The sequence below is a fragment of the Pan troglodytes genome, chromosome 1, assembly GCF_028858775.2.
Source record: "Pan troglodytes isolate AG18354 chromosome 1, NHGRI_mPanTro3-v2.0_pri, whole genome shotgun sequence".
Classification (NCBI taxonomy): Eukaryota; Metazoa; Chordata; class Mammalia; order Primates; family Hominidae; genus Pan; species Pan troglodytes.
The window spans coordinates 192,827,123-192,966,551 of NC_072398.2; the positions used below are offsets into that span (position 1 = coordinate 192,827,123).

General features: G+C 50.3%; 1 protein-coding gene and 3 long non-coding RNA genes across 4 annotated transcripts; 3 read left to right on the top strand and 1 right to left on the bottom strand.

Annotated features, from left to right (window-relative positions):
* Positions 1 to 23,140: 23,140 nt before the first annotated feature.
* On the top strand, positions 23,141 to 29,136 carry LOC107976332 (uncharacterized). Its single transcript, XR_001720227.2, has 2 exons — positions 23,141 to 23,256; positions 28,371 to 29,136. It is a non-coding gene; the product is annotated as an uncharacterized LOC107976332 (long non-coding RNA).
* Positions 29,137 to 31,464: 2,328 nt separating this feature from the next.
* Positions 31,465 to 35,316, top strand: LOC107976331 (uncharacterized). Its single transcript, XR_001720224.3, has 2 exons — positions 31,465 to 34,362; positions 34,769 to 35,316. It is a non-coding gene; the product is annotated as an uncharacterized LOC107976331 (long non-coding RNA).
* Positions 35,317 to 43,773: 8,457 nt separating this feature from the next.
* On the bottom strand, positions 43,774 to 117,570 carry LOC104007392 (uncharacterized). The gene is made up of 5 exons (XR_681614.5): positions 116,939 to 117,570; positions 62,198 to 62,277; positions 61,030 to 61,145; positions 58,963 to 59,083; positions 43,774 to 45,804 (listed from the first exon to the last, which is right to left on the bottom strand). It is a non-coding gene; the product is annotated as an uncharacterized LOC104007392 (long non-coding RNA).
* Positions 117,571 to 117,719: 149 nt separating this feature from the next.
* POU3F1 (POU class 3 homeobox 1) lies at positions 117,720 to 120,744 on the top strand. Its single transcript, XM_009454161.5, has one exon. The coding sequence runs from the start codon at positions 117,828 to 117,830 to the stop codon at positions 119,181 to 119,183; it is 1,356 nt and encodes a 451-aa protein (XP_009452436.4). The 5' UTR covers positions 117,720 to 117,827; the 3' UTR covers positions 119,184 to 120,744.
* The last annotated feature ends 18,685 nt before the right edge of the window (positions 120,745 to 139,429 follow it).

Here is a 139,429-nt window from a genome sequence, read left to right on the forward strand (position 1 = left end):
AGAAGGCCTGCCTGGAGAGGTGGAAGAGCAGGAGGAGTGTTGCTAGAGGGCAAACCTCTCAAGGAGAAGGGAGTGCTCAACAGTTTCAAAAGGCAGGAGAAAGTCTGAAGGTACAACTGGAAAGTACTGACCTTCCAGTGTGGGGACCACTAGGGGCCTCCTTGGAGCAGTCTCCATGGTGGCCTCTGGATGGACACCAGACTGGAGTGCATTGAGGAGTGAGTAGGAGGGAAGGACATGGACACAGTCATGGAGTCGAAACTCATCTGGTCAGTCTGGCTGTGAATGGAAGGTCAAAGACATGGTGATAGGCAGGGAGGACAAGGGATCAAAGAGTGATTTTTTTTTTAATTGGGAAAGACTGCCATCTATGTAGCCCAAACTTTTGATTGTATGCTAGTCTATAACATGGTTTAACTTCTTTCCCAAAGGGCTGCTAATGACCATGCAAATCACCAAATATAGTGTGTTCTAGGTCCTCAGCAGCATTTATGGTACGAATGAATGCTGAAACTGCCCAAAAAAAGAAACCCTTGAGCCAGGTACCAAATTCCTCCACCAACCTAGGAGAGTAAAAGAAGAAATGACTGTGAGAAAGAGATGCAGTGAGTGATGTAGTAGATAATATGATTCTCAAAGCCTCGGTGGGATGGGAGATGTGGGTGATACAGGGCTTGGCTTTAATGGTCTTTGAATCCCCTTGCGTGGCTCTGATAAAAAGAAGCTGAGTAAAACAATGTAATAATAACAACAAAAAGACTTGGCCTTGGAACCCTTATCTAGATTCTACTTCCAGCTGTACCACCAGCTGTGTGACTGCCTTTTGGGCCTCAGTTTCTCCATCTGCCCTTTGGGGACATTGATCTAGACCTTCCCTGAGAGCCTGCCACCTCTGACACCATCCCTGAAACCAGTCAGCCTAGATTTATATGCTAGCTCTGCTATTTTCTACCTGTGTGACCTTAGATGAGATACTTAACTGTTCTGTGCCTCCGTTTCCACATTTTTAAAAGTGCTAATAATTGCCCTACCTCAAAGAGCTGTGAGGATAAAATGACAATTAACAAATGTAATACTCTTCGGGTAGTGCTGGGTACCTATAAGGGCACTATGTAGGCTTTGGCTACTGTTATTATAGTAGCCACTCAGTCCAGGGAGCCCCAGAATTAGTAGGTGAAGGATGCTGGCTTCATTTAAAAGGGCAAGAGAGAAGACACTCTAGAACAGAGATGGGCAAATTTTCCTGCACAGGACCAGGTAGTAGATATTTTGGCTTTGTGGGCCCTGTGGTTTCTGTTGCAACTACTCACTTCTGCCATTGTAGTAGAAAGTAGTCAGCCAGGCGCAGTGGCTAACGCCTGTAATCCCAGCACTTTGGAAGGCCAAGGCACGGGGGATCACCTGAGGTCAGGAGTTCAAGACCAGCCTGGTCAACATGGTGAAACCCGATCTCTGCAAAAATACAAAAATTAGCTGGGCATGATGGAGGGTGCCTGTAATCCCAAATACTCCAGAGGCTGGGGAGGAAGAATTGCTTGATACTGGGAGGCAGAGGTTGCCGTGAGCCGAGATCACGCCATTGCACTCCAGCCTGTGTGACAGAGCGAGACTCCAACTCAAAAAAAAGAAAAAAGAAAAGAAAAGAAAAAGAAAGCAATCACAGACAACGTGCAAACGAATGGGTGTGATTGTTTTCCAATAAAACTTTATTTACAAAAACAGGCAGTGGGCTGGATTTGGTCCAGAGGTCATAGTTTGCAGACCCTGTTCTAGAACAAATGTCCCTGGAAAGAGGGATAGTGAGTTTTCCTCTCTGGTGGGTAGAACTAAGAAATCCCATAGGTTCCCCATCCAGGCCAGAGCTCTGACCACTCTGGCTGCAAATTCACTAAAAAGCAAAGCTCCCAACTCACAGAACAAGCAAATAATAAACGAGTTTTGAAAATAATTAAAATTGAAAATTGATTGTCTGGGCCAAAGCAGATTTATGCAAAGGGTCCCTGCTCCACTGGGAGTGGAAGGAGGGTTTCTAAGCTCTGTGTTGAACAAGCTAAGCATTTTTTCAGATTATTCCCAGCATAATATGCCAAAGGGAACAGGCTCCATTTATTATTTCCTTAAAAAAATCAATGAGCTGAAACATTCCCTCTAGACCTATAATATTTATTTCAATGTTCTGTCAATAAATATAACAAGGTTAGCTTTCTATCAGTTTAGATGGAAGAATCATTTGAGGGAAGTTCTATTTGTTAAGCTCGATTACAGAAAGCAATCAATAGAGGAAAATTCCCTGGTCACTATAGACAAGAAATATAGAGCTCAGAGGAGCCATCCCAGGAAGGAGATTGATGCCACTGTCCCATAATCCCTCTCTCCTTCCCCCAAAGGTAGGAGATGTGGGTGCAACCTTGAGTTATGGAGTGTCAGGCTGAAGAAGTCCCCATCTGGTGCTGACAGAGAAACTGAGGCCTGAGGAGAGAAAGGGAATTATTCAGATCATAGAGTGGCAGAATCAGAACTAAAATCTAGATATTCTAATCTCAGATTTCTCCCAGGTCTTGAGCTATTTGGTTGGCTCAGGTTGGACACAGGATACAGAGACCCTTGGAAAAGGAATGCTTTTCTCTTTCATTTGAATTCAGCTTTGTTGGACAAGGCTTTTCAAAAGATGGACCTGGGTAAGATGGTCTCAGAAAGGTGTTCGAAAATATGCTCTTCTGTGAGTTGGGCTCTTCGAAAATATGCTCTTCTGTGAGATATTTCTGAGGGCTTGGAGAGTTGGGGGAGATATTTCACCAATTTACCCTCACCCTCCAACACAACCACACATACCCACACATGGGACACACACTTTCCTGGCTAAGTTGGCAGGTGTGTCCGCTCTCATAGAACTTGAATTTCACCTTTTGGATTGCTATTGGACTTAGCTAGATAAACCTACTCAATTATACCTCAGCCTTCCACAAGATAAGTCATGGGAAATACAGGATTTGGGGTCAGAAAACTTGACTAGTTGGCTCAGCTTTGCCATATTCTTAGCTGGGTGAAGTCATTTCCTCTTCTCCAAGCTTCTTTTTTCCATCTGTAAAATTGGAATAATAATATTGATACTATTTCATAAATTAGAAGAAGTATAAAGAATGCATGATATTGCTGGAAAAATAAAAACAATTATTACTATGATTGATTATTTAATGGTTAGTAGCATTATTGAATTATTGGTAGCATTTATTTAATGCTTTCTATATGCCAACATTTAACTAAGCATCTTACATGCTTTATCACATTTAATTCTCACAACAACATTATGAGGCAGATGATATAAATATCTTTATTTTACAAATATGGAAAATAAGGCCTGAAGCTTAAATAACTTTCCCAAGGTCACAAAGCTAGAAAATGGCAGATTGAAGACTGAACTCATGTTATCCAACTCCAAAGCTTGTACTTATAACCTCTACAATCAGAAAGATTACGGTAGAATCCTGATCTGGAAAGAGGGAATTGCCTTTCCTACTCCACACCCATATCCCAATCCACCTCACTCAAAAAAGCTAAGTCCCAGGATGCCTGTGGGTCTTCATCTTTCACCTCCTTGAATATCCAAAGGAGGCTTCAATGAATCAAGTGCTTTATGGAGACTATCCCAAGACATGCTCATCAGCAAGAGGTCTTCAACCTTAACCAACTTCACCTCTCACCTAGAGATTCAATTATCCTAAACAAAAAGTTGTGACAACTCTCCTGATCGATCACTGAGTTGCTGGGGGAATTGGAGAGAAGAATTTAACAAATACAGTTGAACAATTATTCATTGAGTTCCTACCATGCCAGGCATTATTCTAGACACTAGAAATACAAATATATTCCACAGCCTGCTGAGCATTACTCCCTGGATGTTCCTCAGTATATCCAAAACTAAATTCAATGTCCCACCACCCAGTCACCTAAGCTAGAATCCTGGGAATTATCAGGCTCTGCCCCACCTCTCACATCACCCAGCACACATCTACTGAGTCCCTACTAAGTCCCAAGTGGCCAATCACCAGGCCTCGGTCATTCTGAGACACCACTATCACCATCTTTAGATATTACATTCTGCAGGCCATGGGGAATTCAGGCTCTAGGGAGATTGCCTGGGTAGCCAAAATCATTCCAGGAGATCCAAGAAATAATAAACATTGTAATCCAAACGCATCGGGCTTGACTAGCCCCTGAACACCAAGGCAGTCTCATTACTCTGAGAACTTGGAGCCCTCAGCTGACTGATAACAGGAAATCCAGTCTTTTGAAGAGTTGTCTTCAACTCTACTTCCTCAGAGATTCCAACTCTGAGAATCTCAAAGGTCGCCATCATGTTTCCACAAACCAGTCCTTGACCCCCTTCATCACAGTGAAAATCAACTAAACACCATAGCCTTGGAACTCAAGAGTTTTGCAGAGTTGCCACTCTGGGTGGCTCAAACAGAACTGAAACTTGGAGTCTTGGCTATCCTAAAGAGAGAACCATCTCTCTCTGTTAGGCTAAGCTAGAGAGGTCTCACCGCAGGGTTCTTGAGCATGATGGAGTTTCAATATTCAATGGTAAAATTATTTCATTCATACATACAGCCCTTTCCTCCCAGGAAGCAGCTGCCAGTAAGAGATCTAAGCAGGGCTTTCCCTAGAGCCACTGACTGGCCTTAGAGAGGACAAGGAGTGCTCAGACAAACATCTGTGCATGCACTAAGGCAAAGTTCTGAACAAATTGATCTGAAACAGACAACGGGAACTCTTGTCCTATTGATTCTGTTCACTATAAAATATCCTGAGTCCACCAACTTCTCTCTCCATCTCTACCACAACCATCATACAAGTCCAAATCACCACCATCTTATGTCTTGACTACTATAACTGCCTCCTGACTTCCTAAATCCATTCCAATCCTTCCAATCTACTCTCCACACAGCCACCAAGGTGATCTTTTTAAAATGCAAATCTGATCACGTGCCACCCTTGCTTAAAACCCTTCAACGAATTCCATTGCACTTATGACAAAATTTTAAATTTGACTGTCTTACTGTATTCTCTCAAAAGTACAGCTCTGGCCATATTCACATAAACTTGGGTGCAAGAGATAGTTCCCAAGGGGCACAAGTAAAGGAGGGAATGAGGAAAGTTCACAGGGAGGGTAGAAAAGTTCTAGACATATTCCTCATTGTCCTCATTATGTAACAGCAAACCTAGCTCCTCTCTCTGTATGCTGGTCTACTGGCACAAAGAACCCAAAATAAATTGGTGGGAAGGAATCTTTGTTTTAGGTTCAATGGAATCCTTACTATTTCCCCTAGTGAAAGTGCCCCATCCTTTGGGACAAAGACCTCTAAATCCACAGAGCCTTAAGATTCTAGGATAAGAAGCACAAGTTCCCCCAAGTTCGTCCCTGGAAATGATGGTGAAAGGGCACAATCCCACTTTCATCCCTTGATCCCTAGATCCATATATTCTAGCCATTGTAACACAACACTACTCAATGGCCATTATTGTAATGTATACACTGCATCCTGGAGAACAGAATTCTAGACTTATGGATTCCTCAAACTGCCACCTTAACTGAGTTTTTAAGGGATGATTATAACATAACATTCTATCAAGCCAGCAGCTTCCAAGTAATTTGGTATATAATAGGACCAATGCATCCCAACGTCATTTGTCCATTGTCATACCTCCTTTGCTGTAAAGTAGGGGGTCTTGATCTGAGAAGATGCTATGTAGAATTCCATGTCACTAATCACTCTGTAAGCCCCTGGGTAGTGGTGCTGGCATAGGCACCATGGGCAAGGAAGACAAACCCATGTCCAGAGTTTTGTCAATCTCAGTAAGGACAAATTGTTGCTTCTTCCAGAGGCAGTTGCCACCAAATGGTTGGTCATTCTCCATAAGGCTCAGTACCATGCTAAGGGTTCGATGTTGGGCCCTGCTGTTGACAAGTCACACATTTAGCAGCTGCATTGGCTAGATGTGCCTTGGTGAGAGGAAGCCCATGTTGTTGAGCCTATGCAGATCCTCCATCCCTGCCACCATACATGGGACAGCTGAGGACAGAGGCTGGTTGACACTCAATGGACAAGTCTTGTCTTCTAGTCGTTTGATACCTTTTCTACATTGGATGCTTTCTCATGAGCATTAATATCAGACACAAAAATACCAAAATTTTGTGTCCATTCCTATAGGGCCATCCATGTCCTTTATCCCCAGACTCCTTAGCTCTGATCATTTCATCTTGCTTCTTCCAGGCCCCTGACCAATTAGCCCAGCAATTCACCATTGCCCAAAACTTTATGTATATACCCATGTCAGACCACTCCTTTCTCCATAAAAAGTTAATGATCTAACTGTACTGCTTAAAGATCTCCTGTCAACACTGCCCTTTAGTGTCACCACTATATTGAACTGACCCATGTTTGAACCAACCCAGGATTTTTCCTCCTCCATTAGCTGGTCATGGGAATCTCCTGACAAGGGGATATATATGAGCTGAAAGGAAGGTGTTGGTTCAATAAAGATAGATGACATGGGAGTCTATCCCACCTGTTCATGCACTTACTTGAGCCTCTGAACCTGTTCAGATCTGACTCAAATGTACCATTTCCTTCATACGATGGATTGCTAACGTGTCTAGCCAACCTTGTGACTCAGATATGATAATACCTAGCTCATGATGGCCAGCTCTGGCCATATATTCACTTAATGGTCTATGGTCAGGTGCTCAGTTTCTGTTAGGGCCCAGTAACACCCCAGGAGCTGATTTTTCAAGCATTGAGTAGTTCTCTACTAAAGAAGGCATAGTCTTGCTCTATAACTCTAAGGATTTCCCCTGTGAGTCTCCTAATAAAGCTTGCCAGACTACAGATACCTCTAACACTATTGGTTTACCAGGTCTTATGGCACAAGAAATAGAGAAGTTTTCACTGCAGCCCAGGCTTGTTGCTGAGTCTTCTTTTGATCTAAAACCCATTCAAAGCTGACAGTTTCCTGGGCCACTCAATAAATGGGTTAGAACACTATTCCCAACTATAAGTATTCACTACCTCAAAACTCCAAATAGGCCTACCAAGAACTGTGCCTCCTTCTTTATGGTAGGAGATTCAAGGAGCAATACCTATAAACACTTGATCGGTGCTTCAAGTTCTGAATCTGCGTAAGCTTTATGTCCTCTTGACATAAATGTCTCTTACTAGAACATCCAACTACTTGCCACTTCCTGTTCATTGGATTTGTTGAGAATGATGCCATCAGTATAGTGGACCAGCATGATGTTTTTGGAATGTCAAGACAATCAAAGTCCTTTTAGATGATATTGTGACAAAGAGCAAGAAAATCAACATAGCCTTGAGGCAAGACAGTAAGTATATATTGCTATCCTTCTCATGTGAATACAAACTGCTTCTAATCGTTTTTTCTGATGTGAATTGAAAAGATCAAATACCATGTATCAAATGCCGGAGGCTATGTTGATCTGTTCTAGTAAAGATACCATATCCAGCACAGCAGCTACAATCAGAACTCCCCCTTGTTTTGATGGTCCACTGGTCATTATCCTTGACCAATCTGGATTTCTAGGGTCCCTATCAATAAATAGAATGGGAATGTGGTGGGGAAAACCAATTCCTAAATCCTTTAAGCCTTTGGTGGCAGCACTAATTTCTACAATGCCACCTAAGATATGGAAGTGCTTTGGATTTAATATCTTGGCCAAAGAGTTAAAGAGCATTTTAAAAGATCTCAACTTGGGCTTCAGAACCAATATGAAGGTTTTGTCAACTACTAAGTATATCCATGCTAATTACATACTCAGAAACGAGGAAAATGAACAAACCTTCAGTGTGGGCATCTATTGGACCCACTGTAAGACAGAGTTAAACCAGGGTTCCCTTATCACCTGCCCTCAATATGCCCAATTCTAATATGGAAGCGATTGTGGCATTTGCATTCCCAGCTGACTCGATACCCAACAGCTCTCAAAAAATTTTATTGTTTCCTCTTTCCCTCATGTACAGGTACTCTGATAAATAGCTGTAAGTCTCTTTGGAGAAGGATTGGGAAGACATTTATTGTAAATAGTTGAAGTGGCTTTGCAGAGTCCTTCCTCAAGGGGACATGGCCTCCTCCTCAATCAATGGACTCTGGGTCTGAAAAGGGGCTCAGAATTGGAAAATGGCTAAAGATTCATTACTTTCTATTATGGAAGCTGCCATAGGCCTTGATCTTTTTTGCTCACCTGTTCTTGATCTTTTTTGGTTATATAAGGTAAGTAATACCTTGTGGGCTGTCCATATGTCCAGCTCCTAGGAACATAGTCTATTAGCTATCAGCACAGATCCTTTGGGTGAAGACCTCTAGCTGCCACTTGACTCTACTGCTTGATGTGGCAAACAAGTCCACCTTTCCTCTATTACCCGCTGGCACATGGTCTCTCCTATTCCAAAATTCCATCATTCCCATTGTCATCGAAGAGCCCAGTTCTAGTGCAGCATCTCTTACCATCAACCCTGCCTGCAGAAGATAGCCACTACTGAGCTCCTCAATAATATTGTATATCCCTAACTAGTGCCTTTCTTATTGCTTTAGTGAGGGAAGTATCCTCCGGACTTTTCTAGAAAACATAGTCAGTGGGTATCATAGTCTCACATCACATCTCTAAGTCTTCTGATTCCTTCCTCAATACTCTACCAGCAATTCCAGCATCCCTCCATCTAATTAGCTGCAGGTCCAAGCTTCATGGAGACATCCTGGCAGCATATTAGCACTGACTCCAAGTGTCCTTGCCAGGCATTAAATCCTTAATCCCAGGAAAGGATTCCTAGATCAATACACACTCCCTGATCTACACTTATATTTCCACCCCCAACCCCCCGCCCCCCCCCCCGAGTCTGGGATCCACCTCTACATGGATCCCCCTGGTTCCTCCTGGTACATGTTGGCAGCTTATTCAGCAATTTTGGCGAATGAGCTATTTACTCCTGGAGCAGGGTCTGTACTTACCTGCTCAAGCTATGCTGAGACCCGACCCCGGTTAGTTTTTCTGCTTCTAGGTGACTTTGAGACTCTCTCCATTAAGAATGGGAGAGCCATAAAATGGAAGGTGCCTGGGTCCCTGATTGCCACTTGGAAGAAAACCACCACTTATCAGAACATCTATTTTGGAGATAAAAAATAAACTTTTTTCTGTTAAGATACCAAGATGTTAAAGGTTTATCTGTTAGAGCAGCTGGCCTTGCCTTAACTAATATAATGCTCTAGTTACCTCCAGGCCTCAGAATCCAGAACAAACTGAACCAAGTCTCCAGAAAGAGGAGGAAAATGTCCCCTCCAGCTAAACTCTACCACATACCTCCTCATTTTCTGCTCCAGGATTCACTTCTTCCCAGAACGACTGAAATTGGAAATGTCAGTCCCTTCTAAGAGAAGTCTTGCCCCCAACCCACATAAGTGCCATCAAACACTAAAGCCTTAACAAGCAATAATTGGCATTAGCACATTTCCTGAAGTCTGAGGTTTTCTGCCTTAATCCTACATATGGGTCCTCACCAGCCCCACAGGTGGGGCTAACTAGGCAAACTGTGCTCAGTCTAGTTTTTTTGGGCTGACCACAGCCCAAACATTTCAAAAAGTCTCAGCCATGCTGACCTTATTTTTAAAAATGACTTTTTAATCAAATGAGAGGAAAAAGAAGAGAAAGATGAAAAGGAGAAAAAAGAGGAAGAGAGGTAGGAGGACTGTTTGTAAAAGATGCTACTTTGCTATCAGTACCCCACAAGTCATCCACACTGGAGACCTTAGGAGGCATCTGTTTTGTCAGAATACAGGCCAGAAAGTAGTACGGTGTCTGAGAAGGAACTCTACTCCTAGCATCTGGAGAGCAGATTCTGGATCTGACTCCACCACTCACTGGCCCTGAGTCTTGTCTACTCTCTGGGTCTTGGTTTTTGCATCTGGAGATAATTCCTATTTCTCAGGCCACAGAAGCTAGAGGTGAGAATAAGAGTAAATAATAGCCCAAAACAGATGGAAATGGATATGCCATCACTGCTTCAGTTCCGCAGCCACTATCACTGCCACTGAAACCACTATGGTACCATTCAATCATTCATGCAGCAAACATACATTGCATGTGCTAGGAATACAAGAATAACAAGGAAGCCATGGCCCCTGCTCTCCTAGAGCTTACATTCTAGTGGAAGAAACAAGTGTTCATCACATAATCAAACAAATTAGTATATAATTACAAACTGACATAAATATTCTGAAGGAAAGCAACACATTCTATGAGAGCAAATAAAGAATAAGCTGGCTTAAATGCTTCTCCAAGGACGTAACATTTGAACTGACATCTGAAGCATGCGTAGGAGTTAACCAGGCAAAAAGGAGAGGGTGGGGGAAAAACATTCTGAGCAGATGGTATAACAGGTGCCAAGGCTCTGCGATGGGGGAGAGGGACAGGAATGTGTCGGTGAAAGTAAAAGGCCAAAGGGGAGACTGCTGTGAAACGAAGCTGGAGAGGCAGGCAAGGCTGAATCCTGTGGTCTTAAGAACACATTAAAGGTGTCGATCTTCTTGGTAAGCGCAATGGGACGCCAGTGAAGAGATTCAGACCGGGGAACGAACGTGACCAGATTGGTGTTTGGAAAGGATCACGATGGCTCTGGTATGGACAATGAATTGGACAGAACAGGAATAGAAGCAAAAAGGCAGTTAGGAGCCCTTCACAGTAATCCAGGAAAGAGACGATGGAGGCTTAGACCATGGGTGTAAAATCAACAGGACTTGGGGGATGGGTCGATAATGGCCTACAAGCAGCTGCTGCTGACATCTTGTGCCCTCCGTGTCTCATAAAATTTACAAGTTTCTTTTGGTTTTGAACAATGGAATATCATCTTACACAGAGGTTAGATTTTGAAGTCTGTGCATAAGACAAGAACTGCATATAGTCTAAAGTACCCTTGAAAAACTCAAACCACTCATAAAGTACAGTATACATGGGTTTGTTTATACAGCCATGAACAGAAATTTTTAGGCACACTAAAGTTAGAGAGCCACCGAACTAGAATAAAGAAAGCAACAGAAGGAAAGCCCATATGCAAATGTCTGGGCATTCAAATCACTCTGCCTTTACGACAACTATTCAAATCCCTTGCAGTGAATGAGGGGATTTGGGGGAAGGGGAGGGGAAGGAAAGAAACGTACATGTAGGAGGCAGGGGTAGGAATCTTTTTAATGGTCCCACTTTCCTGAATATTTATTCCATTCAGTGTTACTATGACGCCTTTACAACTCTAACACGTTAATATATTAGTTGTTTATATTAGTTGGGCTGCTAATATAGTGTTGGATTCCTACCACAGTATCTACTCCAGTCTCTACTCCTTCTTCCCTGAAGGTGAGTTCTTTCCCCAGAGCCCTGCCTCTATCCCGCTCCAGATATATCTAAATGCTAAGTTGAGCTCAAGATGAGTCAGGGCCCTTGTATCACACAGGATAGGCTCAGTCATGCTGCCATAACAAACAATCCCTTAATCTTAGCAGCTTCAAACAGCAAATACTATTTCTCACTCATGCCACTTGTGCATCATGGGTTGGTTGGGGCTCTGCTCCATGTATCCTCACTCAACTGATGGAGCAGACACCATCTCGAACATTGCCAGTCTCCAAGGCAGAGGGAAAGAGCTCTGAAGGGCTTCATGCAGCAATTAAATGTCCATATATGGCACAAGTCACTTCCATTCACAACTCATTGGCCAGAATTAATCACTAGGCTTCACCCAACCACAAGAGGGCCAAGAAGTGCAATCCTTTCATGTGTTCAGCAGGTGCATTGCCAGAAATATTTGACAAACAACACTAATGACTTCCACATGCTCTAAATGTACAATGACATGACAGAGAAGAGACAAGCTTTAATTATTAAGCCTGTGTTTGGTTCTGGGGCCCTGGGTAACCATGTGGCTGAATAAAATGTGCCCTACTCATGCCCCAGGGGCAGAGTCTGTGCCCAGAAATAGACTCCAGACAGCATTTGGACTGCTATCTTGGAAATTAAAGCGATGTCCCCATAGAGGCAGCTGACAGCCTGTGGCTTGGCTTCACTACCTCTTTACCTCCTGCCCAGGATCTATGGGGACCAAACACAGAATGAGTAATATTGGGGCTGGAGCTCACTCTGTCATCAGAAATCTCTGACAGCTCCTGGAAGTGCGTGGGTTAGGGACGATGCTATATAGATGAATCCCTGCCCTCAAGGAGTTCCCAGTGTCATGGTGTTGCATGCTGTGGTAGATAGTTTCCTTTACTCCTTCTCATCCCTAGATGCAAATGATGCTCCTCCCATCAGCAGGTGGAGCTTATTTCCCCTCCCCTTGAATCTGGCAGGCCTGTTACTTGCCTTGACAAGAAAGTATGACAGAAGTGAGATTCTAAACCTTATAAGCCCAATCCCTAAGGGAAGTGACCACTTCCACTTTCTTCCTCGTGAAACCCAGCTACCATAGTATAAGGAAGCCCAAGCTAGACTAGTGAATGATTAACGGCCATGTGGACAGATATCCTGGAGGATGAGCAGCCATCCTGGACATTCCAGCTACAGTGGAGCTCCCAGGTGAATGCGGACACACGAGTGGCCTAAGCTACACTGGGTGATGCAGAGCTGCCTGGCTGAGGACAGTCAACCCATAAAATCAAGAAAAAAAACATATCATTATTTTAAATCACTACGTTTAGGGATGGCTTGTTACACAGCAACAGATAACTGAAAAATACACAATATCAAATATATATGCATGGTTCTGAGAGATCCCAGAGAAAGAAAATCTAAGAATGCTTTAAAAGGTGTTATCTCTGGAAAGACTTTGAAACACAGTTGCATGAGGTTCATTGCAGCAGGAGGGTTGCTCTGGAGGGATCCGCCTATAAAGATGGAGGAAGCTGGGATTGGCCCAGTAATATGGTTGCAACTTAGACCTCAGCTATGAGAAGTTCTGAAGGTAGGAAGGGATTCAAGGTTGTCCCAAACTCAGGGAAAGCAGGCAGGTGTTTGAGTCCTTCTCAGCCACCAGTAACTGTGGGCTGGTCCCCAGAGGGGGCATTACCCCAGGGAAGGCAGCTGTCTGGCTGCAGGCAGTCCCCAGGGAGGGAAGTGGCTGAGAGCCCTCTGCAGCCTATTATGCCCTCAGCAGCCCAGGAGAGAGGAGCCAGCCCTGAAGAGAGGAGCTGGAGAACACATGTCTCTGCAGGAGGAGCACCAGTGGCCCTTGAACTGAGATATGAAAGTCCCCAGTGAAGTGAGGAAGGGGAGAGAGTTTCCAGGCAAGGAAGCTGCAAAAGCAAAGTGCCAACATAGGAACAGACATGGCAAGTACCAAAAGAGGAATACACAGAAAAGGGGGTAAGAGATGAGGCAGCACTGAGTGAAGAAATGGGGGCTTTGTCCTGAGGCCACAGGGAGCCACTGAAGGGTTCTAAGCAGGGCAGAGATGTGGTGAGATATCTGTTTGAAAAGATCCCTGTAACAGCAACCTGGAAGATAGAGCAGCAGGGTGGAAACCAGAGGTGGCAAGCCTGTCAATGATGCAAGAGAGAAATGAAGTTAAACTCTCGGCTCCTGCTGGTATTCACTGGCTGCATCCTGCAGTGACTTCTTCCCTTAGCAGCCAGGTTATGTTGCAGCTTAACTCAAGTTATTGGTCTGGTTGCTGGAAGAGGAGGTGGGAGACCATAAGCTGGGGCGGGAATTGGGGGAGGGTACATGATACATGGCATCTTGCAAGGTAGAGGCCTTTTCATCATCCTCAGACCTGGGTGTATTAGGGTTTTCTAGAGGGACAGAACTAATAGGATAGATATAGATATAGATATATAAAGGGGAGTTTATTAAGTATTAACTTACATGATCACAAGGTCCCACAACAGGCTGTCTGCAAGCAGAGGAGCAAGGAGAACCAGTCCGAGTCCCAAACTGAACTTGGAGTCCAATGTTCTAGGGCAGACAGCATCCAGCATGGGAGAAAGATGTAGGCTGGGAGGCTAGGCCAGTCTCTCCTTTTCATATTTTTCTGCCTGCTTTATAATCTCTAGCAGCTGATTAAATGGTGCCCACCCAGTTAAGGGAGGGTCTATGTTTCCCAGCCCACTGACCCAAAAGTTACTCTCCTTTGGCAGCACCCTCACAGATACACCCAGGATCAATACTTTCTATCCTTCAATCAAGTTGGCACTCAGGATTAACCATCACAAGTCTACCCCTTGTCGACTTAAACCCATACACATCTCCTGAGGTCATACATAATCTTCAAATAAAGACAATAATAAGGTCATAATTATGCCTAATATAATACAACTATCCTTCTTACAACCAGAAACACACCAATCCCCAAATACTATTACATAAAGTTAACAATACTTGAATGCTGATATGAAGTCAATAAATCTTATGTCACTTGATAAAGGAAAAAGGAAATAAAATGAAGATATTTTCTTAGTACAAGTGTATACATGCACAAACATGTTTTTAACAAAAGAAGGAGGAAATACTCATGACAATTACCATCCTCGTTTCTGCAGCTGGTCACATGGTTGTAGCTGGTATTGATAACTACCTTCTTCTGCTACCAATTCTGTATTCCCTTTGCCTTCAGCAAGCACCTCAGCAGGTTGTGGGGTTTTTTTCCTGGTGGAGTGACCCAAACCTTCATTCCTGATGGGTCTGCGCCATTTGTAGTCCTGCCTGGATTGGGCTGTTGTAGTTTTCCATTGACCTTAATCACAGGGCATGGTAATACTAAGAGACACTCTAATGGTCTCCTGTGTTCCATGCATACTCTTCCTTACCTCCGTTGTAGAGTAGTAGACTGATTTCATCTTGATAGTCCAGTAAATCACCCCAGCTAACACTGTAACTCCCTTCTTAGCTTGTTGACTTAAAGGTAGGAGGAGCCCAAAGTGTCCAGGTGGCCATCTTAACTTCCAGTTTAATGGGATCATTGTTGTGTCTCCTGGTGGCAGCATTCCTCCCTCTGGAACTAAGATCTCTAGGCCAGCAGAACATAATGTCACAGGAACAGGAAGCAAAAATTTTGCTCATGGATCACTAGCAGTGATGGTGAGTCGTGCCACTTCCACTTCCACTTCCACCCCTTGATTCCTGGACACTCCTGGCTATGGGAGAAACAGTATCATGTATTGGACCCTGATTCAGAGCACACACAGCCTTCTGGAGAACTTTGCTGCAGCCCTGCAAAGTATTGTCACCTAGTTGGCATTGTAATTGTGACTTCAAAAGGCCATTCCACTGTTCTATCGATCCAGCTGCTTCAGGATGATGGGGAACATGGTAAGTCCAGTGAATTCCATAAGCATGAGCCCACTGCCACACTTCTTTAGCCATAAAGTGAGTGCCTTGGTCAGAGGCAATGCTATGTGGAATACCATGACAGTGGATAAGGCATTCCATGAGTCCAAGGATGGTAGTCTTGGCAGAAGCATTGCATGCCGGACAGGCAAACCTATATCCTGAGTAAGTGTCTATGCCGGTGAGGACAAACCTCTGCCCTTTCCATGATGGAAGAGGTCCAATATAGTCAACATGCCACCAGGTAGCTGGCTGATCAACCCAAGGAATGGTGCCATATCAAGGGCTCAGTGTTGGTCTCTGTTGCTGGCAAATTGGGCACTCAGCAGTGGCTGTAGCCAGGTCAGCCTTGGTGAGTGGAAGTCCCTGTTGCTGAGCCCAGGAATAACCTCCATCCCTTGCCACCAAGACCACTTTGTTCATGGGCCCATTGGGCGATGACAGGGGTGGCTGGGGAAAGACGCTGAGTGGTGTCCACAGAATGGGTCATCCTATCCACTTGATTATTAAAATCCTCCTCTACTGAGGTCACCCATTGGTGAGCACTCACATGGGATACAAATATCTTCATGGTTTTTCACCACTCACAGAGGTCCATCCACATACCTCATCCCCAAATTTCTTTGTCACCAATTTTCCAAGCATGCTTCTTCCAAGTCCCTTACCATCCAACCAAACCATTGGCTACAGTCTCCATAAATTAGCATATAATTGCACGTCTGGCCATTTCTCCTTCCATGCAAAGTGCACAACCAGGTGCACTGCTCAAAGTTCTGCTCACTGGGAAGATTTCCCTTCACCACTGTCCTTCAGAGATGTCCTAGAAAGGGGTTGTAGTGCCGCAGCTGTCCACTTTTGGGTGGTGCCTGCATATTGTGCAGAACCATCTGTGAACCAAACCCTAATCTTCCCTTCCTCTGTCAACTAATCATAGGGAACTCCCCATGAGGCCACTGGTGCAGCCTGGGGGAAAGAAGGCAGGGTGGCAGGAGTGGAGACCATGGGCATTTGAGCCAATTCCTCATGTAACTTACTTGTGCCTTCAGGAACTGCTCAAGCCCGATCACATATATACCACTTCCATTTGATGATGCAATGCTGCTGTGCACCACTCACTTTATGGCTAGATGGGTCAGAAAGCACCCAGTTCATGATAGACAGTTCAGGTCCCATGGTGACTTGATGACCCATAGTCAAACGTTCAATTTCCACCAAAGCCCAGTAACAGGCTAAGAGCTGTTTCTCAAAAGGAGAGTAGTTATCTGAAGAAGATGGTAGGGCTTTGCTCCAAAATCCTAGAGGCTTCCGCTGTGATTCACCTATGGGGCATGCCAAAGGCTCCAAACAGCATCCCTATCTGCCACTGATACCTCAAGCACCATTGGATCTGCTGGGTCCTATGGCCCAAGTGGCAGAGCAGCTTGCACAGCAGCCTGGACCTATTGCAGAGCCTTCTTCTGTTCTGGATCCCACTCAAAACTGGCAGCCTTTCAGGTCACTCAATAAATGGGCCAGAGTAACATACCCAAATGAGGAATGTGTTGCCTCCAAAATCCAAATAGACCCACCAGGCATTGTCCCTCTTTCTTGGTTGTAGGAGGGGCCAAATGTAGCAACTTATCCTTCACCTTAGAAGGAATATCTCGACAGGCCCCACACTACTGGACCCCAAGAAATTTTACTGAGGTAGAAGATCCCTGAATTTTAGTCGGATTTATTTCCCATCATGTGGCACACAAATGTCTCACCAGTAAGTCCAGTGTGTTTGCTACTTCTTGCTCACTGGATCCAATCAGCATAACATCATCAATGTTATGGACCAGTGTGATATCTTGCGGAAGCAAAAAAGCAATCAAGGTCTCTCCGAATAAGATTATGACACAAAGCGGGAAAGTTGATATACCCCTGAGGTAGGACAATAAAAGCATGTTCCTGGCCTTGCTGGCTGAAGGCAAATTGCTTCTGGTGGGCCTTATGGACAGGAATGGAGAAAGGCATTTGCCAAGTCAATGGCTGCATACCAGGTACCAGGAGATATGTTAATTTGCTCAAGTAATGAAACCACATCTGGTACAGCAGCTGCAATTGGAGACACCACTTGGTTAAGTTTAATCCACTGTCATTCTCCAAGATCCACCTGTCTTCTGCACAGGCCAAATGGGAAAACCGAATGGGGATGTGTTGGGAATCCCCACCCCTGTGTCTTTCAAGTCCTTGATGGTGGCACTAATCTCCGCAATCCCTCTAGGGATGCAATATTGTTTTTTATTTGCTATTTTTCTAGGTAGAGGCTGCTCTAATGGCTTCAATTTGGCCTTTCCCACCATAATAGCCCTCACCCTACCAGTCAGGAAGCCAGTGTGGGGGTTCTGCCAGCTGCTAAGTATGTCTCTGCCAATTATGCATTCTGGCACTAGGGAAATGACCACAGGATGAGTCTGGGAATCTACTGGACCCACTGTAAGTCAGACCTGAGCTAAAACTCCATTAATTACCTGACCTCCATAAGCCCCTACTTTAACTGGAGGATCACAGTGATGTTTTGAGTCCCCTGGAATCAACGTCAACTCAGAGCCAGTGTCCAGTAGTCACCGAAATGTCTGATCATTTCCCTTTCCCCAGTGCACAGTTACCCTGGTAAAAGGCTGGAGGTCTCCTTGGGGAAGGATGGAAGAAAGATTCACTGCATAAATTATCAGTAATGTAGTGGGGTCCTTCCTCAAGAGGACCCTGCCTCCCCTTCATTCAAGGGGTTCTGGGTCTGTAAACTGGCTCAAGTTTACAGACTTGATTGAGGGGCCGTGATTCTCTGTTTTTATAATTCAAATTAGTCTTTTGCCCATTCGACCTGAAAGTTTTCTGCTTGTATAAATTAAGTAGGAATGCAGTAGGCTTCCTATCAATTTTACTTATAGGAACACCATGATTAATTAGCCAATGCGAGAGCTCTACACAAGTCAGACTATTCTGATTGCTGCTTTGCCTCTGCTGCCCATTATGGTAGCTGTGCTCACCTTACCTTTGATGGTTGAGTGCTGCCACTTGGCCCCTGCCACCTCGGGATCCAATTATTCCCACTGAATTTAAATGTTGTAGTTGAGTGACTGTGGTTCCCACTGTTAGATCTGACATACAGAGAAGAGTAACTACAGGGCTCTTCAAAGATGCAGGTGCTGCCCTCACAAATCTATTTCACAATCTATTTGGTTAAGGGTACATCTTCTGGACCCTCCCAGCTGGAAGGAGTAGATCTAAAGTGACTAATCCACTCCACCATCCCAATCTCTCTAAGCCTTTGGATTCCTTCCTCTACATTAAACCAAGGGAGATCAGGCACTTCCAGCTCACTCACAGTGGGCCATCTTTTAATCCATATTTCAGCTAACCAAGCAAATAAACTATTAGAACATTTTTTAACTCCCCAAGCTGCAATATTAAAAGCAAAGTCCCTACTTAGTGGGCCCAAATCAATAAATTCAGCCTGATCCAACTCTATGTTCCTTCCACCATTATCTCATACTCTTAATATCCATTCCCATGACTGTTCTCCAGATTGCTGTTTATATAAATTAGAGAACTCCCCTTTTTGAGTGTAGCGCACCTCCTCATGGATCATACTCTCAACCTCACCTCCGGGGACCTGCTGGGACTTTATTCTAGTTATAGGTCTAGAAGCAAACAGGGGTGTTGGGGGTGGCTCCTGAGGAGAATCAACATTATTTTGCCTGGCAACTGCCTCAGAGGAGGCCATCACTGTTGTCTCAGGCAGTGCAGGGTTTATCTCCTCAGGCAAAGGTGGAAAGGCTGATGGCAGCATGGGTCCAGGAGGGGATGTTGCCACTACTGGGAATGGCGAAGCTGTTCCTTCTCTCAAAAAAGGTTTATCAGAGTTTACAAACTCAGTGTCTCCAGCTTCAGCAGGGTCCTCCCATACATCCCCATTCCAAGTTCAGGGTCCCACTCTTTTCCAATCAATGCCCTCACTTTAACAGTAGACACCTGGAGAGACTATGCACCCATCTTTGGTTGCAGGTCAGCCACTCACACGATAAGAGCTTGTGTCTGTTTTTCCACAATTTCAGGTTTTTCTCTACAGGAGATAAGACTCTCACTCAGAGCAGTCTTAGCAGATTTGAGGCTAAGTATCTGCTTCTGAAGCCAGGAGACAAAATTCCTGAGTTCATCATTTTCTTTCATCAGTTTGTCCACTGAACTTAGAAGCAACCAGCCAGCTTCATTATGTTCTTTGGTTCTCCACATATGCTCAAAGCTATTACGTATAGAATCACGGAACTCCTTGCCTCTCATGAGCAGCAAATCAGGAGTGTCAAATAGCTTTATTTGCATAACTCTCTAAATAGTTCACACCAAGGACTATCAGTGTTCTCCATACTATTAGAATTAGAGTCCTTAGCATTTTGAGGTCAAATCATATTAAGCAGCCAACTCCAGAAACCCCAAAACCAATGAAAAAACTCTATCCTTAATATTCTGTTCCTCTAGAACCACTCCTGGTACCAAAATCTGTGTTAGTCAGTGTTCTCTAGAGGGACAGAACCAATAGTATACATATATATATAAATATATATATATATAATATATGAATTTATTAAGTATTAACTTACACAGTCACAAGGTCCCACAATATAGACTGTCTGCAGGCTGAGGAGCAAGGAGAACCAGTCCAAGTCCCAAAACTGAAGAACTTGGAGTCCGATGTTCAAGGGCAGGAAGCATCCACCACGGGAGAAAGACGCAGGCCGGGAGGCTAGGCCAGTCTCTCCTTTTCACATTTTTCTGCCCACTTTATATTTACTGACAGCTGATTAGACGGTGCCCACCCAATTAAGGGTGGGCCTGCCTGTCCCAGCCCACCGACTCCAATGTTAATATTCTTTGGCAACACCCTCACAGACACACCAAGGATCAATACTTTGTATCCTTCATTCCAATCAAGTTGACACTCAGTATTAACCATCACACCGGGGAAGCTCTAGCCTTTCACAGGAAAGCAAAGGACAGACACTCTGTGGCCTCAGAGGGCTCAGGGTGACCTAGAGTTTCAAGACATTCAAGGGAATCCATCCAGATGCCCCTGTCCTAAGTGTCAGAGCCCCCAGTCAAGCCCTGATCAATCAAACAGGGCTGACTTGCTATGTTGAGAATTCAGTTTTCTTTAGAAATCTGCTGCCCTAACAATTCATTCCTGGGCCAAACCTCAGTTTTTTCTGCCTTCCAGCTGCAGGAGAAAGCCTCTTTATCTGACGGCAAGGAGGCCCTCTGGCTTTCACACTTCACCTTAAATTGGTGATTAATCACTCTCAGCATTTCGTTGTCTTCTTCCAATGCCTTGCTTGCCCCCAGCAACAATCATTTAATTCCATAGACTTCATAATTATCATTCCTCTGAGCCTCTCGAATGTCTGAGAAAGTACACCCACTAGTACTTTCCCTTTCACCAGTATCCCATCCCACTTCCCCATCAGTGAAAGTTTTAACAATTGCACTGCTAGAGCATGTCAGGGGCTATCAGTACCTCCACCCACCACCAGTGATGGGGTTCTTATTACCAACTGGCCGGTGGATGATCCAGCTCCAAAATCCCATTTTAGAGTCTGTTTCCTAGGAACCACTTCTAGCACCAACTGTAGTAGTAGGTCAAGTTCCCTAGAAATAGATCAAAGATGGAGATTTGCATGCAGAGGACTTATTGGAGAGTGCTCTTGGGCACAACACCAGCAAAGAGGAATGGAAGCCAGGCTAGGCAGAGAGAGAAGTTGAACTCTGATGTATTGTCAACAGAGGTAAATCTGGGCTGACCAAGGGCTGGTGGAAAGTGCTAGAGCAACTATGACCCTTTAGAGATGTCCCAAAATGAAGGAAGAGTTATCCATTATTGAATTGGAACTATCTCCAGGGAGATGTAGTACCCTTTGGGAGGTGGTGTAATAACCCTTGGGAGGTGGCGTAACACTTGGGAGAGGCAGTTCCATTTGGCCAAAGGCAGTTCTTGGGAAAAGACTCAGAATATTGTTGGCCACTGATGCTTTCATTGACTGGGAGAACAGAGTGCCTCAATGAGTCCTTTTGCAGGAAAGCCAGGGAGACATACCATGGTATTCATTATACCCAAATCAGGGAAGTAAAGATGGAGAGTGGTGGTCAGTATTGTTGCTGAGGTCAAGTAAGCAACCACTGGACTTGACCACAAGGAAGTCACTGCATATTGGGAAGTGAGTTCATTCAGAGGAGCAATGGGGAAGAAGCCCATGCAGAAGGTAAAGAGTGAGCAGAAGATAGGAAGGAAAGATAGCTCTTTTGACCCTGCTAATGACTGGCTTCCTATATGGGCCTAATACCTAGGAGCAGTTATCCTTTAGGAATGCACAGCTTTGAATGTAGCTTGCATTAACTCTGTGCAATCATGTGTGCAGACACATGTACACACACAGGTACACATTGAGCTGCCCCAAGGCAAGGATTCCGGCCAGAGACTTGTAAGCAGACCTCTATCCTCATTAACCAATAATGACCTCTGCATATCAGACTTCTGTACACTACCTCTTCCTGTATACCTGGAAAGTCAAGATTTCCCAGCTGGAGTTTTGGCTTTGTCTTCAAGTCTGATAAGAATCCTGGCAGCAACCCAAAGCAAGGAGAGCCCAAGGTACTAACAACATTAACAACAAGTTAATATTCTGTGACTATCAGCTTTGTCCAAAGCACCTGCAAAGTGCTTTACAAACATTAGTTAACTACATCCTAAAACCCTGTCAGATGGGTACTTCTATTATTCCATTTTACTGATGAAGAAGCAGAGGCTCCAAAAAGTTAGACAACTTGCCCATAGTTTGCACAACTGGTTGGTAGCAAAACTGGGATTGAGATTCCAGTGAAATTGATGGCAGTCACAAGCAGCACACTGAAAAACGGGCAGGTTCATTCATTCATTCAGCAAATATATATGGAGAGCCTACCATGGGCCAAAACTGTTCCAGGCACTTGGAAAACATCAGGGAGCTATACCCACAGAGATCCCCTTTCCTCATGGGACTCTTCTAGAGGGAGAGATAGACAAACAGTAAATTTTATTTATTTATTTATTTATTTTTTGAGGCAGTCTCACTGTTGCCCAGGCTAGAGTGCAGTGGCATGATCTCAGCTCACTGCAACCTCCGCTTCTCAGGTTCAAGCGACTCTCCTGCCTCAGCCTTCCAAGTACCTGAGATTACAGGTGCATGCCCCCATGCCTGGCTAATTTTTGTATTTTTACTAGAGACGGAGTTTCACCATGTTGGTCAGGCTGATTTCTAACTCCTGGCCTCAAGTGATCCGCCTGCTTCGGCCTCCCAAAATGCTGGGATTACAGGTATGAGCCACTGCACCCAGCCAACAAACAATAAATTTTATATATTAACATTTACTCATTTATGTATAGTAAAAGGCAAAGTGGACGCTGTGGTGTGGCAGCCAGTTCTCCACTTCTGAGCAGATGCACTCACCCCCAGCTGCTTTGAGCACTGGTGGCCAAAGCCATTCAGCTGAGTCCCTCCCCAGAATTGTGCTCAAAGAAGACAGCTGCTTTACCCAAGGTCACTTCCCTCCCCTGGGGGCAGCCCACACCCAATAGTAGGTAGATGAAGCTATAAGTTCCCCAGCCCCCTCACCTTAATGCAGAGGGACTCTGAAAGTCCCCCCAGCTCACAGCTCCCCATGGGGTCAGCTGAGGCCTTTGTTGTGACTACATCACAATTCAACTGTTCCCTCTGCCTGGTTCTGCTTCCTCCACTGTGAGAGCCTTCCCCTGTAAACTTCCTGCAAGCCGAAGTCTCTGTCGGAGTCTGTTTCCCAGTGCACCCAACTTGTGATAGAAGGTATGTGTTCTGCTGAAAAAGAGAAAAAGGAAAAAAAAAAAGAATAAAAGCAGAGTAAGTGGGATTGGGAGGGCAGGGGCTGAAGGGGCAGCAGGTTGCAGGATCAATAGGATATTTAAGGTGATCTCACTAAGAAGTGACATTGGAGCAGGCTTGAAGGAGGAGGAAGAGGGTTATTCAAGCAAAGATCGGGTAGAAAAGCATTCTAGGCAGAGAAACAGCAAAGACTCTAAGGCACGGGTGCAGCAAGGAGGTCATTGTGGCTGGAGAGGAGTGCAGGAGGGAAAATAGGGGAGGAGAAGTCAGGAGTGGGTGGGGTTAAAGGAGCAGATCACATAAGGACTCACAAGCCCCTGTAAGGTCCTCAAGTATTTCTTCAAGAGGAGCAGAGAAGGACAGGGTCTGGCTGCCGCATGGAGGGGAGGAGCAGGAGCAGGAAAGCCTGTCTGGAGGTTGCTACAGTAAACCAGGTCTTCGTGGGGTTGGTCGAGGTGGTGGCAGTGGGGGTGGTGAGAAGTGATCAGATTAAGAATATGTATTTAAAATACAGCCAGCATGATCTGCTGATGGACTAGAAGTAGGAAGTGAGAAAAAGAGAGGAGTCAAGAATGACTCCAGGGTTTTTTTGTCCTGAGCAATGGAAGCAAGGACTTGCCAAGAGCTGAGACGGGGGAGGACTGCAGGAGAAGCAGGTTTGGGGGAGACCAGGAGCTCTGCTTTGGAGCGTCGAGTTTGAGATTTACAGAGTAGCATCCAAAGGACTGAGCCAGCCCAAACTCTGTGACAAGCTACAATCCTACTGGGGCTCAGGAACCCAGTGGAAGTGAGTGACACTGGGGGCTCAATGGCACAGGGGTCTGAGTCTATGATCTCATCACCTGACATTCCAAGATCCACTCCAAGCTCCTCTGGCAGCCTAATTCTGTGAGCAAAAGACAAAAAGACAGACAGAAAAGTCTCCATTTGATGGTGGAGAAGGGTCCAGCCCTGTGCATGTTTGGGACTGAGCTGAGAGCGTGCTCGCAGGTGAGAGTAGGGAGTCTATGCAAGTCGAGTGTGATCGTGCACATGGAGATGTTGATTGTGAGTGTGAGTGTGTGTGAGTGTGAGTGTGTGTGAGTGTGCGTGTGGCAGTGCAGGTTCAGGAGCTGGGCTCACCCAGAGGGTGCAAGTGTGTATAAGACTGATGCAGTGGCCCTAACTGCCGGGCACACTCCAGTGTGGGTGAGGAAACAGGCCAGCCCAAGGCATGAATGCACAGTAGCCTCCCATGGTAGTGGAATGTGTAGAATAAACAAAGGGCTGCTATCAGCATTTGAAACACAGCACTTGGGTCATCCAGCGGGGGGGGGCAGCATTGCCCCCTTAGCCACCCTGAGCCACATGGGTCCCCTCCGAGCCCTGCACAAACAGTCCCAGGACATGGAGGTCCCTGCAGCTCCCCCATTCCATGCCCTCCTGTTCCCCTGGGCTGCTCTCGGCTGGGCTGGGAAAAGTGCCGACACAGCTCCGGGGAGGGAGGAGAGTTAACTCTCCATTTGCCATTAAACATAATCAGGGAGCAATCTGCGTGGAGCCCGCTGCTCTGGCCGATAAGTGATTCCCCAGAACAACAGATAAAAGCCTGGCACTAAAGTGCAGCCAGAAACGATGTGTAATTGGGATGAAAGAATCCTTAAATCTGCACGCTGCTTTTAACTTGGGAGGCTTAAATTACAATTAATAGTTCCCTTGAAGAAGGCAGTAGGGGAATAGAGGAATTCCAAGGCCTCGAGCTCAGAGCCCTGGGCTGCATTCTCAGCTCTCCAGTGCTGGGGGAGTACAGGGGTTGCTGAGTAGTAAGGAGGAAGAAAGAAGCTGGGGGTAGGAGGGGATCCTTTTCAAGGTCTTGGGCACCCTGATGGGTTGCATTCGTTATGAGTTCCAAAGCCACCAGTTCCCAAATAAGCTCATCCGTACACCTGGACTTTCGCCCAGTTTCCCTCACAGTGTCCCTGGGATGTCGCCAACAGTAAAAAATCATCAGCCCCATTTTGCAGATGGGGAAGCTAAGGAGACACACCTGCCCTGGAACCCTGAAGTGTGCCTAATCCACCTGCAGTTCCCAAACTAGGAGGAACCTGAGGGCGCATCCCTCCTTACAGTTCACTGGGGTATAGCGGCCCTGAGAGGGGAGGGTGTCTGCCCAGCATCGCAAAAGGCTGCAGTGTGCAGCTAGTCAGTGCTAGAACCCAGACCTCTTGACTCTAGCGGCCATTTCTTCCTCTGCACCCCAGGCCAATGAGCCTGGAATTCTCTAAGGAGAGTACAGTTCTCTGGCACTAGCCATGCAGCCCCTCCCTTCCCCTACCTGCTCCCAGGGGTCCAGGCAGTGGCAATAACATTGTCAGAGACAGAAAGTCAGGGAAAGATGGGAAAGGCTCCTCCCCAGCTTTCCCTCGGAAGACTTCTTACCCTCCCCTCCCCTGCCAGCTCTCTCTCTCTGCCTCTCTTGGGCCTCAGTGCCCAAGGCTTCCTGCTTTCTGTTCTAGGGTCACAACTTATGCTCCTCCTCTGGGGTCCTGCCCTGAAGGCAAAGCTGTGGGCAGCAGGGCTGTGGACAATCAGGTGTGGCAGCAAGGCACAAACCAGAATGGTGAAGCTAGCTGGCTCTCCTCCAAAGAATGAGGGGTTTGGCCCTCAGATGACACAAAGAGACAGTCAGAGGAAGCTCTGAGAGTGGCCCGGCATTCCCAGTGCTGGCTGGGTGGCTGCCTCTGCCACTCAGGCCGGAGCTAAGCTCCTGTGTTGGCGGGAATTCCAAAGCTCCCCACACATGAGCTCATGGATGGCCAGGTGCCCAGCCTTGCAGTTCATGGCTTTGGAATGCGTTCTCTGAGCTGGCCTGCTTCAGTACCCCCATCTCACCACAGCAAGTACTGCTGCCTGCTCTTGGCCCTCCAAAGACAGGCAAATCCCATAAAGGGCTTTTTTCTAAAACTGCTAAACTGTGCAAGCACATACATGCGTGTGTGTATGCAAGCAGCATGTGGACAAAGCATCCTGTGTGCATGGGTGAGTTCGTGTGCACCTGTCTCTAGCATGACTGGGCATACATGTGCATAGGTATATGTCGTGTGTGTGTATTCTGTGCATGAGTAGTTTTAAAAGAACACAGTGGGATCCGCTTGGGGCCTTGTGTAGCTGAACCTTATTTATAGCTCTCCTCTGTCTGGTTCGTTTCCTCTAACTTCCCTGCAGAATGATATGAATGAAAATGACACTATTGACTATCTTGGTAACCATAAAAGACCTTATAGAAATAAGATTATTATAGTGTGTGGACTGGGAGAATCAAAAGACTAAGAGTTATGGACTCGGAGGATAGGAGAGAACCAAGCTGAGCCAGTTGGAGATGTCCCCGTGGTGGATCGTCTGTGGGTTTTTTAAACAAAGTCATATAAATAAAGTGATTGTCTTGAAAGAGTTATGAGAGCCCTGAATCTGGTGGGCAATATCTCTGTGGCCTCTGCATAGGCGGGAGGGCAGGCGTGCTGTCCGCCTGAGAGGAAACCCACACTTTGTCTGAGTCCTGGCTCCCGGCCTCCCAAGGGAGGCTATGGAGGCAGCAGCAGAAACAACGCTGCCCTTTGTTCTGGAGAGCCATCGTATTTGGCAGCCCCGGGAGAAGAGCCCCAGGGCTAGCCCCACAACTGGCTAGTGGGAATGTGAAGACCCAACGTGGACAGCCAGCCCCTGAGGCTGAGCCTGCAGATTCTGGGGCTGCAGCTTCTCCATGCTTGAATGGAAAGGACCCTCCCACCCCATGAAGAGTGAGCATTTGGACCCTGCACAGGGACTTGCTCAGGCCCTTCATGGGAAGCCACAACAGCAACCCTGCCTAGAGGGCTCCCGCCTGAACAGGTCCCTTTTAGCAAAATCCAGACGCAGTTCCACACATCTTTAGCAGCTCCCACTTTGCATTTGTGCTTTTAGAGATGAAGCAGAGCTCGCCCTGCCCTCAAGGAGCATCCTATCTGGTTTGGAGGGTGGAGAAGGGAAGAGTGGGCAGAAAGACATTCCTGCAAAGACTGATGCATGGAAACCAGGGCACACTCTCCCACTCAGGTACACAGGTTCACAGGTAGACAGGTACGCAGGTAGGCAGGTACAGACAGAGAGCAGTGTTGAAACTTGGTGATAAAACTTCTATCCTGTTCATCCCAACAGACTCAGTGCTGGGCCCTGGGCACGTAAAGCTGAGTCAGACTCAGTCCCAACCCTAGAGGGGAAGCTCTCACCCAAAGGGCAGATGGACAGATCCCCACAACATAGTATGTTAAGGGCTGAATTGCATGAGTTCCCCAGGAGCCACCGGTGACCTCAGCCTGGTCGGGTAAAGCTCCTCAGAAAAGGAGACGTTTCTGCTGAGCCTGGAAGGACAGGTAGGAGCTTACCAGAAAAAGAAGGAAGAGAGGGCCTGCCTGGCAGGGCAAATGGCAAACACAAAGGCCTGGAGGTGGGAATGTACAAGGCATATTTGGGAAACCGCTCAGGTGTCCTAAAGGTTTGCTGGCTGGCAGGAGGAGGGTATCTTTTGAAAGGGATATTGGAAGCAGCTCTTTCAGGAAGGAGGGACCATCTGGCCCAGGGGTCCAGGCAGTGGCAGTAACATTGTCAGAGACAGAAAGTCAAGGAAAGACGGGAAAGGCTCCTCCCCAGCTTTCCCTCTGAAGACTTCTTACCCTTGCTGTTCCTGTCTTTATAGGCAAAGAACAGGACAGCTCCCTTAGCAGCCAACCAGCCACCAGCCCAGCTCCCCAGGTGCCTCTCCTTCACTCTCCCTTCTTATTCCAATATCACCACCCTCCAGGCCAACCCTAGCCCACTGGGGCAACACTAGGTCCATGCCCTCTTCCACCTTGAAAGGAACAATTCTAAAAACCAGAGAGAAAGCCATCTGGTCAGGCTGTTCATCAGAAATAACTGCCAAGTCTGAGAGGTCATCCTGTCTCTGTCTCCTCTCCCCGGGGACCTGGGGACACGGGGTGAGGGCCAAGGAGTGCCTGTGGCACCTGTCAATGCACGGACTCCTTGTCTGCAGGCATTGATTTCTCTCCTTCCTGACCTTTCAGGAGAGGCGCCCTGAATTCCATGCCGGGTCATTACAGAGCCAGTGGCAGAGACTCTACGAGACCCAGCCCCACTGGCTGCAGCCCCTTCGGATGCATCTGCGAGAGCAGCCTGGCCGTCACCCGCCGGCCTGGCCCGTGCTGTCAGCCGGCCAGAGCGTGTCTGAATCGAGGAAAGCTGACTGGGGCTCGATTCACACTGACTCGAGCCGCAAGGCGAGTTTATGGTTCTTGATTACACCCAGCAGGGAGGCCTTCTTAGTGATGAGAGAGAAAATATTCAACAACCTGTCTTTGCAATGTGCTGATCTCTTGGAGAGAGAGAGAGAGAGTGCAGAGAAAGTGGAGGAGGGGTTTCAAAGGAGGGTGATTTATGAGTGGAAAGAAGGCTTTTTAAAAAAAATCCAGGGCTCCCCCAAACTGTCTCAACATTTCCTCTTTCTCATCGTTGGGTTTTGCCTTGGTATAACTTTGAGGCACAGTGATTGCATCCCTGTGGGTTTCTGCAAGCTGGTGCAAAGCTTAAAAGGATGCAGGCCCGGAAGGCACTATAGTCCATCCAGCCTTCACTCAGCATTGCCTCGCAGCTGGGAGAGGTCCTGGACAGTGCTGCCTGCAGAGGCTCCGTGCAGCCCAATCCCCAAGCCCTTCTCTCCTTCACAGCCCTTTTCACATTCTGCTTCATACTTAAACTGCATCTGCTTGCACTCGGCACCCAAACACGGTGCCTGGCTCATGCTCGGTGTTAATAAATGAACAAATGTGTGAACAGGTATGCATCTACTCTCCCTTACCAGGCCGTGCCTCCCAAAGCCCCCATCCAGTAACCTAAACAAAGTCAGCCCTGATGATGTGTTGGGATGAATGAGTGAGTAAGTAACACAGTCCACACCCTGTAGAGTCTGGGCGCTCTCACTGGGCTGCTTCACCCTGCACGTTGTTTCTGAAGCTCACTCTGGTTTTAAATGACACATCCTAGGCCCCCAGAAAATGGGATGCTGGAGGAAGAAGGGGAACTTTTCTGAAGACAACATTTTCAGTTGCTTCTTAATAATTCATGGGAACTAGAGTTTTAAACCATTGGATCTGAAAGCACCTCCCAGCGGACAGTCACTGAGCATCTGGTGGTGGGAGGGAAAGAGGAGCCCAGGTTTCTCCAAGAACCCCAATCTCTTCCTTCCCAAGACATCAGAAAGGAGTCTAGGGGCTGGCCGTGTTCCCTTTTCTTCTCTCCCTCACACCCTCTCTCTGCCCCCTCGGCTTCCCTGGGGCTCTCCTATGGCCCAACTAAGTCTCCTGCCACTTCCCTTTCTGCCTCAGCCTCCCTACTTGAGGGATGGGGAAGGCATCTCAGAAGAAAGAAGGCACCCTTATCTTCATATAAACATCAGGATTCCAGCCTCCAGGATGCGTCCTGGGTTCCTATGCCCAAGGCAGGAGGGAGCCAGTGTGTGGAGGGCGGTGATACCAGGCTTGCCACCGCCAGCAGAAGTGAGACGAGTTCAGCCCAGATCAACCCCCGACGGGAACCTTGCAAAATCACCAAAACCCTGCAAGCTCAGTGTCTCTGCCCCGGAGAGAGGCGTTGGCACCTGGTCCCCACTAAGGCAGGCTGGGTCAGCCAGCTGGGGGGCTCTCCAGGCTGCCAGGGAGAACAGCCACTGAACCCCAGGGCTGCTGAGAACCCAGCCAGCTCTCCTTGACTCTGGCTCTGTAAAGTTTGGTACCCACCGAAAGGGGAGGGGGCAGTGTCACGGGGACGGTGCCCGAGCTCCAAAACTTTACACTGAAAGTTAATCCACTGAAGCGGAGCCCAAAATAAGCGCACTGCCTAATGTGCCGGGAACTGCCGGTCGCAAGGCCAGGCTGCTAGCGGATGCCGGCGCATCTCCGCCCGCCCGGAGCCTGCATTTAGCGCCAGCGAGGGAGTCTGGGCTGGAGCGCTGCTTTCACACCGACTCGAGCCGCGAGTTTATGGATCTTGATTGCACCCAGCAGGGAATCCTTTTTAGTGATGAGAGAAAAAATATTCAACAACCTGTCTTTGCATTGGGTGTGTTGGACACACTTCCCTGCTTCGGAATCAGACATATGTGAGTTGTGGGAGTAGAACTGCTGTCAGCAGGCCAGAACGCGCCTCTCCTCTCTTCTCTCCTCTCTTCTCTTCTCTCCTCTCTCCTCTCCTCTCTTCTCTCCTCTCCTCTCCTCTCCTCTCTCCTCTCCTCCCCGCGTCCCCATCCATGGGGGCAGGGGAGCCGTGAGGGGGTTCTGTGTGGCCGGCCCCAGCTGCTCCGGGAGAAGATAGGCAGTCCCCCCAACCCCGCGAGGCCCCCACCCCGGCCCTGGGCCCTCCGCCTGCTCCGCCGCCCCGGCCGCCGCCTCCCTCCTCGGCCTGCGCTGCGCGGCTGGGCCGTCCTCGGGGAGCCGGCTCCCGCGTGGGGCCCGCTGACAGCGCGCCCAGTAGAATATTGTATTAGTTGGTTGTGAGCTGTGTTCTCGTCAGGGTATCTGAGTTTCACAGAACAGACGGGGTGAGAGTTTTTGTGCTATATCCAGATTGGCTTAAAATAATGTCGTTTTTGTAGCTTATTAAACCACAGAAACTACACCAAAGTCATCCAGGCTGCTGCCAGCAAACTCTCTGAGTTGGGGTTGGGGTAAGAGCCGAGTTCAGGCCAGGGGTCAGGCCCCTCGCTCCCAGAGCTGTAGCCAGGGAGAGAGGGAAGTGACCACCCTCTGCTGCCTTCCTTGTGGGCTCTGACTGTGGGCTCTGACCTTGGAAGGATGTAGATGGGTCTGCGGCAAGGCTGGGTCCTGCCCCGACCTCAGAACTCCCTCTGGGTCATCTGAGAGCTCAGGGACCACTTGCCCTGGCTTCGGGTTGGGACCTGCAGGCACAGGACAGCTGGAGTTGAGGCACTGCCCTGGGGGGAGAAGGTGGGCTGAGCTGGGCACTGTCTGCAGCCAGGGGGAAAGGCTGAGACGTGGCAGTTCCAAATCCTATCTGGAGAGGCCCATGCCTAGGCAGGGGAGATGGTGTGGCGGGGGCGGGGGGGGGGGGGGTTGCCATTTTTTTTTTCCAGGATTGCGAGGAAGAGGCAGGGCCTGGAATTGCCAGGCAGTAAAGACCTACAGGCACCCCTCCCCTTCTTCCCCATCCCCAGTTCCAAAAGAATAGCTGTGTCCCCTCCCTGTGGACGGGGGAGGCCTCCTAGGAGACATGCCATAGCAGCCCTGTTCCCTGTCACCCTGCACAGATCTGAGCATCATTACGAGCTGCCATGGAGGCCCTTCACTACCTTAAACTTCACAACAAGCCTATGAGGTGTGTATTAGAATGATCCCTAACTGCCAGATGAGGAAACTAAGGCTCAGTGAGGTAGAGTGATTTGCCCAAGAACACCCAGTTACAAAGTGATAATTTTGAAATGTGAAGCCCAGCTAACCACAGAATGAGAGTTCTAACCACTGTAGCACAGGGCTTCTCTGGAATTTCAGACTTAAGAATGAATGATGAGGCCAGGTGCAGTGGCTCATATCTGTAATCCCAGCACTTTGGGAGGCCGAGGTGGGCGGATCACTTGAGGTCAGGAGTTCAAAACCGGTCAGGAGTTGAAACACCATCTCTAGGAAAATACAAAAATTAGCAAGTCATGGTGGTACGCGCCTGCATTCCAAGCTATTCACGAGGCTGAGGCAAGGGGATCGCTTGAGCCCAGGATGCGGAGGTTGTAGTGAGATGAGACCGTGCCACTGCACTCTAGCCTGGGTGACAGGGTGAGACTCCGTCTCAAAAAAAAAAAAAAAAAATGAATGAATGATATATAGTTTTCCTTCTCCTGCCATCTCCTGTTTGAGTCTTTTAGAAACAGAGGAGGCTAAGGAAAGTGAAAATGATTCCAAAGGAAACCAATCCCTGCCCCCATTTCCTGATTTGTCCACTGCCATGCCTCTGACCTCCTGCCTCCTCAGTCTCTGGTGTCCAGCAGGAAAGAATCCAGGGCTCCAAATCTCTCCAGGGCCATGTGATACCCTGGCCTGCGGGAAGATGCCCTGGTCACTTTTCCTAGGCTCCTCCAGGTAGCCAAGCCTCAGCCACCAGGGCCACAGACTTCCCTGCTGCCTTGAGGGACCTACGGGACTAGCAGGAGCTGCTCTTCCTCGTACGACTCCTACCCACCCAGGTAACCAAAAACCTACGTGTCCTTCTCAGTGACTCCCTTCCCCCACCCCACCGTGTCCAGTCTATCCCCAAACACTGATGCTTCTACCTCTTAAGAGCATCTCCCCAGTTCCACCTCCTGACCCAGCCCAGGCCTTATCACCTTTTGCCTGGGGGTTTTGGCATTACTCAGCTCATCAACTGCTCAGCCTCCAGTCTCTCCTTCTCCAGTCCACACCGCACCTGAAAGAGCCTTCTAGGATGACCATGCCACTCTCCTGTGTGAAACCCTTATCAAGGGCTCCTGCCTCCATGCTATAGGATGGAGGTGTCATGACTTAGTCTGGCCGACAAAGACCCTTTACACATCACCTCTGCTCACTTCTCTGCCTCATCCCCCTACAACCCCTGCATCCTGCCATCCAGGATGAATGGTCCCCCCAAACCCAAGCTTCTTTGACACCTCCCTGTTTTGGCTCAGTTAGGACCTCCTGCCTGATACCTGAACTTTGTGGGATCAACTTCACATCCCCCAAAACAGACCTGCTGGGGACAAAGAGCATGACACACAGAGCATCAAAGTAGCAGTCCAGAAGCCCTGTGCAGGAGGCAGGGTCCAGGACCATGCCCTCCAGGACAGGCTGGGGGCCGCAGTGCCCCTCAGTGGTCAAGACTTGGACCTGGGCCCAAATCCTAGCTCCAATATTGGGGCTCATCATTGAACCCCTCTGTGTCTCAGTTTCCTCACCTGTAAAATGGGGTAATAATAGTATCTACCTCCTAAATTGGTTGTGAAGATTAAAATAGTTAATTATGTAAAGGGCCTGGAACAGGCTTGTCATACAGCGTTACATAAATGCTAGCTGCTTCTATTATTATCACAGTCCATCCAAGCCCTGCCTCCTTTGACCTTGACCCTTTGATCGCCAGTGACCTAACAATTCTCTTTCTCTTGCACACACATCCTCACATACATATGTGCTGATGTATACACACACACCCACGCATACAAGCATGTGCCTTGCCAGCCTCCCCACCCTCAGAACTCTTCTCGCACTTCATGGTCCTTCTGAGTCAGTTTCAGAGCCCACGTTTCTAACTCTCTACCCATTTGCCACATCAGAGTTCAAAGTCAAAAGCTTCCCAAGAACCCCACCCAGGTTCCTCCTGCCACCCAGAGGATTAGACACATGGATCCCCAGCCATTCCTGGCCCCTGCTACACTGCTCAGCAGGTAGGGTGCTGGTGTCTGGTGCGGGGGACTGAGGCTGGTGCAGTGTAACCAGCAGGCATGTGGACAAATGGAGATGGTCCCTGGGAAGATGGGGAGTTCCTTCCAAAATGATTCCAACTCAGGAATGATGCCTCCTTTTTTGGCTCCTGCTCCAGCAGATCCCAGACTCACCCCACTCTATAGCAGACCCCAAAGCAGGAGCTCCCACCCGAATTAGACATTTTTGTTTCCTGGGGAGTTTGCTGTAGTCTGGTCTGCAAAGTGCCAAGGGCTTGCTGACGTGCCATGGGCAGGAAACAGGACTTCCCTCATGGTCTCACAGAAGCTTCTAGACAGGGCCCTTGCACACCAGGAAACTTTGTAACACCCAGCTCAGACTAGCACTTTCATACACCCAAGCGTCTAATTGGGGGGAAAGGGGGAGGGAGGTGGAGTAAAGCAGAATGGAATTTGACTCCATTACCTCCCCACTGTGTGATTTCAGGGATATCACTTGACCTCTCTGAGCCTGCTTCCTCCTGGAGACAACAGTGTATACTTAGGGCTATTGCGGGGAATGACAAGGAAAATGGATGAAAATGTGCTGGAGAAATTCTGAGGTATCAGACAGATAGATGAAAGGTTGTTTACCATCACCTTGGAAGCTGTGCTTGCTCTGTCCCCAGGTTCACTTTCTGCCCTGTTCTGGGCCCTCCAGGGGCCTTCCCTATGAAGTGTGTCTCCCAGGCTCTCCCACCCTTTGGCTTCCAGTCCAGGCCAGCTAATATGTGGCACCAGCAAGGAATCAAGGGCAGGAAAAGAGAGAGGTTGGGAACGTGTCTCCCATCTCCTCTCTGACTCACTGCATTCAGGCACTGGCTGAGCTATTCTATGGCCACAGCTCTGTCCAGCGGCCCCTCCTCTGTCCTTCCTTCCCTTGCCCCTTCAGGCCTAAGAGCGGCCACAGCTTCCTTCTCCCCGTTGCTAACGTCCAGATGCTTCAGCATCTTGTATTGTTTCTCTTAGCCCTACCTCTCCCTCTCAAATCAGAGCCTGTTTGGTGAAGACTTTTCAGGTGTGCCGACTGCCCCAAGCTGACCCAGTGTGGATCCTAACTGGCCCCACCAGCATCTTCCATGCTCACCCAGCTGGCCCATGTCTTGAAGATGCCCTGGGCTCCCAGCTCTGCCACCCCAGCTTTCTGAGTCTCCGTGGATTGGGATCACTGGGGACCCAGCAGGAAGAAGTTGGAGAAGATAGGAAGGCAGGACGGGACTAGAATGATTCTAGGATGACCACCCCACTGGCCCCTGCAGCAGAAGGAGCCTCAGCCTGGGCCCTGTCTCTGCCAACGCCCCCTCCCAGCAAAATGGGCAGCCTATCTGGGTAAAGACCTGCCCAGACCCCACAGCCAAGGGCAGCCCCTCAGAGATTCAGGCCAGGAGTGGCCTTTGTTCCCCACACCTGGAGCTCAGAGCTTGCTTAGCCTACAGTGGAAGCTCTGGTTTAATTAAGGATCTTAGGAGAGAATTCTCTCTTGTTATTTTCTGAATAAATTAAGGAAGTAACTTTGATGCAATATCATTTTCATCTAATCAGGAACATTCTGAAATTACCATATTGTTTTCCATTAGAAACCCCATCAGCCCCTAAATCAGATAACCAGGCTGGAGGCTGCCAGGCCCCCTCTGTCCTGGGGCGGGTGCGTGCTGTGCTGTGAGGACACAAAGGGACTCTCTGCTCCTGCCATGATCCCTTGTTAAGTTCAGGAGATTGCTCGTGGCTCTTAGCAGGGCTCCTGGGCCTTGGCCAGGCCTGGGGAGGGGTCCCCCAGGCAAAGGGCAAAGGAGGAGCCCGGGAGGCCTGCAGAGCAGGTTGGGATGGATCAGAACCTGCCTGGGAGCTTCTTGACAGTTCGGCGGGAAAGAAGGAGAGGTCAGGCTCCTTATCTTGAGCCCCCAGTCCCACCCCTGCCTAGGCAGCCTCACAGGGACCAGAGGACGGGACTCATCAGGTCCAAGCCCACAGCCAGGGACAAAGGAGGGCGACCCGAGATCGAGGATCTGAGGAAAGGCTAAAGGCCACCCATGTGAGGTGTGGCCAGAGGGTGCTGAGAATGCACAAAATCCTCTACAAAGCTCATTTCCAATCTCTGAAGCTCCCTGAAGGCTTAAGCTGAGGGGTGTCAAGACCTCAACAAGGTGGGGGCCATGGAGGGGAAAACAAGAGCATCCCAGGGCCAGAGTGCCCTCAGAGAAACGTCACTGCCACTCTCCAAGGTCTCCTCCTGGAGGGCACCCTCCGGCCCTCACAGCAGGGGTAGGCACTGTGGCCAGCTGCAGCTGGAGTCCAGGACAGGACCCGAGCCCTTTCTGAGGCCATCCCAGGGCTGAGCGTCACATGCTGCATCTCTTCACGCACTGAGATAGAGCCAAGTGCATGCCTAAGAAAAGTCAGTGAATTTTTTTTTTTTTTTGAGACAGGGTCTCACTCTGTCACCCAGGCTGGAGTGCAGTGGTGCAGTCTTGGCTCACTGCAACCTCCACCTCCTGGGCTCAAGCGATCATCTTGCCTCAGCCTCTTGAGTAGCTGGGACTACAGGCACGCACCACCATGCCTGGCTAATTTTTTGTATTTTGTGGAGACAGAGTCTCACTATGTTGCTCAGCCTGGTCCCAAACTCTTGAACTCAAGCAATCTGCCCATCTCGGCCTCCCATAGCACTGGGATTACAGGTGTGAGCCACTGCCTGGCCAACAGTGATCTTTAAGAAGTGCCTGGTAATAGAGTCAGAATCTCTTGTCTGTTGGTTCGTTTGTCCCAATTCTATTTCTCGGTCACTGTGGCTTTCTTTCACTCTTGTTTCTATCTCCCATTCTCTCTCTCTCTTCCTTCCTCCCCCTCCTTGTCCTCCCTCCCCTCCCTGCCATGCTTCAGGCCCTCAAGAAGCCAAAACCCCTAACCAGAACCCAGTAGGGGCAACCTCCACCCACCCACATGGGTTCCACCTGGCTCTGCTCCTCCCAGCGCCAAAACAGGAGTGTCAGCTGCCAGAGAGGGATCCGAGACCCTCCACAACACTCCCGCCACTGTCCCAGAACCAAGAGAACACAACCAGGCCACCAGGTGTTGTCATCCAGTCAAAGCAGAGTGAAGAAGGAAAAGGAGGGGTGGAGCAGAATGGCAAGGAGGAGGAGGGTGGTTGTCACATGGTAGAGAAAAGTGTGTGAGTGTGAGGGCAGAAGTGGGAGTGAAGGTGGGGAAGGGTCCAGGAAGGATATAATCCCAGAATGGAGGGGTGGCCAGCCTGAGGGTTCTGCCAAGCCCCAGAGTCACTGGGTGTCCTTTGGAAGGGATGAGCTAACTGTTCTCCTAGTCTCTGGGCCCCAGAGTTCAGTAGAAGGCCGAGCACACAGAAAGCCCAGGAAACATTTGCTAAACAAAAAATGACTCAGAGAACGATAGGCAGAGATACAGGCAGGGGTCCCTTATAAGCACACGGGGGAAAGGGAGCTCTGAACAGTAGCTCAGATCCACAAGGCAGGGAAAGCCACTACCAGGTAATGTTCTGGAGAGCAGGGTTATGGCCTTTAGCCCTGGGGCAAATGCTGTCTGCCCCCACTTCCCTGCTGGATTTGGGACTCTGAGCCCACAGAAAAGGAGCATGGCCAGAAAAGGTCACGGCTCACAGATGGATCCGTTCACTCATTATGCAAAGATGTCTCGAGGGCGTGCTCTGTGCGAAGCTCCTGGGTGAGGCCCCCTTGCTTCCCTGTGCTTTCGGATGTGGGATGTGCATGGAGGTGGTGGGTGCCAGTGTATGCAGGAGTGGCATGGGTGCGCTTATAGACGAGTGGGATGGGATAGAAGAGCATGTGTGGGGAGGGCCTGAGTGTGCTTTCAGGCATAAATGGGGACTGCTGAGTGATGACAGGGCAGCTGGGAGGGGCCCCTAGCCAGGAGGCTCGGGCCCACTCAGCAGATAGTCAAGGGTAGGAGTATTTTCTCCTAGAGCCCTCCCCCTACATTTTCAGGACACCCACAGCTTCTAGGGGGCCACCCATACTCCACCAAGCCCATGTCAACCACTTGACTTTAACAGCCCACCTTACCACGTGTGAATCTCTGGGTTCATCCAGAATCAGAAGTTACCAAGAGGTGCTTTCATGTATTTGGCTTGGTAAATACTTCCCACAGCTTCCTCCGGCTTTTCTGCCCGTGATTTCCAAGTTAACGCCTGTGAGCACACCACTGGGCACACAGTGGCATTCTTCTACTGGCCCACACTGCTGGACCAACTTCTTCCTGATTTTCACCCCCTGTCCCAAGCTGAGACAGGTCTCCCAGTTCCCCTGGTCATTTGAAAGTACTGACTTCCCTTGTTTCTGGACCACAAGTCGATGGCGAAATTCCAGTCCTAAATTGCTCTCCCCAGCCCCAGCTCTACTTCCCTGCTGCTCCCCAAAATGCACCAGCCCCCAGGGACCCAGCAGGGGTGGGCAGAGAAGATCCACTTTGGTTCACTATCGGCTATTTCCAGAAGAAGTATTGGGTAGCACTAGGCTACCCAGTTCCCTGCCTCAGCCTGGCTGGGACCCAGCCAGCGCGTTGGGACGCCCCTGCCGTGGCTGGCTGAAGCTTGTTTTCTAACCCGGCCTGGGGGTACCTGGGAGCGGGTGGAGGGTGGCCTGGCAGGGCTCAGAGAGCAGGCACACCCTGGGTGAGGTCATGCCTGCCTCACACCTCTGGTATTCCCGCTGATCCCTATCTCCTCCCCCAGCCCTCAGGTTCCTGGGGCGGAGATGCAGGCAAAAGAGGTACTGATACTACGGTCTGGCCCCAGCCAAGAGAGGGGCTGCAGCTGAGCCTCTACCTGCCCGTCCTCTGCTCCCACCGCCATCCCCACCCCATCTCCTGCCTCCGCACCCACAGACAGACAAGGCTGGCCGCCCCATAGGAGAGACCCCCCCCCCCCTCCGCCATGTACTGATCCCTCCTGGGAAAGACCCTCCCTCCCATTCCTCCCCAAGGAAGCCGGGCAAGGCAGAGGGGCCCTGAAAGGCAGGTTTCCAAAGGGCTTCCCCTTAGAAGACACCCGTCCCCTCCCACACTCCACCCTCTCAGCCTCCTCACCTCTACCTCAACCGAACTTTCATCATTTCGGTAACCATTATTAGTAGGGAGCCATATGGCTTATCATGCAAACTTTTGAGAATGAAAGGATGATTATTGGAAACTGACTGTCACAGGCAAACTGGATACATGGGTGCCCTGATTATTGAGCCCCCTCTGAGCGCTGGACTCCCAAGAAGGCATGTGGGCATTTTGATGAGCTCAGGCTCTGAGAGGGCCCGCGTCTTTGGCCTGCGGCTCTCAGGAACCAGAGAAGTATCCAGCCCTGGATCCCTTTACTGAACAGAATGAGGGGTGGGGAGAGGCTCTGCAGGGACCAGAAAGGAGAGGATAAATGCCAGCAATTCTCGGTAGAGTTCTGTATGTTTCTTGTTCCCTTTATTAGCCCCATCCCTGGCCTAGCCCAAGAGTCAGGAAAATCAAGACCCTAAGACAATGACAGAGCAGACTCTCGAGGGACATGATCTTCCCAGGTGACTAAGCTGTCCTCTCCCCTTCCATCCCACCTTCCCTCCCCAACACCCCCGCCTCCATTCCCTTTTCCCCCTGTCTGCCTCCTTCATATGCTACAATCATACCAGTGGTTCTCAAAGTGTAGGCCCCAGGTTGGCCGCATCAGCCTCACCTGGGAACTCGTTAGAAAAGCACATTCTTAGACACCACCCCAGACCTACTGAATCAGAAATTCTGCAACAGAATCACCCCAGAGGGTTTGTTAAAACACGTTCTGTTGCCTGCTTATGTGGAGAAGCACCGCTCTACTCTTCTCAAGCTTTAATGGATGTACAGATCACCTGGGGATCCTATTCAAATACAGATTGTGGGATGAAAATGCAGATTATGACTCAAGAGGCCTGGCACAGGGCCTGGCATTCTGCATTTCTCTGAAGCTCCCAGGTGGGCTGATGCTGCGAGTCCTCAGACCATACTTAGAATAGCCAGGCTTGAGTACACCCCTGGTTCTCAACCCCAGTGGCACTTTACAGTCGCCTGGGGAGCCTTGAAAAAATGCCAGTACCTGGGCCCTGGCTCCAGAGGTCCTGATTTCATTGATCTGAGGGGAGACTGGAGCATGGGTAGATTTTACAGCTTCCCCAGGTGAATCCAACACACAGCTGATGTCCTCAGCCTAGCGTGATGAGTGGACGTGCTTGGCGCCCCTACACCCCACGCACCCACTCACCCTCTGGGATCCCCCTTCTCCCTTCACTCTTCCTTATCTGCTTCCACATCTCCTTCCCCACATCTGCAGACACTTTGACATGCATAAACACACGCACATGGACACAGAGAGAGGTATCTAGGCAGCTGTAGACTCAGACACACAAAAATGAAAGCAGGTGGACAGTAGGCATGCAGGCATGAGTGTGCACACACGGGCTGTACACATGCGGACCAACCCATTTGTCAATGTGCTGTGAACACTCCTAGATTTATACAGCTAGATGGACACACGCAAGTGTACACACAAAACATGCAGGAGTACATGCCAGCCTCAAAGGAGCCAAAGACCTCCTCCATCTGTCTCCAGTGGGGTGACTCTTGGTCTCATTGCACCAGATGATGGGGCCCGTGGCCCCAGCAGTCCTGTCTGTCCCTCAAGAGATAGGTCAGCCCTCAGGAAACCAGAAGCCTGGGCGTGGGTCTCTTTTCTTATTTAGCACCACGGAGGTACTCTAGGCTGGGTGCGGTCCTCCCCGGGAGGCGTTAGTTTCCTTTGGCAGCCAACTCAGCCTCAAGGTCTCCGAGGGGCCTTGGAGACATGCCTGTCCCCTAGTGTCCAGGTCAGCCATGGAGGGGCACTGCCGCCAGGAGGCTGCCCCTTTCTGGGAGCTGTGGGTGTCCTCTGTCCCTCAGTTCATCACAGTACTGCTGTGTTGGAGCCTCCTTTGAGTTTAAAATCCGGCACCCCCACCCCGCGTGCGGGCTGGGACCCTCCATGAACAGGGCTGATTGATGACTCAGGGGGACTGCGGCTGCTGCAGGCCTATTTTATGATGTCATTAGGCAGCTTTGGCAGTGGGAAGGAATCCCTCCTGACATCATAAAGGACTTGATATTTCGCTAATGTTATCTTGGCGGCATGTCGCCCTGACATTTTCTCTTTGCAGCACTCCCCCCAGGACCAGGAGTTGTCTAACTACAGCCTGGAAAAAATGCAAAACAGACAAATGCACCCTCGGGGGACAGCAGGAGAAAGCTAATAGACCAGTCCCCAGCTCCCCACCCACGGAGGTGGTTTAGGTGGGAAGCATGATGTGTTTGTCAAAGGAGACCCGGGGCTGCCTTCCCACTGCCAGCTCTCCCTACTCCAGACACAGCAGGATGAGTCAGTGCTGAGGTTCCAGAACCCGCCCCGCTACCCTGAGGCTATGTGACTTAGGCAAAGCCCTTGCCCTCTCTAGGCCTTGGTGACCCCATCCACACTCCCACACAGGGGATTTGGACTGGACAATTTCAAAGGCTCTTGGGTGATATCAAAGGCCTTCAAGCTGCCAGGGAGGGTGACGGTGCCACAGAGGAAAGAAGGAGGGATCCCCTCCTAGGCTCAGAACTGAAACCCTGCACAGCTGTTGCGGGAGGATGGGTGATATGGTTTACAATCCATCCCCTTCCCCAGGAATGGTTTTGGAAGACAGACAGAGGAGCAAGGTGTTTCCCTACCCTGAAGCCATTGTCTTCCAAAGAACAAGATCAATCACTGGTTCTGAGGCAAATTGGAGATGGCACTGGGGTAAATTTGTTGCTATGGGCCTGGCAGGTGGAAGCCTGCACAAAGTAACCATTCTCTCATTCCCAGGGCTGCCGGGGTGGCTCAGGGCTTGGCAAAAGAGAAAGATCCTACAGCCCTGGGTACCTCCTAGATTCACCACCAAAAGTAGCTCAGGAAAAATCAAAATCCTCTCCCACCTGGGCAGAAATCACCCACCCCAGCCTGACCCCAGAATCCCTGACAGATGGGCCTCCAGCTCACCACCTCCAGAGATGGGGTGCTCAACCCTTCCCCCAGGCAGCCCAGCCATCTGCCTCCAAGTGGCATCCTCCTAGGGTTCCAAACTCTGCCTCTCAGACATTTATCTCCACCCCCAGGACAGCCCTGCAAAAATATGCACAAACACCTCCCCCAACCCCACCCTCCAGTGTGCAGGAGGAGAAGCCAAGGTTTGTGCTCTGTTTTCACAGAGTGGAATATTTGTCCTCGAAAAGAGTGTAACTGGCCATTTTAACCTGGGATCTATGGTTAGAACCGTAACCATTCCTTTGTAATCCTATGTATCTCATTTTATGCATTTAAAAACACTATTTGGGTCTAGGCATGGTGACTCACACCTGTAATCCCAGCACTTTGGGAGGCCGAGGCAGGAGGATCACTTGAGGCCAAAAGTTCAAGACCAGTGTGGCAACATGGCGAGACCCCGTCTCTACAAAAAAAAAAAAAAATTGTTTTAATTAGCTGAAAGTGATGGCACGCACCTTTAGCCTTAGCTATTTGGAAGGCTGAGGTGGAAGGATCACTTGAGGCCAGAAGTTAGAGGCTGCAGTGAGCTGTGATCATGCCACTGCACTCCAGCCTGAGCAACAGAGTGAGACTCTGTCTCTAAAAAAAAATAATAATAAAGAATAAAAACACTACTCTAGAAGACTCCTAAAGAAGTTCATGGCATTTAAAAACAAAAAAAAAGTAAAGAACCCTGTTCTAAAATCCAGACAAAGCCATATTTAGCCATGAATGTGTCCAGACTGGGGAGATCATTATGACCTGGGTTCATCTCTAGCTCTGGAGAAACCCTTGTGCCCATCTTGGAAGAAACTACTTTTAAAATAAAGGTAGATTACAAAACATTGTTTAAAAAAAGAAAAGAAAAATAAAATAAAGGAATTAGGTTGGTGCAAAAGTAATTGCAGTTTTACCAAAGTTAATGGCAAGACTGCAATTATTTTTGCAACAACCAAATAGATTAGACTATTTTCCCAGCCAAACCCCCCCAACCCCTGTCTTCTCCAAGGCCTGTTCTGAGGTCTGATCTGCACCATCAGAGGTGCCTAGACCACCCAATTCCTAGACTCCTGGCCTGAGCTGAACAGGCCACACAGCGGACGACAATGGCACCTGCGAGGGCCAGGCACCGTTGTAAGCACTACAGGGGCAGGCAAATATGGAGCAGACTCAATCCTGGCTTCAGGAGGTTCTCGCAGGTAAGTAGACACGTTCCAGCCACAACTCGCTGCCTGTCCCTCCCCAGCCAGTGCACCAAGAGCCTCCTACATGCTCGGCTCTGCCCGCGCTGCTCCCTGGGCCTGCAGTGCCCGGCCCGTGCTCTTCCGGTAGCTAATCCTCCCCCAACTTTCCAGCACCAGCTAAAATACCTACCTTAGTACAAGTTTATTCCGGGTTCTGGTGCCCTTACCTCCACAGAGAAGCCTGGCTGAGTGTGAGCCTCCTGGAAGGCCCGCCTTAGCCTTGGATATGCTTGCAGCCACGGGGCAGGGAGCTCACAGAGAGGCTTCCAGGGAGCAGGATCCCTGATGCCTGGCTGGCCCACGAGAACGCACTGTTGACTCTCCCGCTGAGTCGGGAACCAGCACATGGTACTTCCTCCTGAGCTGGTTGCCCCAAGCGGAAGGACCATGGGATTTCCTCCCAAGGGCCCCCACTGCCTCCCTAACAAAGTAATGCTGAAATAATGCCCTTTCAGAATTGCAGAATGCTCACCTCTGATTGCCCAAGTTGGAAGATAGCTGCTCCTATGTTTTGGCACCCTCCAAAATGATGAGCAATTCATTCATTCAACAAATATTTATTGAGCGCCCATGACTTGCCAGGCACTGTTCCAGATGGTGAAAACAAAGACAAAACATCCCTGCTCTCAAGGAGCTCACATTCTCTCAGGGAGAGACAAGCAACATAGAAAATCAGTCAGCAAAAAATATATATACTGGATGGTGACAAGTGCCACAGATAAAAATAAGTCAGAAAGAACAGGGTCTTCCTTACGGAGAAGGGGACACTTGGGTAAAGACCTGAAGGGGGTGATGGAGGGAGGCTTGAGGATATCTGGGGGAAGAGCATTCCAGCAAAGGGCATGGCGTGTGCAAAGGCCCTGAGGCAGGAGAGTGCCCGACATGTTCAGGAACAGCCAGGAGGGCAGTGGGGCTGGAGGGAAGTGCAATGGGGGAGAATAGTAAAGACAGGGATGGGGGCCCTGGGGTGAGGGATGACTGACCATGTGAGGCCTTGAGCCTGCTATGATGACCTTGGTTTTTACTCCCAATGAGATACGCACCACTGCAGGCTCTGAGCAGACAAGTGATGTGCTACGACTTAAATGCTAATTAACAGGATCACTGTGACTGCTGCATAGAGAATAGACCACTGGGCATGGACCTCTACTATAGCAGTGTCTGTGGAAGGAGTGGTTGGACTCTGGCTGTATTCTGAAGGTGAAATGATAGACACAAGGCACTGCTTCTGGCCTTGTGCACCATTTTCTTTCTTTCTTTCTTTTTTTCCTTTTTTTGAGACAGAGTCTTGCTCTGTCACCCAGGCTGGAGTGCAATGGTGCAATGTCAGCTTACTGCAACCTCCACCTCCTGGGTTCAAGCGATTCTCCTGCCTCAGCCTCCTAAGTAGCTGGGATTACAGGCACCTGCCACTACGCCCAGCTAATTTTTGTATTTTTAGTAGAGACAGGGTTTTGCCTGTAATCCCAGCACTTTGGGAGGCCGAGGCGGGCAGATCACCTGAGGTCAGGAGTTCGAGACCAGCCTGACTTTTTTTTTTTTTTAAGATGGAGTCTCACTCTGTTGCCCAGGCTGGAATGCAGTGATGCAGTCTTGGCTCACTACAACCTCTGCCTCCTGTGTTCAAGCAATTCTCGTGCCTCAGCCTCCTGAGTAGCTGGGACTATAGGCACCCACCACCATGCCCAGCTAATTTTTGTATTTTTAGTAGAGACAGGGTTTCACCATGTTGGCCAGGCTGGTCTCGAACTCCTCCTGCCTCGGCCTCCCAAAGTGCTGGGATTGCAGGCATGAGCCACTGGGCCTGGCCCCTGTGTGCCCTTTTCTATCAGCCTCACAATCACCCCATGAAGTAGGGCCTTTCTCCCCATTACACAGATAAGGAAACTGAGCTTCAGAAAGCCCATAAGTGGAAGATTCAACCCAGGCTTATCAAGACCGAAGCCAAGTTCCTCCCATTCTACTGCACCACATGCCTGGTCAGGATTCCACAGACCCCAAGAGAGGGGAAAAAAGTCAAGATACTTACCAGCTGAGAACTTCATGCTAATTTGGAATTGTCCACAAATTGTCATCTTCACATGTTTTCTCTTTATGTTAAAGCTCAAATGACACATTGATGTTAAGTGTTTTCATTTTTATTTATATAGTTTCCATTTTTAATCAATATTTTTATTTTAAATTGCATCCAAAATCATCAGTGAAGAGAGAGAACTGCAAGGAGAAGGGAGAGTGGGGGAGGCATAATCATTGCAAGATGTGAGCTGGAGTACCTTGTTTCTTACCAGAATCATCCTTCAGCACTGCAACGGGCCAGGCCCTGGGCTAGGGAAATGTGGGGCAGGCAGGAATGAATCTGCCCGAGTCCCTGCCCAGAAGGACCTCTCAGCAGGTGAGAAGAGAGGAGACATTTCCAGGCAGCACATGAGAGGAGCCATATCCAGGGCGCAGCTGTCTGGGAATGATCTGGGTGACTAAGCAAGGAGGACCAGCCAGGGAAGGCAGGACTCAGGACACAGACAGGAGGAAGCGTCGCCCTAAATCAAATCCCAGGAAAGGTCCCACGATGACAGAAGGGATCGTCGTGGATCTGAGGCAGAAGTGCTCTGAAGCCCAAGCTGGCAGGTCTTCCAGCAGGCAGTGCGGCTGCCTTTTACCAGCAGTGTAGGAGCGGTGGGAGAGGGCTCCTCAAAAGGGAAGGAGAAAAGGTCATGGGTTCTCACTCGGAGCTACTGCTGGGGGCTGATGATTAAAATGCAGTGGGGCATGCAATGGCTTTAATTTACAGAGCCCCCGGAGCCTGGGTGGCTCTGGAGCTGCATCTGCATGGGGGCGGGAGTGGGGACCCCTCTCCAGAGGTTGAAGTGTGGCTTCTGAAACGTCATTTGTCACTCCCACAGCAGCCCAAGACCCAGTCTCTTCAAGCGAGTTGCAAAAAAGGAAGGAAGGAGAGAAGGAAAGAAAGAGGGAGAGAGAAAAGGGACAGGGATGAGGAATGCAAGGAAGAAAAGAAAAAGGAAAGGAGATGAGAGGAGGAAAGAGTGAGGGGAGGGATAAACAAGTCCAAAGGGCAAAGCGGGTCCTCCTTCAGGGACACCAGGGCCTGGTCCTGTCAGAGGCAGCACCCTGGGAAACCTTGAGCAAAGCTTCCCTTCAAGCAGAGGAAAGGAACATGAGAGTCCAGGAGGCCTCAGCCACAGCGCAAAGATGGAAGTGATGACCGGGAGCCACTGCAGACACAGGGAAGATTCCATCCTGCTCACCCTGAGACAGCCATGCCTGCATCCTGAAGTGGATACCAATACCCTCACTAGATGTACACACTGCAAAATACACCAACATACAGGCACAGCTGCAGAGACACTCATGACAGGCATGGACAGATTTACATACAGGTACAAGACACATAGAGGCACTGGAAAGAACAAACATGCTCATAGACGTAGATGACACTTGCACAGATGCTAACAGAAAGCACAGACTCATGTCCGCAGATACTGACAGAGGTCATCAGACACACACCAGTGTGGACCTACCTGCATGGACAGTGCACAAGCAGACATTTGCAGATACAGGCAGAAATGCACAGACACACACGGATACTGACAGATGTATGCATGCAAGAAGTTTGCTTATACACAGATGTGTAGGCTCACACTGACACAGACACACCTTGGTACACAGATGTGCACAACTACATGGGTGCACCTGCTCTTGCACTGATAGACATGCACACTCATTTATAAGAACACACGCACCCAGCATACCCTTAGACACGTGCACACACACAAAGAAAAGCTCAGAGACACCGGCCGACATGCTCAGGCACGCCAGCAACCAGGCAGACACTCATGCTGCTGGGCTCCGTTTTGAGCTTAGGCCCTGGGTCTCAGCTTCCCTGAGTGGCTGTCCTCAAGCCAGGCCCTCTCCTGCCCCACTCCTGCCAGCTGCCCAGCTTTGGCGAGTTCCCTGGCCAAGCCCGCCAGGCCCACCCACCAACCCTTGGTCAGATCTGCCCATCAACCCTTGGTCTGCGCATTGGCCCTGTCCCAGGCCCCAGGCTCCAGGATAGCAATTGCTCCATTCTACCAGGTGCCGACTCAGCCAAATTTCACACCCAGAAATGGAGCCAGGCCAGCAGGGCTTGTTGCAGCCCGTGTGGGGCATCAGCATGGGGGTGGTGTGAGGGAGCCAGGATCCTGTAGTGGCAGAGAGAGAAGCAGCCCCAGTTGCCATGCAGCCCTGCCTGGTGACGCTGCCAGCTTCTTCTCCAGGTCATCCACCCTCTCCAGGCCTCAAGCTCCTCACCTGTGAAATGGACAATATGCCTGCCCTACTGACATGCCAATTAAATGGACATCCCCTCCCAGATGACAAAGAGATTTTGCCTAAGTTTCCCTTGCCTAATCTTTATAATAACCCAAAGACATAGGTTTTATTTTCCCTGCTTTATACTAGGAAGCTGAGCCAAGGAAGGATAAGTAACTTAATCAAGGGAGCAGACAGGACTGGAACGCAGGTTCCTGCTCCAAATTCCATATCTTTCAGGTAGGTAAGTGTGCAGCACATGACCTCCCAGAATCCAAACACTTGCCCATGGGAAATGTCACTAAGAGCTCACAGTCTCTTTTTTCGTGAATTTAGACTTGGCCTCTGAATCTTCTCAACACACCACTCCAAGCACCATTCATAATTGGCCAGAGTTGGCATGTGGAATGAAACCTACTGCCATCCTATCCCTACATTGAATTCATCTAATTCAGAGGGTTGATGGGACGATTAAATGAGATCAAGGGCAGAAAGTACTTTGTAAGATTACAAGTGATGTGCCTATCAGACAAATTGTAGTACAGTTTTCTTTTCTTTTCTTTTCCCAAGACGGAGTTTTGCTCTTTTGCCCAGGCTGGAGTGAAGTGGTGTGATCTCGGCTCACTGCAACCTCCACCCCTCCGGTTCAAGTGATTCTCCTGCCTCAGCCTCCTGAGTAGCTGGGATTATAGCGCGCGCCACCACGCCTGGCTAATTTTTGTATTTTTAGTAGGATGGGGTTTCGCCATGTTGGCCAGGCTGGTCTCAAACTCCTGACCTCAGGTGATCCACCTGCCTCAGCCTCCCAAAGTGCTAGGATTACAGGTGTGAGCCACCGCGCCTGGCCTGTAGTACAGTTTTCAAAGGCTATTTACATCCAAGTCCTCCCAAGTCTCCCTATGCTGGGGTGGATGGTTAGGGACAAGATAGTCATTGTCATTGCTCCATTTCACAGAGGAAGAGACTGAGGCTCAGTCAAATGAGTCCAGGGTAACATGGCTAGGTCAGAGGTAAGACTGAGGCCCATGCACTGACGTCTGTTTCAGTGCTCTTCACAGTCAGGGCCCCAGCCAGACAGGATGCCAGAGTGTGTGGGCATTTGGGAGTCAGCGCTGGGAAGGGAGCAGGAAGGCCCAGTCTTCTCCCAGGAGAAAGGGATAGACCCTACAACTAATTGGTTCAGAGTGCTTCTTTTGACCCTAATTAGCTATTTGTCATGTCTCCATTTGCATACCAGAAAAGATGCAAATTTGCATATTTGTAAATGAGGCCGGGCCTAGATGTGGGTTCTGGAAGAGCTTGGCAGTTGCTGGCAGGCAGGGAGGCAGCTGGCTCTTGCCACTGAAGCATGGGCCGCCGAGGAAAGAGGAGATTTGGAAGACAGCTCCTTGGCTCAGGCCTGCAAGGTGCTCTCAAAGGGGGTCAGGCAAGATGGCCCGCCCGCCTCGCTCCCTCCCCCAGGGCTGAGGGGTGGGCAGGGAGAATGGGTGAGCCTAATGCTGCTATTTTGATTAGATGAAACAAGGAGGGGGGAATATAAAGTAATTTCAGGACGCTCTGTGCTGGGAAACCTTCTGTTCACGTCCTCGGATAGAATCTGTAACACTTGCAAAGGGGGAAACGTCCCCCTCCACCTTCCTGGAGAGGAAAAGGTTTGGGAGGAAATGGAGGTCAGGGAAACACACCCTAACACACACACTCACACACACACACACACATGCACACTCTCTCTTTCTCTCCTCCAGACTCTCATTTTACACACACCTACAATTCACTTAATAGACATACACACTCGCATACACGTCTGGGCCCCCCAGGAACACCCGTATTTACACATGATATCCCCAGCCCCCCCAAAGGTACACACGCAACGCGAACTGGAGAGGCACATTCGCACATATGCAAGCATTCCCAGACTTCCCGCGACACACACATTCACGCCCTTACACATACAGACACACACTCAGACACTTGAACATAGATGTAGGCACACAGACTCACTTAAGCTGTGCGTAAATATTTACATACACACACACAAGACGTGCTCACGCAAGCACATCCTCGCTAAGACCACATTTCCTGGCAAATTCTGGTAATTCTGACCCCTCTGCCAGAGTTCTTGGTGCCTCTTTGGGAAGAGACAAAGGAAACTAGGGACCTGTCCTTCCTAGAAAGGGAGTAAGGTGTCCCCAAGGAATTGGACCCCAAACAAGGATTATTTCTTTCCCCGGAAAGCCAATGACTAGCAAATGCTCCAGTGCCTTCTGGGCTTCCACCTAGAGCTTGGAGCAGGGTCTGGGTGGGCCTTGACAAACGGGAGAGCAGAGCAGGAGAAGATGTATTGGTGGGTCCCAGGCCATGAATTGCAGGAAAGCATCATTGCCTGAGAATTTCCATGTTGACCTCAGAGGCCAGTGTGGAATAGGGTGGCGTGAGCTGCTGTACCTTCATCCCTGAAGGCCCCAAGAGGCCAAGCTCAAAGAAGCTCCAGACTCCCGAAGCTTCCCAGGATCTAGGGCCCAGGGGCTGGACACTGGAGCTTAGAGGCACAGGGTCAGGACCAAACTCCTCAACCACTGTTCCCATTCCCCAGCACCTCCTCCCCAGTGCCTGCATCTCAAAAGGCAAGCTAAATGGCTCTGTATTTGTAAATTAAATATAGCTGCACTTCAGCTTTCCAAAGAGCTGGGAAGGAGAGAAGGAGAAAGAAAAAGAGAGAGAGGAAGAGAAGAAAAGCTGCCGCCCTCAGGAAAGTCTGGCTGGTACAGATTGCCTGAGTCATGAATATTCATCTGGCGAATGAGGAGAGCGGGAGTTTGCATAACAGCTCCACCCACCCAACTGAAAGAAATGTCACCGCCTTTGCCAATAAAGTGCCAAAGGAAGCCGGTGGAGGCTGCCAGCCAGACGGTGCCAAACTGCTGACTTCCACTCTAAGGCGTGGAGAAAGCACATTGTTTCCGGCCCAAGGAGCCGCCACTTGGGGCTGGGGGAATGAAGCTGGCTTCTGGGAGAGAACCAAGAGGAAAAGTTTCACTTGCCACCCACAGGAAGCCTGGTGGGCAGAGCGCCTAGGCCACAGCCCTCCCTAGGGCCCCTCTGAAGACAGGCTCAAAGCTGACTCTTCCAGGGCACCCACCCTGGCCAACCACCAAGGGCCCAGGTTCCAGGCTGGCTCCAGCTGCGAGCCCCATGCTCAGGACTGCCTTAAAGAAACCTCAAGAGGATCCTCATGAGTCCCAGGTTGTTACTAGGGACCAGGAAGCAAGGGGACAAACCAGATGTCACTTTGGGGCCTGGAAGTTTTCCTTGGCCCCATTTTGCAGAAGGGATCACCAACTGCAGGGTCATACACACTTCCAAGGCCCAATCCTACTATCTCTTATTCCAAGACATCTTCCCAGATTCCCTGTCACCAAGACAGAGTCAGTCTCTGTGTCCTCTGCACACCCCAGTCCTGATAGCTTCGTTTGATCCCAGCCCTTTCTGGCCCGTGACTGCTTCCTCCCCTGGCCTGTGAGCTTAGAGAGTGGGCTCTTCCTGATTGATCGGCCTCAGTGCCCCAGCCCAGCATGAGATTCAGAGAAAGCATCTTGAGCAATTCGTTGAGCAGAGTCGATTCTTCCATGCGTTCCCCTCCCCATGCCTGTACCTGGCTCTGGATCTGTCCTTTCTTGGAATCATGCTTGTCAAGTCCCTGGGAGGAGAGGCATTCCATCCCGGCAGCTCACTTTGGGCCCACTGAGATCAGGACTGAAGCCGAGCAGCTGGCCTCCCATCCTCAGCACCCTACTCCCCATGAAGAGCACGGACAGGCTCCAGCTCCCGTGGCACCCCATCCTCATGGCGGCACCCATTAGGTGGTGTCACAAATGCGCCTGCCTGCCCGCCAGCCTTCCACAGCTGGCTCCCTCCAGTAATTACCTAAATGAATGGGAGAAGCAGAGCTGAAGAGAAGACGTTCTCTTAGTACAGAAAAGCAATTAGGGCTGTGGGCGTCTCCAGCTGCTGCTCCTGTTATGTAAAGTTTGGGATGTGTATTTGGGACTTAATGAGGATATTCGTGTGTTCACATCTTACCTTCGCAGACTGCTCATTTCAAGCATTCCAAGTCCGCCTGGCTGCTGTACGCAGCAATACAAGCTAGGCCACAGGTTCTGAGGGAGGAGTACTACTATGGGGCAGCCAAGGAGCCCCTCTCCCAGGACTCATGGAACCACAGAAATCTATGATGACAACCCCCTAGAACCTGGCTTCCTTCTGCAGGATTCCTGCTAAGTCCACATTCTGCTTGAGGCTTCTGGGAACTCAAATTCCTTTACCACCTCCTTCATGGGTTAAACATCTGCAATTGCTTTCAAAGTTCTTCCTTGAACTGAGCCAAAATTTGCCTCTTTGCAACATTCTTACATTTGCCCAAACAATTCTGTATGTCTGGGACCACACAGGATGCGCTGCTCCCTCTGCCCCAGGTCCGTCACTAGTCCTGCAGGAGGCAAATCGATATGGAACTGAAAAAGCTTCTGTAGTTGAATAAGCTTGAGAAAATGCTACATTAAACAAGTTTCTTCGCTGCAGGACTTCTCAAAGCCTTTACTGTACTCACGTGCACTGAGCTGTGGGTGCTGCATTTCCTGAACACATCTGCTCATAGAACCCTTTTCTGTGAAACAACTGCAAGAAACTAAGATTCCAAGGAGAATGTTTTTGAAAGCACTGCTTCGGCAGGTTAAAAGCAAACATCTAATTCCTTGGCCTGAGCTCCTTCGAGCATTTCTCCTAGATGGGCATGATGCCCAGCCTCCCCTGACCCTGGTCATTTTCTGTGGGTGAGCTCTGCCCGCGTGTCTGCCTCTCTCCACTGCTCCAGAGGAGCTCTGGCCACTGAGAGTCCAAAAGAGCATTTATCTCCACTATCCAGAACCCCATGCTCCCACTGATGCAATCAAAACACCATTAGAGGCCCAGCAGCCGAATCACACTGAGTATATTCCTTAAAAGTCTTCCCAACAAGCCACTACTGAGCCACAACTCCTTGTTCTGCTCTCGGGCACTGCAGTTGGAACCCACAGGCAGACCCCTCCATGCTCAGTGTTCCAGACAACAGACTGCCGACGATGCTTTCTCTGGACAGCCAGATGGTGGGCCGTGGTGAGTCCTCAAATATCTGCACACCAACTGGTAGTTCACACACAGTTGGGCTTTTTCACAGCATCACCAAAAGGACGAACTTGTTCTCTTGTTCTAGTGCTTGGTCAACTCAGACTCACTGGCAGAGTGCTCCACTCATCCAGGCTCTGGCCTGGAAGTCTCACCAGACTGAGCTCACTGTCTATGCCTGCATGGATGGGAGGCCCTGGCTCCACCAGGCCTCGGCTTTCCTGCTCCTTCCGTCGCCCCTTCCATGTATTTCTTCTCATCATCCTGCAAGCGTGTGTTCAAGCCCAGGCATGGAAAATAGGTTCATCTCAGCAGCCAACTCCAAGAACCTGGTAGCGGCTCCCTGAGCTGGCTATTAGGAGAAAGATTTTATGGCTTCATCTGGGCTCGGCAGAATGACTAGTGATGCCTGCCAGGGCTGGGGAGTGAGCAGGGAGGCACACGAGCCAGTTATTGACATCTCTATTCAAGGCTCAGTCCCTTTCCCTTAAATCAGCTCCCCCAAGCTAAAATCCTCCTTTCTCCCACAACAAACTCCCTTACTCCCACACACGACAATGCACAGCCTCATTCCTCCACTGAAACTGCTCGGTCCAAGGTCATCAACAAGGTCCTATTTGTCAAGTCCTGTGCCCTTTCCCCAGCCTCTGTGCCTTTGCATCATTAGATATGGTTGACCTTTCCCTAGAAATTCGCCCCCACACCCATGGAATCCTGAGACACTCCATGCTCCTGTAGCCCCGTGCCTTCCTGACCACGCATCCTGTTTCTTCACCCGTCTTGTCACCATGGCTGTGTTCCAGGCTCAGTTTCCAGCTTTCTCCTGCTCCTGCCGATGCACTCTCTCCCTCTGAGATTTCATCCCTAGCTCTGTCCTTGGGGAAAAGCCCACCCCAGCCCTCCCCTTCTAAGAGGCAGCCATACTGCCCACCAGCCACTGCCACAGAACAAAGCTCTGAAAACCCAGGGCCTCCTTCTTCCTCCAGCATCAACTCTTGCTCTGGGTTTGCCATGATGCATGAACCTTCTGGGCACCAAAGGGCAAATTCTTGGCTTATGTCTTGACTCCTTATCCACATCTGTTAAATCACCACATGCTGATTCCTTCTATTTAGTATCTGCCTTATTTCCAAAATGCTACAACAAATAGAATTATTCTTTGTTCTGATTAAAAAACATGATATATCTTCATTATAAAAAAAAATCTAACCAATACTTAAAAGTACAAAAAAGAAAGTAAAAATCCTACCTCCCAGATACAACCACTCCAAGCATTTTGGTGAACAGCCTTCCAGACATATCTCTATGCATATATACACATAGAGATCTATGTATATAATTTTATAGACGAGGAATTGTATTATACATACTGTTCTCGCTGACACCTGCTTTTCTCTCTCAACAATATGTCCTAGACATCTTTCTATGTCAATAAATAGAGCTCTACAAAATTATTTTAATTACTTCATAGTATTCCATTATATGTATCATACTTTATTTAACTGGGTCTCTACTGATGATCATTTAAGGATGTTGTGAGAATTTTGTTCTCATAAACAATGTTGTGATAAATATCCTTGTGCATATTCTCTTTGCTCATTTTTGCAACAATTGCCTTAGAATAAAATCCAATAAATGAGATGGCTGCAATTAAGGGTATGCTATTTCTATTTTGCCACTCTGTCCTTCAGAAAGCTTACAACAGCAAAATTCTCATCAACCATGCCCACACATTAGTCCAGACCCTCGTCAAGCCTGGGTTTTGTCAGCCTTAATGTTTGGCCAGATCGACAGAAGGCAAATGATGCTTGTTTCTATTGGCATTGCTAAGATTATAGGGAGGGGGAAATAAATGTCTTTTTGCTTTTTCAGGCATTTGTGAATTGCCTGTTCATGTCCTTTGCCCATTTTTCTAATGAGATATTTATCTTTTTCTTAATGATTTGTAAGAGCTCTTTGTACATTAGAAATAAAATTAAACTGTTGTCATATATATATATATATATATACATACATACATATATATATACCCCTCTTTTAAAATTTTCTTATAATGTTCTTTAAGGTACTTAAATGTTTAATTTTCATATAGTCAAATTTATCAATCTTTTCTTTTATGATTTCAAATATCACGTCATACTTAGAAGAATCTTCCCCACCTTAAGATGATCAAAATATTCACTCATATTTATGCCATGTGGTCTTCATGGCTTGAGCTTATTAGACCAAGTCAGAGAGTTCTTACCCCAGTAAGGAGTGTTGCTATGGCTGGCCCATTATCCCAATGCCATTTATAAAATAGCCCATATTTTCCCAACTCAATTAAAATGCTGTTTTATCATATAAAAATACCTTAAGGCAGGGTGCAATAGCTCATGCCTATAATCCCAGCACATTGGGAGGCCAAGGTGGCAGATCGCTTGAGCCCAGGAGTTCAAGACCAATGTGGGCAACATGGTAAAACCCTATCTCTACAAAAAAATCCAAAAAATTAGCTGGGTGTGGTAGCCTGCACCTGTAGTCCCAGCTAATCAGAAGGCTGAGGTGGGAGGATCACTTGAGCCCGAAAAGCCAAGGCTGCAGTGAGCCAAGATCACACCACTGAACTCCAGCCTGGGCAACAAACTGATACTCTGTTCCAAAAACAAACAAAAATTCCCTTAAATATCTGGGCCCATTTCTAGACTCTAGTCTGTCCCAGTGATCTGTCTATTCCTACACAAGAATTTTAATTATATTGTGCCTTTATAAAACATTTTAATATCTGATAGAGTAAATATTCATCATTTTTCTTTTTTGGAATTTTCCTTATTCTCATTTGGTATTCTTCCAGATTAGCTTCATAATTATTTTGTCAAAAAAAATTCTAATCCTGTTGGGATCTTGATTGGATTATCTTAATTTCACACATTTGTTTAGGAGAATTGACATCCTTAAAGCATTAAATCTTTCTACTCAAGAACTAGGTATATACCATATTTATTCAAACTCAGAAGAGTTTTCTTCATGTAATGCTACACACTTTTTTGTAAAGTTTATTTCTGAGTATTTTGTGTTTGTGTTTTACAGTATGGATGGAGCTTTTATTTTACCTTCTAGATAGTCATTTTATAAATAGAAAAGCTGTTAGTTTGTGTAAATTGTTTTGTTACTGGCCATTTTACTAAACTCTATTTTTTCTGATTGTTTTACAGAATATTGTCTTGAGTTTTCCAGATAAATAATCATCTTATCTGCAAACTATGATTATTTGCTCCTCTCTCCCAACATTTATACTTTCTGTTTCATCTTCTTATCTAATTGCAATGCCTAGCACTTTTGGAAAAGAGTTTTTTAAATGTTGATAACAATGGTTATCCTGATCTGGTTTCTGATTGTAATGACAAAACATCTAGAACTTCACCAACCTAATATCTCTCGTTCCATTCTCTCCACCTCTGTAGCCACTATCTTATCTAGCCCATCCTAATTTGTCAACTGTGTTACCATAAATATGGTGAATAAGGATACAGGGTTTGAAGTCAGATGACCTGTGTTCAAGTCCTGACTCCACCATTTGCTAATTATGTGGTCTAGTCAAGTTACGCAAGATTTTGGAAACTCAGCTTAAAAAAAAAAAAAAAAAAAAAGAGGGATGGGGGAGGCTCTTTTAAGGATTAAGTGAGATAATACATGAACTATGTGTAGCATCCATAAATGATAATTTTTAAAGTCTCAGCCCCCAATTTCTCTTTCCAATCCTATATATATATATATCCCACTCTTACGTTGATCTTCCCAAAATATCACTGTGTTCACATCACTTATCCTTTCCCTTCCTCTGCTCACAAATCTGAAGCTACACCCCATTGCCTACAAAATCAAGCCCAAATTCTTAACCTTGCATTTGAGTCATTCCATTATTCAACCCCAGACTTTCTTCTAGTCTCATTTCCTATAGACCTCAGCCACCCTCACCCCACTACGCACCCCCACCCACCCTTTACTCCTGCCTACAGGGTCTCCTCATTCATGGCTGCCTAACACCAAGTAGACTCTCGGCTCCCTACTCAGATCCCTCCATCAGCCCCTGTATCAGCCCCTGTATCCAAACTGGCCTAATAAAGCAGATTGATTAGTTCATGTAATACTCCAGATGCAACAGACATCAGGCACAGTTTGACTGGGGCTGGAACTCCATTTTTCTGTGATTTTCCAGGTTCTTCCCACCTCCATATGTTGGCTACATTCTCAGGTTAGTGTTCCTAGTCACCAGATGCCTGCCAGAAACTAGGCCCACATGCTTCCTCATTCAAATCCAGATACAAAGAGATTAGACGTGTTTCCCCAGCCATCTCACCAAAACCCCGAGTTTCTGTCTGATGGGGCCAATCTGAATCAATTCCAGTGACTAGGAGAATGTATGTATGATTGGTTTGGAACCAGCCAATGTGCCAAGGTCAGAGAAGGGGGCATTATCTGAATTGGCTAAACCAATCAAGATCCACCTCAGAGCCACACACACTGATGGAGACAGAGGTGGCGTCGACAACCTCACTTGCACTACAGCCTCTTCCACTTCTCTTCCCTGGGACTTAGGCTTCCTTTAAGGCCCAAGTCAAGCCCCAGACCTCTGGCAATGTGCCCCTCCATTTGGCTCCTAGAGCTCTTACTCTGCTTGACGCACAGTAACCACTGCCATATATAATTTATTTATGTAGTCATTTGTCTCATCTTTCCAATTAGTAGTCACAGAACTGATTGAAGCCTACAAAGTGCTTTCCACGAGCTAGCCCTTTTGACCTTCACCACAGTCCTGTGAGACTCAGAGGGGTTAAGTGATTTGCCCTATGTCACACAGCCAGAAACAACATTGTCCCAGAGGCCTCTGCAGCAATTGCATACACACACACACACACAAACACACACACACACCACAATCCCTCCTCTAACCTGCAACATTGGTCTGATCTGAAGATGCAGAAACCCCCCTGGAACCACCTCCTTTTTCCACTTCACCTCAATTTCTAGAGCTCTTAGTTTTCCTCCAAAAAGTACAGGGAAAGTTTTCTTGCCAGACAGCAGTTTCTAAGATTTGTGTGACAAGGCCAAGTAAAATTCAAATGACTCTGGGTGATTTAATCTGCTTGCGGCTGGGGTGGTAAATCAGGGCAGCCCAGGCTGCCACAGCCGCCCCAGAAACGCACGAGCCAAGCTGATGATAGGAGTTTATCTGCAGATCTGCAGGTGAGGGCCCTGGAAGCATGAACTGTGGCCAGGGGAGTTCCCCTCCACTGCAGTTGGAATACATTTGGAAGGTCCTATGGCCCACAGCCTCTCTCGACCTACATGTTCCACCAGAAACCATCCTTCCCAAGGCTGCAGCCCCAGTTCCTCCCTCTCCCACCCCCCACCCCATCATCAGAGCTGTTTCCCAAGTCCACACTGGACTTTTCAGGGGAAGGAGACCAGCATGGGTCAAGCTCTCACTGAAACTGCCGCCTCAATGCCAGGCCCTCATGTACCCATTACCTCATTTCATCTTTACAACAACTTAATGAGGGAGGCATGCCCATCCCCAGTTTACAGGTGACTTAATTGAGGCTCAGAGTGATTAAATTTCTTGCCCAGGGTCATTACACAGCTAGTAGGAGGCAAAGCCAAGATTCAAATTTAGTCTCATGAGACTCCAAAATCCCCATCCTTTTAACTCTACCCCATTATGGAGGCCAAGAGGAGTAAGAAGATGGCAGCTTCACTTGGGACCATGTTGTTTGAGAAAAGAGAGGAGCAGGCCCTGGTGGAAGGGAGGTTGTTATTGTGAGCAAATGAAGCAACAGTTTTCCCATAGAGAGGAAACATCAAAGGAAAAGGTAGTCACACTTAGGTACCCACTGTGCTAAGCAATATGTGTATATCTGGGTACCATGTGCCAGGTGCTGTACGTCCATCATCCAAACCACAACTCTATATGCCATAAATATTTACTGTTAGCTGGTAAATACTTACCAACCAGCTTTTTGAAAGAAAAAAGGAGTCCTGATTTGTAGCATTTGCCAATTTCTGTGGTGTAAATACTCCCACGATGGTCAATTTCAAGCTACCAATGGGATGTCAATGCATGCAGAATTGGGAAGAGATGCCCAAACGTTTGCCAGTAGGAACCCACTCCAGTGGGTTCTGTTAGCCAGTAGGAACCCACTCCAGCACTCTACTGTCAGTAACAGAGGTGTTGTTAGGCCAGGTGTGGTGGCTCATGCCTGTAATCCCAGCACTTTGGGAGGCCGAGATGGGCAGATCAGTGAGGCCAGGAGTTTGAGACCAGCCTGGCCAATATGATGAAATCCTGTCTCTTTAAAAATACAAAAAAAAAAATAGCTGGGTATGCTGGCACACACCTGTAATCCCAGCTACTTGAGAGGCTGAGGCAGGAGAATCACTTGAACCTGGAGGTGGAGGTTGCGGTGAGCCGAGATGGCACCACTGCACTCCAGCCTGGGCGACAGAGCGAAACTCCATCTGAAAAAAAAACAAAAACAAAAACAAAAGTTGTCGTTAAACCCACTTAACAAATGAGATCATACAAAAGGTGCTTGGGCTAAAATCCATGCCTTTATAATTTTCTAAAGTCCACATTCCCTCCACAGCTCCATGTTCCCAGAAACAAAGATGATGCAAGGAACCACAATCACTGATCTCTAATCTCTGAAGGAGGGTAGACGCCAGTGAAGTCCTGAAGGGCAGAAGAAGGCCAATGGGTAAAAGTTCAGCTGCTCAATATTCAGTGTATAGAAGAACTTTCTGAATGCCCCTCTAGGCTGACAGCTACGGAAAAGCAGTATCCAGGCATGGCTGGCACATAGTAAATGCTCAGTAAATAATTAATGAATGAATGAGACATTACACACTGTTCCATTGATACCTCAGACTCACCAGATCTAAAACTCAGCTATCTTTGTTCCCAAAAAATCCCTCTCTCCTCCTGTGTGTCCCGTCTCAGTGAATATCACCAAGCCAGAACCTGAGAGTCCTTGTCTCTTCACTCTTCTCCACTCCCCATAGCCAATCAATCAACAAGTCCTATCTATTCCACTTCCCAAATACCTTGTGAACAGGTGCTATCCTCAGTGTCCCCACTCTGCCACCCTGACTGGGACCATCACCACCTCCTGCTAAGCTGACACACAGCTTCCTGACCTATCTTGTCAGCACGTATCCTTGGCCTGTATCTGCTCCCAGCCCCTATCAAATCCATGATCAACAAAGCTGCCAAAGTGATCTTTCAAAATTGTACCTCTGAGCATGTCACTCCCACAGCTTCAGTGAGCCCCCATTACCCAAAGGATGGAGTCAAACCCCCTTGGTCCTCCATCTCCCTCTCCTAACTGATGACTCGCCTCCTCCCACACCCCACATTGGTCTTTTGTGGTTTTTTGTTTTTGTTTGAGACAGGGTCTCACTCTGTCACCCAGGCTGGAGTGCAGTGGTGCCATCTCGGCTCACTGCAACCTCTGCCTCCCAGGTTCAAGTGATTCTTCTGCCTCAGCTTCCCAAGTAGCTGGGATTACAGGTGTGCGCCACTACACTCAGCTAAATTTTGTATTTTTACAAAATACGTGTTGGCCAGGCTGGTCTCGAACTCCTGATCTCAGGTGATCCACCCACCTCAGCCTCCCAAAGTGCTGGGATTACAGACGTGAGCCACTGCACTCAGCCACATTGGTCTTTAATCTTCAATGTCAACCTGCCTAATGTTCACTGCACTGTGCCTCCACCCATGCCTTTGTTCACACTATGTCTCCTGCCTGGAATGCCCTCTTTTCCCTCTTCCATCTTTTGCTTTCCTTTGCCTGATAACTCCTACTCATCCTGTAGGATGTAAAGGAAGATAGTTTAAGTAGATGATTCCTGGAGAACTTTTTAGTCCTAACATTTCATGATTCTAATGCCAAGTCTAGATATTCAAGGTCCTCTGGATATTATAGTCACCTTCTTTCTCCTTAGGACCCTGCAAAGGTCTTTAGGGATCCTGTAATCCAACTCTACCATTTTACAGACAGAAAATTGGACACCCAAAGAGGGAAGAGGACTAGCCCAAGATCACACAGCAACTCAATGGCAGAGCCAGGACAAGAACTGGGCACCTGCTTCCCAGCTCAGGGCTCTTTCTTTGCACTACATCTTCCAACCTGATCCTCCTCTGCCAACATGGATATTCTCACCACAACCATCACTACCCCACTCAGACTTACCTCCTCTCACCAGAGCCATACTCACACCTTGCCTGCCTTGGCCCAGGATGTTGCCAGGCTGTTCCCTCAACTCCACTCAACTTCCAGGGTCCTCTACCTCCAAGAAGCCTACCTTCATTATCAGGCCAAAACCCTCCACACCCACTCTTACATACCCTTCCCCAAACCAGCCATGTTTGTCGGAGCCCAGCAACTAGGGCTTGGTTCACTCACATGCGGTCGGTGTCTTGTTCAGTTTCACCAGGCAGGATGTCCACTCCTTAAGGCTGGCTGGTATCTCTTCATCTTCTTTCTTCTCCTCCCTTTACATCCCCCAGCTCGATACACAACTGCTCAGGGTAGCAAAGTATAGCCAAAAACAGCACGGCATCAGAGGTCAGACAGATGGAGGTTCAAATCCCAGCTCTGTATGCCCTGCAGGGTTGACCTTAAGTCATCTGAGCCTCAACCTTCCTTATCTGTAAAATAGCTCCTACCACCCAGGGTTGCCATAAGGACTGAATGAGCTCACCCATATTACAGGCGTAGCACTTGGTGGGCCCTTAATAAACGAGAGCTCCCTTCTCCACTGCCTTTCTCACTGAAGCCCAGGACACTTGGAGAAATTGACTCCTCTGGGCTGGGAGAGGGGCAGCCTCATGAATACTTTCTCTCACTCTCATCCTCAACAGGCTACGAGCAGCCTGCATACAGATACGTGGGGCGTTTCCAACCCCCTTCCCCACCCCCAACAATCTGCTTTAACCTTCCCATCACAAACGCCTTGTTTATTTCAATATCACCCGTTTTACTTTTCCGTTCACGCAAAAAAAAAAATTACAAAAACAGATTTAAGGGGAAAAAAAGTATTTAATGAGTAAAACTGTCTGTAGCTCTGTTTCTTTCTCAGGAAAAAGTGGCTGTGATTCTGGCATAAGAGAGGGAAGCTCAACAGCTTCACTTCATTGCAGCTGCCAGGAGAAGCACATTTCAGAGTGGAACAGAATCTCCAAATTAAACAGCGCGTCTTCCAGCCAGGAGCTTCCTGTGCCGAATTCAGCTTGGCAGGTGACATCCCAGCTTAAGCAGAGATCCAGCCCCAATGTGAGCAGCTGCAAGGCTCCCTCCTGTTGCCCCTCCTCCAGCATAGGGGAACCAGCCTGGCCAGGCCCTGGCAAGCCACTGACCACCAGAAAAAGGGCTCTAAGAAGGGAAGGAGACAGCTGGAAAAGGAATGGATACACCTGGCCAGTAGGAACTAGGGAACCAGGAGCTCTCCCCGTTCCAGAACATTCAGAGACCAGCACTTTCTCCTCCCTTGACTGAGGGTAATTGGGCATAAAGAACAAATCCAAGACAGACCTCGAACAAAAACCCAGAGAATCTGCAGTGTCTTTCCCACCTTCAAAGGTGTCATTTTGGAGGCTGCTCTGGATGGAATCCAAGGGTCAAACTCCAGAAGGACTCTGCCTCCCCTAAGAACTTGAAAAGAAAGGGAGAAAACTGGAAAAACAGAAAATAGCCCATGACCTTCAAATATGTGCAGTACAAACTGCCCCAGGGCAGACAGTAAACTGAGGCTAGAGAGAGGCCCCCCTCCCTTGTCCCAAACACCATACTTCTATTAATGTAGCCTACTGACTCATGCTGAACTTACTGGCACTTGAGCTTCTAAATCTTTCTCATGAGCTGCCCATCTCTTCTACAATTTTTCCTGTAGTCAAGATGGGCCTCAGCATTTTTCCCTGTGATATTTCCTCAGCTAAATTCACCTTGCCACGCCAGTCTGTCGAGATCTTTCTAAATCCTGATTCTGCTGAGGTTTTCTCTGTCCCTTGGAGCTTTCTACCACTCCACCTTTTATAAGTCTGTATCCTCCATGTCTTCTTATAGGTCCTTGGCATAGACTGATCAAAGCAGGGTGGACAGCCCCATGGCAGTGTCTAGAGGCCTTCTGTAGACTGACCTGGTTACACTTACGTGAACATTTCATGGCTGTTGTTTGGCCCAATGGGAGCCCTCTTTGCGCCCTCTCAGACATCCTTCATGTCCTCAAGAGTCACGAGAGACTCTACCCAACATCTTAGGAGACAGTGTGATATGGCAGAAAGGGTCAGACAGACCCAGGTTTGAATCCCAGCTCCACCCACCTTGGGCAAGTCACTTCCCGGAGACTCAGTTTCTCATCAGTAAAATGGAGATTGTCACGTCTTGTTTAATCCACAAGCTTGTGAGGATTAAATAAAACCATGCGTGTGAAGTATCCAGCACACAGTTGGTGCTCAATAAATCACAGATTCCTCTCCACCCATGCTGGCTCGTTTTCTTTACCCACGAGTCATTAAGCTGTCAAGAACCTAAGAGCTGTGCCCGGTCTTGGTGAACCCATGTTGGCTTCAGGGATCACTGCCTTCTTTTGTATGTCACAGATCTCACCATCCATATTAGACCCTCATACTAATTTGAGATCGGCCAAAACCCTGGATCTTTTTTTGTCTGAATTCCTGTCAAGACAGTCCTTCCTTCCTGGACCTGTACAGCTTTTTAAATAACAAGAATAACAGTAGTAATGACAGCTTGATCCTTCCAATCTCACTATGAATTTTTTTTTAAAGTATCTGCATTGTGCCTGTCAGGAAACTGAGGTTCAGAGAGGTTACATAACCCTCCCAAGGTCACACAGCTGGAGATTGTGAAAGCTGAGTGCAGCTGTCTGACCCTGACCACCACACTCACGCATTAGAGAATATTTCCTAAATGCTGGCCTAAGGGGGCATATTGTCTCTGGCCTTGCTGCATGTGTCTTTCAGCCTCAGCCCAAAGTTTCACTTGGTTGAGTGCCTTCTAGGTCCTGACACTGTCATCCACAGGGTGGCCTCCCCTCACCCCACCTCCCAGCCGCTCTGTGCCCACCACCTTCATATTAAATGGGACTGGACTGAGGCACAGACCCCACCACTCCCTAAAGACTGAAACAGTGGGCTTTTCATGTTGGCCCCCAAGCCCACATCACACCATAAACTCTTTGATGCCTGGGCCCCCGATGCCCCCACAGCCCAAGCATAGGGCCAGCTTGGACCCTCTTTCCCAACCCCTCATCAGGGCTTAGCCACCTGCCACCAAACCTTGATGCCTCTGAACTGACCACTGCCTCCTGAATCCCTGATGCCAGGATTACCCCCTGCCCAAGTGGCACCCCAAGGCTCCTCTTCCCAGACTGTCCAGGTGCTGAGGCCAGCTGCTATTCATGTGGCTGTCCTCCAGCACTGACTACAGCCTTTGCCCTTCTCCTGATGCCTCCCAGCCCAGGGCTCAGACTGTGCTATAGGGTGAGGGAATTCCCTAAGCATGAGGCCCAGATGTGCCCACAGGCAAAGGAAGGGGTGGACCCAGGAGGCTGCCAGGGACAGGGCTCAGGCCTGTGGCCACCAGGTTTGCAGCCCACCAAGGAAAAGATTCCTAGACATTCCTAGGGAAGCCATTCATGGGTCTGTTTGCAAATCTTTGACAATACCCAAGCAGGATGCCCCAAACCTGAAAGCTCTATCAGAGACTTGCCCTCGGGCCTCAAAGGACACAGTTACCCACATCATCAAACACAGTCACCCACATCATTAAAAATGCAGTCCTGACTGGGCATGGTGGCTCACGCCTGTAATCCCAGCACTTTGGGAGGCCAAGGTGGGTGGATCACTTGAGCTCATCAGGAGCTCAGAACCAGACTGGGCAACATGGCGAAGCCCCATCTCTACCAAAAAATACAAAAAAAATTAGCCAGGTGTGGTGACTTATGCTTATAATTCCAGCTAATAGGGAGACTGGGGTGGGAGAATGACTTGAGCCCAGGGAGGTGGAGGTTGCAGTGAGCAGAAATTGCACCATTGCACTCCAGCCTGGGTGACAGAGTGAGACCCCATCTCAAAAAAAAAAAAAAAAAATGCAGTCCTTGACTATCACACACCCACAAACACACTTTATAAACACATTCACAGAAAACACTTCAAAAGCCCACTCATGCCCGCATGACACACAGAAGCCCATCCATCCACTCAGTAAATATCAATTAAGCACCTGCCAGCTGCCAGGCACTGTTCCAGGCACCCGAAAGACATCAGTGGACAAACTGAACAAAGGTTCCACTCTTTGTGAGGGCTTTCATTCTAACAGGGATATTAACAATTTTAAAAACTTAGGATAGTACATAATAAATAAACAAAGCTAGACATGGTGGCTCACGCCTGTAATCCCAGCACTTTGGGTGGCTAAGGCAGGTGGATCAACTGAGGTCAGGAGTTCAAGACCAGCCTGGCCAACATGGTAAACCCCATCCCTACTAAAATAGAAAAATTAACTGGGCTTGGTGGTGTGCATCTGTAATCCCAGCTACTCGGGAGGCTGAGGCAGGAGAATTGCTTGAACCCAGGTGGCAGAGGTTGCAGTGAGCTGAGATCGCACCACTGCACTCTAGGCCAGGTGACAGAGTGCAACTCCCACTCAGAAAATAAAAATAAAAAGTAAACAACAATTAGTAAATCACTTGGTATACTGGAAGGTAATTTAAAAAAGAAAAATGAGAACAACATAAGAAGAACTGGAGAGCTGTGGGGAGGGGAGGGCAGAAATTTTTTTTTTTTTGAGACGGAGTCTTGCTCTGTTGCCCAGGCTGGAGTGCAGTGGCACGATCTCTGCTCACTGCAAGCTCTGCCTCCCGGGTTCACGCCATTCTCCTGCCTCAGCCTCCTGAATAGCTGGGACTACAGGCGCCCACCAACACACCCGGCTAATTTTGTTTTTGTATTTTTAGTAGAGACGGGGTTTCACCGTGTTAGCCAGGATGGTCTCAATCTCCTGACCTCATGATCCGCTGGGGCAGGCAGAAATTTTAAGTGGAGGTCAACACTAATTAAGAGAGTGACACTTAAGGGAACTCTTGAAGGAGATGATTAAGTTATTCATTCATTCATTCAGTGAATGTTCTTGGACATCGGCTACACCATCATGTGCCAGGGACTGTTGTAATAGTGGGGATACAGCCATGAACAAAACAGGTAAAACTCCTACCCTCATGGGGTTTGCATTCTAGATTTCAGGAGAGAAACCATAAACAAAGAAGTAACTACTAATACCCAGTGTGTCCAATGGTGATCAATGTTACGGAGAAGATGAAAGCAGAGGAGTAAGAACGGGGAGCCTCCCATATCCACCCTCACAAACCCTCCCACTAGGCAAACACACACCCGCAGATCACCTCCCAAGCTCACTGTCACACACGCTCACGCCAGACTCTACACGGACTCACAATACAAACACAGGTGCATGGCATCCTCGCTGCTGTAAGTACACTCACCTGAACATACAAATACGCCCACATGCAGGCAAAAACACATGCACAAACACCTACAACACATCGACACATGAACATGCACACAAACATACCCAGCATAAACACGCAAATGCTCACCAAACACACACGCACACCCCAAGCCCGGCTCATTCAAGCCTTGGAGAAACACACCCTCAAGGTCACACAGAGAAACTAGACAGTCAGAACTGGCAGAACCCTGGGGAACCAGCAGAAGCTGGAGCCCAGAGAAAAGCGACAGCCTGCCCGAGGCCTACAGCATGGCCATGGCACTATGGACACCAGTCCAGTCCTGAGTCCAGTCCCAAGGCCAGCACGATGCAGCACACACTACCCCACCCATAGACTGTCAACCTCAGCACTCAACAAAGACACTTACGCTTGCAAAACACTCACAGAAACACACACACACGCTTGCACACAGGGACACACACAGAGGCACACACGTTCATGCAACAGCACAAACCTCATTCCTCTCCCATGTAACAAGGCGGGGTGAGGTCTAGAGAGTTTCTTGCAATTTCAGCATCCCTTGTCCACTTCACCAGCTTCCACCCACCCCACACATCACAGCCGTTCCAGCCACTGACAAATTTTCCTCCTGCCCTTACCTGTGGCCGTGAGCTGTTTGCACATGCAGATGCATCGTGCGTGATTGCTTACATGTGTGGTGTGGAAATGGGTGGACATGTTTGTGTGTAAGTATTCAAGTTTGCAGTGTGTGAACACCTTTATGTGTTTATGCAAGTGTGTGTGCACCTGTGTGTATGCGCATGTTCTCAGGAAGAAAGAGATTTACAATCTAAATCCTGTTTCTCCAGGGAATGAAAGAAAGCAAAGTTCAGGTTTAAATCACACCACCGTGGGCAGGAGAGGTTCCCCTGCCCTACTTGATTATCTGCCAGTGTGCAGCAGGACTGGCTGGCAGACAGGAGGCGGCAAGCAGCCCATCAGCAGGGAGCCATTTGTTGTCTCCAGGCCCCTGGGACCTGCTGTGGCTGCTCCAGGAGTGGGAGACGAGAGCACGGCGACAGCGACAAGCACACGCCCATCCCAGGTGCTGCAGGATGGGGGAGGAAGGGCGCTGACATCCGGCTCTGGCCTCCTTGTGCTGTAAGGAAAGCAAAGGGAGAAGAGGCAGGAACCCCCAGGCCAGAGAGAAGCCCAGGCACTTCTTGGCCTGGAAGGAGGGAGAGGGTCCAGGCAAGGGGTGGCACGGGCCCCACAGTGGGCCCTGCCCTGCCAACCTCTTCACTGGCCAGAAAGGCATCCATAGGACTCCAGGCAGTTGGAGCCTTAAGCAGCTTGACCTTGCCTCTGACTTCTTTCTCCTGGAACACAGCCTCTTCCCCACACCACCTCCATCTCTCTCTCTCTCTCTTCGTTTCTGTGGGTTTGCTCTTTGTCTCTCCCTCTCTCTCTGTCTCTATGATTCTTTCACCTCTCTGTGTCTGATTATCTAGCCTTGTCTCTCTGTGTCCATTTCACTCTCTTCTTTTCAAGTTCCTCTATCAGCCCAGACCTCAGCACTTCCCTCTGCCAACCCTGTCACCTGTGGCCTTGCTTCTAACACACCAGACACCTTCCAAGTATTGTATCCCATTGGTGCCTCTCACCATTCCTTTGGGACAGTCTAGGAGGGTTAAGATTAGAAATCCCATTTTACAGATGAGGAAACTGAGTGCCCAAAGCTTACCCAGGGCCACACAGCTGACACTTGATTAAAAATCTAGGCAGTGGCTCACACCTGTAATCCCAGCACTTTGGGAGGCCAAGGTGGACAGATCATTTGAGGCCAGGAGTTTGAGACCAGCCTGGCCAACATGGCGAAACCCCATCTCTACTAAAAATATAAAAATTAGCCAGGCATGATGGTGCATACCTATAATCCCAGGTACTCAGGAGGCTGAGGCAGGAGAATCACTTGAACCCAGGAGGCAGAGGTTGCGGTGTGCCGAGATGGCATCACTGCACCCCAGCCTGGGCAACAGAGCAAGACTCCATCTCAGAAATAAATAAATAAATAAATAAATAAAAATAAAAATCCAGGTCTTTCCACTGCATGACCAGCTCCCCATAACTCCACATCACCTGGAAACATGAGCAGTTCTCCCCAGTACCCCATACCTCGAGAGATTTAAGAACCCAGTGGCACACATCAGTGCATCCCACGCCAGCCCAACCACTAAAACTGCCATCAGTTAAGGAAAGGTCCCGGAAAACAATAAGGGCTGAGATGCGCAGCATGGAGACTCTCTTTCTCTGTGTGTCCCAAAGATGCTCCGTGCCAGCCCCCCCACCCCCCAGGTCTGAAGTGCATGTACCTCCCACAGTCCCCAGGCCCACCTGGGATGAATAGACTTCCCACCTCTTGAGTAGGTGCCTCTTGAGGCCTCCATCTTCCCATCTGTACAATGGGGATGATGGGTCTTGCTCACACTGCTGAGTTGGGTTCCTGCTCCAACTCTTGCGGCAGCTTCTCTCTCTCTGCAGGGATCCCCCTGATCCTTAAAAGGCCTTAGACTTTGGCCACCAAGAGCCCTCAGACACCTCTGGAGGACTGCTATGGTTCTCTGGGCCCGAACTCACTTTGGCCACATGGGCAGCTGAGTGGCAACCACGAAGCCACAGGCCCAGAGGCAGAGTCCCATCTGCAGCAACATCCAACCACCTCCAGAAGCCTCCACCACTGCTTCCAGCCCCCACCCGAGAGGCGTCAGCACCAACGACCCGCCAGGGCCTACCCATTTTCCTTTCTTTTCATTGCCGGCTCTGCGCACAGTTATAGAACCAGGTCTCCACAGAGTAATTTACTGGCAGAATCTCTCCCAGAATCCAGCTTGAAACCAAGCTGTAAAAACAGCTTCGAGTGTAAATAATTCATGCAGACAATATGACTTTTTTATGTAAATTCGGTGCATTAACCCTCTATTATAATGATGGACGACAGATAGGGGCGACGTTGCCTTGGTAAGAGCTAATGGATGGCCGCCATAAATTCACTGCACATTTTATTGTGTTGCTGGAAATTGTGCCTTCAGGCAATGCTGTTTACTTTTATGTAAAACTCTAGGTTCCCTAAATATTACAAATATTTTACATCCAGCTCCTCAGCATTTGGGCTCTGCCCACAAATCAAGCTTTCTCCATGTGAGTTGTAATTAAAGGTTTGTTGTTTTTTTTTTTTCCTGGGACAATTATCTTCAACTATAAAGAGAAATATTTTTCCCCTTTAGATGTTCCGTCATTGACTTATTAACAAATCCTTTGAAGAAGGAGGCTGGAAGTGACTTGCGGTGGAACTTGGCAGGAGGTGGGTCCACAGGAGAAGAGGCTCTGTGAGTGCGAGAGCTTGGTGGCTGGCTTTCATGTCTGGCCGCCACTCCGTTTTATTTACACATATGATATTCTGGGCCTTCCTCCCCCCTCTTCCTTTCTATAATTCATGATCACTTTAGCAGGGTAATTCCTCTCACCACCTTTGCAAGAGATTGGTCCCTTGCAAACCCCCTCCTGGCCCAGCCTCCTCTGGGGATGCAGACGGCTGGGGCCGCAGGCCTGCGAGGGAAGGAAGTAGGGTCCTCACAGCTGGCTCCCATACACAAGCCGATTCATCCCTCCTTTGCCCCATGCCCACTCACATGGCCCGGACCTCCTGGGACGGAAACTCAGGGTTTCCTGCATTGATTCTCCTTCCATCCAAAATGTTGGGAAAATGCTCTTTCGGCTCACCCCTACCCAGACAGAGGTCGTGAGGATGCCACTGAGTCTTGCCAGAGGTCTGGGGAAAGGATGGCTGAGAATCTCAGCAGCTTATTAATGAAGGGAGGCAACAGCTGGAGCAGCAGCCCTCTTTAAAAATAATCCTCACACTTGTTTATTATTGTCATTAATATTAATGGCCATGCTATTAATATTCATATAGATGCATTAATATCATTCAGGAGCACCTGGGATCTCCAAGCACTCCTAATGGCATGGGACTCTGCCTCCAGGGCCCCCACCTCTCTGCCTGCCCCTCTCCACGGGACGACCGTCCCACACAGGTTCCAAACCATTCTCCCATCCCCTCTCCACCTTCTCTGATTGGCGCTTGCTTTTGGAAGCCCAGAGCCACGTGGGACTTGGAGTCATTTCTAAGTCCTAGGGGCTTTGCTGTGAGGATGGGACTGCAGGCCAGGGATCCTAGACATTTCCTGCCTCCCCAAGGGGCACAGGAAGGTTCCTGACAAAGGTGGCTTAAGAAAGAAAGATGGTTCATTTCCCCCTCAAGGGCTCAATTTCCTGTGGAGTCGAAAAAAAGACACATTGGTTAAAAACAAAGATGAGATATCATTTTTCACCGATTAGATTGGCAAAGATAATTATAATAATAATGGCAACAGCAGTGGCCAGCTCACTGCCTATGTGACAGCGCTATGCTTAACCCTCCACGCTCACTCTCTTACTGAACCTTTACAACAACCTCGTGGCATACCCTTTACGGGATGGAACACTTGTAAAACCTTGGTAGGAAGCAATTTACAATATGTGACAAAATGCAAAATCTGCTTACCCTCCGACCCAGCAATTTCATTTTGAGGAATTTCCCATGTGTTAATAATTAAAAACACTGTTCCTTCTGAGTGAAACCCTCTTGCTGTTCCCCTCCCATGCTCACCAGTGCTTTCCTCTTCATCCTGACTCTGCCTTTTGCCCACTCATCTTTCAAGCTGAATGTCACCTCCTTGGAGAAGCCCTCCCTGACTCCCAAGCTCAGGTTAGCTTCTCTTGTTTTATTCTGTCATAGCCTGTACGTTTCCTTCGTACTATGTGTACTTCTCCTTCGTACTACAGATCAACTGCTAATTGGATAAGTATCTGTGTAACTGCTTAATACACACGCTCATTGCAAAAAACTGCTGTCTTTCCTGATGGCAGGGGCCAGACACCGTGTCTCCCCACTACATCATAAACTCCACCACAGCCAGGACTGACCATGTCTGTTTTATTCATGATTTCTATGCCTGGCATTGGGCTGGTACATTTCCTATGTACCTGGCATTGGGCTGGTACACAGAACACACTCAAAAAACATCTGTAGCATGAATGAATCAATGAAACATGCAAAGATATATGCACCTAGATGTTCATTGCAGGGATCAAGACAATTGGAAAAACATATATCTCCATCAGCTGGGGACTGAGTAAGTAAAGTGAGGTATATCCAGATACTGGTATATCCATACACATAATACAGGCATTAAAACCGTGAGGTGGATCTATATGAATTGACATGAAGGATGTCCATGACATATTGCTGAGTGGGGAGGAAAAAAAACAGGTGACAGAACAGCATGTGTCGTCTGATTTCACTCAGGGTGGAATTGCATACGTGAAATCTATTTGTGTATATTTATGCAAGGAGAGAAGTCTGGAAGGACGTTCACCAAAATGTTATGTGGTTATCTCTGGCTGGTAAAATCTGAGGTGGTTTTTACATTTTTCTTTGAACTTTTCCATATTGTCTGAATTTTTTGCAATGAGCATATGTATCCTTTTTTACAAAATGATAAAGCTGCTTTCAAAAGAAAAAAAAAAGTATAGGTGCATTGGAAAAGGTTGGGGGTGCTTTGTGAGGGCCTCAAATCTGGGAAACCAGGTAAGTTGGAAAGAAGGTGGGGCCAAGGGGTCTCCCCTCCTAGCTGTGCTGGGCACCCTCCCAGGCTACAGGGGAGGGGCATCTAGGCCATACCCCTCCCCTACCCAGTCCTTCCTCCGGGCGCACCATGCCTGTCCAGAGTGGGGTTTCTAAATAGGGATTTCCGCATTTGATTTTTCTGACATGCTTTACCGCCTCAGAGCTGTTTTGCAAAATTCATAGCGGCTTTCACAAGCTCCAAGCTTCCTGGGACCAATTCCATTTTGAACAATAGCAGAGTGCCTGCTTGCGGGAGGGGTCAGCCCACTCCAGAGCAGCCTCCCAGCCTCTGTGAGCTGGGACTAAGGGGCTGAGTGTCAAGGCCACGGCATGAAAATACATGAGCTCATCCTTGTCCTCACTCTTCTCCTCTTCCTGTCAAGGAGAAGGAAGAAGGAAGGCAGCTGCCCCCTATCCCAGTGTGCCTCCTGTGCCCTGAGGGGACCCTATATCCCAGGAAGCCACGCAAAGCCCTTCCCAATGTCCTTCCCTTTTCTAACTGTGTCTCCTTACCCAAGAACCATCTAAAGCCCTAAGAAGCTAAGTGACCAATCCAAGGTCACAGAGCCAGAGAACAGCAGGGTAAAGTGTAGAAGCCAGGGTTCCCACTGCCTGGTCTGTAGATGCTTCAATCTATGTTTTAAAACAGTTTTAAAAAGTGGCTCATGCCTGTAATCCCAACACTTTGGGAGGCTGAGAGAGGAGAATCACTTGTAGCCAGGAGCTCAAGACCAGCCTGAGCAACATAGTGAGACCCAGTCTCTACCAAAAAAAAAAAATACAAAAATTTGCTGGGGTCGGGGGTGGGGGTGGGGGGGCGATGCATGCCTGTAGTCCCAGCTACTCGAGAGGCCAAGGTCAGAGGATCCCCTGAGCCCAGGAGTTCAAGACTGCTGTGAGCTATGATTGCACCACTGCATTCCAGCTTGGGCAACAGAGCAGGACCCTGTCTCAAATAAATTAAAAAAAAAAAAGAAAAAAAGTTTGGTGCCCTATCCCTTAAGACAAATCCAAGATGTACAGCAGCACGATCATTACCCCAACTAAGCCACAAAAGACTCCATCACCAACCTCCCTGCCAAGAGGCCAGAGTGCTTTCTAGAAAACACAAAACTAATCAGCCACTCCTCTGTTTAAAAGCCTTCAGTGGCTCCACGTTCTTTATTGGGGGAGTGGAGGACTTAAGCTCCTTGGCCTGGCACTCAGGATCTTTTGTGATATGGCCTCTGTCATATCCCACTGCACCCCTCCTCTCCTCACTGTGCAGCTTCTGCTCCAGCCACACCAAATGATGTCCTGTCGCACCTCCTCCACCTCCAGCCTTTGTGCTGCTCCCTCCCCTCTTCCCCTGGCTAATTCCTAATCATTCTTTAGGACCCAGCTTGTGTAGCACCTCACTGAGGAAGTCTTTTTTAACCCCTCTACCTCCTGGTGAGTGAGAGACCTCCTTCAGCTCCTACGGATCCTTGTGCTGTTATCCATTCAATCAATCATTTATTTAACAAATATTTATTGAGCACCCACTATGTGCTGGCCACATCACAGCATCTACCACATTGTAGTGTCTGTTTCTGTGCTTGCTTCTACACTGGACAGTAAGCTCCTTGAGGGCAGGGACACATTACCAGGACCCAGCATTAATCTACTTCACAATTGTGCAACTGTGTGGCAACGGCCCAGATCATCAGCTCCATTTTACAGATTAGAAAACCAGGGACCCCTTGACAATGGACATGTGCAAGAAGAGGAAAGGTTTTCTAAAGTACACACCTGACATGGCAGCCCCCACACTTGCACAATCCTTCCATGCCTTCCCACTGTCTTCCCTAAAAGGTTAACCTATTTACCCCACCCACAGGCCTCTGCATGACAGGTCTCTCCTCTCTCCCTTCTCCTACAGTGGTCCCAGCTTCCGGAGTCTTTGTAATTCTTTCTAAACTCCACTGTCTCTCTGTCTCATTCATCTTGGTTTCTCAAATGCCTGATACATGGTATATGTATGAGTGAATGAAGAATGAATGAACAAATTACATTTCATAGGTATCTGAAACTCAAGATGTCTAAAACTCATCACCTTCCCTCCAAAGAAAATTCTTCCCTTCACCCTTCTGTGTTCACTGTCTCCGTGAACATCCTCATCAACCATCCAATCTCTGCAGCCACAAACTGGATGTCCCCCAACTCCTGCTCCTCCCTCTCCCTCCCCTCACTTTGTTGTCTAATCAATCTCTGGATACTATTCGTTTTACCTCGGGAATACCCTCTGATTCCATCCCCTTTCCTTTTCCCCTGCTGCCGTGGCTCCAATCTCTGTCTCCTGGCATATCCCTCTGAGTCCTTCCTCACTGTGAAAGCAGAGTGATATTTCTACCCTGACCATGACCCTGTCCTTCTTGAAGGCCTCCAGTGAGTCCCGCTTCTCTCAGGATATGCGCCCTGGGTGGTCTAGTCCAGCTACCCCGACTCCTGACAATGAGCTCCTTCCTGGTCTCCAGCCTCTCTGAACAGGCCAGGTGCTGTCACAGTGCCACATCCGTGCTCCTCAGACTCTACTTCTCATCTGGCTCACTCCTAGTCACCCTCCAGGATCCCACTCAACAGCCGCCGCCTCAGAAACTCTCCCCAACCCCACCTCACCCCTACTCCTACTCAGGGCCAACTGAGCTTCCGAGGAGCACCCTGCGCTGGCCTCTGCCATCACCCAGTAACCCGGGTCCTCACTGCCCACTGAAGGGCTCATCTCTCCCACTGCCCTGTGAGCCCCTCAGCGGCAGGGTGCCCAGGGTCCAGAGAATACGCATGTCACTGTCTCCAGTGAGTTGTTCTTTCCACTGTGCTGCAACTTCATTTCACAGTCAGTCTAGCAAGCATTTCACACGCACATGCGCACACACACACACAAATTGAGACATGCATAGGAATGCACATACAGAGACACACACATAGTCATACTGACACACAGATGCACAGACACAAATAGCAGATCCCACAGACATACCTAGTGACCCAGAGGCATTCACGCGTGGGCAGCCACTGATATACACATATGAACATGAACATCCATATCCATGCACATATGCACATGCATGCACAGCCCACATGGATGCACAGAAACACACAGACACACCCAGTCACAAATACATAGACCAGCAGACAAGCACAACAGGCACACAGAAATGTACATACACAGCCAGGTACAGTGACTCACGCCTGTAATCCCAACAATTTGGGAGGCCAAGGTGGGCGGATCATTTGAGGTCAGGAGTTCGAGACCAGACTGGCCAACATGGTGAAACCCCATCTCTACTAAAAATTAAAAAATTAGCCAGGCGTGTTGGCAGGTGCTTGTAATCCCAGCTACTGGGGAGACTGAGGCAAGAGAATCGCTTCAACCTGGAAAAAAAAAAAACGAAATGTACATACACACACATTCTGAGACGTACACATATAAAACCATAGACTCATATGCACTCATGCCCAGACCAACACAGGCACACACACAGACACAAGGATGCCCTCGTAGACAACACTCGTGTCTATCTACACACAAGGACACATATGCATACCACAGACACTCACAAGAAGCAGCATTTACATTGGCCAACATACACAGATGTGTGCATGTAGACAGGCTCCCCGAGACAGGTTAGTGAATGATGCAGGTCAAACGGAGCTGTCTGCTAGGGGCGGGGGCCTGTCTGAGGTACCTCGGGGCGCTCACATTTTTGCAGCTCAGGAAGGCAGCTGACATACCAGCCCGGCTGTGATGGTATTTTGCATAAATGCTAATGTATTAATTACCATGTACAGTACACAGAGCTGCCATTTAAAAGAAAAAGTTAAGACTTTTTAATTCAAAAGCCCCATGAGGGGTGGGGGTGGGCGTGGGGTACCTGCCCTGCATGGAGGGTGGAGGCAGGCAGGGCAGCCACACCCATGCCCACTGTACCTGCACTTGGGTTGCCAAGCCTTCCCCAGGCCAGCCAGTCAGTCCTCTGCCTCTAGATTCTTGGTGCTTTCTGGGAACTCTGGCACAGCCTGGAGCTGCTGGCCCAGAAGAGGGCTGGGGAGAGTGTGGAAGGCAAGTAAGGCCTAAGCAGACAGAGTGGAGCGTCCTCACAGCAGGGCCGGGGCAGGCGTCACAGCCAGAGGTCGCTAAGCATCACAGTCCCTCCCATCATTCAATCCATTCTCTGCACAGCAGCTGGAGTCATCCAGACAGTGGATCAGACTATGTCACGCCCTGCTTCAAACCTTTCAAAGGCTTCCTATTGCTCTCAGAACAAAGTTCACACTCCTTAGAAGGGCCTGCAAAGCCTGGCATGACCGCGTTCTCTCCTGCCTCACCTGACCTGGCTTCTCTCCCATCTCTCCATGCCTCTCCTGTCACACTCCTCCTTCCTCACTAGTCACCTGAGCTTGCCCGCTGTTCCCCTAAACTTCTCATCAGCCTGGCCTCAGCTCACCTGTCACCACCTCGGGAGACCTCCCCTGACGGCCCTATCTGAAGGAGCCCTTCTCCCCCTCACCCTCTTTTACATCACCGGGGTTTGGGTTTTGGTTTTTTTGTCTTCATAGAACATTTTGCTGTTTCAACCCTCCTTGTTGATTTTTTTACTATCTGTTGCCCCCACTGTACGATGAGCTTTAGAAAGCCAGAACCTGAATGACCTTGTTTCCTCATCATATCGCAGCCCCTAGGATGGGGCCTGACACTGTGCAGGTGTTCAGTGGCATGTCTGTTAAAGGAGTGAATGAACTTGGAATGAACGAGGGATGCTGTTTCTGGCCAGCTCTGTCTCAGCGCCTAACTCTTGCAGCAGCACTCTCTCCACCTGCCTGGCAGGACCACCCTGGCTGTTCTGCCTCCCATCGGGGGCTCACATCCCAGATCCGGAGACTGAGGCCCATCATGGGATCATGTCCACCATCCCGTGACCTCTTAGAGGCTGGCGTCCAGGCCTCCCGAGCCTCCCACCAGCCCACCTCTCCTGCCACGTGGAAAGAAGCCTCAAATGATACAATTGAACAGCAACAACAAAACAGCTCCTCCACCCTCACCTTCATAGTCCACTTCCATATTAATTGTCGTATGCAGGCCCAGTGAGGCAGGCATCATTTCCCAAATTTCAGAAGAAATTAAGGTCCAGAGATATATGTGACTCCCCTAACGTCTCACAGCTCATCAGAGGAGTCAGGATTTAAATCTGTGTCTGAGGCCAGGTTCGGGGCTTCCTCCACTTACCAGTGACCTACTCTCCCCGAACCCTGAGGGATGCTCCAGGAAGCCAGGGCTCAGCAGTCATGGAAAGCCTCCCACATGCCTCCCAGGCCAACTCTTCCCCCAGGAAGCAGGAGAGTCGAGGTGGGCTTGCCAGGCAGGTGGAGAGAGCACCTGAGACACAGCTGGTTGGCTCACTTCCCAAACACAGGGTAGAGTCCTCAACCCCACCTTAAGGCACCCTCCCACACCCATTCACCTGCCAGGTGCCGCCATTCTAGGCCCTACGTCTCTCCCAAACTTGCCCTCTTCTCCTGGTGCCCACTGCCCCTGCCCTAATCCAGGCCGCATCGCTGTCATCTCTCACCAGGTCTCTTCTGACAGCCTGCAGTCTGGACCCCCATCTGCCCTCCACCCAGCAGCCAGAGTGATCTTCTCGAAGCTTGAATCCCATTGCCCTCCCCAGCGGCTTCCCCACTCCCCATCCAACCTCCTCCTGAGGTGGACCTCACAGTGGTTTGCAAATGTGCATCATTAAGAATGCATGTTTCCGTGGCCGGGGGTGGTGGCTCATACCTGTAATCCCAGCACTTTGGGAGGCCGAAGTGGGAGAATCATTTGAGGTCAGGAGTTTGAGACCAGTCTGGCCAACGTGGTCTACCAAAAACACACAAAAAATTGGCTGGGTGTGGTAGTGCACGCCTGTAATCCCAGCTACTCGGGAGGCTGAGGCAGAATTGCTTGAACCTAGAAGGCGAAGGTTGCAGTGAGCCGACATCGCACCACTGCTCTCCAGCTTGGGCAACAGAGCAAGACTCCATCTCAAAAAAAAAAAAAAAAAAGAATGCATATTTCCTAATTTCAGATCCTAGCTCTGCCACTTACTAGCTGTGTAACCCCCAGCAAGTCACCTAACTTCTCTGTGCCTCAACTGCCTGGTCTGTAAAATGGGAATAATAATAGTATCTCCCTATTATAGGGTTGTTGTGAGGATGAAATTAGTTAAAATATGTAAAGCACCAAGCCAGTGCCTAAAACCTGAAGGACACTACATAGTCTGTTGTTATTTACAGTTGTGTGTGTGTGTGTGTGCGCGCGCGATTATCTGACTTGTGTCTTTCTCCTCCACGAAATTAAAAGCTCCAAGAAGATGGGGATTAGACTGGGATGGCTGCTTAGATGCTTCTTTGCCTGCAGCTTGAGTTTCTTTCTGCCTGCAGCCTTTGTTCTATTTTCCCCAGTTCTGGCTGGGTGCAGGCCCTCGAGGGAGGGAAAGGGCATGCCCTCAGCAGGAAATGCTGTCAGAGGCAGAGTTCCAGTTATGATGAAAATGACAGGCGGCAGCCAGAGAGGACTGCCCCCCGTGGAGGGCTGGGTAGAGGCTATACCCTCCAGAGCTCCAAGTTCCCGGGAACCCTCACAGGGCCAAAGCTCCCTTTGTCCAGAAGGTCAGGAGCAGCTGGCCAGCTGTGGGGGAGTTCCGCCACCCCGCCCCAGCCAGCAGCCCAGATGTGCGTGTTTGCACAGCCGAGTCCGGCCTCTGAAGGAGCCTTGTTGAGCATCATGAAAGGGGGCTTGTGATGGGACAGACGGCCTCCACACCCTGGCCTTCCTGCCTCCAAGACAGCAACCAGGAATGCAGCCTCCAGGAAGCCCTTCCTACCAGGCCAGCCAAGTGCCCTTCTCCTGAGAAGTCAGGGCCACTGGCATGAACAGGTTTAGTGTGCCAATTGCAGACCAGATGCCTGGGATCTGGTCCTTCCTCAGCTTCCTCTTCTGTAAGATGCTGGGAGGCCCCTGCCTCTCCCTCCACTCAGGGAGACCCACGTGCAGTGTGGAAATAGGCAGACCTCACTACGGGTAAGAGCTCTGTAGTCAGAAAGACCAGGAAAGAACTTTCATCTTTGTGAACCTCAGTTTTTCCATCTGTAAATGAAGATGATAACTGCTGCCTCATGGGGTAGTCCTGGGGACAAAATGACATATGGGGAAGAAAGGACCAGGCATGTGCTGACACATGACAGGACAGGTGCTCAATAGCTCTGTGTGCCCTTTTTTTTTTTTTTTTTTTTTGAGACAGATTCTTGCTCTGTCACCCACACTGGAGTGCAGTGGTGCAATCTTGGCACACTGCAACCTCCATCTCCCAAATACAAGCGATTCTCATGCCTCAGCCTCTGGAGTAGCTGGGATTAAAGGCATGTGCCACCATGCCTGACTAATTTTTGTATTTTTTGTAGAGATGGGGTTTCACCATGTTGGCCAGGCTGGTTTCAAACTCCTGGCATCAAGCGATCCACCCACCTCAGCCTCCCAAAATGCTGGGATTACAGGCATGAGCCTCAGCGCCCAGCCCTCTGTGTGCTCTTTCTCCTTCCCTATTCACTAGGTGCCAAAATGGGAAAGGAGCCTGAGAGTACCTCCACAAAGGGCAAGGGGCCCTCCTCCCACTGTCCCAGAATAAGAGCTGCTGCCAGAGGCACTCACACCAGGCATGTGGCATGCAGCTGGGCAGCCTGTATGCCAGGCACACAAGTCTATGCCCACATGGGAGAGTCTCTGTCCCCAGCTTCCCCCTATCCAGAGTCCCTGGGCACAGCTTGTTTCCTGACACAGCTGGTCCCTGGGCACGGCAGGCCTCAGGTCCCTGGATAGAATCTATCCTTGGGCCTAGTCCAGCCCTCGTCAGGGCCAGTGCCTGGGCTCAGCTGTTTGCCAGGTACAGCTGTCTTTGAACATAGTTGATTGTTGGAAAATGCTAGTACCAGGACACAGTTGGTCCCTAGAAACAGTGTTTAAGCAAAGTCAGTCCTGTGTACAGTCTGTCTCTGGGCACATAGACACTCTCTATGGTCCCTGGTCATAGACACTCTCTGGGCATAATCTATCCTTGGGCACAGGTAGACTCTGGGTCCAGTTGGCTCTCAGGTATAGTGACAGTGGGCAAAGTCAGTCCTAGGTGCAGATGAGCCCCAGACACAGTGAGCCCTCAAAGGGTCTCTGAGAACAGTTGTTCCTGGGCATAGTCATTCCATGGACACAGTTAGTGACTGGATGTAGCTGATTCCTGGGCATCATTGGTCCCCCAGGGCACAGTCAGCAGTCAGTCCCTGGGCACAGTTGTTTCTGGGCTCAGTTGGTCCCCAAGGCAGTCAGTCCCTGGGGAAGAGTCCATCCTTGACCTCAGGGCACAGTCCACAAAGACTACCCCAGGTTAATTAACACACATAGGCCCATCGCCCGCTCTCTTGTGGCCCCAGTCCCTCCACAGGACCTGGAGAGCTGGGACCCACGGAAGGGATTGGAAGCATCCTCTGAAGTGCCAGGAGCCCTGGCATGGCCTGCTTCACGGCAGGTAGAGGGGGCAGGCATTCTGCTCCAGAACTGGAAGGGAGAGAACTAGGCCTGGCCCCCACCAGGTGTCCTCTGGAGCAGTCTGCCTTCCACAGTGGGGGGGTGGGGGGGGCTGTACCCCACACTAGAAAGGAGCCTCTCTCTCTGCACTACCCTCTGTCTATGCAGCACATATCCACAGGCATTTCAAAGGAGCATAGGCTGGCCAGCTACTGATCTCCCTGTGGCCGTGGGTAAGTGCATTAGACAGGTTTCTTCCAATTGGGTGGCCATCCCCAGGCCTCTAACCAACATCCACATAACCTTAGGCATGGCACGAATGAGAAAGGAGGAGGTGGCCAGTCCCAGGGGATTTTCAGCCTCCAGGAGACAGCTGGTGCTGGATTTCTAACGCTTCCTGAGTCTGATCAGTCCCACCGCTCTCTGCAACCCAGTCCAGCTGGGAATGGAGCAGCAAGCCCCAGGGTAGGAGTCCAGCCTGCACAGCAGGGCGGGGGGCGTTCCTCAGGCCTGTTTGGTACTCATTACCTCCAGCCCTTGTTATCCTCTGCAGGGGGCATGGTTCCTGCACGATGATAATGTGATGTGGCATCCCATTAGCCAGCACCTGCCCTTTCTGCCCACCTTCCTCTCCCAGTCTCCATGCACATCAATGCTTCGTTACATTGTCAGTGTAGCAGTACAAGTAACATCTTTGTCGGGGTCTAGAAATGAAGTGAGCAACACCAACCATCACCCAACACAGGGGGCACCACCCACACATCAGCCCTAACATCCCAGACAAGCCACACTGCTCAGGGATAGCTCTAGGTCTGCTCACATGGACCCCCTATGTTTGCACCTTCAAAAAGAAAATGAAGGAAAAATCTACTTCTGGGGCTGGACAGGGTGTGGGGAAGGCAAGCAGCGAGGGGATTCCACAGGGACCTTTGGAAGGGGAATTTGAGTAGGAGGGACTTTGCAGAGTGAGCCAAGCCAGGGTTCACCGGCTGGGGTCTTCCAGCTGTTACACCCCCAAGGGTCCAAGGGCTGGATCCTGTCAGGTTAATAATTTACTTACACTCTCCCCCTCGCTAGTGTCTGAAGCAAAGCCATCCAGCCAGGATTCCAAGAGAAGAGTTTCCACAGGGAGCCCCAAAACTCTAAGACTGAAAGGCAAGTCAGCCTGAAGACACAAAAGGACTTAAACTAGGTCAATCCAGTTCAGGCTGGTCCCAACTGGCTGCAACTAGATCTAACTAACTGATTCAAGCTGGCACCAATCAAACCAGACCTGTTGGGGCCAGCTCACAATGTGTGGGGCTGGCCAAGATGGGATCAAGCTGAATCAAACTGGTTGTGGCCTGCTCATGTCATCTGGAGTCATTGGAAGGCCACCAATTTTGACCTCTATTTATTTAGTGTTAGCCTTTGCCTAGTATATCTTTATGTGTCCCTTTCTCTTATAACATCGTGAATCCTTTTGTTTTCAGTATGTATTGCATAAACAATGGTTTAATCCAAGCTCTACACCACATTCAAATGATATATAATACATACATCTTCCCTGCTATGAAGGTGATATACTGCAGTGGTCACATCCATGTCAACAGCCTGGGTTCCCGTCCCCACACTGCATTTCCCTAGCTTGAGGTCTTGCATAAGTTACCTAATCCTTCTTACTCTCAGTCTCATGTGTAAAAAATTCAGCTAATTGGCCAGGTGCGATGGCTCACACCTGTAATCCCAGCACTCTGGGATGCCTAGGTAGGTGGACCACTTGAGGTCAGGAGTTCAAGACCAGCCTGGCCAACATGGTGAAACCCTGTCTGAGGGTTTCACTGCAAGGAAAAATACAAAAAATTAGCCTGGTATGGTGGAGCATGCCTACAATCCCAGCTACTCTGGAGGCTGAGGCAGGAGAATTGCTCGAACCCAGGTGGCGGAGGTTGCAGTGAGCCAAGATTGTGCCACTGCACTCCAGCCTGGGTGACTGAGTTTAACTTCGTCTCAGGAAAAAAAAAAAAAAAATCCAGCTAATTATAGAATCTGCCTCAGACAGGACAGTTTTAAAAATTGAGGCATAGATATAAATACAGGTATAGATAAGAGCTGTGCCCTCACACATAATAACTGCTCAATATATGGAAGTGATTATTCTAGATTATTAGTTATTATTAGTTCTTGGTTCTGAGCAGCCACAGCACAGCCTCTAGAGTCAGGTGATCAGAATTTAGATCCCTACACTGCCTCTTCCTTACTTTGTGAACTTGGGTAATTCACTTAACTTTTCTCAATGTTTCTATTTTTATTTTTATTTTTATTTTTATTATTTTGTAGAGATGGGATCTGACTATGTTTCCCAGGCTGGTCTTGAACTCCTGAGCTCCAGTGATCCTCCCACCTCAGCTTCCCAAAGTACTGGAATTATAGGCATGAGCCACCTCCCCTAGCCTACTTAACTTCTCTTAAGCCTCAATCTCCCCAACTGAAAATGAGGGTACTAACACTTACTGCAAGGATTGTTTTGAGCATTTAGATATCCTGCATAAAGCACTTAGCACCATGGAATATGACAAACACAGTACTCAATATATGTCGGCTATTATTATATTAATAACAAACACTCAATGCTAATTTTGTGCCAGGCAGTGTGCTAAGTATTCTGTGGATATTAATCAATCCTCACAACAGTCCCAAGAGACAGGTACCGTTTTCAGGGAAGAAAGCCAAGGCTCAGAACATACCACAGTGCCTGGTGATTATAAAATATTAGGCTGGGCGCAGTGGCTCATGCCTGTAATCCCAGCACTTTGGGAGGCCGAGGTGGGCAGATCACTTGAGGCAAGGAGTTGGAGACCAGCCTGGCCAATGTGGTGAAACGCTGTCTCTACTAAAAATACAAAAAATTGGCCGGGCATGGTGGCGGGTGCCTGTGATGCCAGCTACTTGGGAGGCTGAGGCAGGAGAATTGCTTGAACCCAGGAGGTGGAGGTTGTGGTGAGCTGGGATCGTGCCACTGCATTCCAGCCTGGGCGAAAAAGCGAGACTCCATCTCAAAAATATGTATATACATATATATACACACATACATATATATGTATATGTATATATGTGTATATATATGTATGTGTGTGTGTGTGTGTGTATGTATTTTAGGGAGGACAGGAAAGTGTACATTTGTCAAGGTGGAGGGCAGTGGAAGATTGGGCCAGAGGACAAGTCTTGGGAGTAGGCAGTGTATTAAAAAGAAGACAGGAAGAGGCAGCGGGGGCAGATGGCAGCGGCCATTCCACAGTGGACATGGGCCGTGGAGCAGCTGCACAGTGAGCTACTGCCCAAGAAAGACATTATCAAGTTTCTGCAGGACCATGGCTCCAGATTCGTTTCTTGCAGAAACAGGAGTTATTAGAAAACATTAAAAATGTGGCCAAGGCAGCTAATTAGGATCATTTGGTTACAGCCTATAACCATTGTTTTGAAAGTAAGCCTTTCAAAGGTACCGAAAGTAAAAGTATTTAAACAAGTGAGAAGTGTGAAGCTTAATGAAGAGAAACCCAAAGAGACAAATCTGAAGAGACTCTGGATGAGGGTCCTCCAAAATACATAAAACCTAGCTGGGCGCGGCGGCTCACGCCTGTAATCCCAGCACTTTGGGAGGCCAAGGCAGGTGGATCAATCACCTGAGATCAGGAGTTCAAGACCAGCCTGGCCAATATGGTGAAACCCCGTCTCTACTAAAAATATAAACATTAGCCAGGCATGGTGGCAGGTGCCTGTAGGCCCAGCTACTCAGAAGGCTGAGGCAGGAGAATCGCTTGAACCCGGGGGGCAGAGGTTGCAGTGAGCTGAGATTGCACCATTGCATTCCAGCCTGGGCAACAAAATGAGACTCCATCTTAAAAAAAAAAAAAAAAAAAAAAAAAAGTATCCACTGTCCTGAAAAAGAAATAATAAACAAATAAATTAAAAGGGGGCAGGGGCTGGACACCGGTGGCTCACCCCTGTAATCCCAGCACTTTGGGAGGCCGAGGCAGGCAGATCATGAGGTCAGGAGATCAAGACCATCCTGGCTAACACGGTGAAACCCCATCTCTACTAAAAATACAAAAAATTAGCCCGGCATGGTGGCGGGCGCCTGTAGTCCCAGCTACTCAGGAGGATGAGGCAGGAAAATGGCATGAACCCAGGAAGTGGAGCTTGCAGTGAGCCAAGATCGTGCTATTGCACTCCAGCCTGGGCAACAGAGCGAGACTCCATCCCAAAAAAAAAAAAAAAATACAAAAAATTAGCTGGGCGTGGTGGCACACACCTGTAATCCCAGCTACTCGGGAGGCTGAGGCAGGAGAATCACTTGAACCTGGGAGGCGGAGCCTGCAGTGAGCCGAGATGACGCCACTGCACTCCAGCCTGGGCAAGAGTGTGAGACTCTGTCCCAAAAAAACAAACCAAAAAATAAATAAATAAATAAATAAAAGGGGGCAGACTCTGAAGTCAGGCAAACCTGGATTCAAGTCCCCAGTTCAAACACTGTCTAGGCCTCAGTTTTTTCACCTCTCAAATGGGAATAATAAACTCTACCTCATGGAATTGTGAGGATTAATTTTGGTATCAGTTACAGCTTGCTCATAATAGGTGCTCAAAAAATGTAGGCTCCCTCTCTTCCACAATGACATTGGGCATCCAAAATGGTGGGCACTTGCACAGTGACATGTGTCTGTGGTGGACTGTGTATGGTACACAAACAAAAATTTTTCAGAATCTTCAGATGACATCTGCCCATGTGTGCGGTCCACCTCAAAGAGGCCATCCTCCCTCCTCTACACACAGAATGCCTGTTAGCAGAGAGACATGACTCCCATATATTCCATTGCCTTGTCCAGGTTTCTGCCAGAAGCAAGCAGAGTTGTCCTAGTGGAATCAGCCAGACACATGTGACAAGCTGCACCTCAAGCCAAACACATGTGTTGAGAGAAAGTCCAGTGAGGAAGGGTAAGGAGGCCTGGGTAGGTGTGCATCCTCTGGAGGACAGTGCTGCAGGGCTGGGCCCAGGATATCTGACCGTGAGCCAGAGAGCATCTACGTGATCTTGCATCTGCCAAGTCCTCCGTCTGGGACTGCCTTGGGGCTGAGACCCTTCCTGGATGACTCTCTTCTCTGCTTCCCTCCTAGATGTAATGGGCAACAATATCCCCTGATCCCGCTGATGATGACAGTGATAACTACGATGGTGATGGTGATGACAACATCTGACATTTTTTTACAACACAATGTGCCAGCCAGTCTTTATAAAATATATGATTACATCCTCAACTTCTGAGAAACTGGGACTGTTACCACTATCTGACAGAAACGCAGAGAGAATAAGTAACTGGCTAAGGGACATGCAGCTGTTCAGTGATGGAACTAGAGATTTGAGTCCATATTGCCTCATTCCAGAGAAATATCCTAGGGAATGTTTTCTGCTTCTATCTTGATGGACTCAGAATTTCCTTTTCTTACTCCCTTCCTCTACAAATGTTAACATCCTCTGTGCAGCAGACTAGGCCCTGGGAGAGATACAAAGAGCAAGACATGGTCACTAACTTTATGGAGCTCAAAGCCAATAAATAAGAATCACTGCAAAGTCTAGCTGGGGAGGGACAGGGCTTAACACGGGGCACTACACAGATGATGAAATAGAATCAATTCCCAATGTGAGTGAGGAGTGTGCTGGGCCTATCAGTTAGGTTTGGTGAGGCTGTGCTACAGTAACAGCAACTACTGCAACAAAAAGTTCAGTGACTTAATACATAAAAGTTTATTTCTGCTCATACAAAGTTCACTGTGGGCCAGGTGCAGTGGCTCATACCTGTAGTCTCAGCACTTTGGGAGGCCGAGGTGGGCGGTTCACCTGAGGTCAGGAGTTCGAGACCAGCCTGGCCAACATGGTGAAACCCCGTCTCTACTAAATACAAAAAATTAGCAGGGCGTGGTGGTGGGTGCCTATAATCCCAGCTACTTGGGAGGCTGAGGCAGGAGAATTGCTTGAACCTGGGAGGTGGAGGTTGCAGTGAGCCAAGACTGCGCCATTGCACTCCAGCCTAGGCGACAAGAGTGAAATTCTGTCTCAAAAAAAAAAAAAAAAAAAGGAAGAAAAAAAGTTCACTGTGGGTCCAGCAACTCTTTAGGGTGGCTCCCTTCCCAGTGGTGATTCATAAATCCAGGCTGCTTGTGTCTTATAGCAATGCCATCTGGAATACTTGGCTTCCAGGTCGCCAGGGCAAGGAAGGGGAGCCTGGAACATCACTCACCGGCTCTCAAATGTGTCATCCTAGAGTGTCACATATCACTTCAGCTCACAGGCCACTGGCCAGACTAGTCACATGGCCCCACCTGGCCACAAGGAAGCTGGGAAACATGAGGAGCACATGAATTCAATAAATAGGATGTGTCTCTGCCATAGAACAAAGCTATTCATCCCAGTCAGGCTGCATCATTAAAGGTCTAATGCCCAATCTGAAGAAGGTGATGGGTCTGTTAGGCTCTATCACTCTCAGGCCATATCCGGAGTGTTAAATCCAGTTCTAGATATTGTATTTCCAGAGGCTCCTAGACATATTGGATTCCCAATACAAGAAGAGACCAAGTTAGGGATGGGACTTGAAATTTAGTGTTGTGAAGAGTTGAAATGATGTTTCCTGGAAGAGAGGAGGCCTTGGATATCTAATTTCAGATTCTTTTTTTTTTTTTTCCAGATTCTTGTAAGGCTGTCATGGGACCAAAAAAAAAAAAAAAAAGAAATTACTCTGTGGGGCTCCATGGGACAGAGCCCAAACCAGTAGAAGTTACATGGATGATGCCAAGGGGACAGTGGGTGCTGAGCACTTTTACTGCCTCAGGACAGCATGTACTCTCATCCCAGGAATATGCAAGCAGAGTCCAGAATGCCATTTGGTTTGGATATTGTGGAAGAATCCCTGTATCTGAAGGAATTGCAGTAGGCATCGAGTAAGCACCCTTACAGATAGAGTTTGAATGGCAGGGCAGGGAGCACAGCCACATTCACACCCTATAAGCTTGGCATGATGGGGCATCAGAAAGGACCTGGCCTCCGGAGTCCCTGTTAGTCAGATTAGGCTAAGCTTTGCTACAGTAACAGCAGCAAAAATGCAAAACAAAAAGCTCCGTGGCTTAACAGATAACAGATTTATTTCTCTGGGTCAGGATGGACTGTCCAGACCTGTCCTCCCTGGACTTAGCCTTCTCTCCTCTGCTCCTCTGGTAAGAAGCTCTGCATCTGGGTGCCTCCCACTCTCAGGGACACTTATGAAGGACACCCAATGTGAAAACAAATAAAAGGAAATCACCCCATCAGAGCTATAAGTAATAATCAATAATTCAAAGCCTTGATAAAGTCTTGCTGGAGAGCGCTTCAGAGAGAAGGCAGGGGCTGAGTTTCATGGTTAATTCAATGTCAATTAGCTGATTGCTAACTTCCCTCCAGCGAAATCGCATGCAGTGCAGGGGAGAGAAATCAAACGTGCTCTCGCTTTAACAAGCCTGGTGCTTCAATCATTCATCTCTGGCCGCAGGCTCAGAATCAGTGTCAACAGACGTTCCCTCACAGTTTTATCAACCATTTCTACATGTCACTGTTTTCTCAGCTGCCCTTAATTGTCCCAGGACCATCTCTGGGAACCGAGGCTACTTGAAATCCTAAGTAAGTCAGAACAGCCTTCTGCTTCCTGGAAGGTGTAGAACCCACAGTTCCTGAAACAGTTTCCCATGATAATCTCTTCCTCCAAGAGACACTGTAATCAGTCAACGTAACGCATGTAAAGTGAACAGCACTGGGCTTAGTACATAGTAAATTCTTAATTAGGGTAGTTTTCCTCTGCCCTCACAGGTCCTGAGGTGGGTACCCTGCTCACCTCCGGTCTTCCAAGACCCTGCAGAGGCCATGGCCACCTTCAGCACCATGGCCAGAGCCTCTGCCCAGAAGTTGGAGGTGGGAGGGGAGGGACAGGCTGAAGAGAAGCTTCAGGGCTCAGAGCGGGAGAGTCAGTGGGAAAATTCGTGTGAAGGAGTCCCAGAGATCACTGAAGCCAGCCAGCTCCCTTTGCATAGGAGGAAAGGAGACTAGAGAGGCCAAGGGATTTGCCCAGAATCACAAAGAAGATGCCATGTCTCTGGCTCCCAGGCACAGCATCTGCACACCTCATGATCCACAGATTGTAAGGTCAGGATCCAGGGTCCCCTCTTCCTTCCTGGGAACCTTTAGGGATGGGACACAAGAGGAGAGTTATTGATGTACAGGGAGAGCCAGGAGGGGTCTGCTTGGGGGAATAGATGGCAGCAAGAAACCTGGGCTCTCCCTGGGGGCACAGCCCTAGTCAGATCTTCCTGGAAGGTGCCCTTTGCCTATCTCTCCTCCCCATAGTTCTGAGCTGGGGCTTTGGTTGATCTCTCACAGGCCTAGCACTGCACAGCACTGGGAAGATAGGGAGAAGTTCCCTGCATGCATCCAGCAGCTTCTTTTGGCAGGCAGACAGACATCGCTCACAAGCGTGGAGCATGCCCATACCTTGTGGACCGTACCCATGTATGGAATAAGTACAGATGCTGTGTCCTGTGCAAGACCAAGGATATTCCTTCCATGGCCCACAGATCTTCTGGATCTGCTCTCCTTCCCCTGGGCCATGGTGAGGAAGGGCACACTCTTTGGTCTCCTCTATCACAGCCTGGCTAGGCCTTGCCCAGGTGTGGCCCAGGCCAGGGCTGGAAGACCTGGGAGTTGTGCCTATCAAGGCCACCTGTGGCCCCTCCTGGTTAGGGATATGCAAGATGTTTGCTTTTTCGGGGGGGTGGGGGGAAGTCTCACTCTGTCACCCAAGCTGCAGTGCAGAGGTGCAATCTCAGCTCACTGCAACCTCCACCTCCCAGGTTCAAGTGATTCTCCTGCCTCGGCCTCCCCAGTAGCTGGGGTTACAGGTGTGCGCCACCATGCACAGCTAATTTTTGTATTTTTAGTAAAGATAGTGTTTCACTATGTTGGCCAAGCTGATCTCAAACTCCTGACCTCATGATCCGCCCACCTCTGCCTCCCAAAGTGCTGGCATTACAGGCGTGAGCCACTGTGCCCAGCCTGGATGTTTGCTTTTAGGAGAAGAAGAAAAACTACAATTTCTGGTCCCTGTTAGGCAGTGCAGCTTAACAGTGAAATCCTACAGAGGCATCGAGACCTGGGTTTGAATCCTAGCTCCACTATGTACTAGCTGTGGGATACTGGAAAGGTTACTCGCAGAGCCCCAGTTTCTTCATTTGTAAAACGAGGATAATGATAGTTTCAAACTTATAAATTGTTCAGAGAATTAAATGAGATAATTCATGCAAAGTGCTTAGCATGGTGCCCAGCACGGAATAAGTATTTCATAAATAAAGATCATCTTTCTTCAGTAAAAGTTTCCTTTGGAAAATGTCCAAGCCTCTGGGGTATTGCAGGCATCTGTCCATAGCAGAATTAGTATGAAAGTATTCAGGGGGTATCCCAGGCTGCTCCAACCTCCTGGTCCAGGTGCTTTTGGGGCAAAATCTGAGCCATGTTCAGAGACCATGTTCAGGGACTGGGGCTAGGACTCAGTGTGAGGTCAGGTTTCAGGCTCAGTCTGGGCCCAAGTTCAAAGCTCTGCAACTAACTCATAACATAGCCTTGGGAAAGTCCCTTCCCAATGAGCCTCAGTTTCCTCATCTATAAAATGGGAACAACATCCTCATCCAGCTTGCCTCCCGGAGGCACCAGGCGAGTGCTGTTGAATCACGCATGTGCAGGCTCGCGCGAACCCCGGGGATCAGCCTCACTCTTCAGTGTTACTTATGTTCCTGTGGCCCTCAGACCTGCTGGATAAGAGATTCTTCTCCCTGTTTCCACAAACCCACAGTGGAGGCCATTCCTCAGGGTTAGAGCAGCCAGGCAGGGGACCCGATGGAGACAGGGCAGGACACCCCAAGGCACTGCGGCCCCTCCCAGGAGCTGGGAACAGAAGGCTTGGAATTCACTACGCACATATTTGCTGACTTCTCTGCACTCTGCCTGCTTCAGGCATTCACTTCCCAGAAGTTTATTTGAGGAGATGCAGATGAGCCGGATTTGAGTTCCGCAGACCTGCCCAGACAAATGGCTGAGCCCTTTCTCACTCCCTCTCTCACACACTCTCCACCTCCCTTGCTTTTTCTTTGTCCGTCTGTCTCTCCTGGAAGACCTGCCCTTTGCTCTTGCTTTCTCCCCGTGCTGTTTATTCTCCATTTGATCCCCTGGCCCAGATTCACACCCTGCCCTTCTCAGCCCTGAGCTGTGCCCCAGGAGACTGACCCCAGAGAACTGCCTGGCCTGGGTGCCCCTGGTTGGGTTCAGCTGGTGGGAGGCACCGGCAGAAGTTGGAGGGAAGGGGAAGAGGGAGGTCAGGGATTCCCTCCTCACTCCCTCCTTCCTGGGCAACATTTTTAGCAGTGGCTGTGTTTCTCCATGACTACGGCTTGCACCAGGCATTCCCTCCTCCACAACACCATTCCCTCCCCTCGTCTCATCAGCCCTTGAGGTGGTAAGGGCTTCTGACTGTTGCTAGTCCCTGGAGCCCCACCTCTCTTGCTGCTTCCTAAAATCTTCACCCAGGCCTTTGTAGGTAGCCCATTCATCACAGTCGCTGCATAGAAACCATTAGGAGTAGATTCTGTTTGCTGCCAGGCCCCTAACCAAACACTCCTCAAATCCACCACACACTTCACTAGTCCTGTATCACTCGCCTCTCTCTGATACAAGCTCTCCTGAGCTCAGGGTGGGAAACATTCAGAATGTTTCTGTCATAGCCCTTAGTGGAGACTACCCAAGGGTGCTGAGGGCTGGGGGTAAGGGGTCCCTGCTGTTACACCCACACACACAGAACCAAGGGCCCCTCTCATCTTCTACCCAGGTCAGGGAGACTAGGGACAGCATGAAACTTAGAAAAGCTGGCTTAGAGCACCCCCTTTACCACAAACCAGCCAAAGCATTTAATAACCTCCATTTCTGCCAGTGTAACATGAAGAAATGCAGACCTCTCCCTGAGCGGTTAGGGGATCTACCTGGTGGGCTGATGAACATGTGTGTGGTTTGTGAACTGTAACCATGAGACGGGTGTGGAAAAATATTACTGAGTTCTCACAAGAGGCCAGCAGGACTCCTCCCCTCTCCAAGCTGTAAGGCAAGTGGGGGAAAGGATGACAGGCTTATGGGACAGTCAACATCTGAGGACCATGGCTGCTCCCTGCTCACAGGTGAGGAGGAGCTACTGCTTTTGACTAGTGATGCTGGGGTTGAGGTCTGGAATGGGGGCTAAGGTGGAAGTTGGATCTGTATTTAAGTTGTGGCTGAGATAGAAGCTGATTTTGAGATGGAAATAGGGGTGGGGCTATAGCTGAGGTGAAGGCTGTGATTAGGTTGGAGCTGAGGTGGGGTCAGGTGTTGAGTTTGGACTTGAGGCTGAGATCAGAGTTGGAAATGGATTAGGGGTTGAGGCTAAGTTTGGAGTTTGAGTTGGGTCAAGGGCTAAAAGTTGATGTTGAGGTGAAAGCTAAGATTGGCACTGAGTTGGGGCCTGGGCATGAGGTTCCAGAATCCTCCCTACCCACTCAGACCTCCACTGGGCTTTGGGAATGTAACTGACCTGCACAGAGGAGGTGTGGCCATATTGACATCTCCTCCTTCCCCTCCCTGGTGTGACTACATTCATTCATTCATTATTCCATCCAGTCACTCGATAAAAAATTTATCCATCACCTTTATGTGCTGTATACTATACTAGATCCTGGAAATACACGGGCAAATCAAGCAGGTATAGGTGCTACCCTCACGGAGCTTATGGTTTAGAAAAGAAGAAAAACAAGAACTCAATAGTCCTGGAACTAGATGCATAATTATGAGTGTGCAAAAGCCCAAGGAGCCATGTATCAGAAAGCACAGCAGGTAGAGAGTCATGGAAGGCCACCGGGTGTGAGCAAAGCCTCCTAAGTGGTTCAAAGTCAGTACAGGAAACAGACAACAGAGGGGTTGACTCTAGCTAGTAACCAGGGAATGCTTGTGGAACGGGTGGCACTGTGCTAAGTTCTCTACAGTCTCTTCTAACTATGACACTAGGAGGCAGTAGATGCAGTAGGAGCCAGATAAACCTAAGCTCAAAGCCAGACTGTGTCAGATACAAACCAGCTGAGCTGTGTAACTTCAGGCAAATGACCTCCCTTCTTCCAGCCTCAGTTCCATTCTTTAAGATGGTGAAGTAATTCCTAGTTTGTGGGGCTGGTGTGAGGATTCAAGATGATGTTTATAAAGTTCCTGGCACTCGTTAGGTGCTCAGTTAATGATAGTTCCTTCCCCATCCAGGGCAAGGAGGATAGGAGGAGCTCAGCGCAAGCAGCCGACTCCCCACAGGGTCCAGCTGTTCAGGCTTGAGCTGTCACCCCTGCAGGCCCAGGCGTGATTTCTCCCTGCAGTTCACGCTCCCCAGGGTGCAGGCATGATTTACACAGCCATCGGGACAACTCTGAATTGGACTAAAACCTAATGACTGGAAACAAGACAAGTAATGAAATTCTACGTAGAAAATTTACAGGGGAGATTTATTAGGTGAGTTTTATTTATGATGCTGAGCACTTAGAGCTCTGTGGTGGGGTGTGGCATTGGACAAATAAATCCAGTCCACACGCTCCCAGCCCAGACATCACCTGCCCTGGCACCACCTCTGATCCACAGTCCTAGACTCCTGCTGGGTAGGAGACCTCTGCCCAGCCCCCCTGTGCCCACTGAACCCACAATCTTCCCAATCTCTTTCCTTTTTTGCCACCTTGTCCCTACACGGCCAGCCGCTCCAGGCCCTGGGTCTCTCCTGCATTGTTCTTGGGGCAGGTTGTGCCTGGAGGCTGGACCTCAGGAACATGGAGGGAAGGGGCTGGAAAACAGGAGCTCCAAGACTGGCCAGTCCACAGTTAGCACTTCAGGAGCCTAACCATGGAGTCAGTATTCCCTAAGGTGTGAGGGGCAGGCAGAGAGGGCAGCAGAAACCCGAGGACAAGGAAGATGCCATTCCAGACTAGCAGTGCCCTTAGGGCAGGACTTTCTTGTGGCCAGGACAGGGGAGCAGCTGGTAGGAGTCTAGAGGGGAAATTGAGGCAATTCTGCCTTGCACCTGGGTCTACAAGAGTCCAAAGACCCAGTCAAGAGCTGCAAGACTGTTTTCGGCTACAGAAAACAGTCTCCCTCCTCTCGAAGCTGTCCCTCTCCTGCTCCTCATAGGGCAGAAGGAAAAGCTGTTGCTTCTCATAACCCTCCCCATGCCCACCCTACACCACCACTGCCACTAGCCCCTTCTTTCCCTCACTTTCCTCTCTTGACTCCAATAACTCCTTGATCAATTTTCTCCTCTGTTCTGCCCACCCCAACCACACTGACCCCCTTGATGTTGCTCAAACATGTCCAGCAAGTTCCTGCCCCAGGAACTTCACTCGGCCTAGAATGTTCTTCCCCCAGTAAACAGTATAGCTCACTCCCTCACTTCCTTAACTGGCACCTTCTCAGTGAAGTCCGACAGGCTCCTGACCAACCCATCAAAATCTCCCTGGACACTTTCTAGCCTCTTCCCTGCTTTATTTTTCCCCTGAGCACATATCCCTAAATGCTTTATGTTTTCATTCTTTATCTTGTTTATTAGATGTCTCCCCTACCAGAACACAAGCTTTGTCCAAGAGGACAAAGTTTTTGTCGGTTTTATTTACCACGATAAACCCCAGCTCCTGGAACAGGGACTGGCATATGAAAGGCACTCATCAAAGTGTGCTGGAAGATGGAGCCCAGGCTCTAATAAGCACAGCTGCCCCTTACTGGGCATTGTGCACAGGCATGTGTGCCAGGTGCCAGGTGCTGTGCCACATGGTTACCCCCACTAGCGGCTCATTCAGCAAGTACTCTCTGCACTCGTTCCTGGGCCAGGTACTGAAGGCACCAGAAGAATCACACCCAGATACTGAGCTCAAGCAGCTCCCAGTCTTGGGGGGCAGGAGAGACCTGGGCCCAGTAAGGACAATTCCAAGTGCATAGCTCCAGGGAGACAGCAAAGGAAGTCAGAGAGGCCCAAGTGCCAGGACAGTCACAGAGACTTGTAGGAGGCACCCACATGCAGCCCTTGCAGGGAGGCAGGGATGACATAGTATCTGTCAGCAGCAGCCATGGAGCCAGATAGGGGTCCCAGCTGGGTCCCAGTTCTGCCATTTACCAGCTGTGTGACCTCAAGTGTTCCTTAACCTCTCTGTGCCTCAGTTACCTCATCTGTAAACTGGAAATAATACTCACTAGATGACAGTGAAGATGAAGTGAATCTTGTAAAGCTCTTCCAACAGACCCAGAAAATAATTAACAAGCACGTAAGAAATGTTAGCCAATATCATGACTCCTCTTATTACATTATTGAAAATTAACAGGCAAGAGCGAAGAGGAAAGACTTCACAGGAGCAGTCTGGGAAGAGGTAAAAGATAGAAAAGGTATGGGCGTGGCAGAGCACAGTGGCTCATGCCTATAATCCCAGTGCTTTGGGAGCCCAAGGTGGGTGGATCACTTGAGCCCAGGAGTTCAAGACCAGCCTGGGCAACATGGCGAAACCCCATCTCTACAAAAAATACAAAAATTAGCTGGGTGTGGTGGTGCACACCTGTAGTCCTAGCCTCTCAGGAGGCTGAGGTGGGAGGATCGATTGAGCCCAGGAGGCAGAGGTTGCAGTGAGCCAAGATCGCACCACTGCACTTCTCCCCACTGGGTGACAGAGCCAGACCTTGTCTCAAAAAAAAAAAAAAAAAAAAAAAAAAGGTATAGGCATGTTCTAGATGAGATGCAGCAGAGCCTTCCATACTGGTCCAAGAGCTGTGCTACTTAATGTCTAACAACTGGCTCTAGGGGTGCAGAACCCTGATTTGTAGCATTTGCTGATTTTTGTAATGTAAATCCTCCCACCATGACCAATTTCAAACAACCAATGTGATATCACTGAACAAGAAGTTGGAAAGAGATGCACAGCTGGCACCTGCTATCCCCTAGAGCCACCTCCAGCCTATGGGCCAGATCGAAGGGGCGGGCCCCTACCCACCCCACCCATCAGAGTCCCTGACATGGTGGCTCCATCTGTAACCTGCCTTTGGCCTCCAGGTTGGGCACTAGAAAGGAAAAAGATTAGGCATGGGAGCGGGGGCAGGCAGAGGCCAGCTCAGATATGGCCTGAAGTCTATGTGTGGCTGGACCTCAGAGATCTCTTATCACAGCGGACCTTGGGAGCCAAGCACTCACTCTCTCATGCTCTCTCTCTCTTTTTCTCTCAAATACACACACATACACACACACGCACATACATTCACACGTGCATACATGCACACACACACACACCCCTGAATCCTCAGCTCTGAGCCCCATGTGCCCTAGACATGGGCACTTCTGCCTCTGGGGAGGGCCAAGGTGACTTGAGCCATTGGTTTCCTAGATGGATTGAGTGACAGGGCCCTTCCCAGACCCCACGTTCCAACCTCCCATGTGATTTCCCTTTAGGAGGCCCTGGTCCCTTCCCATGGGCTTGGATGGGGGAGGCTCTAGAAACCAACTTCAGAGACTTGGGGCCAACCCCCGCAGAGCTGCTCTACTGAGGGGGGAGGGACCCTAGAAGCTCCAGGGTTTGCCACCTTGCTCCCTCCCTCCCACCAGCCCTCCCCTGCAGGTTATCAGCGTGAAAACAGGAAGGCTGGCAGTGCTATTAATAATACATGAAGCCGAGCTCTGCCCCGATCAGGCGGGCAGAGGCGGAGAGGCAGCTCCAGCCCGCAAGGGAGGGAGACAGCCAGGCTGCTGGGGGCCTGCCTGGCTGGGCCTTGGGGCAGGGGAAGGGAGCCCCTCTCCTCCTTCTCCCATTTGCTTTGTGTGCACCCAACACTGAGGCCAGAGACTTGTGCTTCCTCTATTTGCTGTCGTTTCCCTTCTCATCCACTGCCTGCATCCCACAGAAGCTCCAGCCAATATAGAAAATCTTCTGGCCTGAGACACAGGACCTGGGTCCTGAAATGTGGGAACCCACAGAGGCCAGAGGAACAACCCAGTCTTTGGTGTCAAACAGATCTGGGTCTGAATCCCAGTCTATGCCCTCCTGCTATGTGACTTCAGACAAATCACCTAACCTCTCTGAGCCTCAGCTTCTTCAACTGCAAAATCAGAGACTACTAAGAAAATAATGGGAATAAACAAAAGAATGGATGTGAAACCCCTAGCATAGAGCAGATGTTCAATAAATGGCAGCTGGCTATTATTATTTCTATACCTATGAACTTGGGCAAGTTTCTTCCTTCCCTGGACCTCGATCTCCCCCTCCATAAAAAGAGGGGATTGAGCTAGGTATCTCTAAGAGCTTCCCAAGTGCCAATGGGATTTTCATGACTACAGGATGAAAAACCCTAGGCCATGTATGTAATGTTACATAACAGCTAATGTTCTGCCCGAGGGATCAGAGAGCACAGAGGCATTTGTTTTGGCTATGATGGACAGAAAAGTCCTCCCTGAGGAAGGCACATCTTAGCAGAAATCAGAATCAAGTGAGAGAGTGAACATATGGAGAGATGGCAAATCACTCCCTGCAAAGGGAACAGCAAGCAAAGGCCCTGGGGTGGAAATAAGCTTAGCAAGTTTAAGGAGTTACGGTGTGGCTAGAACATAGGAGTACGTGCTAGCCACGCATGGTAGGAGGGAAGATCTGTAAGGAAGCAAGAGGGTGAATCACCTTCAAAGGGTCTCGAAGGCCATGGTAAGTAATTGGCTTTTATCTTGTGTCACAGGAGCTTGTAAAGGGTTGTGAGCAGATGGGCATGGCGGTGCACGCCTGTGGTACCAGGTACTTAGACGGCTGAGGCAGGAGGATCACTTGAGCCCAGGAGTTCAGGGCTATAGGGTGCTATACTCCCGCCTGTGAATAGCCACTGCATGCCAGCCTGGGCCACACAGTGAGACCTCCATCTCTTAAAAATAAGAAAAGTAGCCAGGAGCAGTGGCTTACGCCTGTAATTCCAGCACTTTGGGAGACTGAGGCGGGCAGAGCACCTGAGGTCAAGAGTTGGAGACCAGCCTGACCAACATGGTAAAACCCCGTCTCTACTAAAAATACAAAAAATTAGCCAGGTGTGGTGGCGCGCGCCTGTAATCCCAGCTACTTTGGTGGCTGAGACACGAGAATTGCTTGAACCTGGGAGGTGGAGGTTGCAGTGAGCTGAGATTGCGCCACTGCACTCCAGTCTGGGTGACAGAGTGAGACTCTGTCTCAAAAAAAAAAAAAAGAAAGAAAGAAAAGTAATAATAATAAAGAGTTGTGATCAGAGAAGGGATATAATCACCAAGATCTTAAAGGATAACCCTGGTTGCTGTGTGAATAACAGACTTCAGAGCAGCACTGTCCAACAGAAATATGTTTCAAGCCACATGCATAATTTAAAATTTTCTAGTGGCCAGATGAAAAACAGTAAGGAATCAGGTGAAATTAACTTCAATAATATATTTTGTTTCACCCAAAATATTATCATCTCAACATGTCATCTATATAAAAAAATTATTAGCAATGTTTTACATTGGTTTCTTTATACCACATCTTCAAAAACCAGTACATATTTTGTATTTACAGCACATCTCAAGTTGACCTAGTCACATTTCATGCACCCACTGGCTACATGTGGGGACTGTACTAAATAGCACAGCTCGAATGAGGCAGGAGTGAGACAGCAGGAAGACCAGGTAAGAGGCAGTTCCCAGGTGCAGAGGGGCAGGGCTTAGAGTCCCGCCCCTGCTGGCAGCAGCGGAAGGGGCAAGTCCTACTTCGTGGGATCATCGTGGGGGTAAATGAGGTAGGAAGGGAATGAGAGTGCTGGGTGAATGTTATGGTTTGGTATTATTATTTACAGCTACCTGACCACTGCAATCTCTGTGCAGCAAGCACAGTGCCAGAGATTAACCCTCTGAACTTCAGTGGCCTCTCATCTGATCCCTTAGACACCCAAGAAGGCCAAACCCTGGCCCCCAACAACAGAACTGGGTATACAGAGGGAGATATGAGCCTGGAGCAGTTGTCACCTCTGAGACAATCCATCCCTAAGCAAGCAGAGCCTCCCTGCCCACAGATGCCACGTCCCGTCTCCTAGCCATGGACCCCAAGGATAGGGGAGAGAAGAGGCTATGGGGCTGAGAATTGAGCCTTGAGCCCAGCTTGGGAACTGGACACCAGGGCCTGGGTCTTCCTCAGCCCAGAGCATTGTATGACCTTGGCCCAGCCCTCTCTGCCTTGTCTGCAGAGTTGCCAAGTGAGGAGCTTGCACTGCATGAGGTTATAGGGATACAGGGCAACACATGAGACTCCTTGTTCACTAAGGAAATAACTCCTTATGTGTGTGTGCATCTCTTAGACATGGGATCTACGCCCAAACAACCTGGAGGATCAGGTGTTATCTTACAACTAAAAAAATAATAATAATGATAATAGCTAACACAGGCCATTTTGTGTTCTAAGTACTTTGATATAGATTAACCCATTTTGTCCTTATTACCCAAGGTCACCCAGCTTCTGACAGGCAGAGCTGGCATGTGAACCAGGCAGTCTGGCTCCAGCACCCTAACCACCACACCTCCTGCCTCTCTGGTGGAGCACAAAGGTGCCAGAGTCATCATCACTCAAAACCATCAAGCACCTTTCATGTGCCAGGCAGTACAGGGCCCTGCCCCTTCTGAGCTTATCCGCTAGGGGACGAGTTCTCTATGAATTTTCTTCTGGGAATGCACAGAGGGGTTTTGCCCAGGGTGGGGAGGGCTGGATGAACATTCCCTCCTACTACGACTTCTCCCTGATACACAGATACCTGTCTGATGTCAATAAGAATTAGAAAGAAAACAAGGATGTGAGGGAGGGGAGCTGAGCTGAGTCCAGGCTGGTGTCCAATGGTTAGCATTAGTGTCATAGGTCAGAATCCCTGGAAATACTCTGAGACTGTGAGATTGGCATTGGCAAGGCAGAGCGGGCAGGCCCAAGGTCACGCAAGGCTTCTGGGCTGAGAAACACCCAGGCTCTGGTGTCCCAATTCCAAAGCTGGGCTCAAGGATCAATCCTCAGCCCCACAGGGTAAGCCTCTTCTCTCCCCTATCCTTGGGGTCCATGGCTAGGGGAAGGGACATGGCATCTGTGGGCAGGGAGGCTCTGCTCACTCAAGCTGTACCACCTCTGAGTTGTCTCAGAGGTGACAACTGCTCCAAGTTCACATCTCTCCACCAGTTCTGTTGTTAGGGGCCAGAGTTTGGCCTTCTTGGGTGTCTAATCTCACAGCCTCACCGTTTCTGGGGGAGTTTACTGGGGAGTAATCCCAAGAACAACAGGAAGCGAGGGAAGCAGGGTTGGCCAAATGGAGAAATTGATCTGCCATGCAGTCATACCAAAGGCCTCAGCCAATCTCCCAAGGACCTCTGGAACTGGGATGGCCCTTCAGTAGTATCACAAGTTGATGCAAGGGGACTTGGCCTTTGTGCAACTCCCCCACTCCCACAATCAATAGGCCATTGGATACAGGCTGCCCCCAGGGAGGAGGAATAACGTTGGGCAAGGTTCTCCCCCAACTTCCATCAAAGGCAATTCCCTGAGACGGATTCAGCTGTGAGTCATCCACAGCCCACACACCCAGAAGCTGGGGAGCGAGCGCCTCAGACCTGAAGGGGAATCTGAGCATGCACCACAGCATCCACTACAGTCAGCAGCCGGGACTTGAGAGCGACGCACCTCCTCCCAGGAAACGAAGCAGCACTGTCATGGTGGCAGGAATGGCGAGCACAAGCCTGGCCCGGGAACACAGCTGGGGAAGTCTCAGTCACTGCAGGGACTTGGGCCCAGCTGGGGGCTCTGCCTCTAAGCCACTCACCACCCCCACCCTGTGTTACCCACTCCAGCCAGTCCCAGTTCCAATTCCAGCTCCCTGCCCCATCCTGCAGCGTGGAGATCTCCAACCCCATCTCAGCCCGGCTATCAGGAGGCCTGAATGAGTTTTGGCAAGCGGGAAAGTTTGTTCGCTGTAGGGTGCTGTCCACACAGGAGGGGGCTTTTATTAAGCTATCATTACTCTCTGCATCCCCTGCCTTTGAAAGACCTGCTTCCCTGAGCCCACCACACCAGCTTTCTTCCCTTGCCCTGGACTCCCCTCCCCTGATCCTTCTCTTCTCAGTCCTTTGAATCTTCCCTCTCTTACTGACTTGTCTTGCCTTTCTGAGACTCTCTCTCTCTCTCCCCCACTCCCCCCTCACCCCCTCAATCTCCATATCCCTCTGCTCTATCTGCATCTCTATCTCCGTCTGATTTGGGTCTTTTGCCTTTGGGCCCTCTGCAGTTTCACTTCCAGCCAACACAGCTCAGCGCCTAGTCTGTGTGCTGCCCCACATCTGCTGTCCAAGCCAGGTCTGGCTGGGGTCGGGAGGACTGGCCTCAACTCTCAGGCCCACAGCAGCTGCTGGGTTCAAAGCTCGCCCACCCATCCACCCCTCCAAGAACAGAGATGGCAACTACCCCAATCCTTCCTGGTTCCCAGGCAGGCCCAGAGTCCCAGACTTTTTTTTTTTTTTTGAGACAGTTTCGTTCTTGTTGCCCAGGCTGGAGTGCAATGGTGCAATCTCCACTCAGTGTAACCTCTGTTCAAGTGATTCTCCTGCCTCAGCCTCTCAATTAGCTGGGATTACAGGCATGTGCCACCACGCCCAGCTAATTTTTTGTATTTTTAGTAGCAATGGGGTTTCACCATGTTGGTCAGGCTGGTCTCGAACTCCTGACCTCAGGTGATCCATCTGCCTCAGCCTCACAAAGTGCTGGGATTATAGGCATGAGCCACCATGCCTGGCCCCAGACTGTTTGTTTACTATAGTAGTGTGGAGAGGTTCTGCAGCAATACAACTGTATCACTCTAAAAGCTTGGTGCTGGCTGGAGGCCAGCAGCCCCTCAGCATCATGGGCAGGCTGCCAGGCAACAAGGCCCTGCCCCTGGAGCAGTGCAAAGCCCTGGCCCTGCTCACCTGGTGACCACATTGGCACACTCCACAGCTGGGACTGAAGGTCATAGGCCTGGTGCAGCAGGAGTGGCAGCAGCATGCAAGATTCCCCACTAACCAGGGTGCCCAAGCCAGGCAGCTGCTGCCAACCCCACAGCCAACACAGAGCCCCTCCTCTTGGCTCTACAGAGATGGAGGGACTTCACTTCACAAGGAGCTCTCTACAAACCTGGTGAGGAGAGGAAATGCACAAACAGAGGGGTCATAAAAGCATAAACACTGACGAGCTCCCAGCACACTTACTCAACAAGCATAACTGAGCTGGTGGCTGCATCAGGCAAGCAGTCAGTGGGTGGGTGGGTGGGTGGATGGATGGATGGAGAGAAGGAAGGAAGGAAGGAAGGAAGGAAGGAAGGAAGGAAGGAAGGAAGGATTGATTATGGATGGTTGGATAGATGGATAGATGGATGAATGGAATGACAGATGGAGCCACGGTTTCCAGGTTAGCGTAGCCCATCATACAAGACCTTCCTTTTCCTTCACCCCACCCAGAAAACCCCCTTTTTCCAGGTTTATTTATTCACCAAAGACTATTGGAACTGTCAGATCTGTTCCATGGCCTCTGAATTTTGAGCAATTTTCTATTTAATCTTTTCTGCCCCTTTTCCTCCGGAAGAGGGTGAGGAGCCCAGGTCATGGGCACAAGCTGGGTGCACAGGCACAGGTGGGCAGTCAGGAACTGAAAAGTCTGCCCTGGCTGAGGCCCTGTGAGCTGATCATCGTAAGGAAAGGACAGAGTCAGCCGGGCACAGTGTGAACCGCCCTGCTGCCTCCAGCAGAGTTAGTGAAACCACAGGGAGTGTTCGGGGACTGCCCCATCAGAAAATGGAAGTTTTTCTTTTCTCCCTGCCAGCAGTCTCAGGCCTGAACTGGAACGTGGCTCCCTAGGCAGAGTCCAAAAACAGGGCTTAAGCTACACAAATGGGTTGGAGGGAGGCCAGGAGCTGAGTGGTAGAGAAGGAACAGAGAAGGTACAACTGGAAGCCCCCTGGGAGGGGATATTCTGAGGCAGGCCTGACTGGAGAGCACCCTTTCTAGCCTGTTACTGGGTGGCTCCCAGGAGGCTAACAGCCTGCGCTTAGGCAGGGCCCAGTCAGGACGGGAAAGACCCTGCAGCAGTCATGTTCTCAGAACTGCCCCACCTCACCCACTGTGGAGATCCTGGTCTTCCTGGGTGGCACACACTGGGTACCTGAGGTGGCTGGGAGATGGGAAGAAGGCAGAGGAAACAGAGGAAGACCAGCTGTCTCCCCAGACTTCCCCAACTCAATGTGGTGCTGTGAAGACTAAATGAGATAATATACATAAAGTGCTTAGAAGCAGTGAGCACCAAATAAGTGTTAGCCACTGGCACCTAGGATAGTGCCTGGCACAAAGCAGGCACTAAATGTTTGTTGAAGGAATAAATGAATCCTGCCCCCACTTAGCTCCTCTACATCAAATACTGGAGAATTGGAGTCAATATTGTCTCTACAGCTACTGTGGAAAGTGGATGTACACATTAAGTTCATTCCCACCCCAGGGCCTTTGCACTTGCTGTTCCCTCTGCCAGGAGTGATTTCCCACACATTTTCACATGGTTCAGTCTCTCACCTGATTTAGATCTCTGCAGCTGGAAATAAGAAAGGGCTCTGACCATTGCCTGCTGGGAGAGCTCCCCACTTCCCAAAGTTGTCTCTCCTTCTCTAGTCCAGGACCCTCACCAAGTCCATAAACACACACACACACACACACACACACACACACACACACACACACGTATATCCAGGCCATCCTGACTAGACAGCCTCAGTGTCCCTACCCTATCCAGGGCTGGGCCTTGAGCCAACAGAGGATCTGGCCTGGCAGGTGGTCCCACCCATCTGCTGATGGCTATCAGTGTCCCTGCATGACAAGGTCTCACTCAACTCACAGCAGAGGTCATGCTCTGTTCCCAACCGTCTGCCCTCCCAATTGGCCTTGGCAAAAACCACAGTACCATGCAAACAGGAGGGTGCAATGAACCAGGATTTAAGAATCCTTGCTGTACCACTTAAGAAAAAAACACTTTTACTGAGCACTTACTGTGTGCCAGCCACCATGCTAAGCTGTCCACACACTTGAGCCCATTTAACTCACAAAAACTAAATGATCTTGGTTTTATCCTTATTTTACACCTAGCTGAGGCAGAATAAACTGGTCAAGTGCTTGGGCTCTGGAATGAAACAGAGCTGGGTTCAAATCTAGACTCCTCCACTTACTTGCTGTGTGACCTTGGGCAAGTTACTACAGCTCTCTGATCCCTGCTTCTCCCCTGTAATGAGGAGACATGACATTAACTGCCTGTCTGGGCTCTTGTGAGGATTAAAGGAGATAATGGGTGTAAGTACCGCATGGTGCCAAGCACAGAGCCTCCACCAAGGTCGGGGCCTGCCCTTTCCTCCTTATCTCACCAGTTCTCCTGCCAAAGTTTACAGGCTAGGACTGATCTTCTCCACAGTTCCAGACACAGGGCTGGGCACTGCCAGCACACAGAAAATTCTTGCTGATTGGCAGATTTTCTCAATTCCTGTCCCAGGCCTTGATTGCAGAGGGCACTCCCTTTCTCAGAGCATCTAAGCAGAGGATTCCTGCCCTGGGCAGCCCCAGGGGGCAGGCACTCTGCAGAGACAGCCTCTGAGCTCTGCCTTGTTTGGAAGCCTTTCCCACCACCATGAGTCCTAGAACCTAAGCTTGTCCTGGCTCCCTGGGTCTGAGTTCCCACCCAGAAAATGTGGCCGCCACCCAGGCTCCTCCAAGACCATGGCCAACTGTGGGCCCACAGTCACTCACCCCAGTGCCTGGAGCCCTGACCTGCCCCCAGCCCCTTGGCTGGACCCTGCCACATGCTAACAGACATCCCCGACTCACACCAGCTGCCCAAATCACGCTAGAATAACAGGCTCCAGGCTGCTCACCACGCCCTCTATGGCTGCCAGCCACTACCTATGGCTGCCAGCCACTACCCATGGCTGTCACTTTCAGGCCACCCGAGAACCCCCACATGCTCACACGGAGCCTGCAGCCACATTGATGCCAGCCATGCCCTTGCAGGGCCCAGAAGCCTGGCAGAAAAATCACACAGGCACTTTGACATTAATCAAAGACACTCATAAATAAATATGTGTAAATTGTATGCAAACCAAGGTAGGAATTTACATCTTTCTCTGCTGAGTCAGCATCTCAAGGCACCAGGGAGGCTGCCTGTAGCTCAGGAGGTTTGGGACAAGAACCCTCAGCATCTAGGGGTCCATTGAACAGTCCCAAATTCATCACCTGAAGTTCTAGAACTTCCAAGTTTGAAGAATCAGCGATTTACTGACTGCCTGCCACACATCATGCATTCTCCTACATACTAGCTACTACAGGTATGAAATGAGATAGCATGTAAAGTGCTTAGAAGTGCTTACTGCTGGCACCTATAAGAACCCAATATATGTGAGCTATGATTAATATCCTCCAATTTAACCCTCACAATGACAATAATCATTAGTAAAACTACCATTAATATTATCAGCAATAATTACTATCATCGATAGGGTGCTTCCTATGCCACAAGCTCTCCATGAGTAGCAGACAGTGCTGGCGCTCCACCCCCATTCCTCCAGGCCCTACCATTTCAGTGTACACTAGCCTGACTTCAAACTGCCTGCAGCTGCATCCTTGCCTGAGGGCTTCTTCTGGTCTCCAGGAGCCTGCTCTGCCCTCCCAAGGCAGGCTCAGAGTGCTAGAGAATTAACCTTCACCCCAACCCCCAGAATGACTGACATGACAGTAGATAAATGACCTGGCTTCCTCATCTAGCAAGTGCGGTAACTCTCAGAAGTGTGTTCAACACAGGCGCCCAGTGTGCAACTTGCTCCAAGAGGCTCCCTCTGTGGGCTTCCTCCCCTCCCAGTCTCACAGGCCCTCTCCCTACCAGCATTTCCTGGAATCACTTTCCTGCATGTGTTCAAATCCTTATCTTGGGATCTGCTTCTGGGGAAACCCAAACATGCATATCTCATTGAACCCTCATGAGAACCCTAAGAGGTAGAAATTCACCCTTAGCAGGATATCAGACTCCTGACCACGTTCTACAAGGGCCTGCTAGGTCTGCATCACCTCCCTCTTGGATCTCAGCTCCAGCTGCTCTCTCCTCTGCCACTCTGCTCCAGCAACATCAGCTACCTTTTGTTCCTTGGACACACAAGGACACCTTGGCACCTCACAGTCTTCCCTGCCAGGACACTCTTTCCATGGCTCTCAGTGTGACTGGCCCTTCTCATCCCCAAGCCTCAGCTCCCATGTCACATCCTCAGGGAGGGTTTTCTCAACCAACTGCATCTGGGCCCCTCCAGCAACTCTATCATAGCATCCGAAGCAGTCTCTTCAAAACTCTTAGTACAATCTGTAGTCATCTTCTGTGAAACTGTTTATTTGTTTCCTGTCTGATTCTCTTCCCTCCTCTTCTAGAATGTACATTCTCTGAGGACAGTGGCTTTGTCTATCTTTTTCATGGCTATATCCTCAATGCTTGGGCGAAAACAGGTGATAAAAAATATTAGCTGAGGCCAGGCACGATGGCTCATGCCTGTAATCCCAGCACTTTGGGAGGCCAAGGCGGGCGGATCACCTGAGGTCAGGAATTCCAGACCAGACTGGCCAACATGGTGAAATCCCATGTCTACTAAAAATAAAAATAAAAAAATTAGCTGGACGTTGTGGTGGGTGCCTGTAATCCCAGCTACTTGGGAGGCTGAGGTAGGAGAATTGCTTGAACCCAGGAGGCGGAGGTTGCAGCGAGCCGAGATCACACCACTGCACTCCAGCCTGCGCAACAGAGCGAGACTCCGTCTCAAAAAAAAAAAAATTAGTTGAAATGTAAGGACAAACTATTTGTAGGCTGGTGTGGTGGCTCATGCCTATATTCCCAACACTTTGGGAGGCCCGGGTGGGAAAATCGCTTGAGCCCAGGAGTTCAAGACCAGCCTGGGTAACATAATGAGGCCCTATCTCTACAAAACATCTTTTTTTAAAATAGCTGGGTGTGGTAGCATGCACCTGTAGTCCCCAGCTACTCAGGAGGCTCGGGTGGGAGGATTGCTTGAGCCCAGGAGGTCAAGGCTGCAGTCAACTGTGATCACGTCACTGCACTCCAGCCTGGGCAACAGAGCGAGACCCTGTCTCAAAACACACACACAAACACACACACACACACACACACACACACAACTATTTGTATTGTATTCCTGGGTTAAAGTTAAGTATAGCTAAGACAGTTTAAGCAAATTGCCCCTGGTCACACAGCTGGTAAGAGGCAGCGCCTACACTCAGAATCAGGTCTGCCTGGCTCCAAGCCCATGATCTGAACTACTGTGGTACTCTATTTTCATTTTACAGATGGGGAAAACTGAAGCACTGGGAGGTTTGCCAGGAGCCGGAACAGGGACTTGAGCAGGTCTCCAAGCTGTAAAACCAGCGCTCCTTTCCCTATACCTCAGGCCCCACCCACGCTCCCCCCAAAGCATAGCCTGATACAAAAATCCTCCTGCGGCATTTCTGAGAGCAGCTACTCTGCCTTTACTCAATTCCTCCAGAGTCAGGGAGCTCAGTCTCTGACAAGGTGGTCCTTAGAATGGGGAACCCGAACACTGGCTCCCTAAAATGTCCATGGCTTGATCTGAACTCTGCTCCTTCAGGTCACAAAGAGTTTATCTACTCCCTGGGACCCAGGACAGCCCTGCAGACAAGAGGCAGAAGCTGCAATCTCAATGTCCATCAGTAGATTTTAAAGAAATTACAGTGCATCAACACAATGAATACTGTACAGCCATTTCAAAAGGGTAAAGTGGATAAGATGTATAAAAAAATAGACACACATCCAAAAACATTGTTAATTTAAAAAAACAAGTTAGAGGCCGGGTGCGGTGTCTCACGCCTATAATCCCAGCACTTTGGGAGGCCAAAGCAGGCGGATCACCTGAGGTCACATGTTCGAGACTAGCCTGGCCAACGTGGTAAAATCCTATCTCTACTAAAAACACAAAAATTAGCCGGTGTGGTGGGAGGCGCCTGTAATCCCAGCTACTCGGGAGGCTGAGGCAGGAGAATTGCTTGAATCCAGGAGGTGGAGGTTGAAGTGAGCCAAGATTGCGCCACTGCACTCCACCCTGGGCAGCAGAGCAACACTCTGTCTCAACAACAACAACAAAAAACAAGTTACAAAACACTATAAAACACTATATGCACTGTGGTCCCATCTTCTGCCAAAAGAATTCATATCTCTATCTATCTATATATCTGTACATAATAGATCCACAGATAACGATATAGATTACTACCTGGATAACCTTGGCAAGTTTGAGTTCAACTCTCTGAGCCTCAGTTTCTTCATTTGTAAAATGGGAATAATAGTTGCAGCTAACCCATAATGTTTTTGTGAGGATGCAATGCGTAAATTCAGGTAGAAGCATTTAGCACAGCACCTGCACATCATAAACCCTCAATAAACCTAAGCTACTATTATTAAGTACTGTGTGTCCACACAAAAAAAAGGTCTGGAAAGATATAGCCACCAGGAGTAGTTATGAGGAGTGAGGCAGAGAGGCTGATGGAGGACTTCCATTTTCTATTTTGTATACTACTTTTCTAGTGTTTACAAATGAGCTTGTATTGTTTTTATCATCAGCAAAAACAAAGATATTCCTATTTGGTGGAATAAAAGCCACAAAAGTAGAGACCATGTCCTCTGAACATTCACTTCTCAGCTATCTCTTCATGGTTCCACATGCCCCCCTATTCTGGCCTTTCTCCCCATACACATTCCTAGGGAACCATGTCCCTCTGAAGCTGGCCAGGTGCCAGGGTGTCCTGACCAGTGAGAGCACCTTGCCCTGGATACAACATTGATATTGATAAAACTTTTTGTGACTTTCCCTCTCTGGCAAGACGAGCATACCTAGGAACCCTGTAACTTCTCCATTCGTGCTGAGCCAGGCCTCTATTCTCCCACCTGCCCCCAAGGAGTTGGGTTTGGTCCCAGGTCAAGGTCCTGACATTTGCCCGACACAGTCCTCCTTATTAGACTTAGTCCCATCCCTGCAGCCCACAGAGAGGCTATTATGTCTGGATTCATTGCTGCCCCCTAACCTTCACTTCACTTCACCGATAAAGAACCTTGGGCAGGACAAGCCTCCACCAGGCTCTTGTCCAGGGCACTCTGGGTCCATTACCCAGCGCTTTTGGCTACAGTCAACCAACCAGGTATGAAAAAGACATGCCCTCTTCTCTGAAGCCCACTTCTTCTGAGACTGCAAACCAGTGTCTACAGTATCCCTCTTAGCCCTCATTTTTAAAAAAGAAGGAAATGAGATCACAGGGGCACAACCTATGGTCATTCAACAGGCATTCTTTATTGGTGAGTACTATAGACCGGGAATTGAGCTGGGTGCTGGGGGATAGAGGTGAAGCAGATCCAGTCCCGGAGCCCCAGAGCTCACAGTCCTATGGGAGAGACAGACACACAAAGAATTAATGACAATATAGGCCTGTAAAGGCTAATACACAAATGGACTGTGGAAGCAGGACAGAGGCTGTGGCTTAGTCTAGAGGGGAAAACTTCCCAGGGCTGGTGACCCTTGTGCTGGGATTTGAAGAATGTAAAGCAGAGATGGTGGACGTTCCCAGGAGAGGGAACCATGTGTGTGGAGATAAGGGGTCTCGGAGGGCCCCGTGTGTTTGCAGGAACAGAGCTCAGTGTTGCTGGATTCAGAGGGTCAGCAGAGACAGGATTACCAGGGACTTTGGGCCTGATGATGTACATAACAGGGAGCAATAGAAGTGTTCTCAGGAAAATTAGCCAGGCGTGGTGGTGGGTGCCTGTAGTCCCAGCTACCCGGGAGGCTGAGGCAGGAGAATAGCTTGAACCCGGGAGGCGGAGGTTGCAGTGAGCCAAGATTGCACCACTGCACTCCAGCCTGGGCAACAGCGTGAGACTCTGTCTCAAAAAATAAATAAATAAATAAATAAATAAATAGAAGGGTTCTCAGGAGCCAAGTGCAAAGTGACATGTCCAAATTGTGTCTTAGTGGGAACACTGTGACCTGACTCAAGTACCTAGATGAGGGATTGGAGAAAGGGAGAATCATCCTAGACCGGTCACTGGATTTTATAACCTATCGATCCCCTCATGCATTCTTTTGACTTTGGTTTCCCAGAGCCACTGGGGTTGTAGGCTTTGTCCAGTGCTCGAGGTACCCAGAGCAACCAGGCCAATGGACCTACAATTGAAGGTAAACTGAGGCGTTCCACCTAAGATCCCGTTCCTCGGTAGAAAGGAGAACAGGGACATGAGCCCTGCACACACTCTGTGTTCAGCCACAAACCAAAGTTGAGGCTCAGGGGTGATTTTATCTGCAATGACAAGTCCATCCCCAGGCTCAGACAGGTATTGTTCCAGGCCCAGCAGACGTCCCCAAGTTAAACACACAGCCAGGGCTCAAACAGACATTGCCCCCAGGCCAGGAAGATGATGTACCAGGCCCAGACAGATGTTGTGCCAGGTTCAAACACATGTCCTGAGCTCAGACAGAAGCTGTCCCGGGGCCAGATAATGTGCTGGGCTCAGCCAGGTGTCCCAGCCTCAAACAGATGTTGTCCCTAGCCTAGGCAGATGCTACCCTAAGCTCAGACAGATGTCTGCCACGAGAGATATATAAAGATGCTGAGAGGTCCCTGGGAAAATATAATTCCTAAATCCTCCTTCACCACTTCCACCCTCCACCTGCTACCCCTCAAGAAAGCTGAGAAAGGTCAGCAATGAACCCAGACAACTCTCCCCAGACCTTCCCACCTTGCAAAAGCCAAGTAGTTGTATCATTCCATTCTTCCCCCTGACTACAAGCTAGACTACTACATTGGAGGCGTGGGGAGACATACAGTGGGATGATGAACGAGGCACATGTACAGGAGTACAGGGCACCTGTGCCATCTGGGGAGTAGCAAACGGTGATGCCCAGGCTAGCCAAGCTGACCCTATATTGGGAGAGGGAGGTGGGGGTGGTTAGAGGAAAATGTGGGTTGATGTAAGGACGAGGCCCATTAAATCCCACCTCAAACCTCAAACTCTGTGACTAGAGGGGAAGGGAAAGTCCTGTGACCTCATCCCCGTACACACATGCTCTGCTCAACACCCAGGGAATATGATTACTGGGTCATGTGAAGGTAATTACTACTCCAAAGCTGGGCTGCATTAAGCTAGGGAGAAGGAGAGGAATAAGGAGGCTGATCCAGTGTGAACAGAGAATGGAGAGATGGTCCCATTTATCAGCTTGATCCTGGCTGGAAGAATAAGCTTCCTTCCCCAAGATCCCCCACAGGAGCATCCAGGAACTGATAGCTTCCTGATAGGAGCCGCCACATCACTCTTATCCCTATTGGAAGCTAGAATTATGTGTACTGTGGCTATGCAGAGGTCAGGTTTCAGGAACTGCGGGTTTTGGAGGTTCCTGAGCCATGGGGTGGAGGCAGCCACTATACCTGAGACTGGGGAGTAAGAGGTGTTAACAGTGACAGCCTGACCTCCCTATCTGCCCTAAGAGGTCTCCCACTTGGGCTCAGACTGAGTCTCTTCAAGAGGAGAGCTCCCCAAGCCACCAGGCAGCTAGCTCATGAATATGCAAATCAACCTTGAGCCACACACCCCCAGCAGGTGCTGGTTGGGACTGCCCTCCTGTTCTACCTTCCTCCCCTAGGGAGCTACCCTGAGGCTGAGGAGGGTGAGATGTGGTCTCGCACCAGAGGGGAAGTACTCACACACACAATAAAACAGTATCCCAAAACACTCTCAAATGGAAGTACTGTCTGACACAATTACAAACCAAGTGTCTGACACTAATACAAACCAAGCAAAAGCACCCTAACACAAGCACATAAATGGGCATCTCTAAAGTAGAAACATATGAATTCATGCAAGCATGCTAACATAAAGTCACCATATATACAAGCACACCAAGCCACCTACACACTATTATAAACATCATAACACATATAATCACAAGGGAACTGCCCTCCCTTCCTCCCACCCCACCCAAACTGCCTACTCCCACCCTTCAATTGGACTACAAAGTCAACCCAAGGCCCAGAAAGGCATCTCACTTTTCTAATGATGGTGACAAGGACTTAAATTATCATCCCCTGCTCCCATCCTATCCTGTGATGGTGAATTTTGCAGCCATCCGGGTAAAAAGTATGTTTTGAAAGAAAGAAAGAAAGAAAGAAAGAAAGAAAGAAAGAAAGAAAGAAAGAAAGAAAGAAAGAAAGTAAAGCCTAGCCCCAGCCTTTCAGAGTGATTAATCCCCACTAATGATTTACCGATTTGCAGAGAGCGTGTTCTGCATAACCGGATTGTGGGCATTAACACCAGCTCAAAGGCTGACATTCTGCTAAAAATGAAAGTAAATTTCAAGAGCAATTGACCACCCCTAATTTGAATATTCTACTGACACTCTGGGAGGACCCCTACCCACACCCACAGCCTAGGGGCTGAGGCAGGAAAACAAAAATACAAGGAAAGATTCTTCCCAAAGAGCTATTTCACCTTCTGTCCCTCCTTCCCTTCACCAAGACCTGAGATTAAATAAGTTAGATCGCTCCTTTCTCTTCTGCCAAAGGCAGTAACGGCCCTGCTACTACTCCTCTCTTCCGCCTTGGGCTCTAAAGATCACAGGAAGGACAGAAGAACTGGACACCTGAAGGGGCTGAGCTTAGAGGGAGAGACGTAGGGGCTTTGAGGGCTCAGAAGGGTGAGCTCATCCTATGTGGGGAGAGCTTTAGGATGGTGGCAAGCACTACAAATCTGTCTAGATGGCACCCACCCTCGCCAAGGCAGTGGATCAATAAGATGACCCTGGCACCCTCCTAAGACTGGGAATTTATGACAGCTAGGACCCTGCCAGACTCTTCCAGTCAAAACCACATTGCAGCTCAGAATGCGCGGGCAGCAAGCCCCAGTGGGCGTGGTCCCTCCTGACACTCTTTAGCAAGAACTGGTTAGGGGAGCAGGCAGGTTCCACGCCTGCTCACACAGCCTCTTACTCACCCCAGATGGCCGGCCAGGGAGGGAAATCAAGCCACACTTTCCCTTTCCAAGTTTTCTTCAAGCAGTGATCTCACCCCCATCTTCTCAAGCAGCCAGCAGAGACCATATTGCCCAACTTTCAGATGAGGATACAGAGGGTTAGGAGGCTGACACTGGCCCAAAATGAGGCCTGAGTCAGGGCCAAGATGGAACCCAGGACCCTTTACTGCCAAGCCAGGCCACTCTGAAAAGGCAAGATCCAGGGCATAAGGAGACTGCCAGGAGGGAAAGGAAGTGGCCCGCGAGTGCTGCCCCGGTCCAGCCAGCCTCAAAGACTCAAAGTCCCTGCATGCAGGAGGCATCCTAAGATACACAGCCTGTCCGGCAGCACTTCCCATGGGCCCCATCTCTCCTCTTCATCTCTTAGCATTCCTGACTTGTGAGGAATCCAGGTGGAGCATCCTGGAGCCTGTCTTCCCCCAGCACTGAAAAGGCCTGAGGTCTGAAACTGCATCTGCTCTCAACCCATCCTGGACTCCTAACCAACTGACCAACTCACAGAAGAGAGCTCGGGGGCTCAGAGACCAAAGGGGGAAAGCAGCCAGACCCAGCTGCCTCCAGGAGACGCTGAGCAAGGCTCTTCCTCTTTCTCCTTCCCAAAGCTGTGCTCGGCGTGCCATTGTTAGGCCCCCTGACACCTCGGATGTGTGTCTGGAATACTGCCCTGTGTATGTGGCCGCCAGGGTGCTGATGACGACTGACTCGTGAGTATAGTTGTATTCTAGGGCCCACGTCTGTAACCCGGGGCTTTGCAGAAAGAGTATAAGGAGCTGGAGCTTGTGTAGCCTATCCATCCCTGCAGAGCCTCCCTCCTACTCCCAGCCCCCCATAGCCCCCGGCTCAGAGACCCCCCACAGCGAGGGCCCCATCTGCTGGAGGCTCGGTGACCTGTGTCAAATGAGCAGGCGCTCGGTCACACTCCAGAGCCTGGAGGAGGCTGCTGTGCTCTGGGAAAGCCCAAGCCGCTCCTGCCTGGGGGCGGGCTGGGCAGAGGCCCCGCTGGGGAGGGAGGCCCGGGAGACTCTGAAACTGGCGGCGGCCTGGCTGGGAGCTGCACTCCACAGAAAAGGAGAGTGAGAAAAAATATGAAAAGAAAAGCCTTGGGCCTAGCGCTGCAACCAAACCATGTGGACCAAACTCTGGGTTGGACACAGCCCTTTCCTCTGCTTTCTGATCCCCTGAGCGGATCTGTTATTTCTTACAGGGTGTGGGTAGATATGTCTGTGTGTCTCTGTGATGTGTGGGGTGAGCCTCTTTGTGCATCTGGGTGAGAGGGTGTGCATGGCTGGCTCCACGTGCTCTTGCGTGTGAGTATGATGGTATGCCTATGTGTGACTCGGCACACCAGCTGAGAGTCTCCATGTTTGTGGCCCCAAGAGCCTGTAGGTTTCATGTATCTCTGTGTCAGCAAAGCAGTGCCTACTTCAGCCTATTTCAGCCTATGTGTGGGTTCTGTGTATCTCCCCATTTAGACACATGCCTGTATTTACCACTGGGTGCTGCTTTGTGTGACTATCAATATTCAGCCTAATGGTGCAAGTTTGTGTGTTCCTATTGTGAATCCGTACATTCAGTCCTGTGCTAAATTGCATGGTTGTATCTGTGTGTGTGTGCGTGTGCACACCTGTTCTCATGCCCACACCACTCTGTGTCTGCATGGGTCACGTGGATGTCTGACCTCTGTGTGTACACCCTGCCTACGTGTTGTGGGTCTGAGGATGAGTTCTCCCCAGGGCCTAAGAAGGTGGTGCTGCAGGACAAAGGGGTTGCTCAGCTGCAGATGTTTCTACCAGTGGCCATGTCTCAGCCCTAGTGTCCCACACAGAATCTTAAGAGTGATGTCAAGACTTCCTGGGGGAAACTTAACTCAAACACAAGAAAATTCTGACTCAAGACCAAACCCATATCCCTGTAGAAGGTCTAAAATTTCCAAAGCAGAGAAAAGAATTATATCTTTCCTACTTCAAACTGCTTTCCAGCCCAGGCCAGCATCTAACATTTAAAGGGCACCTAAATTGCATGCCTTATTTCATCTGTGGAGCCTCAGAGCAATCCTGAAAAGCAGGCATTATTGTTCTCACTGTAAGATGCACAAACTTAGGCTCCAAGAGGCAATGTGGCTCACACAAAGTCACAGGGCTGCTAAAGGACGTGGTGGGATTGGGACTTTGATTTGCTGGGTGACAAGCTGATAACCTATAAGCCTCACTACTGCTCTACTGCTGATGCCCCTCAATTCAGCACAGACCTGGGAAGATGGTTTCAGGAGCCCCAGCAGGCCCTGGCCTGCCCTTGAGACCTACCAGAAACAGGGCCAAGGGCTCTCTTTGCTGTGCCAGCCAAAGCTGCTGCCTCCATAGACCCCCATCCCACGGTAATGAGGGGAATGATGAGTGAAAACTCACAGGTCCTGTGCCCTTGGACAAATTTTGGGTCCCTCATCTAGGCAATGAAGATAATAATCTCAGTGGTCTCTCACAGGGCTGAGAGGTACAGGTAAAAGTACTTGCTAAAACACTGTGCCTGTATGTATACCTATGTAACAAACCTGCACATTCTGTTCATGTATCCCAGAACTTAAAGTATAATTTAAAAAAAAAAAAAAAAATCCGTGCCTGTTGGTCATTGTTCTTCCAGCCTCAGTGGCAATTCCAAAGGCTGGAAATCAAAACACCTGCCCGCTGTCCGGACTTCCTTCAACAGGAACTGAGACAGATTCACAGAATCACAGACCATGAGAGTAAGAAGTGCCAGAGAGGTCAACTGGTCCAAACCTCTGCAATCCCACGCTACAGGTGGAGAAACTGAGATTTACTTAGAGAGGGGGAATGCCTTGCCTGTCACTGAACAGCAACAATGGAAACGACCAAAGTAAACACCTATCTGAGAGCTTTACACCCCCGTTGTCTCACATAACTATCTGACCTACCTTAGTGAGACAGGTAGGCTGCCTATAGTACTGTTATTCCCAACATACAGGAAGGAAAACCAAGAGCTAGGAAGGCTAGACCAGAGTTACTCTTGCCCAGGGAGATGATGGCAGCTCCAGGTTGAAAGCCCAAGCTTCAATATCACACAGGCCTGGTTAGGGCTGGCACGAGCATGGACTTCACTGCGGAATTCCCAGTCTTCCTCCTACCTCCCAGGCCTGGGAAAGGTGAAAGACCTGGGCTGCCTCAAGGTGACCATTCCCTGGGCCAGAGTCCAGGAAAGCCCAGTATCTCTAGCTCGGTTCAGACACAGAGCTCCATCGCAGCTCTTACAGCTAGGATGGGACCACGGAGCCTGCTCAGGACAGTGGCCAATGGCAGGATAAGGGCCCTGCTCTGTCCCACTCCTTCCCTGGCTGGTCCTAGGGCATTCAGGGCCCACATGATCAAAGTCTGTGCCCAGGGTGACCCCTGTCACTGTCAACTCTGTCCCAGCCGCCCTGGATCGTCCCAATGGCAGCTGCCACCTGAGCCCCCAGCAACTTTTTTCAATCTAAGGCTTTATTCCACAGACCTGATTTGCCCAGTGGGGCCCTAGCTGGGCCCCCAGCTCAGTTCTGTGATCTGGGACCCCAGGGCCCTGTAAGCTATAAATCCACTTGAGGCTAGATCCAGGAGAGAAAAGAGGGAGGACTGGCAGCTGAAGACTCCCTGGGACCCAAGCCTCGGTGTGGGGAAGAGGAGAAAACACAGCTCGGTACCCTCAGCCTGGGGCCCAAGGTCGGGTAAGAAGGCACAAAGGAACTGCAGTGAGGTCCGACTCCACTCAAGATCCTTCAGGGAGTCCTCAAGGGCTGGGGCGTGAGGAGGTAGCTAAATTCCACTGCCCACCTTTCCAACAAGGCCTCCTCAATCTCAATTCCCTTTTCAGCAGCTCCAGGCAAGTCCGGGCAAACTCTAGCCCAGGGCTCTTCGCGAGGCTGGACAGCTCCCGGCCTGCACGCCGGATTTCTGGAGAGCCCGAGCCCCTTCCCTGAGCCCATCCTTCTCCTCTCCCGGGGCGTGATCCCACCACGACCACAGCCGATGAGCCGTTCAAGCTGGGAGAAGGAGCGAGAAGGCTGCAGCGGCGCAGGTCAGATACCCCTGGGCCCAACGTCCACCCCCCACTAGCGCCCTTGCCAGCAGCGTTTTCCCCGGAGCCAGAGTCTCCACCTCGAGATCTTCTCCTTCTGGAACCCCGGAGCGCGGCCGGGTACCAGGGGCTCGCGTAGGACTGTAGAACCGCTGCCGCCCGCCGTCCCAGCCCCAGCTGCCCGCGCGGTACTCACCTGGGCCTCAGTGCCCGGGAGAAGGTGTGCCCGCGCGAGGCGTGAAGCCAGAGTCCATCCGACTCCGCCCGCACCGGACGCGCTCTCAGGGCAGAGGAGGTCGGCGGAGTTGTGACGCTGGGACTAGAGGAAGGAGAAGGAAAGCCGAGACGGGCCGGGCAGACGCGCCGAGGAGCGCCCAGTGCACGCTGGCAGCCGCGGGAGGCGAGGCGGGCGCGGTGAGCAGTCGCGCCGGAACCGAGCCGCGAATCCGCGCCGCCTCGCGCTCGCAGCCGCCAGGACCCGCGGGAATCCTGGTCCGCCGGCAGCGGTACTGAGGAGGGAGGGGCGCGGGGCTGAGCCGCTTCTCGGAGCCCGAGCGCTTCTCGGAGCCCGAGCGCCTCCCGGAGCCCGCAATCCCTGCTGCCCGGGCGGGATGCGGGCGGGAATTCAGCTCGCGTGGAATGTGGGACCGGCCGGGCTCAGAGTCTCCAGCGCTGGGGGAAAGCGGGGCCCACACAGCCAGGACGAGAGGGGGTGCGGTCCCAGGGCCACCCCCGCGCCACTCCCCACGTGGCGGCCGCGCCCCCGGGGCGTGAGTGTGTACGCGGACGGTAGGGGGGCCGTGAATGAAGCCCCGGCGGCCAATCAGCACGGCCGGCGCGCGGGACCCCGGGAGCGACGCCCAATGGAGAGCTCTGGGCGGCCGGGCAGGGTGGCGGGCGGGCGCGGGGGGCGGGGGCCGGGCCGGGGAGGCGGGAGGCGGCTCCGCGGGCAGCCAATGGGCGGCGGGCGGGGTGGGGCTCCGGAGCGCCGAGCGGGTCGGGGCTTTAAGCCGGCGGAGCGAGGCGGCGGGGCCCGCAGACGGAGCGGAGCGGCGGCGGCGGCGCGGCGCAGGGCGCGGGGCGGCATGGCCACCACCGCGCAGTACCTGCCGCGGGGCCCCGGTGGCGGAGCCGGGGGCACCGGGCCGCTTATGCACCCGGACGCCGCGGCGGCGGCGGCGGCGGCGGCGGCCGCGGAGCGATTGCATGCAGGGGCCGCGTACCGCGAAGTGCAGAAGCTGATGCACCACGAGTGGCTGGGCGCGGGCGCGGGCCACCCCGTGGGCCTAGCGCACCCCCAGTGGCTACCCACGGGAGGAGGCGGCGGCGGCGATTGGGCCGGTGGCCCGCACCTAGAACACGGCAAGGCAGGCGGCGGCGGCACCGGCCGAGCCGACGACGGCGGCGGCGGCGGAGGTTTCCACGCGCGCCTGGTGCACCAGGGGGCGGCCCACGCGGGCGCGGCATGGGCGCAGGGCAGCACAGCGCACCACTTGGGCCCGGCCATGTCGCCCTCGCCCGGGGCCAGCGGGGGCCACCAGCCCCAGCCGCTCGGGCTGTACGCGCAGGCGGCCTACCCGGGGGGCGGCGGCGGCGGCCTGGCCGGGATGCTGGCGGCGGGCGGTGGCGGCGCGGGGCCGGGCCTGCACCACGCGCTGCACGAGGACGGCCACGAGGCGCAGCTGGAGCCGTCGCCGCCGCCGCATCTGGGCGCCCACGGACACGCACACGGACATGCACACGCGGGCGGCCTGCACGCGGCGGCGGCGCACCTCCACCCGGGCGCGGGCGGCGGCGGCTCATCGGTGGGCGAGCACTCGGACGAGGATGCGCCCAGCTCGGACGACCTGGAGCAGTTCGCCAAGCAGTTCAAGCAGCGGCGCATCAAGCTGGGCTTCACGCAGGCCGACGTGGGGCTGGCGCTGGGCACGCTCTACGGTAACGTGTTCTCGCAGACCACCATCTGCCGCTTCGAGGCCCTGCAGCTGAGCTTCAAGAACATGTGCAAGCTCAAGCCGCTGCTCAACAAGTGGCTGGAGGAGACCGACTCGTCCAGCGGCAGCCCCACCAACCTGGACAAGATCGCGGCGCAGGGCCGCAAGCGCAAGAAGCGCACGTCCATCGAGGTGGGGGTCAAAGGCGCGCTCGAGAGCCACTTTCTCAAGTGCCCCAAGCCCTCGGCGCACGAGATCACCGGCTTGGCAGACAGCCTGCAGCTGGAGAAGGAGGTGGTGCGCGTCTGGTTCTGCAACCGGCGGCAGAAGGAGAAGCGCATGACCCCTGCGGCCGGCGCGGGCCACCCGCCCATGGACGATGTATACGCGCCTGGGGAGCTAGGGCCTGGCGGGGGCGGCGCATCGCCACCCTCCGCGCCCCCACCGCCCCCGCCGGCGGCGCTGCACCACCACCACCACCACACACTGCCCGGCTCCGTGCAGTGACCCCGCGGGCCGGGCCCCCGCCGGCGCGCTGCAGGGCGCGGGCGCGCAGCCCGCCCGCGCGGCCTGGACTCTTTTTGTTCGGTTGCTTTGGATTTTACAAAAAAAAAAAAAAAAAAAAGCCCAGAAACTTTCGAACAAAACCAAACACCCGGACGACCCTCTCCGGTGAGCGGCGAAGACAGCCCGGTAGGCTGCGTCGCCCGAGCCCCGAGAGAGGAGCGAAGATCCGGAACTCGCCAACTCACCCCGGGCATCCTGCCCGCCGCCTGCTCTCTGCCCCCATCCCCTCGACGACCCCCGCCCCTGCCCCCCCGGGCTGTTCGGGGCCGGATCCCGGCAGCGGCCTCCCCAAAGCGACAGGTAACGCGGTGCGGGGTTAGGGATTCCCCGGGAGAGAGGACGAAGCGAGGAGAGTTCTCCATCCCCTCTCCCCGCGTGGACTCCTGAGCCTGCGGGTCCAGGGTGGGGGGCTGTCACTTTATTCGCTACACGCCTCTTCTCTCCTATAAGGATGCGCCCCACCCCCTTTTCCCCTTTCTCCGGGCTTGGTTTTTTACGGTTTTTATTTATTCGTGGAGCCTCTCGGCTCCTGGGGTCCTTCTAACTCCGCCCGCGCCCTTAATTTAAATCGCTGTATACTGTATTTATCGGGGCCCCGGAGGGGAGGTCGCGAGAGCCGCGTCTGTGTATAAAAGCAGGAAATAGCCAAAGCTTTAATCTAGCCTAATTTATTTTTCCCCTTATATTTCCCTACCCTACCCTCCCCCCCAAGAAAAGCAAAAAAAAAAAAAAAAACTAACAAAAAAAATTCTAGTGTTCATTTTTCGTTTCGTTTCATCCGAGCCCCGGCTTGGTTCCCGGCCACGCCGGAGGGGTCTGCGCTCCCACACACCCAGACGGGAAGGGGCTTCTGCCCTGCTGCAGACCGACCGCCGCACAGCGCGGCCCCTGCTCCCCGCGGGGCCCTGCCCTCCTGGCCACACCAAACGAAACTTGGAAAAGTTAGAGAGATTGTTTTTTAACCAGCTGTAGAAATAAGCCGTTCCCTGAGAACCCTCCGCCTGATTCCCTGCAGCTTCCCTCTGCTCCCTTTCCAGCCCGCCGGGATGCGGGATGCCAGGGGAGGCCGGGAGAGAAATTCCCCAAGTTTGGGGTGAGGTGGGAACCATGTAAATATGTGAGATATGTACACACTGGCGGGGAGAAGAAACATTTTGTGCTTGGTTTTTATTTTTGTTTTTCCGGGTTACCCTTCCTTCCTACCCTAAAGGATTTTGTACACTGACTAATCCGAAAAAGATATTTTAATATGATTTCCGAATTTCTGACCCATCTCTATTTATTTTCTGGATGTGTTTGGAGCTTCCCCCTTCTCCGTTTCTTCTGTTTGTTAAGGTTTGAATTTAAATTTTGTTATTTTATTTTTATTATTTTTTGAAACAATGTTTCGGTGCATTCTCTTTGTATCTTTATTGCAAAAAAAAAATAATGTAGACTGGGAAGTTCCCTTTATATTTATGTTATAGTAAATATTTTATTACTCACATAAACATGTACCCCAGGGCTGTGTCCTGTCCTTTTTACTGCTAGGGCTGGGTGGGTTTTGGGGTGAAGCGATGGGATCCCCTGCTTCACCTCCCTGAAGTTCTGATCTCACCAGGAGAGATCTTGGAGGAAGATGACCCTGCAGACCTTCCAGGTGGATATCAGGACATGGGCAACAGTTGGGCCCCTGCCTCAGATGCATCAGTTTAGGGAAGATGAAGCTGCCTTGTGTCCCCCTGTCGTAGACAGACTCTCCTAGACCAAACCAGGGCCCGGGACAGTGAGCCAAAGACACCACATGGAATTCGGATCAGCCATTGTTCATGCACAACTCGACTGCTCTTCTCCACCAAGAAAGAAGCCCGCCTCGGCCTGGGTCACCAGCCTAGAATCTATAATCCCCCACCTGACACCTCAACCCCCAACTTTCATTTCACCTTGCACTCTATATGAGAGGTCTGAGCCAACTTTACCATTCCCAGTCCTAGGGCACCTGGAAGCCTGGTCAGGCCCCACCATCCTACTCCAGCAGGCTCTCCACCCAAACTCAAATGGTGCCCAAGCCCCCCTGGATGCACTGGGAGTTCTAACAGCTTAGACAGACGTGGCTTTCATGGTCCTATGTGAGCTGGGTCAGCCTAGGGAGGGAGCCCTGCCAATTTGCTTGGGCAAAGCCGGTCTTATGTCTCTGCAAACAAACCACTGCCCCAGCTTCTGTTGGGGAGAAGTGGAGGCACGGGCAACTGTGCCATCAGAAAGACCTGATATCTTCTTTCCAAGGTTGGGTACCCAAGACCCTCATCACCACCACCACTGCAGGGAGTGATAGGAAGGAGAGCACAGACCTTCTCAGATGCTGTCTTCTGGAGTGAGTCAGGGTATCTGGGGGCAGATCTGGTTCCCGACACAGAGCTCCAGACTACCTGGGTTCCAGTCAAGACCTTATTTTCTCCTTTAAAACAACCCTTCTTAAAAATACTGATAAAAGAGCTCTTCCTGCTTCCTCCGTAGACGCAGTTCTTTTCCCCTCTCAGGAGAAGCCACATGCGGTTTCTCTCGCTCTTTGTGAAGCCAAAGCTTGAAGGCACAATCTCTTAGCTGGGGAGAAAGCTGACCCTAGTGAGGGGGCGTGTGGGGCCCCTCCTGCCAGGGAAGCGGCCCAAGTCCAGGCCTGTGAGAGGCCTGGGCTCTAGCTGACGGTGTCAGGGATGTCCAGAGAGGTGTCCCCAGGGCCCCAAGTTGGTGCTCCCTGGCGGGGCTAGGGCCTCAGGATGACTGTGCCATGCTGAGAGTTCCTGGCGACTTTCTGCGCTCGGCCCTCACTCTTGGGGGGAATTGTCTCTGCAAGTACAAAGGCTGCCTCGGCTTCTAGAGGCCCAGCCCCTCACTCCCTGCTCCTTTTTTCTTCTCCTCCTCAGCTCAGTCCAGCCAGGTGAGCGAATAGCCCTGTAATTGGCACCTGTGTCCCAGCCGTTCCCCACACTGGTGGGCCAGGTAGCCTTCCCTCCCATGTTTCCTAAAGAGGAAGCTGGCAACATACCGGCCAGCTGGGCAATGGCATAGCCAGGAGCCACTGACCACCCTGCCTCAGCCTCTCATTTCCTACTCCACCAAGAACAAAACTTTGAAGCCGCCACACACTCCTCCCTGCTCCCTCATTTCTCCATTCCTGGATTTGTCCCAGCCTCAAGGCTCTGAAATGGAAGCAAATGAAGCTGAAAGCTCCCGCCGCCTGCGCGGCCCAGAGCCTCAGCAGGTTTTGAGGTTGGAAAGGGCCACCGGGAAGATGAGGCCTTTCACCGGCCTCTGCCTGCAGCTGACACCAATTGATTGATTGATTTCCTAATTGTCTGCTTGATCCTCTACAAGAGGGTGGGTTTATTATTTAAGCAAGTCAACTCAAAAATAGCAAAACAAAGCAGCCTCCCAAGAACCAGCAGCAGCTGAGGAGTAGAACAAAAAAAAATGAAAAAAAAAAAAGTGGAAAAAGGGATGGAAGAAAATCTTTTACTTTGCAAGGATTTGGCTTAATGAGATACCAGCATGAGATAGCTACCCGGTGATCAACCCCTTGGTCGCAGAAGGCCCCTAGATGGTAGGAATCTCAGCACTTTATAGGAAAGAGAAATCTTTTTCCCTGGATAGCATAGAGTTAGGACAAGCACAGCCAACTGTGGGCTTGATGCAGTCTCTCCGTCCCAAGGGTATGTATATCTACCTGCTTATGCCTGAGAGCCTCAGACTTCTTTTTGTTCAGGAGAGGTATGTGTCCCTAGCATCAACCTCCAAGGAAGTCCAAGCTTTCCCTAGCATATTGGGAATTTTCTGATCCCATCTCCTTCCGCATCTCACTTGAACAAAATTATTGTTTATGTTGATGTGGCCACAGATTATGGTAGTTAGAACTCTCTCCCCATGTGAACCTCTGCAAGTTGGTGTAAGAATTTGTGTGTATGCTGTTGTGTGTGCAAAGCCACAGCCAATCCCAGAGGTAGGAGAGGGAAAAGAAAACCCAGGCTACACTGCTAATGCTTTGAGCAGGAAGAATATTTGTAGAATGGAGGTTGGCCAATACCAAAAGGAAGGAAAATGGTCATCTTAGTCACCTGCGGTCATCAAGGCAAACCCAGAAGGTACCCTGCCTTGAGGCGTGACGACATTATATTCTCCCCCACCTACTGCCCAGAAGGTTGCACTAGTTTATATGTTGCATGCCTTAGGTCCTATGCAATCATCCCTTGACCTTAGGACTTGACTGGATGTCCATAGGACTGACCCCCAATCGCAGTTGCCCACTTAGAGCCGTTTAGAACTCATCCTCCCCTGGAGAGGCTCTGGGCCTCCAATGACACATCCAGGGCCAGGCTGCCTCCCTCCCTGGAACTTTCCCTAGCAGGGCTTCAGCTCCAAAAAGGAGACCCACCTAAGCAGAGGGTGGAGTGAGAGGAGACTGGTTATCAGGCCTAGTTACTCTCCTAAGCTCAGCCAAGATGATCTACCCAGGGCCTCTGGCTCGGAGACTGAGACCAGAGGTAGCTGGAGCAGCCATCCGTTTTGTCCCTGCCTGTCACATTTGAAGGCTCTGGAGTTGAAATGGTGTTTGGCCATTTAGGGCTCCCCTTGCTGCCTCTTGAGGCCTCCATGTGGGAGGACTGCCCTCTATTGGTCCCTGAACTGGGACCTGGTAGCAGTTACCAGAGCCACCTTGAACCTAAGCATGCCCTCAAAAAGTCAGCTTCAAGTGGGCTCTTCGAGGAGGACTGCCAGTTAGAGCAGAGGCAACTTTAGCCTCCAAAAGAAGCAAGCCTGCCCCCTCTCTCTCTCTCTCTCTCACACACACACACACACACACACACACACTAATCCATGACCCTTCCCTCTCATCTTCCACCCTGCCCATTCACACAGCCACTCTCAGAAACCCACGATCATACACCACCTCCTCTCTCTCTCTCTCCACTCATCCCCATCCCCATCACTCCTCCCCTCAACCAGTTAAAACCCCGATCCAGGCTCTCACCACCTTGCTCACTCACACGCATGCTAAGACACCCATGGTCACACCCACACCACAGTTTGGGCAGTCTAAGACCAGCTTTCTGGTCTTTGGCACTAAGCTCTTGAGAGTCACTGAGTACCTGGCACATGTAATATTTGATTAAGCACACACGGCCATCCTTTGCAACATTTGACCTGGTCCCCTTCTCTCAGGATTTCCAAGCACTTGCCCCTAAACTGCTTTCCAAACACATTCCTGTCCATCATTGTCCCAGCTCCTCCCAGATCTCTTCCTGCTCCTTTCAGATAATTAAAGTTAGGCTGTGTGTTTGTATGTATGTGTGATCTTATTTTTTAAACACACACCCCCACACATACATATGCGTGTATATATACAAACACACACAGCAATTAGATCTATCCATTCCTGCCGTAGTCCTTCTTGTGCAGTAAAACCTCAGCTATGCATATGCCCCCACATTGCTATGCAATGAACCCAGCATCACCTAGTCACGGGCTCCTGATGTCACACACACATACGCACAGTGGCACGTTCACATGGTTACATTGGTCTTTCTCCAAGGGCATGACCCACCTCCCACTACCCACCCTGCTCCCGGGCATCTGAGTGGGCTCTCCTCAGATGACCTGAGTACCAGGAGAGTTTTGCTCCAATCCCTGCCCCCAACACACACACACCAGTGGACATGTCTCCTGCTGAGCCTGACCAGGGTGGGTCTGGGTATTATTAGGCTGCAGAGACAGCACGGAGGCATATGGTCTCGTACACAAGAAATAATGTTCATGTTAAATCAGACCTCATGCATAATGCATGGTGCCTGATCTCACATTATTTTGGGTGTTCGTCAAAATCAGTGTTCTTTCTTATGAGGGCTCCTGAAAAGAAGTGAAAAGGCATTTGCTAATTACACCCACAGCCTGGACCCAGAGAGCTGGGAGTGCCCCCGGGAGCCTCCCTCTGGCCCCACTTCACCCACAGTGGGTCCCATCCCTCTGCCCCACTCTGTCTTCCCACTTGGAAGGAGGGGCTGCCTGGGGTTTGTGGCAGGCGTAAGGCCCCGTGTTATTTTTATTTCTTTTCTCTCGGCTCTCTGTCCCTGGAGGGTTCTGGGGAATGGCAGTGGCTCTGTCGCTCTCACACCCGATTCATTTGCCGTTTTATGAACTCCCCGTTGATTCATCGCCTCCCTAAGTCAATGATTCACTCCTGATGGCTTTTCAGAAATCCTTCTTCAAAGGCTCCAGATTATTCAGCTCTGAGCAAGAGCAAGAGCCGGAGCAGACCTGGACCCTGCATTACCACTGCTCCGTGGCCTGGAATGGGATATTGTCCCCATCCTTGGGCCTTCCCTGGAGCTGGGCTGGCCTGGAGAGGAGGGAGTGCTCCATCCACACAGAAGCTGGTAGAGCTGACCCAAGCAGCTCATGGACAGACCAAGCCCATGGCCAGGCACCCTCCAGCCTCTGTGGGTCACCTGCCTTCTCCCCTTGTCATCACAGTCCCTCCGGAAGCTATCCACGCCTCCGAGGAGGTAGAGAGCAGAATGGTGAAAGACAGGGGCTCTGGGACCAGACACCTGGGCACAAATCCTGTCTCCACTTCTTATCAGTTTTGTGACTTTAGGCCAACTACCTACATTTCTGTGCCCCCATTTCCTGGTATGGTAACAAAGGCAGTTCCCTGATCATAGAGTTGTTTTGAGAATTAAGTGGGATAATATGCATATAGAGTTTACATAAGTGATGAATAAATGAAAGCTGGTTTTTTGTTGTTGTTGGTTTTTTTTTTTTTTTTTTTTTGGAGACGAAGTCTCCCTCTGTGGCCCAGGCTGGAGTGCAGTGGCGCAATCTTGGCTCACTGCAACCTCCACCTCCCGGGTTCACGCCATTCTCCTGCCTCAGCATCCCTAGTAGCTGGGATTATAGGTGCCCGCCACCACACCCAGCTAATTTTTGTATTTTTAAAGTAGAGACGGGGGGGTTTCACCATGCTGGCCAGGCTGGTCGCAAACTCCTGACCTCAGATGATCCACCCACCTCAGCCTCCCAAAGTGCTGGGATTACAGGTGTGAGCCACCATGCCCGGCCTGAAAGCTGTTTTATTGTGAGGCCTGAACAGGGCATTGTGCAGAAACAAGTGAACAGGGAAGAAAACCATAATGTAATGAACTTTTACCATGGACCCCACTCTGTCCAAGGCATTCTGAGATACTTTCCCATCACTCCTTTGTGCTTTATTTTCACTACTTCACATTAATTATTTGTATTTTATAGATGAGGAAAGTGGTACCCAGAGTGACTTGTCCAAGGCAGCAAGATTTGTTAATGACAGAAGCTGGGATAAAGCCCACTTTTTCTGACTCCCAGAGCCCACTCAGATGTCCTGGATATGGACCTGGGACATGGACTCCCAGGTCCATGGCACCCCCTGCTGGGGCAAACAGTGTGTTCAGTGCTTGGGTATTTGCCCAAGGCAGGGGAGGTTCCAGGACTCAGGACTGGGCCAGGGAGAGAAGCTGGGGACCAAGGGTGATGGGGTTCATTGGCTAGAAGCTGCCCCTCCCTCCACTACCCCACTATCAGGGTGTGTTTTGAAAACAGAGAGACTCGTTTTTATCTATCTCTGTGCTCAACACAGGGCTCTTATCTTTCTCTGTGCTCAACTTAAATCTCATGAGGCTCAAGGAAGTTGTGTAATTTGCCTGGGATCAAGACCGTCAGGAAGCCCTTCTGATTGATCCACTCCAAGCCTCCATGTACTGTGCAGTTCCATGTAGCGCCTAAGAATGTGGGCCCTGGCAGCTGCCCAGACATTCATCCTGGCTGCACCACCTATTACCCTTGAGACTTTTGGCAAGATACTTAAGCCTTCCAAACTTCAGTTTCCTCATCAGTAAATGAAGATAATAATAGTGCCTTCTTTGTAGAATTGCTGTGAGGAGTAGATGAGAGATGATATATGTAAACACTTAGAAGACAGCCTGGCACATTGCAAGTGCACATTAAATGTTGGCTATAAAAATAATTTTATATGTACAATATATATTATTATATTATTGCTGAGCTTAAGCAGTGCAGAAAAATAATGCCTAGTGCTTCCCGGCCTAGAATTATTTCTCTTCATTCTCAAAACCACTCCAGAAAGAAAAGCTCAAGATCCCCATCCCCAGCCTACAGGTGAGGAAACTGAGGCCCAAGGATATTGAGGGCCTTAACTGAGATAACCCAGAAAACTAGCGATAGATACAGATTCTCAACCTATTCTCTACTTCTGCCACTTTGTAGCATCCCCATGACCTCAGTCATGTGCACTGGTCCCCTTCTATGGACTAAGGTTCTGTCCTAGGTTCTGGAAGACAGCACTCAGAGGGTCAGGGAAGGCCTCATACAGGGTGGTACCATCAAGCTGGGTCATGAAGAATAAGTGAGTGTTTGCCTGGGGGCAAGGTGCAGGGGGGTCCTGGCTCTGGGCCTAATCCCAAAGAGCCAAAGTCACTCAGCCTGAACCCTTAGACTCCACTCATTTACTTTCTTGCCCTTCCCGGGACCCTTCCACCAGTAGCCCCCTGCCCCCTCCTTTAACTCCAGCACAGAAAATTCAACTCAGGGTCAAAGACCCTGTGGAGTCACACACCATAAGACTAAGTCTGTCTATAGATTCCTTTAGGTCTCAATTCCTGCTTCTTCTGCATCTCTGCCCAGAGGTTGACCACCAAACCATGCCACAGCACAACCAAGCCTCAAAGGTGGTGCCCAGGTACCTGCATCCAGGCCTCACTCCACTGTTCATCTCAAGTTGGGTCATTTGTCATCCCTGGACCTCAGTGTATGAAACAGGCATTCTCCCATTCATTCCTCCATCCATCTATTCTACATCCATCCACTCACCCATTCATCAACCCACCCACCCACCCATCCATCTACCCACTCATCCACTCACCCATTCATCCATCCATGCTTCAACTACCTATTCAACCACTTACCCATCCATCTACCATCCGCTCATCCAATCATCCAATTTAACAACCAGGCCCTATGTTGAGCACAAAGATAGATAAGACCAGTCCCTCTGTTCTCAGAACACTCCTAGATTAGTCTCTTCCCTTCCCTAACTCTGAAGTCACATAGGGTAGGTATACAAGGGCCTACATGAAAAAATTGGGAGGAAACAATGAAGTTGATTGTTGCATCTATGCATCCTGTGTGTCAGAGACTGGGAACCTCCATGCCTCACTCATTTCTTGAGGGCCCCACAGAAAGTGTTGTCCATATGGACTCTGCATGGCCCTAGGACTCCCCTTAGCTCTATTTTTTTTTCTCTGTTGTCAAGGCTGGAGTGCAGTGGCGTGATCATAGCTCACTGCGACTTTGAACTCCTAGGTTCAAGCAATCCTCCCACCTCAGCCTCCCAAATAGCTAGGGCTACAGGGTACAGGCATGTGCCACCACGGCTGGCTAATTTTGTTTTCTTTCTGTAGACACAGGGTCTCTCACTAGGTTGCCCAGGCTAGTCTCAATCTCCTGGCCTCAAGCAATCCTCCCCCCTTGGCCTCCCAAAGTGTTGGATTACAGGTGTAAGCCACCGTGCCCAGCCTCCAATTCCTTACTCCAAGGACACAAGTGCTAACCTAAACTGGAGGGATTTCAAAGGAAGTGGGGAAGAGGAAGGAGTTCATGAACATAACTTCTGCCAAAACTGAAGTCACCAATGGGACTCGGTTTCTGTCAGAAATGGCAGCAGCATCTCCAGAAAGATATAGGGAGTTATCACCACCAGCTGGGGCCTGTCACCACCTAGCTGTATGACTTTGAGCAAGACCCTGCCATTCTCTGAATCTCAGTTTCCCCAGCAGTGCAGACTGTGGGGTCTATGGGTTTTCCCAGTTTGAGGTGGTCCTCCTCAGTTCTCGCTTGCCTTCCAGCCTGGGTGGGCCTGCTCCCCTGACAATGGGGCCTCTCTGGCCGGCCCACACATGAGGCGGGGTAGGAGATGACGTGGTTGGCGTCCAGGGCCTGGAGTCCTCTGGCTATTCAACCCCCCTCCCCTGACACAAACAACCCTCAGTTGCCTCTCCCTCCCAGCCCCAGAATCTGGGCACAGCTGGGGCCTGCTCTGCCCAGGCCACCCCATGAATCACCCCTCTATGGTCCTCGGGGGAGTGGTCCAGGGAGCATCCTACGCCCCACACGGGGTGAGGGCCAGAATCTCGGCCCTCAAGCAGGCAGTGTCCACAGGAACAATGGGGGCCTGTGGCTAACAGCCGGAATGCAGCCATTGTCCAGCCCTGGCCCCCAACCCCAAGGCCTCAGGTCCCCAGGCTGGGCAAGCTGGCGTGGGTCAGTGCGTCAGGCACTCGTGTACCAGGGCCGGGGACACATGGCCTCCTACTTCCCCTCACTGGGGAGGCAGGCGGGTAGGCTGATGGGCCAGACCCACCTCCACACCCAGCCTCACAAAGAGTCCCATGCACAGGGTGAAGAGAGGCAAGATGGGGTGGATGGAGCAGACTCTCGGAAAAGGGGCCTAGCAGCTCTAAGACCCCAGCTATACATCACAGTGGGGAGGGGGACCACATTAGAATAATGCAAGATTAAAGTAGGGTTGCTATAGCGATGCATGAGGGCAATACATCTAGGGAGCCCAGCCCCTTGGTGATGTATGACTCTGCCTGGCTGTGGTGAGCAGGGGGAGGGGATGTGTCCCACCCCAGCCTCCAAGGGGATAGCTGACACCAAACATTCTCTTCACCTGGGGGAGAACATCTGCCTTGAACTCCAAATATAGACATCTCAGAATCCTGTCAAGACTGAAGGAGATGCCCTTCCAACCCAACCTCCAACATCTCACTTTAGTCCACGTTCAACTCGGCTCCAACTTCAAATCCCAGCTCTAGCCTCAGCCCTGGCCTCTGCCCATCCTCAAACTCAGCCCCATGGGGTCATACAAAGCCTCCATCCCAGCCCCTTCAGGCCCTGTCCTTTCCACTCCACTGCTAAGGACCATTCCTATTCTGTCTCCCCCAGTACCTGAGGAGATTCAGAGGACTCTATGCAGGGTGGCAGCCAAAGGACACAAAAGGGAGGAGGTAGGATCACCCAGAAACACTCCTCGGCCACACCACCTGAAGCTGTTAATTTGAGAGAAGCCTGGAGAGTTTGAGGGCACATGTGCTGTCCCCTCTCACCCAGATGCCTCCTCATGCCCATGCCTGGGTGCCCCACCCTCATCTCATCCCAGGCGGGAGCTTAGCTTCCTGCCTCAAATTCTCAGGGCCACCAGAAAGGTTTAGGGGTGGACCAGCCCTAGTGAGAAAATTGGATGGTGCTCCCAGCAAAGGAGTATTCACCAGAAAAGCTTCACACAATATATGTAATATGACAAAGTCGGGCCTTGGGCTTCCTTTCAGCTGCTGTGTCATTCACACTGGTTTGCCCCTTCTCTGAGACCCTGACCTCAACCCCCTGGGGATTTCAGGGGAAGAGTCTCTTCAGATAAACCCCTTTGCTACATCCACCTTAGCATCTTGGCAAGGGAAGAGGTGGGACAGATAAACCCCTTCAATAATCCTAAGTGTGGGCTGGTCGCAGTGGCTCATGCCTGTAATCCCAGCAGTTTGGGAGGCCGAGGTGGGCAGATCACCTGAGGTCAGGAGTTTGAGACCAGCCTGGCCAACATGGAGAAACCCTGTCTCTACTAAAAATACAAAAAAAATTAGTTGGGCATGGTGGCAAGCGCCTGTAATCCCAGCTACACGGGAGGCTGAGGCAGGAGAATCACTTGAACCCAGGAGGCGGAGGTTGCAGTGAGCTGAGACCGCACCATTGCACTCCAGCCTGGGCAACAAGAACGAAACTGTCTCAAAAAAAAAATTAATTAAAAATAAATAAAAAATAATAATCCTAAGTGTGGCCCAGGCATGGTGGCTCATGCCTGTAATCCCAGCATTTGGAGAGGCTGAGGTGGAAAGATCACTTGAGCCCAGGAGTTTGAGACCAGCCTGGACAACATAGCAAGACCCCATCTTTACAAAACATTTTAAAAATTAGCTAGGTATGGTGGTGTGCACCTGTAGTCCCAGCTATTTGGAAGGCTGAGGTGGGAGGATCACTTGAGCCCAGGAGGTCAGGGCTGCAGTGAGCCACAATCGCATCACTGCACTCCAGCCTGGGCAACAGAGTGAGACCCTGTCTCAAAAAGATTAAAAAAAAAAAATGACACCCTGGCTCTGTCACAGCTCTGGTTCCGTCACAGCTCTGGTTCCAGCCTGAGCTGGAAGATGCTGACCATAGAAGTCACCCCTCCCACCAGAGGAGGATACAGGTCAAAGGACAAGGCAGAGCAGGGGGCACTGCCCTCCACATGAGCATGTGCATCCACTCCCATGCACACACATGCAGAGGCACACGCACATACACCTTGGCCCCATCCGTGCTGGTATCCCCCCACAGTGGAAAAACCTCAGCCTTTTTTTTTTCTGTCACCCAGGCTGCAGTGCAGTGGCCCGATCTCTGTTCACTGCAACCTCCGCCTCCTGGGTTCAAGTAATTCTCCTGCCTCAGCCTCCCAAGTAGCTGGAACTACAGGTGCCCATCACTATGCTCAGATAATTTTTTTTTCTTTTGAGATGGAGTCTTGCTCTGTTGCCCAGGCTGGAGTGCAGTGGCGCGATCTCAGCTCACTGTGATTCTCCTGCCTCAGCCTCCTGAGTAGCTAGGACTACAGGCATGAACCACCACACCCAGCTAATTTTTTGCATTTTTAATAGAGATGGGGTTTCACCATGTTGGCCAGGCTGGTCTCGAACTCCTGACCTCAAGCAATCTGCCCGCCTCGGCCTCCCAAAGTGCTGGGATTACAGGCATGAGTCACCACACGTGGCCTCGCCCAGCTAATTTTTGTATTTTTAGTAGAGATGGGTTTTCACCATGTTGACCAGCCTGGTCTCGAAATCCTGACCTTAAGTGATCCACCTGCCTCGGCCTCCCAAAGTGCTGGGATTACAGGCATGAGCCACCGCGCCCGGCCTTTTTTTTTTCTTTTTTCCTTTTTTATTTTTGACATGGAGTTTTGCTCTGTCACCCAGGCTGGAGTGCAGTGGTCCCATCTCCGTTCACTGCAACCTCCGCCTCCCGGGTTCAAGCGATTCTCCTGCCTTAGCCAGCCTCCCGAGTGGCTGGGATTACAGGCACGCGCCACCATGCCCAGCTAATTTTTTGTATTTTTAGTAGAGACAGGGTTTTACCATGTTGCCCAGGATGGTCTCAAACTCCTGAGCTCAGGCAATCCGCCCACCTCAGCCTCCCAAAGTGCTAGGATTACAGGTGTGAGCCACTGTGCCTGGCTGAAACTTAGTCTTTATTCCTGATAGGGAAGAACCCAGAAAGAGGGTCTCTTCTCTCCCTTTCATCCTATGCCTAACTTCTCACATTCACACAGACATATACTTTCACACACAAATACACACATATTATACACATGCTCCTACACGTGGCAGAGAAAAGAGAAAGACTAAAGAAGAAGGTAGGTGGAAGACAGAGTGTGTGCCCAGAGGGCAGTTCCTGGGGAGGGGGTGTCAGGGTGCCCAGGGCATGGAGTGGGCAGGAGCCTTCATGGCTTCCTCTCTTCCCTAGCCAGCGACCAAAGGTCAGCCCAGGCAACTCAGCCACGTGCAGCCCACCCACCCTGCCTGGTCAGGTCATGTGAGACCAGGACCGAAGCCTCATCAACACTCCATTGTCTTCCAGAGCCCAGCCTTATGCTGAACCTAACAAGCCCCCTCCAGCCCAGGACTGGTTGGTGGCCCTCCAGAACCTCTGGTTCCGTCCTGAGGGACCCTCTGCAGGGGTCTCACAGTCCCTGCCTTGAGGACAAGCTGGGTGATGTTCAGCCAGATCCCAACCCTCTCTGGGACTTTACATCCCCTTCTGAGAAATGGGGAGGCGCTGGCCTTCCATTTGCACAGAGAAGGCCTAGGGTGAGGAGTGGGGAGCAGGGGAAGAAGGGCCCTCTTTCTCATGTTCCCTCTGGGGGCACATACCCCATCCCATGCCACCTCCTTGCCCATTCTCCAGATGCTCAGCAGGGAAGGAGAGCACAGCAGAGGGCCGAAGCGCGGCCCTGAAGGTCATCTTGCACGTCAGCACTGGGGCAGCCCCAAAACCCCTTGCGCCCTGGCTCCCCGCCTGGACCACAACACAGGCTCCATTGACTCCTGTGCGCCCTCCTTCCCAAGATGCACACAAAGCCGTGGGCTCGTGGTTACTGCCCACGGGCCCCTGAGCCCCACAGGACCCACCCAGGGAAGGAGGCCAGAGCTGGCTGGCTGGCTGCAGCTCCTAAGGGGCTGGCAGGAGGGAAGGATCGTGCACCTACGCAAGAATCTCCTGGTTCTGGGCAGAAAGCCCTCATAGCCGACCTCTAGGCCCTGTTCTACCCAGGCTGGAATGGAGTCAAAGACCTTGAGGACCCAGCTGGGGCAAATTCTCTGCCAGTGCCACCTCTACCCACCCTTCATCCTGTTTACATCTTGCAAACACAAGGACATTCACCCCTGCCACTGAGACTAAACCTGGAGCAAAGCCGCCCTGGCCCACCCTCTGTCTCCCATAAGGGAAGTCAGGTGGGGAAAGATGCTTGTCTGGGGGAGGGGGACTGGAGGAAAGCTGGGGCTGAGAAGCTCCAGCCCCTCTGGGGGCTTCAGTTAGGGGAGGGCTGCCCCAGCAGGATGACAGAGAGATGATTAAACCCACAGAGAAGATTGATAAGGGAGCTAAACAGCTGCAACTCTGCAAGGTAGGCTGGGACAAATCTCATCTTGTCCTGGCGGCACTCAAAGCACTGGGGGGCTGGGCCAGCCTGGCTGAGCTCATGACCTACACAAGCTCCAGAGCAGGAATGGGGGCAGGGGTGGCAGGCTGCTCCCACCTTCTTCCTCAGGGCCCAGCCCCCATTCCTGCCGCCTCAGAGCTCCCTCCCTGAACAACACCCATTGGCACCTAGGCGGCGTGCCCCTCCTCCCCGGCGCCCCTCCTCCCCGGTGCCCCTTCACCCACAGCACCTCCGTCTCAGCTCTCACTCTCGGTATTATTAGATGTGATTTACAGCGGAAACGCTGAGTCAGACAAACCAAGACTTCCCCAGACAGAGGCAGTGGGAGAAGACAGGAAGAGTCCAGGGCAGCTGGCCTCCCTGGGCAGGGTCCTCAAAGGGAGTGAGGAGATGGGGACAGGGGTCCCCAGCTTCCAGGATGAGTGGGAATTTTGCCCCTCCTGTTTCTCCTTTCTGTCCCAGGCCCAGGATCTTCATCTGGGACTCCTGGATATGCAGACCCCTTTTCTGACTCCCAAGCAGCCTCTCAGCCTCAGTCCTGCCAGCCCCTGTCTCTTCCTTGGCAAGTTTGAGAAAACAGCCCAGGGATCCTGGAGCCTGGAAACAAGGTGGTTCTGCTGGGTCCTGTTTCCTCACAGCAAGGCCCCGGTTCAGAAGGCAGCCCCTGACTCCCAGAGATGAGAGGCAGGAAAAGTGCATGGCTGGGGTCCCAGCCCCCTACTCTACAAACAGAAACACGGGCACTGTGTGCTCCTGGGGCGTCCAAGGGCCCTAGAACCGGTGGAGAGCACACATTTCTGCTTCCACCTTGTGCGGAAGAGCACAGTGGGCAGGTCCGTCTCTGCTCCCTGGGTCTCTGACTCCCTGGCAGGGAGGAACTGGGCATTGTTGCCAAAAATAAACGTTCCCTCTCCCGCTCCCTGGCTCCCGGCTCCCGCTCATTAGGATGCGTGGCGTTTGGCTGCGGTCCCACACCTTGCAGCTCATTATAAATATGCAGTCGCTGCTGGCGCTACCCCAATCATCTCTGCAATCAGAGCTTTTAATTAGGTTAATTAAATTGTATCAAATCTCGCAGGGACGCAGTTCACTGATGCTGATGAGGCAGCCAAAACAGACCCCAGCTCCTCCGCTAATGAAGGCCGCTGCCTGCCTGAGCCATGAGGGAGCAGGAGCGCATAATAAACGGGCGCGTCCTCTGGGAGGAGCTGCTGCCCAGGCCCTGAGCTCTGGGGACCTGGCAGGGGGTCTAAATCAAGCAGTCCAGGCTCCAGCTGCAGCAGAGGCTCCCAGCCCAGGAGCCGGCCCCTTCACACAAGAACCAGGGCAGCTTCAGGAGCCCAGGCACTGAGAGCCTGCCACGCTTACACAGCAAACTTGAGGGGGCCCCAAAGATCCACTGACTCTGTCTGGGATTCCTCTTTACTTCTCCCCCAGAATGGCCCAATAAGGCCAGGGCTCCCTCTCCTACACACCTATATACACACACACATACACACACACACACACACACACACACACACCAGCAGTTAGCCCTGTCACTGCCCCCGGATTGTCTTATTAGCCAGAGTGGCCAGGCTGAGACTAGAAAGCCCATCCTGCCACTGCCAGCCTAGTCTCCATCTGCTATGGAGACCATCTGCCCCTGGCGGGGGGCTGGGGTGGTCTACAATGCTACCAGCCAGCAAGAGGAGGGGGTGCTGCCCCCTAGGCTCCATGTGCCAGATGGACCTTCTATATTCCACCTACCACTCCACCTCAAGAACCCTCTGCCAGGGAGGGACACCTGTCCCAGACCTCCTGGGATCAAATTAGCTAGGGAGGGGAGATGGTCCCTTCCTTCCCTGGTCCCTCGCCACCCTGAGTTCACTGTCCCGTGCCCTGGCAATCCATCTCTGGGCACTGGAGACCACAGGCTTCAGAGCTGGAGGGCCCTGCAAAGGTCCTCCCCTGCCTATAAGCAGGAAGGCAGGTGCTGCCACCTCCAAAGGGGCTGTCCCCAACACTCCACTCAGCCTGACTCCAACCCCTCCCCTTAACCCCTCCATCACTGGTCTCAGTGTCTCTGAGCAGATGAGGAGAGAGGATGGGGAAATTTTCAGTGCTCTCGGGACAAGTTGTTTCTGCTATAGAAGCTGGTTTTTTTGGTTTGGAAAGGTGTTTTTTTTTCTTCTTTTTTCCACCCAGTGATGTGAAAACATGAAACCCGAAACCAACCCCCTACATTTGTCACCTCTGAGAGAAGCCTTTGGGGTAACTGGGAGAAAGCTGTAAATGACTCAGGCTGATTCAGGGCAGGGGGGTGCTGCCCAGCTGCCTGGGGCACCACAGTTTCATTAACCCGATCTGAGCATGGCCGTCAGGTGACAGATGCAGGGAGGGGAAAGGAAGCCCTTTCCATCCTCTGCTTACCCCCAAACACAGCAGTTCCCTTGATATATTCCTCTTGCCTAGAAAAAGCTGGGTCCTTAGCTCCGTTCTGGACGAGCCTCTCCTACCACCACGCAGGAGCACAGGGCTGGACTGTGCAACCACCCCAGCCCCAAGCAGTTTGTTCCCTTTGCATTAAACGAAGCGGACAAGATGAACAAGGAGACCTAGGTGTATGCTTCACCTAGGAGAAGTAGACTGGACACGACTTCCTAAATGTGATGATGATGGATCCAGGAATAGGGAGCCAGGAAATTCCTTACAGGGAGCCTGAGAAGCAGCGGAGACGTTCTTCCCTCTGGCCAGAGCAGTTGAGGAAAGAACAGGCAGAAGCATGAACTAGGCAGCCTCCTCTACACTCCAACCTCTCAGCAGTAGGCTTGGGAAGGGAAGCTCTGCCTCCCTTTGTTTTACAGCTTCTCTCTGATCCTTCCCTGCACTTTTTGCTGAGACAGACCTGTGAAGACCTGGTTGGGTACAGAGGGCGCACCCTCTGACCCGGGGAGGCAGCTGCACAAGCCCAAGAGGCCTGCCAGGTCCGCCTCAAGACAGTACTTCAGGTCCACCCCCAATTCCTCCACTCACCTGGGGCTTTGAGCCAAGATTCCCACCCACGATTCAGCCCACCCTTCCCCAACACCCTGCACATAAGGCTCCGGGAACTGGCATGCTGGGAGAACTTGAGCGGGGAGCCCAGCACCACACACCCACTTGCCTCACTGTTTCAAGTCCCAACAGGCCCTGGCCTCACCGGCCTCCACAGGTAGGCAGAGCGAGTCTGCATCTGTTGGCTGCCTTCCCTGCTGGAGGACGTGCAGCTCTAACTGCTCAGTGCCCCACAGTCAGCAGCATGGGGGAGAGGACAGTGAGCGACAAACAGATGCTTAAAGCTGCACGGAGGGAGACCCCTCCCAGGTCTGGGTGGAACCACCCTATGGGAAACTTGGGGCTATGTGACAGAGACCTCCCTGCATGGTCCTCACTAGAAACAGGAAGGAAAAGCACCTTCCTGCCCAGTCTTCCTCCTGGGGCCACACTCATCTCAAACTCAGGGTGAGAAAATCCCATTTCTTCATGGGAGCTCTCCCCCCTAGCATTAAATTCAATAAGCAAACACATGCAAGTACTTCCTAAGTACAAGGACACTTTTGAAAGAAGACAAGTGTGCTGGGTGGGTGGACACCAAGTCCCTGAGAAGGAATCCCAGCAAAGGGGCAGCAGCTCCACCTGCTGGGCCCTTTTCCACCCTGGCACCAGGAAGCAGTTAGAAATCAGAAAAAGATTGGCTAGGAGCAGTGGCTCATGCCTGTAATCCCAGCACTTTGAGAAGCCAAGGAGGGGTGGATCGCCTGAGATCAGGAGTTCGAGACCAGCCTGGCCAACATGGCGAAACCCCATCTCTGCGCCTGTAATTCCAGCTACTAGAGAGGCTGAGGCAAGAGAATCGCTTGAACCTAGGAGGCGGAGGTTGCTGTGAACCAAGATCGCGCCACTGCACTCCAGCCTGGGTGACAGAGCAAGACTCTGTCTCAAAGAAAAAGATGAACTTATTCAAAAATAAAGCTAGGGCTTGACACTCTCCTGCTTTGGTGGGAAGGGCCCTAGGATGCAGCAACAGACTAAGACTGAGCCAGGCTTACTGAATTCTCTGTTGGACAGACCTGAAGGATCCACATCACCATAGAACTGCTGTTTGGAGACTTGGTTTGTACAAGAGACCTGAGCCAAACAAGTCCTGACTCAGAAAATCCCTCCAGCTCCATAGGCTGCCCACAGCCCCCTTGGCACAGCTAGAGCAGTATGCCACCAACAGCCCAAATCACCCCTAGGCCAAGAAGGGCGGCTCCTAAGCAAACAATACTCTTCCCTCCCCAACAAGCCAAGAGTCTAGGGTCCCACTGAGTACCAAAGCGGCAAAGCCCTGGCCAATTCTCAGAATACATGGGGCTGGGGCCTGTCTTTGCTTAGTCACAGGGACAGCCAATCTCTTTGCTTAAAATCCTTGAGTCTTGGAGACAGCCATTCAGAACACCCAGCTCCCCTTATAGCACTCTGATTACCTTCAGCCTGGAACTCACAGTACACCAAAAGGATGCACTTTCCTGCTCCATTTGGCCTGGGAGTGTGCCTCTTCAAACGTCACTGTTTGTGCTCCTGTGCCAGACGGTGTGTAGGTATGCCTGTACCTGTTTATGAGGCCTGAGTTATATGTGCCTTGTGCATCTGTGAACATGAGATTCCATGAGGCGAGCCTACCTTCATGTGGGTGTGTGGTTCGTGAGAAGGCATTTAGGTCTATTCCCTATCCTCTCCCCCGCTTTCCTACCCAGCAGGGGCAAGAGACGGAGCAGCAGCATCCAGCTGTTTGACCCCAGGATCAGACTGCTGCTTAGTCTGCTCACTCCCCTGTCTAGTATCACTATGATGAGTCCCTTCCCTGGTTTGATCCTCAAGTCTCTAAAACTTTCAGCATTGACTGAGCTCAGCACCTCCCCAGAAGGGAGTGCATACACACAATGGGAAGCATTTCCTTCCTGAAGGCAAAACCTACTGGTTTCTGTTTCCTGACCCTTCTTCCTGTTTTCCAAGGCCCCTGATTTAAATTCCACTGGGTACACCCTGAGGAAACAGGCTTCTAGTCTAGGCTTGTACAGGAAGCTCACAGTCATGGGCACTTATTAAGCATTAACAATTTTCTTTTAAAGCCTTACAATCCACACATGGCTGTTCTCCCTCCTTGGGGTAAGGGCTGCGCAAGCCCCCCAGAACCCCGCTCCCTGTTCTCCCATGTTTGCTCTAAGCACGTTCAGTCCTGTCCTTACTGTCCTTGGCCTATAATCCTGATATGGGCAAACAAAGGAAGGAGAGAACCAGAGAAGAGAAAGAAGCTGGCCAACACACTCAGGGGTCCATATTCCCAGAG

Bases quoted from the DNA above. Each gene is read 5' to 3' on its own strand.
- POU3F1 (XM_009454161.5), top strand. From the start codon at position 117,828: ATGGCCACCACCGCGCAGTACCTGCCGCGGGGCCCCGGTGGCGGAGCC.